The sequence below is a fragment of the Octopus bimaculoides genome, chromosome 10 (assembly GCF_046866305.1).
Source record: "Octopus bimaculoides isolate indiv1 chromosome 10, ASM4686630v1, whole genome shotgun sequence".
NCBI lineage: Eukaryota > Metazoa > Mollusca > Cephalopoda > Octopoda > Octopodidae > Octopus > Octopus bimaculoides.
In genome coordinates, this window is record NC_142937.1 from 95,809,719 (window position 1) to 95,949,652 (window position 139,934).

At 37.0% G+C, this 139,934-nt stretch overlaps 3 protein-coding genes and 1 long non-coding RNA gene across 5 annotated transcripts in view; 2 read left to right on the plus strand and 2 right to left on the minus strand.

Moving 5' to 3' along the window:
- Positions 1–29,009, plus strand: part of LOC106875101 (DNA-directed RNA polymerase I subunit RPA2) — a 39,509-nt gene extending 10,500 nt beyond the window's left edge. Inside the window, exons 9-31 of the mRNA XM_014923082.3 lie at positions 1,280–1,375; positions 3,108–3,184; positions 4,334–4,477; positions 4,612–4,665; positions 6,221–6,338; positions 7,610–7,694; positions 8,871–8,980; positions 9,907–10,042; positions 12,033–12,106; positions 13,672–13,878; positions 14,648–14,845; positions 15,898–16,005; positions 16,761–16,937; positions 17,800–17,883; positions 19,201–19,249; positions 19,560–19,644; positions 20,375–20,516; positions 22,440–22,498; positions 23,102–23,199; positions 24,646–24,771; positions 25,927–26,054; positions 27,632–27,796; positions 28,573–29,009. Coding sequence (XP_014778568.1) covers positions 1,280–1,375; positions 3,108–3,184; positions 4,334–4,477; positions 4,612–4,665; positions 6,221–6,338; positions 7,610–7,694; positions 8,871–8,980; positions 9,907–10,042; positions 12,033–12,106; positions 13,672–13,878; positions 14,648–14,845; positions 15,898–16,005; positions 16,761–16,937; positions 17,800–17,883; positions 19,201–19,249; positions 19,560–19,644; positions 20,375–20,516; positions 22,440–22,498; positions 23,102–23,199; positions 24,646–24,771; positions 25,927–26,054; positions 27,632–27,796; positions 28,573–28,782 — 2,730 coding nt within the window. The 3' untranslated portion in view covers positions 28,783–29,009. The remainder of the gene's footprint in view (positions 1–1,279; positions 1,376–3,107; positions 3,185–4,333; positions 4,478–4,611; positions 4,666–6,220; positions 6,339–7,609; positions 7,695–8,870; positions 8,981–9,906; positions 10,043–12,032; positions 12,107–13,671; positions 13,879–14,647; positions 14,846–15,897; positions 16,006–16,760; positions 16,938–17,799; positions 17,884–19,200; positions 19,250–19,559; positions 19,645–20,374; positions 20,517–22,439; positions 22,499–23,101; positions 23,200–24,645; positions 24,772–25,926; positions 26,055–27,631; positions 27,797–28,572) is intronic.
- Positions 24,553–32,151, minus strand: LOC106875102 (uncharacterized). Its single transcript, XM_014923083.3, has 3 exons — positions 32,017–32,151; positions 30,277–30,536; positions 24,553–29,519 (listed from the first exon to the last, which is right to left on the minus strand). The coding sequence occupies exons 2-3, from the start codon at positions 30,530–30,532 to the stop codon at positions 29,155–29,157; spliced, it is 621 nt and encodes a 206-aa protein (XP_014778569.1). The 5' UTR covers positions 30,533–30,536; positions 32,017–32,151; the 3' UTR covers positions 24,553–29,154.
- A 9,028-nt stretch (positions 32,152–41,179) lies between these two features.
- LOC106875100 (inositol polyphosphate 5-phosphatase OCRL) lies at positions 41,180–121,467 on the minus strand. Its single transcript, XM_089359082.1, has 26 exons — positions 121,327–121,467; positions 105,420–105,499; positions 99,262–99,362; positions 98,462–98,569; positions 94,961–95,107; positions 91,327–91,422; positions 80,019–80,259; positions 78,400–78,519; positions 77,262–77,363; positions 76,459–76,573; positions 74,658–74,774; positions 72,942–73,049; positions 71,385–71,455; positions 70,676–70,787; positions 68,042–68,151; positions 66,501–66,636; positions 60,203–60,313; positions 59,953–60,021; positions 59,035–59,131; positions 58,536–58,660; positions 56,521–56,631; positions 54,986–55,102; positions 52,639–52,723; positions 51,352–51,479; positions 49,658–49,769; positions 41,180–48,119 (listed from the first exon to the last, which is right to left on the minus strand). The coding sequence occupies exons 1-26, from the start codon at positions 121,381–121,383 to the stop codon at positions 48,001–48,003; spliced, it is 2,895 nt and encodes a 964-aa protein (XP_089215208.1). The 5' UTR covers positions 121,384–121,467; the 3' UTR covers positions 41,180–48,000.
- A 1,019-nt stretch (positions 121,468–122,486) lies between these two features.
- LOC149133965 (uncharacterized) lies at positions 122,487–128,692 on the plus strand. 2 transcript variants are annotated; one of them, XR_016243512.1, is made up of 2 exons: positions 122,487–123,568; positions 128,141–128,692. It is a non-coding gene; the product is annotated as an uncharacterized LOC149133965 (long non-coding RNA). The 2 variants fall into 2 exon arrangements; XR_016243511.1 differs by lacking the exon at positions 122,487–123,568 and adding an exon at positions 123,725–124,547.
- Positions 128,693–139,934: the final 11,242 nt, after the last annotated feature.

Sequence of the window (139,934 nt, forward strand, 5' to 3'; positions counted from 1 at the left end):
CATATTGCCGTGCATTTTAGAAGTTGACATAGAAGCATGTGCTTTTGGATTCAGTTTCTCTGCACAACATTATGAGAAAGGGTCTTCTAGAGGGCCAACGTAAGCTTTGTGAGTGAATTTGGTATTATAGCTATTAGGCCCCCACACTGATAATTTATTTTTAGTGATGACAGTTTGTGTAGGACCTGCTGCACTCTTTGGAAATGTTGATAGCAGAAAGTTGGTGCCAATGTTTCTCACAAACTCAATGAACAACATACCATAGGCTTTTCTATTAATTCTCCATCTCTTAGGTTAATTGCTTTTGCTACAGCTTAGAACCCAACCCACCCTGGTAGGCTAAATATCTACCTAGGCACCACACCTAAAATGTCAAGTCCTCATACATATGTATGTATATATATGTTTCAATTGTCACCAGGTAAGCAAAACACTGCTGGTGTTGACATTCTTTGTTGCTCTGAACTTTTGAAGACTTGTGGAAAATCCTTTATCTGAAAAATGAAAGTTCATGAGAGGAAGAACTTCAAGCTATAAAATTCTACTCCAAAATCAATTTCCTGTCCAAGCCACGTTAACAGAAAACCAGGTATTTAACAAACACATGCATAAAATATTGGTCATGTTAAAAGAAGCAATAACTGAAGTCTACTATTGAAATTTTCTGTTTTTAAAATAAGTCTGTTCCTTATTATTGAAATATTCTCCTGTACTCCTTAATGACGAATGGTTTTTAGTCATAATTTATTTTAACAAATTCTATGATCTGTTGTTGAGCAGCATTTGGTTGATAAATAATGTATCGCCAGTCCAGTGTGATGGACTTGTGGAAACATTCATTAGACCAGATGTCTTATAGTATTTGTATCCAACCCTTTGCATTCTGAGTTCAAATCCTGCCATGTTCTACTTGGGTGGGAGACTTAATTCATCACCTGATTTTTAATGCCACCACTTGGCACCTTTGGCCGTCACCACTCTTTTGATAGCATTTGGACCATGTCTCTCATTGAAGGATACCTTAATCCTACCAATACCATGGACACTGCTTTCCCCACTCACTGAAATGTCAAAACAAAAAACTTTACTTGATGATGGATCGAGTTATCATTTGGCTTTATTGGTGCAAATTATTTCTTTTGATATAGCTTGGTGTGGAGTATTATTAAATTGAAAATCTGTGACATAGAACAATATAATGTGACATTATTAAGCCATGTAATTTCTCAAATTGTGAACCTAGAATTTGCTAATCACTGTTTTATCTTTTCCTTTTCAGGAATTGACTTTTCATTATCTCAGCAATGGTTGTGTCCAAGTTTCGTTCCAATTTGCTAAAAGTATTTACATTGTGCCAATCATGTATTTGCTGAAAGTAAGTGTGATCTGCTCAGTGACATGTCATTGTAGCCATTCAATGTTATAAGCTGATCGTTCTCTTACCATATTTCTGTTTGAAATATGCTGCCTTTATTTCAGTTAATTTTGAAAATCATGAAGAATTTCGGTAAAATTACTCTGTCATTCAAAGCTGGTGTTTAGAACATGAATTTTTGTTGGAAGAATTTTAATTTAGTCTTAGTGAGAGTTTTCAAATTTGATCCCTTTAAAACAGAAAAGTTATATCATAAAACCAGGAGCAATCTTAGGTAGATTGATATAAAAAGGGTTGAATTGAAACAGGGACCTATAAAATTAATGTGTGATTAAATGATGGCATATTATGGTCAGAAATATTGCATGATGGGTAGATAGTGGAATCAGTTGAGCATCAGATAAAATACCTAGTGGTATTTGATTACTTTTTGATTTTAAACCGAGATCAGGTTCACTGCACTTATCGTCTATCACCATCATCATCATCATCTGCTTTTCATGTTAGCATGGGTTAGATGGTTTGACTGACACTAGTAAACTGAGGGCTGTATCAGGTTCCAATTTGGCATGGTTTCCTTCAGCTGGATGCCCTTCCTAATGCCAGGGTGCTTTTCACTTTCCAACAGCACGGGGGCCAGTTACCAGCACTGGCCATGACTACAATTCCACTTGGCTTTTGATGTATCTTCTCAAGCACAGCATATCACCAAACGTCTTGGTCACTTGTCATTGCCTCCATGAGGCCCAACATTCAAACGGTACTTTTTATGTATCTGTTACATTACACCGACATTGGCCACAGTTAGCTGCGTTGGTCTTTTCAAGAATGGCACATCACCAAAGGTCTCAGTCTCTTGTCATTGCATCTGTGAGGCTCAGCGTTCGACAATCATACTTCACCACCTCATCCCATGTCTTCTACCTCTTCCACAGGTTCCCTCCACAGATTGATAAATCAGTTTTGGGTCAGTGGGGTGTTGGTTGATGAATTTGATTATTCTCTAGAGATTGCTGCCTCAGGTTGACCATTGTCCTATAACTAAAAATAAAAAAGTAAATGTAAAATAGAAATGGTGTTGTAGTGTCCGTTTCGAAAACTGACCCCACCAAATATATAAACCTGATACTGTTATCTTATTGTGGGATGAGTGGTAGCTGTACTGTAAACTTATTCATAAACAAACCAAACAGTGCATTAACAGGTGAAGATTTGTTGAATTTTGATTATTGTTCAGAAAACCATATTGAAATTATGCCTTTCCTAATGGGGGGAAAGTCAGCAGTTTTGAAGTTAATTAGTGACAAAGTTGTTGGGTCTTCACTTGACAAAATTATTTGGATTGTAACTGCAGTAATATTTTTGCAGCCAGACTACATTTCAAGCCTATTCCAGAAGTGTCTTGCAGCATTTCTTCTTGCTTTACATTCTGGATTCAATTCCTATTCTCATCAACTAATAAAGTACCAATCAATTACTGGAGCTGATGTCATTGTCATCTATGAGCTTTCTCCCTTAACGCCCAAATTACTGACATTGTACCTAAATTAGAAACAACTATTATTACAAACATAAAGCATGCTTTCATACATTAAAATATTTCCAGTATGTTCTGAAAGATTTATGCAATTAGTTAGGAGAGTTTCATGAAAGCCACAATAAACTATGCTTTGAAATGTTTGTCTCTCTTCGGTTGATTATGATTTTAATTAGTTTTTACTTTTTCATTCAGGGTCTGCTGGATGTCAGTGATAAATCTATTTATGAGGAACTTCTCAAAGGCAATGAAGAGAATTCTTTTTACAAAAGGTAAAGAAATCTTTACACCCTGATACATATTCACATTCATATACATAAACATGTGCACATATCATATATATTAAGTGTGTGTGCATTTGTATTCCATGTTCTCCCATGAAATGCATGGAGCAAAAAGTAGTGGCATTTGTTGACATCCCCTCCTAGCAAGTTTTCTGCAGCTCTACATGTTTGGGGAAAGTGGAATAAAAAAGAAAATTCATTACTTGGAAAATAGTTAAACATTAGCAATAGGAAAGGATAATCTCAGGTCAGTTGATGTTAAAGCAATTTCTTAATATGTATTCATCCAGCCCATGTTAGCATAAAAAAGACAGACATCAAATCTATGAATGAGCAAACAAACTAATATCATTAATACTCTGTTAATCATTCAATATTGTTATGTGTATAATCTAGTATTCTTATTTTGATTCTTTCAAGTTGTATGGTAACATAAGTTTCCCATTTCTTAACACAATCCTTTGCATTTTATTGAAAGTTTTTTTTTTTTTTTTGTGCTGAAGGGATTGGGTGGAAGAGGGCAGATAAGGCAGTGCTCCGTAGTCTGCTTCTCTAGGGAAAAGCATTCACATCATGACCGTCGCTAAGCCCCTGCAACCCTTGCAGTTTCAGGGGGCATTCACAGCTGAGGGGCCCCTATGTTAAGATCAAAGTACATAGATAAATCATCTATTTACTTGATTAAGATGTTGAGCAAGAATTATACTATGTTAACTGAAAATTTCAAGAAACTTGTATTTTTAAAGATGTTCTTTAGTATAACGTGAAATATTGAACTTCAGATAGAATAAAGTAAAATATAGCTATGAATAAAAGGTACGTAGATTATGAATTATGATTGAAGGGATTGGGCCCTTGAAGCAAAAAGTTGCAGGGGGCCTCTAAAAGTCATGCTATTGCCCTGATTCACATTGCAATCCCTATCATGTAACACTTGATATTACCTTTCAAATTCTACGAAACACTCTGAAGCGAAGTTGAAAGATAACAATGTCTAGAAGTTGCTCAGTCTGGAACATTAATTGTATAAAAATGTTTCAACACTTTGGTCTCTTGTGGCTTTACCTCTCAGTCACTGAGCCTTTATCGTCATTATTGTCACCTTTTATTATTATTATTATTATTATCTTATTTCAGCTGTATTATATTTATGTTACGTCAACTTTCCAATGAAGATCTTCTTAGTCAATCAAGTGTACTCAAGTACCTGGGCAGTAATTTCCGTGCCAAGTACAATAATCCCTGGCTTAGTGATGAGATAATGGGTGAAAAGTTATTGGGGTAAGTTGATCAGTTTTGTATTAACTGTTCCACATGTGCATATACTGTTGCACGTGTTGTAAACTGCATTTTTTCCTGAACATAGCTTTTCTTGATGTAAACTTAATTTTTAATTTCTTGTCCTTCCTTTGTAGTGATTACATTTGTGTCCATCTCAAGTCAAATGTTGACAAGTTCAACCTTCTTGTGTAAGTATTCATGCATTTTTGTTATTTTAATTCTTATCCTCCTTTTCTTTTAACCGTTTTGTTGCATTGTCACGATACCATTTTGTTAGCCCTGGGTCAGCCTTGATTGAGCACACCTGTCATCAAAGATCTTCCAGGCATGTCTTTTTGTGCATTGAAACTACATTGTTCAATGTGTTTCATTTTAAAGAGACACATTGTGATTTCGTTGCTATTTCGATCTGGTTAGGTGGCCACATAGAGGCTCCTTAGAAGAGAGTGGCACAATTGTGAGTTCAATATCATCATTCATCTCGTATATTCTATTATGGAATCCTAGTTCAAGAATGTTCAACTCATTCCATCATCATCATCATCATCATTTTAATCTCTAATCGATAAGAGATTGAGACTTCTGGCAGTTTGCTGTGCTTGAGAAGACACACCAAGCATAGAGGCCATATTTTCTACATTACTTTCTCAGCAGAGAGATCCTAGTTTTGTAGGTTCATGGATGCTGGTGCCATGTTAAAAGCACCCAGTCCACACTCTGTAAAGTGGTTGGCATTAGGAAGGGCATCCAGCTGTAGAAACCATGCCAAAACAGACAAATGGAGTCTGTCATCATCATCATCATCATCATCGTTTAACGTCCGCTTTCCATGCTAGCATGGGTTGGACGATTTGACTGAGGACTGGTGAAACCGGATGGCAACACCAGGCTCCAGTCTGATTTGGCAGAGTTTCTACAGCTGGATGCCCTTCCTAACGCCAACCACTCAGAGAGTGTAGTGGGTGCTTTTACGTGTCACCCGCACGAAAACGGCCACGCTCGAAATGGTGTCTTTTATGTGCCACCCGCACAAGCCAGTCCAGGGGCACTGGCAACGATCTCGCTCGAAAATCCTACAGGAGCCAGTCAGGCGGTACTGGCAACGGCCACGCTCAAAATGGTGCATCTCATGTGCCAACCGCACAAGAACCAGTCCAGGGGCACTGGCAACGATCTTACTTGGCTTGCCGGGTCTTCTCACGCACAGCCCATTTCCAAAGGTCTCGGTCCGTAGTCATCGCCTCGGTGAGGCCCAATGTACGAAGGTCTTCAACTTTTCAATAGTAATTTTTCACAACTTTGAGAATATCTTTCCAATGATATTTATCATAACAATTAATCCAATATATAAAGCATAATTTTAAGGCAAGTTCTGTATTTAATTATTAATTAAAAAATATACTGTATATTGCTATTTGATATTTACATGTTCCAATGAATCGTTACTTTTGCCATAATTAACTCAATCCAATCAAATGAAGGTAACATCATTACTATTTTTGTTATTGGGTAACCATTAATTGGCTCATATTTTACAAATTTAAATGTGTAAATAGCTAATTATATACTTAATGGTGCCTTTCAAACTTGAAAGTTGAAATAATATTGTCTTGTCTTTAATTACTTAGTCTATTTCTGTTACGATTTATTCATTCATTCCAGCTGGCTAGAAATGACAGCTTTGGTAAAATATAAAACCAGTTAATATACGTAGTTCATAAGATTGCTGTAAATTCTTTGCAGTTACCTGGTTAAGAAACTGTATGCTTTTGTCCGTGGTGAATGTGGTGCTGATAACAGAGATAGTATCATAAATCATGAAGTTTTGGATGCAGGTCGCCTGTACTCATTGGTACTTTTTGTAAGTATTTCTGTAAATGTTTTACCTTTTACATGTTTCAGTCATTGGTCTGTGGCCATACTTCAAAGGATTTACTCTGATACTTTTCCTATTGGCCCCTTTTGCTGAACTGCAAACTTATAGGGATGTAAACAAATCAACACCAGATGTCAACCAGTGGGAGAGGGCACAAACAGAAAGATGGACAAACGATGGACTTTCACACTGTTTCTGTCTACTAGATTCACTCCCAATCGCAAAGCATTCTTTGGTCTGGGCTATAGTAGAAGGCACTTGTTCAAGGTGCTCTGCAGTTGGATTGAACTCAAAACCACATGGCTGCAAAATGAGCTTCTTAACCACACAGCCATGCCTCTGCCTGTATATTGACTTTATTTCAAGTCATTTTGAAATTTAATAAAATATCTTCATCATTAAATAAGCTGGTATTTAGAACATAGATTAACAAGAAATCTCGATGGAAGCTTTTCACTTGGATCACTTCAACCCTTTAGCATTCAGATTAAATATAATGCTTATTTATTCCTCTTGTTTTCAACTAATCATGCATTTTTTCATAGTTTTGAGATTTTGATTATGTAATTTATTTCTAGAATGACATTATAGGATGGGTGTGAGAGGCTGGATCTGACCAGTTTGAATATAAAACAGAATGTTTGTGCTGGTTATGACCAGTATAAATGCTAAAATGTTAAAACAGGAAGTTTTTTTTACCATAGAATGAAAGATGGCTGCAGGATGCATTATGAAGGTTTTAATTCTTCACTGCTCTTTAATGCATATTTCTGAATGACTTTGAAGCTTTGTACTATTTTCTTATCTTATTCCTGTATCTGTACAATATCATTTTTTGCTTATGATTTTATGGAGATATCCTTATTTCATCTTTTAGATGAAATACCAAATAAAATGAAGCCTCTCAAATGCTAATTAAATTATTTTAGTTGGCTTCTGAAATTATCATCTCACCCCAAATGTTGCTTTAGGGATTTTGATTTCATTTCTGACTTCAATCTGTAGGGGTGTTGTCTAATTCCAGGTCAGCCAATATGTCTTTCCTTTCTTAAAATGGTAGAGTGCATCGCTGATATTTTGAGCAGGTTGAGATTACTTGGTGACATCACTATTGTGGGTGTTGCAAAAACATATTTATGATATATATATATATATATATATATATATATCTACACACATAGATGTGTACTTTTACAGAATATGTGTATAAACTTTTCCAGTTTTTAGTCCTAATGTAATTCTTCATTAATTTCCAGGACAATTTGTACAAATGGTTGCGAACTATCCAATTTGAAATCACCAAGTTGCTATCTTCTAAAAGTTATACTACAATAACTACTGGTATTTTATTGATTTCTTTATTTTATACTACTTTGTATGTGTACTATTTTAAATGATATTAGGATAATTTAAGGATGATAGAGTGTCCAATTTGCAGGGTTTTGGACTAAATATCTAATCCTTTAGTTTTGCCCACTACACTCTAAGTTCAGATTGGTTAACTTCTTGAATATGGATGTCTTGAAGCTGACCTTTGACCTTTTGAAAAAAATGAAATGATGTAATGACAGAGAATGGAAACTTGTAGCATATGACACACAATATATTTAATTATAAGCATTGTTTATTATGCTTAATTAATTAGACTTCATTACCATTTTACAGTATCTTTTATAAGTATAAAACACTAAAATCAATTAAACTGATTTAATTATCATTTTATAAATATTGTTTTATTTATAAAACTGATTTAACCTTTTGAACCTGTAAGTCTAGTTTATCGGATGCAATTTCATTTGATTTACTCCTGGAAGATGCAAAAAGAGGCAGACATGATTTTGTGCTTCTGGCTTAAAATAATGATATAGGTACTAATTAGTGAACTGTAAATGCAAGACTATGTGGCTGCCTGCTTTTGCATCTTCTAGGGGTGGAGTCAAATGAAATTGTTGCCATTGATGTGCATGCATAGTTTCAAAGAGTTAATTATTACTATATAGCGTATGCAGGTGTGTTTGCGTCCCCGTAACTTAGCGGTTCGGTAAAAGAAACCAATAGAATAAGTGCTAGGCTTACAAAGAATAAGCTCTGGGGTCAATTTGCTCGACTATAAAAGGCGGTGCTCCAGCATGGCCGCAGTCAAATGACTGAAACAAGTAAAAAAGAAAAAAAAAAAGTAAAAGTATTATTGAATTTTCTGAACTTTGCATCTGAAGTGTGAAACTGTTTGGAAGTCCTTCAACATCTGAAGGATTTCCACATTGTCTCTGTCTGATTTCACTCAAAGTTTATGATTAAGCCAATGTTAGAAGATCCTTTTCCAAAATGCCACTTAGTGAGTTCATTCCAATCAAGATTTCCTGATTGTGAAAACAATGTTTTACACATCTGCCCGTGTCAACACCTTATACGATCTGTGTGCATACACAGATATACATAACTGTGTTTGTATGTGTATATATGTAAATGTTCGCATTTATGAAGTTTTTGTTTTTTTGTTTTTCTTATTTTTTAAAGATATTTTGAATGAAGCCATTAGGAAGAAAAAGACAATAGTAAGCTATGCATTGAATTATTTAATGGCCACTGGTAACGTTTCTACTCAATCCAATGTACCTTTATGGCAGGTATGTGTCTTATATTTTTGTCTATGATATGTAAACTGAATCTTACTTAAAAGCAAATTTCTTCAGTCCTCTTTGCTAATACCATAAGCATCGTTGTGATCACCATTTAATATGCAGTTTTTCACGCTTGTATGGGTTATGCAGAAACTGGCAAGTTTTTTATGACTGGATATCTTACCTGTCACTGACTCCCACCTGTTTCCAAGCAAGGTAATATTTCCTTGTGACTCGATAAGATTGGAAATAAATGACATGGCTAGTATGATGGTGATACTTGTTTACGACTATCACACAATGTAAACACAGGCATAAACACACACATATATATATACGTGCATGCATGGTCGATGGAAACTAAAGGAAGCCTGTTGCGTGCATACATAAATATGTACGTATGTAGGTATGTCTGATGGACTTTCTTTCATTTCTGTCTACCAAATCTATTAAGAAGGACTTGGTCAACTTAGGGCTAGAGTAGTAACACTTGTCCAAGGTGGCACACAGTAAGACTGAAGCTGAAATCACATAGTTTGGTAGTAAACTTCAGCAGATTAATGGTTTAGTGTCAGAAACTCAACTAAATGGTTACAGAGGCTGCCATGTAAAAGCACCCGTGGGGATCCCTGTAAAAGCACCTGTGGGGATCCCTGTAAAAGTACCCGTGGGGATCCCTGTAAAAGTATCCGTGGGGATCCCTGTAAAAGCACCCACTACACTCTCTGAGTGGTTGTTGTTAGGAAGGGCATCCAGCTGTAGAAACCCTGCCAAATTAGATTGGAGCCTGGGGCAGCTCCAGCTGGCCAGCCCCAGTCAAACCATCCAACCCATGCCAGCATGGGCAATGGATGTTAAATGATGATGATGCTGAGGATGGTATTATGTCCAGAACACATTTTTAATAGTTTTTTTCCTTTCTTTCTGTGTAGAAAACTGGTCTTTGTGTCATAGCTGAGCGATTGAATTACCACAGGTTTCTGTCACATTTTAGAGCTATTAACCGTGGTTCTCACTTTAAAAAACGTAGCATTGCTAGTGTTCGTAAACTTTATCCAGAATCTTGGGGTAAGTTCTACCATTTGGCCAATAAAATGTTTTGCCTGATTCCCATCAAGGCATATTTTGCAATTTTCTTTTGAGTTGTCTTTGTGTTATTGAATTTCCAATTTATTAGCTGAATACTAAATGGATGCAAACCTACTGTTGATAATGTTTGTGCATGTATAAATGTGTGTGTGGTCATTTGTTTAATGTATGTTTTTCCATACTAGCACAGGTTGGATAAAGACGTTATTTGAGGCCCTGTTTTTACAACTATATGCTCTTTTTGTTGCTAATTCTTGCCTATTTTTCAGATACAAGACTTTTAATTCTGCTTCAAAAGTGGTAATCCACATGATAATTTGTTGACAGTAACTGTTAAAATAATGTTATTGGTTCGTTGTTTTTGCTGACAGTCTCATGTGAAAATGTTGCGGAATGGAAACATTTACACTCACACATGCACTCTTTCTCTCTCTCTCTCTCACACAACAGTCACACTCATGCATCCCCAAAGCATAATACTTTTGCTGCCATGATTTACAGTAGGTACTGTGCATTTGTTGCTATTATCTTCACCTGGTCGTCGCCATACTCATTTAATACCATCTAATCCAAACAAGTTAATTTTAGTCTCATCAGAAAAAAGAATTTGATTCCAAAACTCCTTCCCCTTACTTGTGCAAATTAAAGATAATTTTCTTCAAATCTTCAGACAATTCTTTTCCTTTTGCTGCCATTTTAATCCCAATGAAGAAGATCTTCCCCACGGTACAAAAATCACAATTCCTGCAGATGCAGTAACAATGACCGGGGCCAAAATGCCAGGAGAAATAATTTATTAGAATTGAAATTATTAGCAAAATCTGAATTTAGTAAAAAAAGTAGATAAAATATTCATCATCGCTTTACGTCCATTTTCCATGATGCTGGCACGGGTTGGACGGTTCAACTGGGGTCTGAGAAGCCAGGAGGCTGCACCAGGCCCCGATCTGATCTGGAAACAGTTGAGAATATTGGTGGTTAAGGGGAGGTAATTATTGCTTTTACAAGTAATATTTAAGCTTATAAGAAAGTTTAACCAGTATTTTGTAATATGTATTGATGGGTGGGCTATATCCATAGCTATGCATGTGTAGCTGCAAAAGTAACACTTATCTATCTTAGTTATATATATATGTACGTATTGTATAATATATATTTTTATGCGAATGGTAATAAATGAAGTGGCTTGTATAGTTTTTCAGATAACATATAAGAGGGGTGGTCAAATGGAACCTAGAAAAATGTTGTGTGTATATGTGCATATGCATGTATATTATGCTGTGCCTATTCTCACACATATGGGTACTTGTAAATCTATGTATTTGTATATACACAAATAGCCATATAGATACCAATGCATACACACACATGTACAGTTATAGAAAGAAAAATAAGGACGTACCTATAGAAGAGTAAAAAGTGAGTAGTTAGTTGTTATACAAGGAGAGTGTTTAAAAATAATAAAATAAATGTACACTACTGTTTCTACTTCACAGATTTTCACCTGTTGCTGAGGGAGTAGGTGTTGGAATGTAACACCTGTGATAGTTGAGGGATTACTTTATATATATATATATATATATATATATATTTATATTTGTATGAATATAAAATTATAAATTGGTAAAATTTATTGGAAATTCTTATTTAACAATTGTTTTGCAGCATAATAAGAATGTATAGATAATTTATCTATACATGTTTATTAAGCTGCAATTAATTGTCAAGAATTTCCAGTGGTTAAATAAATTTTATCAGAGTATATTTCTCTATTTATAATTTTATACACTCCTTGTGTTTTCCTCTTGTATTGTACTCCATATTCTATGTGTTTTGTTGAATAAAACATTAAGGAACTTTTTTTCAGAGTACCACTGGATTGGTTGAATCTGTATATTGTGACTTAAATTCATATATATATATATATATCAAATGTGCCCGCTTTTAAGGTTTGTTATTCATTTTCTAGGATTTATTTGTCCCGTCCACACCCCAGATGGTGCACCCTGTGGTTTACTGAATCATTTGACCATTTCATGCCAGGTACCTTTCTCTTTTAATAATTGTTTACATTCATTTTTTTAAAAAAATCTATATACAAATTAAATCCAGGATTTATTTTGCATACAAAACTACTTTTGTAATTTTTAGATTTGGAGAAATAATTCCAAATGAGACTTCATTACAATGTGCTTATATGATTTTGCAATACATGCCAATGCTGTCTTCATACTTATTTATTTGGTAGTTGGGAACTGTATTAAACTAGTCATACACACATACAATACACCTTCAGCAGCATTTAAATGACCACTTTTCATGCTCGCATGGGTTGGACAGATATCATTGGGGCGTATTTTCTGTGACTGGATGCTCTTCCTGTTGCCAGCCCTTGCAAAGCTAATATTTTCCCAATAGGCTTCTCTCAGTTCCTCTCTGCCACTCCGCTCTCTTGGTTTTGGTCAATCCAAGGCTACTAGAAAACACTTCTCTAAGGTGCAGTGCTGTAGGACTGTACCTGAAACTCTGTGGTTGGAAAGTGAACTTCTTAAGTAAGGCAACCATATCTAGACCTGTATGTGTTTGGAGCGGTGGCGGCGGCGGCGGTGGTGGAATTGGCAGTCATTACAGTGTGAGATTGCTTTGCAGTTTATTCTTCCAGCTCTCTGCACTCTGACTTCAAATCCTACCAGAGTCGACTTTACCCTTCTTCCTTTTAGGGTTGACAAAAAATTCCAACCCAAGGCAGTGGATTGGTAGAACTATAAGTACCTTGGACTAGATACCTTGTGTTATTTGTTCCAGTTGTATGTGTTCTGTGTTCAAAATTCTCCACTGCCACCTGACATCCTATAAAGGAATATGAATGGACAACTCAATTTATGCTACACATATTTCCATAGCATGGCTGTTTATTCATTAATGCTGAATATTACATAATATACTAGTCTGCAAGAAGAAAAATTTGCAGAAAAATATATATTGAATTCAAGAAGTGTTTTAGAAAATAAAGAAGATAGGACAAGCACCTCTGTTGTGGGAGGGGCTAATTTGAATTACAGACAATCTAACAGTTTTATTTGCTGAGAACAGCAGTGGTAGTGGTGGCAGCAGCTGCTGTTGCTATGTTTGTATTATAAGTGTGGGAATGGAATTTGCTCAGTGGGTGCAGACCTAGTTTTTCAGAAGGATTTTCATTGGCCCCAAATATTTTAGGGGGTGTGCTTGTACTTTTTGCACCCCCTGTTCCTAAGCCTATAGTGTGTATACATATGTATGTGAATGTTGATATTTTACTTGTCACTTTGTTGCAATTGTGACCTTTTGCTCCACACTTCTGAAGATCTGTGCGATTTAAAAATCACTTGAAGAAAAAAAGAAAAAAATGCAGGTGAAAATTGGGGACTGGAAGAACATCCAACCATATATTCCTTTCTCAAGATCAAACCCTTTCCAAAGGATTAAAAAAAAAAAGAATTTTAAGTGTAATGGAGAACCAAAATAGCTTTGTCACACTATCTGGTTACTGTTAATAAATTTGATCTTACAATCAGAGTCTTTATAATCAGTGTTTCTCTAAAAATCATTTCTGTTCTTTTTTTTCTTAGATTGTAAATACATTGTATGATTTATCAAGTCTTCCTGAATTGCTTGGTTCTTTGGGTGTGCTGTCCATTGGTGATAAAAGGAACATTTCCTATCAGGAGTACTACACTGTTATGCTGAATGGTCAGATATTAGGTCATATTCATCAAGACGAAGCTTATGTTTTGTGTAATAAACTCCGTGCATTGAAGCTAGATCCTTCAAGCAAGGTAAGACGTTAAAGCCTTTGCTGTTTTAAGAATTAAAACTCAAATTTTTTTATATTTGTTGATCCACTCATAAATGTACCCTCACACACATACAAGCCCCTCCTTGGGGCACTACCTTGAAAAGGAGAGACATACACTCTTCCTCCCAGATGGATACAAAGATGTCATGGAATGCATTGAAAGCTGTGGTACCTAGTGTATTGTACAGTTCTGCTGGAATTTCATCTGTTCCTGGAGCTTTGCCACACTTCATTTCTTTTATGGCAGTCTTCATCTCTTCTACACTAAGGCAGCAGGTCAGAGTTTTTGAGTAGAGGCTTCTGGGATATTTGCAGTCATGCTTCCTGGTTGACAGTAGATGGCTGGTTTAGAAATTGGTTGAAGTGCTCCCCCCATCTTGCTCCGATTCCTTCGTTGTCTTTGATGACCGTTGAGCCATCAGCAGACATCAGCGGGGGTGTTCCACTTCTGGAGGGACCCTAAATGGCCTTGATGGCACTGTACAGCATCTTGGAATTGTTGGTGTCAGTGTAGAGTTACACTTCTTCAGCTTTCTGCTCCCACCATCTGTCTTGCATGCTGTGAAGCTCCGTCTGGACTCTGGTTTGACAGTCCCTCTCTCTGTTGCACCATGGGGGGGAGAGAAAATGCTAAAGATGTCATGCAGTAGGACTGAACCTGAAACCAAATGGTCTCAAGGTTCAATTCTTAATTACACACTCATGTTTTTACCTGTGTTTCTTTGTTTATTTTACTTTTCCTCAACTAGGTTCCAGTGACATTAGAAATTTGTTTTGTTCCAAAGACAGAAAATGTCAGCTTGTATCCGGGCGTTTATTTATTCTCAGACATTTCACGTTTAGTGCGGCCAGTCCTTAATTTAACTTGGAACAAGTTAGAAATGATTGGAACTTTTGAACAGATTTACCTGGATATTGCTGTGAATGCTGACAGCATTCATGATGGGGTAAGTTACAAAGAATTTCCCATGTAATATCTTAGGGAATGGAATCTCTTTTAGTTTCTATTGTAAACTTCCAAATAGTCGCTATTGCTTTTCCTTTAAATGTATGTATATGTGTTTTAGTAAATTGTGTATGTGTGTGCATGTGCACATGTGTATGTAAAGTGGTCAGCATTAGGAAGAGATGTTAAATAATGATGATGATGATGATGAGTTTCTCAGCCTCAAACAGGCAAACTAATAGCATTGCTATAGGAGCCACATGTTTGTACCAAGGTTTCATCTCTCCCTAGCCACTATGGAATATTTCTATTGCATTAACAACACTACATTGTATCTGTGTCAAGGTATTTAACAGTAATGATAATACAATTCATCTATTTGTATATAGTTAATGCAGGGAATGCATATCTCACTGCTATAAACAGCAGTGCTTTGTTAGTCTCTGGTGTCTTGTTTCAATTTGTCTTAGTGTTCACCGATGAATTCAACTCCCCATCCTGTATTTATAATGGTCAGAGTCTAATCTAGTTTGCCCTAGACACATTACATATTGAGGTTTTATACAGTGTCCATAACCTTTCCCGGCCCTCCTCATCTGGTTAGGTCAGTGATGTCGATGTCCAGTTTCAACATCTCTGTGTTAGCATGTACATGAAATGACTGTGCAGGGAGGAACTTAAACAGGGATATTGTTTAGGGTGGGACCTGAGCCATGAAACATAGTAGAGCTTATGAAAAGGGAAACATGTACTGGACGAGGCTGAGTGGAAGGAGACTACAGCTTCTTAATTCAGAAGAACAGGGTACAACCGTGGCTTTGTTAGAGGAGACAAATAGAAGAAACAGCATGTTTTTGAGCTTGTGGTTAAGTATTAGGGAATTAATCTGTGCCAATCAACCAATCAAGGATGTTCTTCACAATGTGGTCTATATTCTTACCATTGTATAATAAGACTGGTTCATAGATCGTGTCCTGTATTATGAATAATAATAATAGAGTGTAAATTAAAAATAATAATAATACTTATAATTTTTCTCTCAATATTTTATAGATCACAACTCACATGGAATTAAAAGAACAAAATATCCTCAGCCTTTTAGCCAATCTGATTCCATTCTCTGATTTTAATCAAAGTCCCAGAAATATTTATCAGTGTCAGGTAAATATCTGTTTTTTTATAACCTTTTTATAATCATATTTCTAAAAGTACACTGTATTGTATTGCAATTAATTTTTGAAAATAGTCAAGAATTTGGGGGAATTTAGTAAATTAACTTTTACTGTTATTAAACTGGCATTTAGAACACCAAAATGGTCTTGCATAAGATTAAGATAAAAGGGTTTCAATTTAAATATGAATAATTTTAATTTCAAGGTTTTGTATCATTGAAGTCAAGTCAGTCTGAAAAGAGTGAAATATTTTTGGTTGTGCTGGTGCTTATAATGTCGTATATTTGTTTTTAATGGTTGAACTTAAATTAGATAAAGCTATAGATAATGATTTCAAATTTTGGTGCAAGGCCAGGAATTTTGGAGGTGGGTTAAGTTGATTACATCAACCCCAGTACGCAACTGGTACTTATTTTATCGACCCCCCCCCCTCCCCAAGGATGAAAGGCAAATTCAACCTCAATGGGATTTGAATTAAGAATGTAAAGACAGATGAAATAACACTAAGCATTTTGCCTGGTGTGCTAACGATTCTGCCAACTTGCCGCCTTGACGATTCTACCAGCTCACTGCCTTAGATTAAGTTATAAATAAAAGTATGTAGATATTGGCTTTAAAAAATACTACATGCTATTATTCATAACTTTATCTTCTTTGAGTTGAACTATTAAAAACAAATTATTTCATGTTCTCTGAAAGTTTCTAAATTCTTATATATCTTTGTATATGTTATTTCCATTTCAGATGGGTAAACAAACAGTTGGGATGACACCATATGCACTCTCTTCTAGAGCAGACCAAAAGATATATCGTTTACAGACACCACAGAGTCCAATAGTCCGATGTGAGATTTACAATGATTATCAGATGGACAATTACCCTTTGGGGACAAATGTTATAGTTGCTGTCCTTTCATACACGGTAAACTTGTTATCAGTTCTATATTTTCTTTTATATTCTTAGTTTCTTTTGTATACAACTATCTCAACTGTATTTGAATTTATTGTCATGCTACAGTCCAATTTATGTTGGAAGTATCCATAATATTAAGTTCATACAACTCTTGGTTATAATCTACAACTTTATGCAGTGCTATATAATGCTTGCTATTCATATTAAACATGCATTTTTGCATAAAATGAATTCGCTGTGCTTCTAAATCACCAACATAAGAAGTCAGTGGTGTATTTCTTAGAAAGTTTATTATTTAATTTGGCCTCACAGCTTCATTACACACATGGTGTCCCCTTTGTCGACCCTTGTTAGCTTAAAGCCCCTGTGAGTGAGTATTGCCACCCAGGTTCAGTATCATGGGTATACATTGTAGTATTCTCTACTCTCTGGTTCTGAATTTGAAATTAACTGAGAACAGTCACATTTGCTGAACTCTTTCATATTTTTATGGTTGAACAATGCTGCCTTTGTTTCACTTAATTTGTAGAATAATGAAGAATTTAGTAAAAGAACTTTGTCATTACTAGTCTGGTGTTTGAAACATAAATTAAGATGAAATTCTGATGGAAGGTTTCAATTGAAATCACTTTAGAACAAGATGTTTGTATCATAGAATCATGGGCAGTCTTTGGTAGATTGGCATCAAAAGGTTTATCTTCTGCCAGCCATGGCTTGTTATTCATAAGTATTTGTAAATTACTGATTTGGTAAATGTTAAGGGTATGGATTGAAGTTGCTTCTCTTATATCAGCATTTCAACTAAATCTTAAATATTGGATACAATATGTTCATTGATAAATGTGTTCTTTTTTTTCTTTATTTCTTACAGGGTTATGATATGGAAGATGCCATGATTTTAAATAAAGGTTCAGTTGAACGAGGATTTTCTCATGGCTGTATTTACAGATCTATAGTAAGTAGAAATATGTAAATGTATATCTTTTATCTTTTTTTATTTGTTTTGGTATTTGGACTGTGGCCATGCTGTAGCACTGCCTTGAAGGGTTTTATTGAAATAAATCAACCCCAGTACATATTTTCAAGCTTAGTACTTATTCTGTTGTTGTTCTTGAGCAAAACTACTGAGTTATGGGGACATAAACAAACCAACACCTGTTATCAAGCAATGATGGGGTTCAAACACTAACACATACATATATAAATGACTTTCAGTTTCTATCTACCAAATCCACTTACAAAGCTTTCGTTAGCCTAGGGCTATATTAGTAGACACTTGTCCAAGGTGAAGCCCATCATATATGTTTATATATGTATGTGTTATTTGTGTGTCACCTTGTCTAGACATCATGTGATGGTTGTAAATGAGCATCACTGTTGTACAAGAGAGGTTGTTCATTTCCAATCTTCTGTAGAAACATACCTGGTCATGGAAAATATTACCTTGTTTGGAAATAGGTGACAGGAAGTGCATCCAGCTGTAAAAAAAAAAAAAATCTGCCTCAACAGTTAAATTCTGATGGCTACTGCTGTTGCTACTACTGCTACTGTAAGATTTCATGCTAAGACCATGAACTGGCAAACTACTTTGCTAATTAATTCAAGGTGTAACCCATTTCCTTTAGGTGATTTGATGGGTTGTTTTACCAACTTTCTGGAAATGAAGTCTGATCTATTTCGGACCAATTCTCTATGTTCTGATTTTGTTGCTGGCAATTTTGAAAGCTGAACTGTTTAATGTTATGATGAGGGTGGTGTTTCCCCTGAAAATCCTGTGTTATGTCTCCTCAATTTTATGTGCCACCAGTACTTGTAGAGAAGGCACTTTATAACTCATAGAGCAACTGGGCATTCAGAGAATGGAGAGAGAGAGAGAGAGAGAGGGGGTGGTGGTGGTTTTTAAGTGAGGTATTGGGTGGAGTTACAATATGATATGAGGAAAGGATTTATTGTTGTGAGGGGTTTGTAGTGGAGAGAGTAACAGAGCATGCAGAGGAGGAGGAGTTTGCAGAACACATTCTCAAAGTAACAATACCCAAGAAGGTGATTAGAAGAGAGCTTAGTGGCAGAAGAATCAGGGATCACTATCATTATCATTGTTTAACATTTGTTTTTTGTGCTGGATGGTTTGACAAGAGCCAATGAGCCAATGAGCCAAGCTCCAATGTCTACTTTGGTATGGTTTCTACAGCTGGATGCACTTTCTTGTGTAATGATCTCACATTTTTTTTTTCATATTTATTTATATTTATCTTTCTTTTTTCTTTTGAAGAATATTGATTTAAACAGCAGGGAAATGGAAAACTCAAATTTCATATTCAGTAAGTGAATGAATCTTACTTTATTTTTGTTGGTAATTTTCATCTTTATATTTATATAGAGAAGGTAAATTTATTAATTAGAAGTGTCCTAACAACAACATCATCATTCTCCATATTTTTCTCTGTTCTATAAGACAAAATATACAAGTGAACAAAGTTTTAAAGTGTTTCGGTAGAAAACACACTAATTAAACACTAAATAAAAAATGGTGTCCGCCAAATAAGAAAGATCCAAATTTATTAAATTCTTATTCTAAATTTTGATGTCTAAGGTTGATTTTTATGACATAATCTGCATTTTCTGTTGTAGGTAATGAGGATGAGATTCCAGGTTTGGATGCTGATGGTCTTCCACCTGTAGGAACACATCTGGAATATAGTTCTCCTTATTACAGGTACACATTTACCTATTCTGCTTTTTCAGCTTGTGTGTATGTATGTCAATGTGCAATAATATCGATATCCCATGGGCTCTTTGTCACTGCTTATGTGAAATGATTGATTTGATGCTTATATTCCTCATTGACCCTATGAGACACTTTAACCCTCATCTCATAGCATCGAACTGCCTCCCTCTCTGCTCTATCCTCATTTAGTCAAAGGGAACCTTAATCTTGCAGGCTGCGTGATGACCCCACTAGTGCTGGTGCCATGGAGAAAGCACCTTGTACATGCTGCAGAGAAGTTGGCTTTAGGAGGGGGATCCAGTCATAGAAATGATGCTATGGCAGACATTGGAGCATGATATAGTCTTGGGACTTATTGGATCCTGTCAAACCATCCAATCCATGGAACAGCATGGACTTTAAATGATGATGATGACAACAACGACAATTCTGCATTATTAAAGACTTTAGGAATAAAACCCCACTTACTTGAAAAACAGATAATGGTTGGTGACAGGATTTGCATCCAGTCACAAAATCTTACCTTAAATAAGATCCTATCCAACCCATGCTAGCATGGTAAACAGACATTGAACTAACAAATGAACTGACTCTATGATTCTTAACTTGAATATCCTGGCAAGTTCAACTTGGATTTTCATCTCTTTACAATAGAATACATAACTATAAAGTATTGTTTCTTGTGTTATAATTATTGTTTTTATTTTTTTACATTTAGTTACTTCAACCTGGAGACATCAGAACAACATACCGTTTATTACCAAGAAAAGGAAGAGGCATATGTTGACCAAGTAAAAATTTTGGGCAATGACACTGGCACAGGGGAATTAACCAATGTTATCATTGTATTAAGAGTACCAGTATGTATATGATCTAAAGTAATATATATATATATGTATATACAGCAATAAAGTTGTTGATAATGTTGCTGGGGTGATTTGAATTAATATGAGTGTAATGCAAAGATAGTGGTAGGTAGATCAAGTGTTATGTTCAGGAAGTTGACTTTTTATTGGGCTGTGTTCCACAGATTTGGAAACATGGGTTGCTGAAGAAGCTTTGAAGGTTCTTATAGAATCTGTCTTTGAGTTGAAGGTTGCAAGGCATAAGGATTCCTTTTGGATCAATAGCTCTCCCACACCCTGCAAGTGATTCAGTAGAGAAACCTCCTGCATAACATCAAAGCTTCCATTAAAACGAAGTTTATACTATGATGACAGCCTCCTTGCTATCAACAATTGGAAATGTCAACTCAGACAAATTCCCTAAGAATTTTCATAACTTCATAAACAAACCACGTTTCTAAATCTCTGTGGAACACAGCCTCTTGAAAGCCAACTTCCTGGATGTAACACTCGATCTATCTAAACTAAATAGATCATTACATCCTTGTTCACTCAAATCACCCATCCTCAACCACCTTAGCCGTAACATCTATTGAAGACGTTCCTACCTTTCAGCAAACATACAAATCTACAGAAGCTGCACCATGCAGCAAAGTTGAAACGGATAAAATTACTTTTATAGAACCCACACTACTAATATATAAAAACAAAAACTGAAAAAAATAAACATTACTTGGTTCAAATTTCCATACAACACACACATACACACAACCATGTTTCATGTTGGCGTAAATATATATATATATATATATATATATATATGCATTTGGAATGTTCCATTGGCTCCTTCCTCTTGAATCTCCTGGTACTGTCCATCCACGTTGTTAAATGTGGATGGACAGTGCCAGATTAGTTCACTTAGGTAAGAGAAGCTATCAACCACTTCTATAAAATCTTCTGAGCATTACAAAGAATTGATTTTATTGGTTCTCTGAGGTCTCACTATTCCTGTACATCTACTGTCAGTCTGTCTTTGACTCTCTTGTGCATCCAGAGGTTACACTCGACAAAACTTCTCTCTCCTCCTCCTCCTCCTTTTCTGCATGTTGATCACATTCGTTTCTTTGATGCCATCAGTATTCTGTCTTCTTTTCGACTTACTAAAACCTTAGTAAGTCTTTTACTCTGAGACCTTTTGATTCTAGGTTTCAGTCCCAAATTTGGAATTTCATCTCTAAATCTTCCACAGTCTCTGCTATAAGAACTGGTCATGAGCATTTAGGTGCTCCCACAGGCAAATGGTCTTAAACTCCACTGTTATGGTCTGGAGGACAATAATAAATAAGAGAGCTGAAACCTGACGGACACCAACTTGCACTCTGAATTCCTCACTGAACTCATTCTCAACCCTCACTTTGCTGACTGCATCTCCGTATATGACTTACACTGCTCTCATCATTCTTCAAATTATAGTTTTCTTAGTGACTGCCAGACTATAGATCATGGAGTTTTGTTGATGTTCAGTGCTGGGAAGTTCAGAGACATGTTTGAAATGGCATGGCACAATCAGAGCAAACCATGATATTATTGGTGGCATCGCTTTGTGATGAAGAAGTTCACTTCTCAACCTCACGGTTTTGGGATCGGTTCCACTAAGTGGCACCTTGGACATGTATTGGTAGGCAGAAACTGAAAGAAGCTCAACTTCTGTATATGTGTGTGTGTGAGAATATGTGTTTGTTTGTGTCTCCTTGACGTTACGTGATAGTTGTAAATGAGTGTTATTGTCATACAGGCTGTCATTTTCATTTCCAATCCTCTGCAAAAATATGTCTGGCCATGGGGAAATATTATGCTGCTTCAAAGAAGAATTAAATGTGTCGACAATAAACCTTTTTCTATGAAAAAAAACTTTTAAAAATTTTTTATTTTTCTTAGAGAAATCCAATTATTGGTGACAAATTTTCAAGTCGTCACGGACAGAAAGGCATCTGTAGGTAAGGAGTTCTTGTCCGTTTTTTGTTAAACCTCACTCATAATGTTTTTGCATTCACTAACCCACAAACCTTCAATTTTTTACAATTTCTTTATGCTCATGTTATTTTTATGACTGTCAACCTGCAATTATTTAAAAGAAACATTAACCACATCAGTTTCGCTGGCATCAGATGACCGGCAAAGGTCACAGGTACAGTCCCTTCCTCTAGACTAATGGAGTAAAAAAATGTATGTGCAATTATTTAAATTGACAAAAATTATTTCCCCTCATGCTAAATGTGAAAAATGAAGTTGTAAAATTTAACTCTTTTGATACCAAACCACCTGAGATTGTCCGTTTTTAATGTGATCTTCCATCGAAATTGTTTGTTAATTTATGTTCAAATGCCAGATTAATCAAGATAAGCTATATTATGAAATTGTCCATTATTTTCAAAATTAAAACAAAGGCAATGTATTTCAACACAAAAGGATTAAAAAGTATTTAACAGAATTTCTATTTTTTTTTTTTTTGCATGTCTCTAGTTTACATTTATCCACAAATGGTAGGATTTTAAGATGATAATTCCAAATCAACTAATAGTGTTTGATCTTGTTTCCAGTATACTTTGGCCTTCTGAGGACATGCCCTTCACTGAAAGTGGAATGACTCCAGATATTCTTTTCAATCCTCATGGTTTCCCATCTCGAATGACAATAGGTAACTCCCACTTTTCATTAAAACCTGTTATTTTTTCAAAATATATATAAAATCAGTTCTTCTTGCTTGGAGTGAGGTGGTGGGGAGTATGGTAACATTTTCTTGAGACGTGTAGTAGTTGTGTCTTTGAGCTGTTGAAAGAAACAAGATTGGTATGAATATATTTTCTGATGCCTTTCATAATTATTTCTAATTCTGGTACAAGGCCTGCAATTCTGAGAGGAGAGCAGTTGTCAATTACAAACACTCAGCACTTGATTGTTTTTTTTTATTTTATCAAACCCCGAAAATTGAAAAGCTAGATTAGCACAACCCTCTTGAGGGTAGGCCATCCACAACTATTTCTAACATAGGTGCAAGGCTTGAAATTTTAGTGAAAGAGGTTAGTTGATTAAATCAACACCAGTACTTAACTGGTACTTATTTTATCGACCCCAAAGTTGACATCAATGACATTTGATAAGCTCAGAACATATGGGGGTACATTCCAGAAGTTTTGAGACTTTTTTAGGAGAGGCAGTTACAACAGTCCTAGATTATTGTAATTTTAGTATATCATTACTATACATTTAATAAACTAAACTGCCAATTTTTGTTATTCTAGATTGAAGGAGATGGCTGTAACAGCACTTTGAACACTTTCTATTAAACACTGCATGTTACAGCTAGCTGACTGGCAGAATGCAGTCGGGATGTGAAGACAATTTGGAAGCTTACGATGCCATATAGTTTTGCGTTATTAAACTGGGCAAAACCCACCACACAAACTTATGAATTGCTCTATACTGCTTTCTGGATTAACATGTTATGAGGCAAGCAGATGTATTCTGTTGGCAGAAGCAGCCAAGCAAAGCATAGCCATCAGGAAGCTCATGCTGATCCCATTTTTGGACAAGTGTATCATTTACATCTTCTGGGTTCTCACTGGCCAGACAGTCAACTAAGAGTGAAGGTTTTGAGGGAGTTCAGGAAGAGATTTCATTGCAAACAGCCAGATCACCGATACCAGAACAGTGCACCAGTCCACAATTATCAACCTGTCTGAAACTGCTCCTAGTTTTATGATACAAACTTGCTGTTTTAACCATTTAGACCATCTGCATCTGGCCTAAATATTCTATTTGGTTTGTAGTCAAAATATCTAGATCCAGCCTCTCACACCTACCCTACAATGACGTTGTGAAAATAAACAATCACTTCATCAAAATCTCAAAGTTATAAGATAGTCCATGATTAATTCAAAACTGTGAATAAATAAGTGTTTCATTTGATGGAGTAATCTGGGTGCTGAAGGGTTAAAGTGATTTAAAACCTTCCAACAAAATTTCATATTAATTTATGTTCCAAAACCAATTTAATATAACAGTTATTTTATTTAATTCTTGATTTTATTTAAAACAGAAATCTGGTAATGAAAGAGTTAAATGTATTTCTTTTTCATTACAGGTATGATCTTAGAATTTATGGCAGGAAAATCTGGTGCTCTGCATGGCATGAGTCATGATTCTACTCCATTCTCATTCAATGATGACTATACGGCATCAGACCATTTTGGAAAACTACTCACTGCAGGTTAGTTTGGTTGGAGAAACACGAGTTGCTTTCATCTGTGTTGTTTTGTCTCTGCCATTAATGTGTCACTTCTCTATAGCCGCCAGTCTTGCAGTACGACCACCTCTTAACCATCCTGATTCCGGAGACTGTCCCTCATTATATGACATAAATTCTCTGTTTTAAAGCAATCTAAATTAAAACTTTTTATTAAAATTCCATATTTATGTTCCAAACACTAGCTTCATAATCACTGACATATTAACTACTTTCTAATATTCTTTATTTCTTTTACAGAATTAATTGAAACAAAGGCATTGATATATTTGAACAGAAATACTGTTATAAAAGGGTCAAATAATAATTCTATACCTTTATCCTTCATTATAAATATCCATTTCTTTCTGGTAATGTTCCAGGATGGCTTTGGCTGTAACAATTAAAACAACTTAAAGATCCTGCCATATCTTTGTATTCGTATGCATCCTAAATCATGGACAAAGCTTTGCTGAATGAGGAAAGAAGCTTGCTTGACACACATGAAATCCTGCTTTCAATCCCATTGCATGGCATTTTAGGCACATGTCATGTTTATGTCCTGGGGTCGACCCATTGCTCTGAATGAAACTGGTTAGATAGAAATTGTATCGAAGCCCATTCAGTGGATACAGCTGTGTTACACACTGTATCATGGTTATTCTGTTTGTGTAGATCTGGTTCAAATATTCTACCTGCTTTATATTCAAACTGGTCAGATCCAGGCTCTCACACCTACCCTACAATGTCATTCTAAAAATAAACAATCACATTATCAAAATCACAAAGCTATGAGATGGTGTATGATTAATTCAAACCAATGTGAATAAATAATTTGGCTGAATCTGAATGCAAAAGGGTTAAGAGTACACGTGTGTGTGTGGAATGCTCAACAACATGGAATGCTAATTCAATGAGCAGATGATTTGGTCAATTGTTGAAACCTGCAGAGATCTGTTTACTACGTTATCTTAAGCCACCTCAGCTGTGTGATTGAGACTATATATTAATATGAGTAATAAAACATAAGCTTCATCTCCAAATTACATAAATGCTTTCTCTCTTGTGTTTAACCAAGTGAATTTCTTTTACTATTTCGATGCTTCATTTGAGAATTTCTTTAATTTTTATTCATTACAGCTGGTTACAACTTCTATGGAACTGAACGACTCTACAGTGGGGTCACTGGTGAGGAGCTAGAGGCTGATATCTTCATAGGTATTGTCTACTACCAGAAATTGAGGCATATGGTTTCAGACAAATTCCAGGTGAGATTCACATATAGGTTCTATTTTGATTTCTTTTGTCTTTGTCTTTTATGATTTATCACTGTTATGGTTGCCTCTAATCTATAAAACTGAGGATGTGTGTGTGTGTAAACCCACAGAACTTCTGAGGTTCACAACTGATTTTCTCTATACTGGGAACATACATTACTTATGTTCCAGAGATAGTTTTAGACTCTTAAAATTTTTTCCATAATGAGTAAAGGGGCCCCTGGGGACAGAAAACTCCCTTTCTTGGGGTACACATGGTCCACACATTGCTTCTGTTCAAACTGGAAAAAGCAGCTACTGAGATGATATAAGTAGGTTGTATTAAATGGACAAACCGATGTAGACTTCAAACTGCATGGCCTAAGTGGCAGCAATAATAGCTTCTTCTTGTAATGCCATAGATAGCAATTTGCTGGAATAAAAACCGTTTGGAATGCACTAAGTTTATTATGAAAAATATGTTAAATCCTGAGCAACTATTCAACTATTTTCTTTTAGCTTCAGTATCAAAGTCTTTCTTCTAAGCTTAGATGAAACCCATACAAATATTCTTCAGCTGTTGATTACAAACTGAAATATCGCATGTCCATTAACCTACTAATTTATGGTGTCTAAGACCCAACCATGTATGTTAGAGACTGTGTCTTTAATATGACCTTACGTACCCTGGTGTTGCATGCAGAATTATTTTCATTTGGGAGCTGAGTTGTCCTCACAATGGTGTCATGCTGTTTACGTGAAGGAGTGCATGGTTGAGCCACAACTATTGATTCCAAACTGAAATATTGCATGACTGTGGGTTTTCAAGTGCTTCCTGGCAACCCCCCACCCCCTCGCTTACCACATCATTTCTTTCATGCAGATTTCTCTCATGTGGTGCTGTTGAGCGCACCCACAGGCTTAATTTTTCACATAGATGTAGTTCCTATGTCTGCTGATTGTTCAATGTGGTAGCAGCAGCTGCAAAGGAGAGTATATCCACTGAGAGCTTTTAGGTGCATTCAAAAATCACATATCCCCCCATCCACTTCTCTATGACATGGTTAGGGCCTGGAATATTCCAAACAGATGCATAACATGTCACTTACTCAAATTAGCCCTTCATTTAACCCACAAATGCTTTGTTGTCAATGCTGCACTTCTCCAGTATCACATGTTTCAACTTAACTGTACCATATATACAAACTGTGACATTTCAATCCCAAGCAACGCTGGGTATGTCTGCTAGTCTGTTAATATAGCAGTAATTAAGTATTTATTACATCTACTTCTTCACATGAGACCCTTTGAGTTCAAATCAGTGATGTGTTTGTATTCCCGAGGAACATCATATCATGCAGTTGTGCACTTTCCAGTATAAGAAAAATGTAAAAATGAATGCACTCATGTGTATATCACTGTTATCAATGATTCAATAATTCTATCAAGTGAGGTGTGTAAATGTGTCTTCTGCTTTTCTGTCTCTCTTGCTAATAATTTGTTTTTAGTAGATTGCTGAAAAATTAAGCCATCATTGTGTGATATATCACCTAGTAGTAATAACGAGCTGTTTCTGGTTATGTTTCTAGGTGAGAACAACTGGTCGTGTGGATGTACAGACACATCAGCCTATAAAAGGTAGAAAACGTGGTGGTGGTGCTCGGTTTGGAGAAATGGAAAGAGATGCCCTCATTGCACATGGTTCTTCGTTTCTTTTGCAAGACCGTTTACTCAACTGTACTGACCGATGCCTGGTCAGTGTTGCTTTTCTTATTATTCAACAATTTTGACAAGTTCTTTTTAATATCTTTCTCAGGCCTCCATCAATCAAAGTTAACCATAGATCTATACATACCTATGTGCAGGCCACCTAAGCAGAGCTTTTTTTTTCTTTTCTTTTTTAAAATTTTGTTGAAGGAAGACTGTCAGGGGCTCATGCATGCTAGTCCCCTCTTACACACCATCGTCATTTAGTGACCATGTTCCTTGATGTCTTTTGTTGGATAGTTTGACAGGATCCAATGGCCCCCAAGGGCTACATCAGTACCTGCTTTGCCATGGTGTTTATGGCTGGGTACCCTTCCAAATGCCCCTCAATTTACAGTGTGTTTGTGTGACACCAGTATTTATGTGTTTGTTGCCATGCAGCACACAAGGTTAAGATCCCCTTCAACTGAGGGGGACTACAGAAGAGAGGGAGGCAGCTTTATACTTGGGGATGAAGGGTTAAATTATAGAAGGGGACCAGCAAAGAATGGGTTTCTTGTTGAGGCTACTCATATTATAGAAAAGAGAATGGAAATAGCCAGGGTAAAGCTGGATTATAGATAAAAATAGGGGTAATGAAATGTCAGGGTGAACTCTCAAGGGACACCAAACCATGTTGATTTCACTGATCTGGAAGGGCCTTTCCCTCCAGGTAGAACCCTTAAAAAGATAATCTCTCTTTTATAATCATTGTAGTAGGGATTGAACACCTGATGTTCAGGTCTTTGGTCTTTTTAATCATGTTTTTTTAATTTTATTTCAGACAAAAGTTTGCACTGAATGTGGAAATATACTTTCTCCTATTCAGTCCCCGGTTGATAGCACAAAAATAGCTTATGATATGCAACATTGGTCATGCATGTTATGTAAGAAGTCAGAGACTATTAAAAATATCACCATTCCATATGTGTTCCGTTACCTTGTCGCAGAATTGGCTGCTGTAAACATCAACCTAAAAGTTGATGTTAAATGATGCGTTTGTTGTATGACACCTGTAAGTATTTTGATGATAGGTTTTTTCTTGGAGTTAATGAGCTGCTGATAAATTCATCAAAGATTTTTTGTTTTCTTTTATTGTATCATGTACACCTGACAGTTATTGGAAAGCAGCTATTTGTCAAGTCAGTGTATAAAAAATCAGTTTTCTAAATTTCCTGTTTTATCAACAACAACTTGTAATAAAGATATTTTTATACATAATTTTGATTAATCTTCTCTCTATATTATTGTTTTCATATGTGTGGAGATGGAAATGAATATAAAACAATATTTTTTATGTTATTTTATTGTTTGTAGACTGAAGACGATCAGTGAAATGAGAAGAGTTTCTATTCATTTTGGAAACTTAATGATATGGCTTGTCAATGCGATGAGTGTACTGTGTTCCTGTGCAAAAAACATTTTCGTACATAGGGTTATTCCGATCAATTTCTTCTGTGAAGCTTGTCTTCCCTGAAACAATGTTTGGAATATGGCCATAATTGGGTACATCGCAGGGCCCTATTTTAAAAATCGAAGATACGTCTTTATGTCGCCTGTAAAGCTTTTCGTCTAAGACATCGTGATAGTTTATGTAATAACGTCTGCATGGCATAGGTGCCATGTGAAATTTGTTTGCTGTTTGAGAATACAAGAGTTCCCGCTTGTAGCCATTTAACATCAAATGGGGATGTATACTTGGAAGTATGCCAATATTTCTATATCGAAAACCTAAAAAAATAAAAAAGTGATAGATTTTTTAAAAAGAAAATAGTCTATTTATCACATAATACATTATTTATTTAAAATATTATTTTAGAAACATTGGGAAACATGAAAATAAGTAAATGAATCTTTGTATAAAGAAATTATTGAGTTAAAAAAGACCATTGGACAGAAAATAAAGAGATGGAAAACCACTTGCATGATTCAAACGACATATTTACGGTAAACTTGATTATTGTGACATTGTTTTACCAAATCAACTTCCTGATCACTCAAATAAGATGCTTTTCATCTTACAAAGTGAGAAACAAAGTTTATTTATGTTTAGAACCAATTAGGTTGAATAATATGAAAATTGGGGGTCTTTTATGATGTATCTTGGGTACAAAGTTATAAAGAATAGTTCATAATTATTTCACATGCCAGCCTCTACTTGCTGTATATACTTGATTATACTGGAAACAATCACAGCATATCTCCAAAGGTAGTGGGCTATCATCATTGCCTCAGCAGAATTTGAACTCAGAACAAAGTGACAGACAAAATACCGCTAAGCATTTCGCCCGGCATACTAACGATTCTGCCAGCTAATAATAAACTATAATTAAATCCCTTTATCATTCACTTACAGATTTTATTTATATGAGTGTCTCTGTTTAATATAGTAAGGATTTTATTCAAGTTGGTTTGTTTGGGCAACAACAATCACTGTAATATTAAACAAAAGTAATTATTTCAGAAATATAAAAAGGAAAAAGCTTACATGATGGAGTGTCTCTTGTTCGAACAAAGTCGACATATTGATCTTCACATTGTATGTCCATACTGTCCCTCTTGATTAAATCTGGTAAAGTCCTGTAGTTATGGTATGCAATCCATCTCCTTTCACTTGGTACATAATATGCTGGACCTCTCCAGTTATGGGACTTCCAGTCTCCAGACAAATAATTATTTGTTGGCATATGGTACTCAGGTACTTTAGCTCCTGATGGAGTCACACCGGCAGGTGAAAAAAGCATTCTTCTGAAAGGGAAAGTCAAGAAGGAATCTTCTGTGCAATGGTGTCACTCTGGGTATTGAAATAAGATTCATGCGATAACAAATGAGCAGACCAGTTAGAACACTTGGATGTACTCAAATGAATAGGGGAGTGACCCTGAAGGGCTTCTCAGGACAGCACACTCTATAAGCTATGCCACTGAATCTATTGCAAATATCTTTTCAAGATAATACAGATTTTATTCTCAACTACTGGGTAAGTTAAAATGTGAAAAATTCATGAAACCCCTGCAGGAAAATCCCACCCAGGCCATTCAAATTGGCAGTTCAATAACATAACTATTTAAGATGTTAAGAAATAGAAGCCTTTTAAAAGGGCTAGAAATCAATATAAGAATGAGGAAAGAAATCCTCATAAAGGGGTTTCGAAATGAGGATCTGCCTCAACTCATTATGTAAACGAGCCACTATCTGTTTCATGGTTGGACCATCAGTGACTAAACTACAGAAAAGTTTTTAAATTGTGATAGAATATGACTGGGATTAAGGAATGGCTACAGTTGCATGGTGTTCACTGATCCACCTCTGAGTCTTGTTTGAGATACTTTACTTCATCTAAACAGTGTGGGATACAGTTTGTCCTAGAGTTAAATTTTTACAAGATTTTCCCCATAAATTACTTTATAATCGTAATGTATGCCGTTTGAAAGGTATTTTATATAAAATTTCATTGAAAAAAAAAAAACTATTTTCCTAAAAGTTATGAAGGAAAAACCCGGATCTTGTGAATTTTCCGAGGTCCCCGCCCCCGTTGCTTTGCGCGCATTTTTTTTTTTTTTTTTTGCATATTCGTTTCCTACACATTTTTTTTTTTTTTTAACACCCATTGCACTATTTTTTTGATTTTCGTTTCCAGGTCAAGTTGTAAACATTACCTGTATTTATTGATAACAAACTAAATCACAGATTAGTGTTTGGGCGATGCTGCTGGCTAACCCCTCGACTTTAAGAGGAAAAATCCAGATACAGGGAATAATTGTGTTTGGTTGTGTAATTCGGACTAGCAAAACAAAATTTGTTTCACGTTTTCAAGAATTTTAATTTACCAATTTACTTTGATAGTAAATCTATCGTTCAGTTGAAAATGTAAGCTTGCGTGTATGTAATCACAATAAAATTTTTGGATAAGGGTATTCGGATTTTATTTTGTTTCTTTTATTTTTCTATCACTAATTACAAAAATGGAAACCACAAAGTTATTCAAAAGTCATCGACTTTAAGCAAATTCTATTTTACTTCCATGTCCGTATGTTCCTGTGGCGAGAGAAGAGAATATAAATTGCTTACGTATCGAAATCGTGACCTCATACTAATAAAAACACGCGTACACATGTAATGTCATTCATTCTCTGAAAACTTCCTTAAATATTTATTAATCTGAGAAAACTATTCAAACAAAAGCGATTCAGAAGAAAATGGAAATTTTATAAAATCAATATCTTACATGGATTTCTGTTTATTGAAATTCACTAGATTGCGCGAAACATCCAAATACTACAACTTCCCTGTTGCTATGGTAAACTTGCGTCACATCCTGTCCTGCTGCCTTAGTAACGATATTTATTCAGCGTACAGTATCGAAGTTGTTAAATAGTCATTACTGCCGGGTCGCGGCTGAGTACACCGCTTGTTCTTGTATGTGTGACCCACCATCGCCCCCGCTGCTCACTTTGTTCTTTTTATTTTTATTGAAGACCTCTGTTGCAAGTATTTGAGCCAGGTTTGAGAATATTTAACGCTGATCTCAGGAGCCCTGTAAAGGGGCATGGACCCTTCTCACTTGATTAAAAAAAGATTTTAAAAAACAGCAAACAAAAATAAACACTACACAGATTGAAAATGTTTAGCAAAGTTGATTGTTTTTTGCAATCAAGTAAATATCTGTTTTGTGGGGAATTTTTCTTCTTCTTTTTCTGAACGTAATCTAGGTTGACCAATAAAAGAGAGTGTCTGAAGGGTTTTAGGAGACAGCTGTTGGTCAAGCCTGAATTATTACAAGGTTGTATCTGTGTAATGATGCAGCAAGAGTAGAGAAGCAGTTTGTTGGTTATTTGAAATGAAGACTTTCTACCAATAAAATTGCACGCATGTGATGTCTGAAAGATTTCAACGTAATCCTTTCGTCACTGAAAATTTTATTAAATATTCGTAGAATATAGAAAACTTGGCGGACAAGGCGGACCTTATCCGCCGAAATCTTACTATTCGGACCCTGCATAATTTGAAGTGTACTCTCTCGCTCAGTCAGTCGGAGGTCAGTTTCCACAAATAAAGCTACCAAATCCTGACTGCATTTATAATACAATATGAATCAAAGTATTTTAGAATGATAAAACAGATTTCATTTAATTTGTCTATAAATTTTGTTGACTGGCTAGAATTATCATGAGTATATATTTTAAAATAAAATAGAAAAGTTACAGATTTTAGCTCGCCTTTAGTCGAACACATTAATAGTCATGTGCTGTCTTGAAAAGTAACGTAATGCATTACTTGTCAACTTATCTGGCGATCCTGATGTAGAAGAAAAGATTTCCAGACTGGTTTATCGAAGTTTTGAAGCAAAGTAGTTCATTATGGATGCATTCATCATTATTCAATTGTAAGAATTGAAGGAAATAAAACATAAAATAGCCAGGTCAGAAAGATCGGGGTGATGATAAGACACGGGATAAGGGACACATCCAAAACATAGAAATAGGCTGGAATTTTTGGTAATGACTAGAGTCCGTTCGAGACACGTTGAGGATGATGGCTGTAGTGACCAGAGAAAGTTTTTGCTGTTTGGTAACAGTGTGCAGCGGTGGTGAGGCGAGTGGGGTTGAGAAGAGAATTCGTCGCGGAGAGAGCGAAGTAATAAAAAATTGGTAACTTTATTTGTAGGATTACTATTTACATATGATTATGGTGCAAAAAGATTTTTATGTGCCACCAGCACGGAAGCCAGTAAAGGAGGCGCAGGCATCAGCCTCGTTCAGATGGTGCTTTTTATGTGCCACCAGCCCGGACGCCACTCAAGGCGGCGCTGGAGTCAGGCACGTTCATATAGTTGTTTTTATGTGCCCCCAGCACGGAAGCCATATTAAAAAAAAACATCTGAACGAGTCTGATGCCAGAGCCGCCTTGAGTTGCGTCCGGGCTGGTGGCACATAAAAAGCACCATCTGAACGAGGCTGATGCCAGCGCCGCCTTGAGTTGCGTCCGTGCTGGTGGCACATAAAAAGCGGCATCTTAACGAGGCTGATGGCAGCGCCGCCTTCAGTTGCGTCCTTGCTGGTGGCACATAAAAAGCACCATCTGAACGAGGCTGATGCCAGTGCATGTTTGAGCGTACATATGTATGAATGAACGATCGAACGAATGAACGTACATACGTACGAATGTACGGACAAACGAATAAACGTACGAATGTACGAACGAACGAATGTACGTACGTAAGAACGAACGTACGTACGTACCTACGAACGAAGGTAGGTACGTACGAACGAACGTATATACGTATGAACGAACGATCGTACGTATGAACAAATGATCGAAGGAAAGAAAGAACGTACGTACGAACGAATTTACAAACGAACGAACGAACGTAGGTACGTATGTGCGTACGTACGAACGAATGAACGAACGTACGAAAAAACGATCAAACGTAGGAACGTACGTACATACGTATAGACGTATGTACGTATGAGTGAACGAACGAACGAACGAACGAACTACGTATGTTCGTACGTACATATGTTGGTACGTACATATATATGAATGAACGAAGAAACGAACGTACGTACGTAAGAATGTACGAACGAACGAACGTACATACGAATGACCGAACGAACGACCTAACGAACGAACAAAGAAACGGACGAACGGAAGAAAGTATGTACAAACGTACGTACGTACGAACGAACGAACGAATAAAGAAATGAACGTATGAATGTAAGAACGAACAAACGAATGAAAGAACGATCGAAAGTAGGAACGAACGAACGATCGAACGAGTGAATGAACGAACGTTCGTATGTATGTACGTACGAACGACCGAACGAACAAACGTACGAACGAACGTACGTAAGTAGGTACATATGTATGTACGTACGTACGTACGTACAAACGAACGAACAATCGAACAAATTAACGAACGTACGCATGTACGTACGAACGAACGTACGGACGTACGAACGAACGAACAAACGAACGAACGAACGAACGAAGGAAGAAACGAACGAACGTACGCATGTGCGAACGAAAGAAAGATCGAACGAACAAACAAACGAACGAACGAACGTACGTACATACATCCGTACGTAGGAACGAGCGAACGAACGTACGTACGTACGTAAGAACGAACGAAATCAAGGAACGAACGAACTAACGAACGAACGAACGTACGTACGTACGTACATACGTAAGAGTAAACGTATGAACGAACGAACGAAAGAACGAAGTAACAAATGAACGTACGTACTTACGTACGTACCAACGAATGAACGAAAGAACGAACGTACGTACGTATGTATGAAAGTACGAACGAACGAAGTTACGTACGTAAGTACGAACGAACGTACGTACGTACCAACGAAGGAACGAACAATATAATGAGCGAACGAACTAACGAATGAACGTACGCACGTAGGAACGAACGAACGAATGTACGCACATATGTACGTACGTAAGTACATACGTTTGAAACAACGAACAAACGAATGAAAGAACGTAAGTACGTACGTATGAACGAAAGAACAGAAGAAATAACGAACGAACGAACAAACGAAACAAGGAACGAACGATGAAACGAACGAACAAAGGAACAAGAGAACGAACGAACAAACGAACAAAAGTACGTACGTACGTACGAACGAAATATCTAACAAACGAACGACCGAAGGTACATACATATAACGAACGAACAAACGTGCGTACGTACCTACGTACGAATGAACGAACGAACGAACGAACGTACGTCCGAACGTAGGTACGTACGAACGAATAAAAGAACGAACGTACGTACGTACGTTCGTAATACGTACATAAGAATGTCAAACGAACGAACGTACGCATGTGCGAACGAAAGAAAGATCGAACGAACACACAAACGAACGTACGTACGAACGAACGTACATACATCCGAACGTAGGAATGATCGAACGAGCGATAGAACGAACGTGCGTACGTACATACATAAGACTGAACGTACGAACGACCGAACGAACGATTGAACGAACGAACGGACGAACAAAAGAAAGAAGGAACGAACGATGGAACGAACAAACAAAGGAACAAAAGAACGAAAGAGCTAACGAACGAAAGAGCTAACGAACGAACGACCGAAGGTACGTACATATAACGAACGAACGAACGAAAGAACGAACGAACGTGAGTACGTACCTACGTACGTACGAACGAACGAACATACGTCCGAACGTAGGTACGTACGAACGAATAAAAGAACGAACGTACGTACGTACGTAGTACGTACATAAGAACGTCAAACGAGCGAACGTACGCATGTGAGAACGAAAGAAAGATCGAACGAACACACAAACGTACGTACGAACGAACGTACGTACATACATCCGTACGTAGGAATGATCGAACAAACTAATGAACGAGCGAACTAACGAACGAACGTACTCACATATGTACGTACGTACGAAATAACGAACAAACAAGTGAAAGAACGTAAGTACTACGAACGAACGAATGAACGACAGAAGGACGAACGATCGAACAAACGAATTAACTAACAAAACGTAGGTACATACGTACGAACGAACGAACGACCGTACGTACGAAGGAACAAACGAACGCAAGAACGTACTTAGGTACGTATTTAGGCACGAATGAAAGAACGTACGTACATACATCCGTACGTAGGGATGATCGAACGAGCGAACGAACGAACGTACGAACGTACATACGTAAGAGTTAACGTACGAGCGAACGTACTTACGTACGAACGAATGAACGTACGTACGTACGAACGATCGATCGAACGAACGAACGAACGAACGAACGAACGAAAGAACGAAGTAACGAATGAATGTTCGTACTTACGAACGAACGAACGAAAGATCGAATGTACGTACGTACGTATGTACGTAAGTACGAACGAACGAAAGTACGTACGTACGTATGTAAGTACGAACGAACGATCGAACGAACGAACGAAAGAACGTACGAACAAACGAACGTAATTACGTACATACGTATATAAGTAAGTACGTACTTACGAATGAACGAACGAACGAACGAACGTGCATACGTACCTAAGTACGAACGAACGAACGAACGAACGTAGGTCCGAACGTAGGTACGTACGAACGAATAAAAGAACGAACGCACGAAGGACGAACGATCGAACAAACGAATTAACTAACAAACGTAGGTACATACGTACGAACGAACGAACGACCGTACTTTCGTTTGTTCGTTCGTTCGTTCGTACGTACCAACGTTCGTTCTTTCGTTCGTTTGTTCCTTCGTATATTCGTTCGTTCGTACGTACATATGTACCTACTTACGTACGTTCATTCGTTCGTTCGATCGTTCTTTCGTTCCTTTGTTCGTTCGTACATACGTACGTTCATTCTTACGTATGTACGTACGTTCGTTCCTAAATTGCGTTCGTTCGTAAGTACGTACGTTAGTTCTTTCGTTCGTTCGCACGTTAGTTCTTTCGTTCGTACGTACGTTCGTTTGTTCGTTCAATCGTACGTTCGTTCGTTCGTATTTATGTGCGTACGTTCGTTAATGTGTTCGTTTGTTCGTTCGTTCGTACGTACATATTTACCTACTTACGTACGTTTGTTCGGTCGTTCGTATGTACAAAATACCTACGTTCGTTCGTATGTATATACGTACGTTCATTGTTACGTTTGTTCGTACGTACGTGCGTACGTTCGTTAGTGTGTTTGTTTGTTCGTTCGTTCGTTCGTACGTACATACCTACGTTCGTTCATTCGTTCGTTCTTTCGTTCATTTTTTTCGTTCGTACATACGTACGTTCATTTTTTCGTACGTACGTTCGTCCGCTCCTTCGTGTGCTCGTTCGTTCGTTCGTTCCTACGTACGCAAGTACGTTCGTTCGTTCGTTTGTTCCGTCGTCCGTACGCTTGTTCGTTCGTTCGTACGTATGTACCTACATTTGTTCGTTAATTCGTTCCTTCTTTCGATCATTTGTTCGTTCGCTCGATCTTACGTATGTACTTACGTTCTATCATTCGTTTCTTTCATGTTTCGTACGTACGTACATACGTTTGTTCGTTCGTTCCTACGTACGTACGTGCGTTCGTTCATTTGTATGTTCGTTCCTTCGTTGGTACGTACGTACGGACGTATTTACGTTCGTTCGTACGTATGTACTTATACACGTACCTACATACGTTTGTTCGTTCGTTTGTACGTACGTAATTACGTTCGTTCGATCGTACGTTCTTACTTACGTACGTACCTTCGTTCGTATGTACCTACGTTTGTCAGTTAATTCGTTTGTTCGATCGTTCGTCCTTCTGTCGTTCATTCGTTAATTCTTTCGTTCGTACGTGGTAATTACGTTCTTTCATTCGTTTGTTCGTTGTTTCGTACGTACGTTCGTTCATTAGTTTGTTCTTTCCTTCGTTGGTACGTACGTACGTACTTATATACGTATCTTCGTTCGTTCGTAATTATTTTCGTTTGTTCGAACGTACGTAAGTAGGTACATATGTACGTACGAACGAACGAAGAAACGAACAACCTAACGAACGCACGATTGAACGAAAGAACGTACGTACGTACGAACTAACAAACGAACGAACGAAAGAAATTTCGAATGAACAGACGAAAGAACGTATGTCCATACGATCAAGCGAACGTGCGTACATACATCCGTACGTACGACCGAAGGTACGTACATACAAAGTACGGACAAACGAGCGAAAGAATGAACTAACGAATGAACGTACGTACATATGTACGTACGACCGAACGAACGAAAGTGCGTACGTACCTACGTACGAATGACCAAACGAACGAAGGTTCGTACGCACCTGCGAACGAAAGAAAAATCGAACGAACAAACGAAAGTACGTACCAACGAAAGAACGAACGAACGTATATATATCCGTATGTAGGAACGATCGAACGAACGTACGTACATACGTAAGAGAGAACGTACGAACGAACGTACGAAGAAACGAACGTAATTACGTACGTACGAACGAACGTACGTACGTACGTACCAACGAAGGAGCGAACAAACTAATGAACGAACGAACGTGAGTTGCGTCCATGCTGGTGGCCCATAAAAAACAGCATCTGAAGGTGGCTGATGCCAGCGCCGCATTCAGTTGCGTCCATGCTGGTGGCACATAAAAAGTACCATCTGATACCAGCGCCGTCTTAAGTGGCGTCCATGCTGGTGGCACATAAAAAGCACCATCTGAATGAGGTTGATACCAGCGCCGCCTTGAGTTGTGTCCATGCTGGTGGCACATAAAAAGAACCATCTGAACGAGGCTGATGCCAGCGCCCCCTTGAGTGTCGTCTGTGCTGGTGGCACATAAAAAGCACTATGTGGTGCTTTTCATGTGTCACCAGCACGGAAGCCAGTCAAGGCGGCACTGGCATCAGATAATTTTGAATAGGCTGGGGCTGGTTATGCGGAACTGGTGTAGGATACAACCGTTAACTCACTTTATTTGCCATAGATGAAATTGTCTTTTCTTTTATCTTCTTCTGAGAAAAATGGTATCAGCTGGTTGAATGTCCTTGCGGAACATTTGCGTTTCCTAGCTTACCTTGTAGATTGCCTTCATTACAACTACTGAGCATCATCAATCCTTGACTTCATTGGATGGCAGGTGACACTGCTGTATTCCTCCACCCATAGTGTGTCCAAAATCACCATCATCACCAAGCAAGCTTGCCTTTTTACTTGTCAGTGACCCAATCATGCAACAGGTTGTACTGGATTACATGTTCTCAGTAGTAGAAGAGCAACCTGATATTGTTTAACTGACCTTAAATTACCATTTTAAATGCTATCATTATGTAAGTGTAATGTACAGCTAATTTAAGTCAATTCTAACTCTTGATGTGGAGATATTTTCTAAATTTTCAACCAATTAAATTTTACTAAAAGAAATAAAAAAGTTGCATTATCTCTGAATACGTCTCTCCTTAGAAAAGTTGATCTTGTAACTCTTGAGGTATACTGCTGCTAACAGAATCCCATAATTAACAACCAAAAATAGAATAATTTTGCAGCTAATATAGATTTATTGGTAAAATGTAGCAGGGCTATGATCTGAAGGTTGAGTGTTCTTTATAATTGAAAGAAAAAAAAAATATATATAGTAAAATCTCAATTTTGGATCTTTATATATTTGTCTTAGTTCAACTTTTATGCATTTTGAAGTGGTTTCCCTTTTGTTACTAGGTTTCTGTTAAAATCTATTTTATTTGTTTCAGTTCATTTTAAAAGAAATGAAGAATTTAATAAAAATGTCTTATTTAGTGTTTGAAACACAAATAAAACTTGAAATTTTGATGGAAGTCTTTAAAACGGGAAGTTTTATATTGTGGAACTTAGGGTGGTTTCAGGCAGGTTGTTATCAAAAGGGTTGAAATAGACTGGACTGATTGGTTTTAAAATAGTCTTCATGGCTGTATTTAGTTAGTCTTAGAGTTGGATCAGTAAAAAATAAAGAATGCAGAAATATTCAAGTTTTTAACTTTGTGTAATTTGGAAAGTAATGCCTGATTTATTATTCTTCAATCTTAATCTTCAAATCAAGACCATAATCTCTAAATTAATGACACTATTTTAGAATATTTTAACTATACATGTCAGTATTCAAGCATAAACGCTCAACTGAAAATTATGCTGTAATGTGGGACATAAAAAATTCTAATTAAACAAGAAGCAAACATATTAAACAAATTTCCTAATGAATGAATCATTTCTTGATTTAACAATTTATTGGAGTATTGATCTTAGTTTCTATAACCAGACATGCTTTATTTCATTGGTACTACTTACATATAAAACTCCATATAAGGAGAGGCAATACTGAGGAAAAAAAAAGATTAAAAAAGTTTTTCTGATCATTGAGTAACAGGAAGCATTGTTTGTGAGAGAAACTTCTGACTGACTGAGTTTCATGTTGCTGAAAGTTGTCAAGTTTAAACTGTTGTTAGTCAACGTTTGCAGGTATGAGGGGACTTGAGAGGGTTGTATAGAAAAGGTTGAGGTGGAAAGAGAAGTAGATGAGTGGGGAGGGGGAACAGTGGTGGATGTACCAGACCCCCCCGTAAGCTTGCAAGAACAGAGGCAATAGAAAAGGTAAAAGTTTTTAAGTAACTGCTCCTGATTCTATGATACAAACTTCCTGTTTTTAAGTGACTCTAAATTAAAACTGTTCGTCAAAATTTCATGTTCAATTTAAGATAAAAAGAACAGTTTAATAATGGCATTATGTTAAAAAAATTCTTCATTTTCAAAATTAGTTGAAACAAAAGCAGTGCATTTCAAAGGAAATCTGGTTGATAAGAAAGGTTAAAGAATCTGTCGGATAGTTTTGGACGAATTGTGCAAGAAGGATAACAAGAAGAAAAAAAAGGTACAAATATTCAGTTGAATAATTTTATTTTGTTACCATAATTTAAAAGAAATAACTTTGGAGAGAGTTAGATTACAATTGAGCATGTTTATTATCCTTTGGGATAATGATAGTAACGTTTTAAGTGAAATGTTTTTAGATGCGAGAAAATCTGATTTAGGACTTGTGACTTTTTTTTCTCTTCCCCCAAATCATTTTGTGAAGTTTAAATGAAGTGAATAGAAATACTACAACTACTACTACTACTGCTGCTGCTGCTGTTGGTGTTTCAAGAGAGCAATAAGATTCTGGCCTTGAGCAAGTCACTTTATTCTGTCATGGTAGTTTCACTTTATAAAAAGAGTGAATTGGTTTGCATTTAAATCTAAATTGATACTAAATTCTCCATTAAGATTTAAAAGCGTGGTTCTTAACCGGGATAGTAGCACCCCTTTGGAGGGTGAATGTGAGCTGACAAGGAGGTGGTGCTGGTTGCTTTAGGGGGGTGGGGGTGATTTTTCTTAGAAATAATTTGTTGCTGAGCTACAAAGGTTAAAACCACAGATTTAAAGTAAATAAAATGCAGGAATGACAACTGTTTAAAGGGCAGAGATATTAAATGTTGATATCTGGTTTTTAAAGGGGAGGCTAAACTAAAAGATACTTCTAGAAAGTTCTGCTTTCTTAATGAAGCTAATAAGTCATTGTAGAAAAGAAAAATGAAAAATGCAATCTAATTGAGTGATTAGAATACTCTCTTGATTAACGAGCTACATGCATGTACATCGTGCATTGTTTTCTTTGGCATATTCTTTGATAGGACTGTCTCATTAGTCCACTTCCACATAACCATAAAAACTTGAAGCATTTTCTGGTGCTACTGGGAGGAGTGGATACCAATAATAGCAGTTAAATGACTAAGAGCAATAGAGTGATCTAGAAATAGAAATATTTATTTTCCAAACAAAATATTTCTCAAGTTCTTTTTTTTTTTTTTGTACTAATATAACTGAAAGAGATGTCCCAAAATCTGTTGGGTAACCTGAGTACAGACAGATAGCTTTGTCACTCTTTCTTATGAGGAAAGAAATCTTCAGGAGAAAGATAAGTCAGTCTGAAGCCTGTCTACTTTCAAATTAATTATCAAGGCTGAATGGTCAAACAGAAAACCTGCACTTTTATAAGGAAACAAAGTTTATGATTATATACTTCTGAGGAACATTTTAAATCAATTGAAATAACTCCAACTTGGGATAGAAACTGGGTCCTTATATATTGCAACACTTTCCACCAGAAAATGGCTGTTAAAATAGGACCCACAAAAAAAACATACAACCATTTAAAAAAAAAAGAAAGAGCTTAGATGTAGGCATTGTTACTCAACAAATATGTTTGAAGCAATCCATCATCATTTAACGTCCGCTTTCCATGCTAGCATGGGTTGGAATCCATCTAGAAATATTTCCTTCTGTTAATCGAGTTACTCAACTTACTTTTGCTTCTAGGATGCAGTGTTAATGTCATTTTATTAAGTTCCAAACAGTAGAGTTTCAGGTTCAGTCCTACTGCAGAGCATCTGGGGGCAGGTGTCTTCTAAGGCTGACCAATCACAAGTTGATGACATGTGATGTCACCATCATCATATGGTGTCTTTCGTTTCCAGTATCCCTTAAACATCTCGTGATGAGGAGTGGATGGGAAGAGCTTGCCTGGAAAGGGTTGGTGACAAAAAATGCATCAGGCTGCAGCAAACCTGTCTCACTGAATTCCATCTGATCCATGCTAAACATGGAAAAAGCGGATACGATGATGATGACGACACATTTGTTTCAAGGAATACTTTTATTGCCATCTGCGAGTAATTTTTTTTTTTTTTTTGTTAATGCAAGAATTATTGATCTTAACAGCATGTATGCTTTAAACATGGCCTCTGTGACTGGGTTAGTGCTTTTGTGGTATACAGGCAGCTACACTGTATATTGCTGCTAGTTTTGTGATACAACCTGAAGTCTAACTTTTTAGACAATGAAAGTGTGTGTGTGTGTGTGTGTGTATGCACATATAATTAATTTATTAATTGGCAGAACTTAGTGACCCAAGGGTTGTCTTTTGTGCATTGATAAGTGCCAATGCATGAAACTCTTGGCACTTGAGTTGCTCTGGCTCCAGTTAATAAATATATACTCATGTTTTGGATTATATTTGATACAAACAGGAAAATGTGTGTGTGTGTGTATATATATATATATATATATATATATATATATATATATATACACACACACACACACATACATACAGTCATTTAACATCTACTTGTCCACATTTGGGTCAGATGAAAATTTGTTGAGGCAACCCTTTCAGTTTCCAAGCAAGAGGAATACATGACCTGACATGTTTTTCACAATGAACACCACTTGTATGACAGTGATGCTTGTTTACAAGCATGAATAGATATGACAGACTTCAATTTCTGTCCACCAAATCCACTTGAGGCTTTGGTTAGCCTGGAGGGTATAGAAGCTACACAACCATGGTGCTGTGCAGTGGAATTGAACCTGAGTCTACATGGTTGGGAAGAAAGTTTCTAGCCAGCTGCACACATATCTATCTATGTATGTGTGTGTGAATATATGTGTGTGTGAATATATATGTGTGTGTGTGAATATATATATGTATGTGTGTGTATATATATATGTATGTGTGTGTATATATATATATATATATATATATATATATATATATATATATATATATAAAGTGAGGCCAAACAGAAGCTTGCTTATACATTTTAAGAAAGCAATTTTCAAGACTGTTAAGAACAAGCTTGTGTGTGTGTGTGTGTGTGTGTGTGTGTGTGTGTGTGTGTATTTTAATTTGTCTTAAAAGCATCAAACTCGTCTTCAGTAACTTTTGGAAGCCCTGTCCTGAATTTTCACAACCTGGAATAAGTTTTGAATAATCACAGCAATACATGCTGTAGGATATAAGCTTACAACTTGAAGAGGGGAGCACCGAGTGTCTATGTTATAAACATAGTCTTTCTGATATATATATCTATAATCACAGAGCAGTTGTGTTAGTTCAGATTTTAATTTAGCTACAGAAAAAATGCTTGGCACATGTAGTTTACCCTGCACTTTCAATTTTAACAGAATCCATTACAAACAATGACTTTTGAATATTAAAATCCATCTCTTGTTATTCAAAGGAATAAATATCAATTGAGAAACTGTTGAAGTGTCTGAAAATAGATGCTTGGACAAGTGTCTCAACACACACAATGACAAACTGCTTCAGTTTCACAAGATATGTTTTTTACTATGTACAAAATCATTCATTGACAGTGAAATGTGTTCAGAGAATAGAGAGGTTGGGAAGTATTTCAAAGCTGTTCACTTTTACTGTTCTTTTAATCAAAATAGTTTTTCTTCCATTTTGTAATCAACATGGGCTCAAAAGAAGAACATTTAAATAAATATGTTAGTGAAGGTTAAATGCATGAGTGACAACAGAAATGACTTCATTGTCCTTTTTAAAGATGGGAAGATTAATCCTTGAAAGGATGGTCATGGTAAACAAGCCTCTCTTGTCCAGTATATATTGCTGTCCAAGTCTCATATCAAGATGAGAGATTCCCCTCCCCACCCGGCAGACATAATAACATTTTGTTAACGACAAACTAATCACTCAGCTGGTCATCGTTTAACATCTACCGATTCACACTTTCCCATTCTAAGATGATTTGAACAAAAAATATCTAAAGTCTTTACCAACAAAGTATCTAACAACACAGTTAGATTCCATCTGTGTAGACATTTCAGGAAACTTTTTGAAATTTCTCCTGAACTTTGATAATTTATATTTTTTTCTCATTTATTTCTCTTGCATTCATTCTTTCCCATAACCTCTTGGCATTGATTTATAAAGAATAATTTTGATCAGAAACTTAATTTTAAGGGAAAGAAGATAGTGAATATAATTTATACCAGAATAAATCACTGGTATCATTATAATCAATCTCTTAAGTATGAAAGACATTTAAGTTTCGTAGGCCATCATCATGGACCTTCAGTTAATTTAGATAAAAGGCCAAGGAATTCACTACAAAGACTCTAACCATTCCATGGCCAGGACTTGCAGGGGACTGAAAGGCAAAATTGATTTTGGCAGGATTTTTAACTCAGAATATAAAGAGAAATATAGTTTTGCCCAACACTAACGGTTCTGTCAATCCACCACCCTAATAATGAATTAGTGATAAAACTTCTTAATAATAAGTAAAGATGACTTTCTTGACAGCATTAGGTCCCTGGTTGAAGTAATTCCTACAAGAGATTATATCAAGTTTGAACTCAATCTCACCACATGGCCACCAGAGATGTTAATTAGCAAAATTTTATATATATTATACATCAAGTCTGAGATTTTAATGATGGTGGGAAGAGGGGGGGGGGGTTCTTGCTCCTTGCCACTTATTTAAATGTAACTGAAGGAATTTCATTTGTATGGAAACCTAAATTATACACCTTCCAACTGTATTACAGCACAACCAAATAAGCTCAGTCATGAATTTGGGGAATAAAACTGAGCGCATGACTGGTATTTATCAAGCAGCAGACAAAAGTCAAGAAGTTGACAACCTGGCAATAATCTGAATGTAAAGGGACGTAACTAGAGTTAATCTGCTTTATTTGTTAATCCACTGCCTGCAACAAGGTGACACAGACAAGGTGGTGTAAGTCTTCTCCCATTAAGTTGGATTTCAGATCCAACTAAACTTTGCAGCAGACAAAGGAATGCAACTAAGTATAGCAAGGTGTGTGTGTTCACATATAATTTGATGCTCGATTTCTGCCTCTTACTCTTAATAATGGCTTCAAATTTTGGCACAAGACCAGCAGTTTTCGTAGGAGGGAGTTAGTTGATTACATCAACCCCCAACACTCAATTTATTTGATTCTGAAAAAAAAGTAAAAGGGTAAGTTGACCCTTTCAGAATTTGAACTCAGGAATGTAAAGAACTGAAAGAAATTCTAAGCATTTCTGTTCACTCCTAATAATAAAGGATTTCTATTGGAGACACAAGACTACAGTTTCAAGGAAGATGTAACCAATGAGTTCAGCACTTGATTGGAATTTGGCTTTTTCACCCTTTCCTTGAGACTTTTGCTTCTCAACGCCATTGTAATAACTCCTTGGTTCAGGGTCTTTGACTAAAACTCTAGGCACACCAAAGCTTTGAGAGTAGATTTGATAGATGGAAACTGAATGAAGCCCATTGTATGTTTGTCCCCCAACACCGTTTGACAACTGGTATTGGTTGTTTCTATAATGTAATTTAGAGGGGTTCAGCAAAAAAGAGATCAGGCTTATAAAAAAAAAAAAGTACAGGGGTTGATTTGTTAGAGTAAATCTTTCAAGACAGTGCCCCAGCATGGCCACAGTCTGACTGGAAACAGCTAAACATTGGGACTTGAACTCCAGACCAGAGAAGGGGGGACCACGCTAAATACTTCACTCAATAGGAACAGGGTCAGCAATTTTGATGGTGTTAGACAATCTCCTTGACCCCTGGGCTGGTCATTTATTAACACTGAAGGGACGAAAGGCAACGTGGACTCCAGCAGGATTTAAACTTTGATCATGAAGTGTTCGAATAAATACCACAAGGCATTTTATCTGAGGTTCTAACGAGTCTGTCAATTAACCACACAATTCACACCACCATTAAATATTTCTTCCTAATTTTGGCAAAAAGTCAAGTTTTGAAAGGAGGAGGCAAGTTGATTGCAGCCCAACCCCCAACCCCCACTCCTGAACTGGTACTTTAAAGTTATTGACCCTGAAAGAATAAAAAGACAAAGTTGACATGGCAGGATTTGAACTCAGAAAATGAAGAGCTGAAAGCATATTGTTTGCACAAAGGATTCTGCCAACTTTGCTGCCTTTTACCCCCTATTAAAAAAAAAACAACTAAATATTAGGAATGTACTCTACCCCCACTTTTAAAACCAATTCTGGGAATATTAGTTCTAGTTGTCTTGTGTGTGTGTGTGTGTGTGTGTGTGTGTGTGAATAGCTGCAACGTCTTGAGCCACAGAAGAACTGGGAATGGCAGACAAAAGCAGAAAGGATCACAGACGTAATATTGAAAACATTCACACCAGTCTCCAGTCTCTCACTCAACAAACAGATTAATAAAAGAGGTACACACACACACACATATTAAAAACAAGTCTTTTACACAGGTTAAATGTTTTGTGATCAGAGCCATCTTCCCATTGGTAAATAACTGACACGGGCGGGGGAGGGGAATCTCACACAACAGTTTATGAAAGCCCTGAAAGGATGATATTCATGATGATGATGATGATGATAATGGTTTGTTTTTTGTTTCTTTCTTTTTTTTTAAATATAAGCATGAAATCTTAAGCCAAAAGCTTTATGTGTTATCCCCCCAAGAACATAACTGCTTGCTGTCAGATAAGATATTGGTGAAGCAGGTGCTAGGAATTCAATGTTTTAAACATTTTGGCATTGCACCTCTTTGAAGAATCAAGATGATAATAACTTCTTACAAAGTTCTGAAATTTTAAAATTATAGTTTAAAGGAAAGTTGTGAAGTTTAAAGTCTTTCCTCAAGAATATTTTGTGATTCCTGTGAATCTGTTCCAAGCGTGAAAGGGTGATTGAGATCAGCATCTTACCATTCCACCTCACCTGCCACACACGACAACAACAATAATAATAATAATAATAATAATAATAATAATAATAATAATAATAATAATACACTATTTAAAAAGAAACCCCTTAAATGTGGTATGATGATGTTGCTGTGATGGTGTTCATTCATCATACTCATTCACAAGAAAGTGGAATACAAACATAGCTTTCTTTTCTGTGTCTGCCTGACAATTCCTCTCCGACTTGAGTGGACGTAAGAACAGGTGGCCAAAAATGGAGGCTGGAAATAGAAAAGTAATGTCTTTATGCTGAATTAATTATATGTTTAACATTATAGAACATCACGTAATCTATTGGAAAGAGTGTTTCATTAAAACCCTAGTTAATGAAAACATATGATCATAATTTTGTGTCCCTTTTACACTCATTAGTCCTCTATACTCTCAGGGTAGCAGGGGTATCAAATTTTATAAACATTCTATAAGGGATATTTTGATAAGCACAGAAGAAATCAATAACAATTTTCAGTATAAGAGAAATGATGTTATATTAGTTCTAGTTTTATGTGTGTGTGTTAGGTTCAACTTTAAAAGCTGTTAAACTAGACTCGAGAATATAAAGGAATTGAGAAAATTTTAAGAGTCTACTCCCATTAGGTTGGATTTCAGATCCAATCAAACTTTACAGTTAAAATAAGTAGGCTTTGTGTATACACAGCAGAGAAAAGGGGTTTATAGATTGGGGCTGGAGGAAGAAGGGGTGAGAAAGCTGAGAAAAAGAAAGTCAGAGGTTGAATTAATGATGTACACTTTCCTAAGAAGTGCATGATCCAGCCATGACAAGTGTATCATCTTCATATTTCTAAAACCAAACTAACATTAACCATTACTTTTGCTAATTGTTTTGGGTTCTTGTGTAGTTGTGAGCAGGCATTAAGCCTTTCACTCATGTCCTAGTAAAACATCAAAAGTGTTAGAGAGAGAGTCAGTTGCTTTGTGTTTTCTGCTGAGAAGATGAGCAATGAAGTATCTTGCTCAAGGACACAAAGAATCATTGTGTCCAAGAATGGAACTGGTGATCTTCTGATTGTGAAGCCAAAGCCCTAACCACTGAACCATCTGTGTTCACAGATCCCACTAATAGTCAAAAAGGTTTGAATTGAAGAAATAATAGTATGAAACAAATTTTGTCATGTTAATAGAGTATGTTAGTTGTATTTTCAGTCATGGGGGAAGGGCATGTGTGGCCTAGATGGGTTGGAACTGTAAGATGGTGGGTTGAGTTCCTGGATGGGGGTAGCACGAGATGATCCTGAGCAAGGAGAATGAATATCAGCCTTACTGCTGGTGCAGCAGCACCGTCTTTCTTTTCCAACTGCCACATCCTTGATGTTCCACAGGGACAAAGGTAGGAGGGTGTCAGTGACAGCTCTGGATAATGCAAACACTAGACAAAAGCATGGTACATGTTACCCAGTCAGACATACTTGCAAGTAGAGGGGAAGGGCAATTTGAAGGGGTTTTTGGGTTTTAAGGAGGAAAGTAAAATTAATGTGTTGTTTTAATACAGAATTATCCACGTGAAGGCCCACCCAGCAATAACGGAGTGAACATGTGAGCAATCGATACTCAAAAAGACTCGTTGATTAAAGCAGAACCCAAAAGTCCACGTGCAGAACAAAGCAGTATGCAAATTAGAAGAACTGTTATTTGTAGAAAATAACAAAATACAAATACATTTACTAAACAAGGCAAAGTCACCAAACTCAGTTGGATACCAAGTCAGAACACAATATAATGAAAAATAAAAAAATCTCACCAAGAGTTTTGTGATCCAAATTATTAGCTTCCGAATGTTCTAAGAGCTCTCGCAGGAATGCACATATGTACTTGAAGACAGTTCGATTATGTTCAGGAATTGAACTAAGAACCTGATGAGAAAATAAAATAAAAATACAAAAAATCAGCTTCGAAAGAGAAAAAAAAAAAACGTCAGGTTTTTCATTTTATACATTTCAACTTTTTTCTTATGATGACCGAAATAAATTTAAATATTAGGAAGCCTAACCGTTAGAGGAAGTTATAAAAATGTAAACATACACCATGTATGCTTTTGATGTGTGGAAAAAGGAGAAAAAAAAGGTGGGGAGACAGCTGCTGACAGACTGTTTTGCAGTTTGTTGACTGCTGCCAAGAGAGAAACAAGGCAGATGTTCTAACCAGGGTGAAAAAGGGTTAGGGGAAGAATCGAAGAAAAGGGTAGCATTGGTGTGTTGGTTAACTGACTCCGAACTAAGGAAACTATCATACCATGCACCAGCCGGGGGTGGGTAGGGCACTGTATTTCGCCAGGAGGATTGACAGAGCATCCAAAAAAGTGGTCAGGAACTGTGACAGGTGTCAATCCATCAACCCTGCTCCAGGTGTGCATGAGCAGGGAAACATCTTGGTAGAGCACAACTGGAGATGACTGGCAGGGGACGTACCTTTCAATGGTTGACTGTGGGGATTGAGGGCAGGCACTGCAGACAAGATGGCACGTATTCTAAACAAGGTATTTTTAGAGCGGAGCGCTGTGGACAAATTGCTGATGGACAACAAGGTGGAAAGTGCACTGCTTTTTCAGAGCGGAATACAGGCCGAGTGGAAATGGGATTGTGGAAAGACATCATCAAACGATCAAGGTCACAGCGGAAAGGGGACACATGTCTCACCGCTGGAAGCAGTATTCTGGTACAACAGGTTGCCCCGATCAGGACAGGCCGAAGAGTCCATGCCACATAGGGTGATATTCAAATATGAATGGCAGCATCCAAGTAAACCATTGGGATGCCTTGTGGAAGAGAGAAAGAGAGAGAGGGCTTGTCTTCATGGAGGTGTGAAATGAAGTCTGGGTCAAGTTGCCAAAGGTAAGCTGCACAACTCAGTGGAACAGAGGAATGGTGACAGCTGCCAATTCCAAAAACATTTCTGTGGATGGATTGCTGTGTCACGTCTTAGATGTTCGTAGGATTGATGGTTCGTTGGATGATGATTGTGGAGAAGAGGAAGAGAATGAGGTTCCCAGCTTAAGAAGATCACAACGTACAAGGTGGGTGGGTGAAGTGAGGAGGTCATCTTTGAGATTGGGGGGGAGGGCGTGTGGGGATGAGCCAAAAGAAGAGGAAGCATGAGAAGGGAAGTGGGAGGAGAGAGGCGAGTACCAGCCACTTTTTGCTTGCCGGAGGCATCGTGAATGGATGTTAGGGAATTCGCTCCCAGGTTGGTCAGATAGCAGCTGCTTATATTGGGTGACAGGGGAAGGGCAGGATCGTCAGAGAGATTACTGCTAGACAAGTGTTGACGAGAGGGAGGCAGGTGAACCTCTTTTCATTTCCCATGAACAACAAAAACATACATAAAAGTGTAATCTCGTAATCTCTCTCTGACACACATGTATATAAAAATTACTTTAACAAGAACTGAGACAAAAACATTGGAAATGTTAAACATTTTCAAAACCAAATTTCTTACTTGTCGAGAAAAATTGTAGTTGTTGCTGACTTGAAGGCATTTGTGGTAAACATTACAAGGAATCACAGGTTCTGGCAGACACCTCAGGAACAATATCAAAGCACTGGTCACAGAATGGATACTACCAGCTACATTGCAGTCAAAGAAATATTATTTTAAAACATGTTTAACTTCTCTACAATTTGGCATGGCTGATGACTTAGTGGCCTACAAAAGAAGAGAGACTTGAAACAGCCTCAAAAACTATCTTTTTTTATCCATTTCTATTTCCCATCCAGAGACTTCCAGCCTGGCTCTTTCAATAATTTAATTATCAAGAGATTTGTTATACACAAGTTATAAATTTCAATATCTCAAGATGTTTAAATATTGTATTTGCAAAGGAAAGGGATTTCTCCAGAATCTATGACTCAGAAAAAAAAAAAAACAGGCATTTGTAAAGAGTGTATGAAACTGATTAAAATTGTTAAATCTAAGAGGAGCAAGTTGACATGGGCAGTAAGTTCCTGGAAAACCACAGTTTGGTTACATGTCCATAAAAATGCTATTTACTTTACTCTTGCCCTTGGCATGAAAGTCCCAATTTCAATCCTTTGATGTCTATTGCACCAGTACAATACAATAAAATATATTTTTCATTTCATTTAAAACCTGTGCGATTCCACAATACAGATGGTGAGAAATGAAGATGCAGGTCCTCGTATCTAATTAAGATAGGTGTGGCTGAGAAGCTGGTTTTCTGACCATCTGGGCAAGTGTCTTTTACTATAGCTTGGACTCACCAAAGCATTGTGAGTGAATTTAGTAGACAGAAACTTTGAGAAGACCATTGTGCATGTAGGTTGAGTGGGGTTAGTACCATATGATACTAATAAACAAGTATCCTTGTCATACAAGCAATATCTTCCATGAAAAACATGGTCCCGGGGAATCATAATACTTTCGCTGGAAACAGGAAGGGCATCCAGTGGTAGAAAAGGATCTACCTCAACTAATTCCATCTGATGTATGCAAGCATTGAAAGGTGAACATTAAAATAATGATGATAAGAATACAAAACAATGCAATATGGTTCTTTGCTTTAACATTTTTGTGATGATTTTAATGTCAACAAAGAAAAACAGAATAGGCTTTGAATTTCCTTCTGAAGACAATTTGAAAAATTTCAGTCAACCACTATACAGCTATTGCATGGAATGGTAATAACATCCCATTTTATTCAATTAACATTTGATAGGAAAATTAACAAAAAGATTAATGGGATTAGGGTATTAATTAAAAGGATATGAATCTTCTCAGGAGCACCAGCATCAAGACAATCTCGAATTTGGTAAATTTCAGTATTGAGGCCATCTTGTTTGAAAAGGTCTTCCTGTAAAAAAGATGAGAATTTTTCAACTGAATATTTTAACCAATTTTTTATTACATCATACATTTGGCATCATAAATTCACAAGTGATTAGACTGCAGCTTCGCTGGAGCATGGCCATGGAGAATTTTATTTGAATGAATTGACACAGTACTTATTCTATCAATCTCTTTTGCTGAACTCTAAGTTACGGGCATGTAAACACACCAACATCGGTTGTCAAGTGGTGGACAAAGATACACACATACACATAATACATATATACACATGTATGATAGGCTTCTTTCAATTTCCGTCTACCAAATCCACTCATGAGGCTTTGGTCAGCCTGACACTGATAGAAGACACTTGGCCAAAGTGCCATGGTGTGGGACTGAATCCAAACCATGTGGGTGAGAAGCAAACTTCTTACCATGTAGGCAGATCTGTAGTTCACTTGACAAATGTATGTATAACCCTTCGTGGGCCGGTGGAGGTCCCTTGGGACCCCAGCAAATTTTAAAAGTTATGCAACTTTTACATTTTTTTTATTTAAATGATTTTATATCTCATGACTTTTATTGTCAATAGTTTATGTAGGCACATACAAATTTGGAGTTAAAAATTCCCAGTCCTATGGATGTTATAGCATCAAATATGGTCATTGGGGTCCAACTGGACCCCATTGGCCTTCTGTGAAATTATTCTTTCCTATTCCTTTTTCAGATATTCCGATGAACGACAAATCAATGTATTTTTTCTTTTATTCTTTTTGTTTTATTTTATATTTAGTGCTTTATGTATAATTTATAAAACTATAAAAAAGTGCTAAATTTCTTGTTCTGTACCATGCACTCACACATATATACATCATCATCATCATCATCATCGTTTAACGTCCGCTTTCCATGCTAGCATGGGTTGGACGATTTGACTGAGGACTGGTGAAACCGGATGGCAACACCAGGCTCCAATCTAAATTTGGCAGAGTTTCTACAGCTGGATGCCCTTCCTAACGCCAACCATTCAGAGAGTGTAGTAGGTGCAAACAAATATTACTTTATGGATAGTGTAGAAATGTGCAAAAATAAAAGGGGACCCTAATGGCCTTTAGTGTAATTCCAACTCTGCCAGCCTACGAAGGGTCAATACAAACTTGGGCTGACCTTGAGAGTGAAATTATTTGATAGACAGAAACTGTATGGAAACCAGTTGTGTGTGTGTGAGACCCCATTGTCTCTGTGGCACAAAAACAGTGACGGTATTTATGTGTCGCAGTTCAGGGGCTTCATTTTGTTTGAAGACTAATGGAACGAAAATAGATTAGGCCTAAACAACTCTCATTCAACCCATGCCAGCATAGAAAAAGAAAATGCAGAAACAATGAAGAAATATACAGGCACAGGTGTGGCTGCTGACCCAAGCAAAGCTGTGGCGTTAAAAGGTTGCTTTGCAACTGTGTGGTTTTGGGTTCAGTCCCACTGCACAGTACCTTGAGCAAATGTCTTCAGGGCTGACCAGTGCCTTCTAAATGAATTTGGGAGACAGGAACTGTGTAAAAGCCAGTCGATACACACACACACACGTGTGAGAGAGATTGTGGTTGTCCCCACCACACCCAACAATGCCTGACATCAATAGTGGTTTATGTCCCCATAACTTAGCAGTTCAGCAAAAGGAACTAACAGAATACCAAATAAGTCCAGGGGATGATTTGCTCAACTAGAACCCTTCAAAGTGGTGCTCCAGCATGGTCATAAGCCAATGACTGAAACAAAGAAAAGCTAAATGATAAGATTATACGAAGTATAAATGTATACAAAGTGTTTGCTTTGTGGAAGTTTACATTTTATACAAAAAAAAAACAACATTTTATAGGAATTAGCTTTGAATCGAAATTCACATCTGTTTACCTCAAGAAAATAGAATGGCAAAATTGAAAGCTTTCTTATTCAGCAGGACATCTCTTCAAAGCTGTATGGTGATGTAATGAATGGATGGATAAAAAAAATGTAGTCAGACTGTAATATATGGATTGTCTGATGTATCTAGGAGTTGTCATTACCTACCTTGGTTTAAGTTTTGACTATGTGAAATCATTGGCTCTATATTTATCGGATAGAAATCTGATATTTGAAAATGGATTATTAGAGCAAATTATTGTATTTTCAGTTAAGAAGAGTAGTAATTGCCATAGCATGGTTTGAACTGACAACTCCTTTGTTGTAAATCTTATAAATTACAGTCAATGAGTCATGAAAAAAGCTGCCAGGATAGCTTTCTTACCTGTGATCGACCATATTTAAACAAATGATCAATTAAACGCCAAATCTCCTTTGGGACTGCATACAACCGACCTCCTGTGGCAGCAATATCCACATCCTTTAAACTACCTGGCTGTTCCTGAATAAAAAGTGCAAACAATATTAAAGTAACTTGTAAAAATTGAATGTATTGAACACTGAGAATGTCACATGTATCACTTTCTCAAACGATGCCCACCTCCCATTTATATTAATTCTCATCTAAATATCATCATCATCATCATCATTTAACATCCATATTCCATGCTGGCACAGGTTGAATGGTTTAACAGGATCTGACAAGCAAGAAAGCGGCATTGAACTCCAAAGTGTATTTTGGCAAGGTTTTTATGGCTGGATATCCTTCCTAATGTGAACCCACTTTAGTGAGTGCACTGGGTACGTTTTTGGTAGCCCCAGCACTAGTGAGGTAGCTTGCAAGACAAAATCCCTTTGCAGAGTGGAGGTGCAATATTGAAGGAAGTGGCTTTGCACCAAATGTTGAAAGGGCAAGAACAGAGGTGTTGCTGTAGATAAGATAGATGGCTACCACAGCAAGGAAGGGAGAAGAAAAGATGGTGGAGAAGAGGTGCCAAGGTGTACCCTAAAGATACAAGAAGGTGGATAAAAAGAGAATGACTGAGAATTGGGAATGGCTAGATGGGTAAATTTAGGAGAATGACAGATGGTTGAGATGAGAATAGAAGTGAACAGTGAATATAGATCTTTCTTTTTCCTCCTTTTCATTCATAAAACGAAGTAATGAAGGTCAAAGTGTTTGTTAATCTTATTTTCACAAATTCCCTCAAGTTATTGGCAGGAGCCCACCCCACTCTCTTCTATCAAATAAATTCAGGTGTTTAGTTCCATATTCCAAAAGCAACAACAAAAAAAAAAAGGTATTTATTATATCATTCATACTAGAAAGGCCACTCAACTGATTAGCACTCAATCACTTAGAGACCCACCCCAGATGTGCTGTTTCCTATTGGTACCTTTTCTATTGAGACTATAATGGGTTCTGTTCTCTGGAGCTGGCTTGTACCTCTTTCACTTAGGCACAACTGGCCCACTTGTCACTCAACATCTCTTCAGTCCCATTATTTCTAATCCTTCCTCCCCACCAATCTCTGAAATCTTCTCTCAGCTCATATCTTTTCTGCAGTTATTGATTTGCAACAGTTCAATCACAACAATCAATTTCACTGGTCATAGCTATTTGCTTCTTCCTCCAGACTCAGCAAGCAAAAACAAAAACAAAAAAAAATGGTTGGTGTTCAGAAATGTGATTAATTGTGAACGTCTTTATCACAGTATTACATGTTGTAAGTTGATTTTTGTAGTGGTAGTCAGCTGTGTCTGACATGAAAAGAAATGTGAACAACGGTGACTGTTTTGAAGGAATTCCAAGACAATTCAAGACAAAATGGAGAAAGATAAGACCCCCCCCCCCCCGGAGAAAGATAAGACCCCCCCCACACACATTGAAAGATTTTTTTTTTTTAAAGTACAACTCACCAAATCTATTAGTTGAGCCACAGGCACTTCTCGGATTGGTTGTTGCATTTGAATAAGAGCTTCTATAGAAGATCCAAAGCTGGTTGGAATGAAATTACCTGATACTGTGATGTATATAAGTTAAAGAAGAAACAATGTCACCAAAACTGTCAAGAGTATACGTCAAGGGTGTCACGAAAGGGTAGACTGTTACCTTTACAAGGGAGGCAGGACAACTAGTTAGGAAAAGATATGCAAAAATCACGATGGTATACAATACATCTTTCTCTTTTTTGCAGATTTAACACATGATGGCATCTCCTGCAGTGGATTTTGGTAAAATGGAAGCACGGGCGGTCATGAAGTTCCTCTTTTTGCAAGATGAAGGAAGATATGTGACTTTGGCTTCGAATTGGTAGACCAACCACCTTACTCTTCTGACTTGGCCCCTTCCGATTATCCCCTCTTTCCACAACTGAAGAAACATTTCAAAGCAAAGAAATTTCACTCCAACTCAGAAGTGATTGCTGCTACAGAGGTCTGGTTGGAGGCCCGACCTCCTGAATTCTTTTTACAGGGCTTAGAAAAACTGAAGGACCACTGCAATAAGTATATGAATCTGAAAGGGGAATATGTTGCATAAAGTCATAATCAATTGATTCTTGTGTTTTCTTTTACCCAAAACCAGAAACTTCCCAGCAACCCCACCCTGTACAAGGGAGACATCATTGATTTCTTGCTCTGTTTCTCGTTTCTGCTTTGTAATGGAATCATTACAGAATTGTGGTTTTTGAAGCTGAAAATTTCCAACAGGTGTTAGGAGTTATTTTCCCCTATTTGTCTCCTTAGTATAATGAGTAGTTATAGGGTTAGGGGTCAAACAAACGGCTCTCTTTTCATATCTTCTTTCCTCTCTTCCTTTGTCTCTCTTTGGAATCTCTTCCAGTATTTGATGAAAGACTATCTTGAAGAATGTTTATTGTTCTATAACGTTTTTTACCTTCATTGAGCGTCAACCTAATAATATTAACTGTGAATGTCCCTTGGACTTCTGTCGTTTTTTGTATTTAAGTTGCTTTATATCTATCAACACACACCTTTGTCTATCTTTCATTCTTATATAACTATTAACATTATAATGTGTCTTTGAAAGACAAATAATAAGTAGTTGTAACATACTTGGTCTTTTTTAAAGATATTGAAAATGTAGAGAAAAGCTGTTTTCCAAGGGGGAACTGATACCATGCAATAAAACTAACACAATGCATCAAGTAATTATACTCTACCAACTAACTAAACCCTTGGGAAATGGAAACTGAAATAAGCCTCTCTGTGTGTGTGTGTTTACATTTGTGCATCTGGAAATTGTTTCATTGTGGGTGGGGACATTGCTGTTTATATGTCAAGATTACTGCCACATGCCTAAAACAATCAATAAACCAACATGTATGATGCACACTGGCACATACACACACACATGTGCAAGCATGTGTAATGTCCACTTTCTCATGCTTGCATGGTTCAGACAGAATATCTACAGTTGCATGCACTTCCTGTTGCCAACCTTCACCTATTTCTAAGCAAAGTAATATTTCACCATGACCAAGGACTGGAAACAAACAACCTTGCTGGTAGAGAGTGATGCTCATTTACAATTAGCATGTGATGTCTAGACAAAGGTACACACAAACAAACACACATATATATGACATGGTTTGATACAGTTTTTGTCAGCCAAATTCACAAGGTAGCTGACCTGGAGCTCTAGTAAAAGACACTTGCTCAAAATACTGTGCAGCAGGGGCTGAACTTAAAACTATGTGGTTGCCAAGTGAACTTCTTAACCACATGATGATGTCTGCGCTGGTATCTAGAAAAAATTTGCTTACAATATCTGTAAGTTTTGGCTAGACCTATAAAATCTGTTTATTAAAATACCATTGATAATTGGCTATAACTTGACTAACATATTATTGTTTTTCTATTTATTACTACCATGTTATGTTGTCCAACAATAAAAGCTATTAAAAGGATATAAAACAATCTTTGCCACCAATAAGGTGAAGCACCAAGATGTCTTCAATTTTATCTTCATGACTGTTTAGTTTAGAAACAGTTTCTTCATCAACATACACCTCTAGCTCCACCTCTTGCATACCGTCTGCAACGTAGAAAGAAAAGGTACCAATTATTAACTCTTTTGTTACCATTTTTCTGCTGAAATACACTGATTTTGTTTCAATTAATTTTAAAAATAAGAAAGAATTTAGGGTTAGGGTCTTGTCATTATAACCCTTGTCATTATTAAGCTAGTATTTGGAATAGAAATTAACATGGAACATATCTTGAAGGTATTAACTGTTTCTCCTTCCTACCACAAACACAACAAGTTGAAAGATCAACTTGGTCATTGTAATAAGGCACAAAGAAAAATCAGGTGGCTCTGACTTCAGAGACCTAACTAAAATGAAGAGGTCAGTGATAAAGATGATTAAAGAACATTAAAGTGAAAAAGATAATGACGAGTTTTCTTACCTTGCTTAATAAATGCTTTATATGGAGTAATCTTCAACCAGGGCTTGCAATAACTGTCTCCATTTAACTTTTTAATGAACTCAAATTCAACTAGCCCCTAATAAAAGAAATAAAAGGGTCATTTTGTTTCAAAGAGTTTAAGGAGTCATCATCATTATTATCATTTAATGTCCATCTTCCATAGAGGCACAGGTTGGATGCTTCGACAGGTTCCAACAAGCCAGAGAACTGCAGTAAGCTCTAACGACAGAAAGGGCATCCAGCCACAGAAACTATGCCAAAGCTAACACCAACTATTTTACTTGGTACTAGCACTAGTGAGGTCACCAAGCATCCTGCAAAATGAGGCCCCTTGAATGAGTGGAGGTGTAGTATCAACAGGGGTGGCTTTGTGCCATGTGTTGAGAGGTTAAAGTGTGATGGGAGAGAGGGACAGGTGCCATACTGTCGAGGAGATACATGGCTACACCAGCTGGAAAGGGAGAAAGAGATGTCAGGGTGTACGGTCAAGGTGGAGGTAAGAGAGAATAGAGAGAAAGGGCCAGGAAGAGTGGATGGGTAAGTTAGCAAGAGTGTGAAAGGTTAGTGGCAGATGGACAGAAACGAAGATAGAGGTGAATGCAGTGAATGAAGGACACAATTAGAGGTATGGTCAATGGAGAATCTCAATTGGAAAGTGGGGAGCAGGGGAAGGAAAATTGGAGTGGGTCAGGGAGGAAGTGGTGAGGAATGGTAACATATACAATAAAATTATAGTAATTATATCAGAGGCTTTCTGGTGTCACTTCATCCATCCCAATTCACTCAAATATAATGCAGAGTAGCCTTAAATCTTCCCCTACTCAAACCGTTGTGCTAATATGGGAAAATCAAACTGAAAATGAGTGAACAAAGAATAATTAAGATAGAAAGCTTCACCTGGCCAGTATTGCTTACAACCACTTTCTGTTTCTTGGATTCATAAAATTTCACTTCACCAAAATTCAGCTGGAAGGAAATGAATTGAAAAGATGTTTAAACTTCTTTCTTTTTAAATTTATTTTAAAAAATTTTTTATTTTTATTTTTATTATTATTATTATTATTATTATTATTAGAAAGAATAGCAACACTTATGCATTATTTCTTTTTATAGAATTCATGGCTGAAGTGGTGAGAAATTGACTCACTTCTGCAATGTCAATCTTAACTTGAGGCAGGTATTCATTTTCAAGTCTGTCTAACCGCTTCATGATATCTTCGTAAACCTTTTTGGATTTTTCTTCATCAACAACTTTCAACTGAAAAATATAAATTACAATTTGTGAATTTAAAGAAGTATTCAGTGTAGAGAGAGAAAGCACCTGTTGGATATCTTATTTTCCAGAAATTACATACTTGTTTTTACATTTGTTGTTTTCAAATAAACAATTATGTGGAACACACATATTTGCCATTCAAAAATACGCAAAAACGTTCACTTCACTTACTGTATTAACAAATGCATGATCATTCTAGAAGCACTTCAATTTCAGCTGGGCATATTCAGGGAAAAAAAGGTTTTAGTGCATTGAAGCCCAGCTTCACATACAGACCTTGGGGTAATTTTCAAGACATTTCATGGCTAAAAGTGCATTATATATACCATTAAATATGGTAATGATTTATTATTTGCTATAAACATTTTTGTTGAGCGTGGCCGTTGCCAGTACCGGCTGACTGGCTCCTGTAGGATTTTCGAGCGAGATCGTTGCCAGTGCTCCTGGACTGGCTTGTGCGGGTGGCACATAAAAGACACCATTTCGAGCGTGGCCGTTTTCGTGCGGGTGACACGTAAAAGCACCCACTACACTCTCTGAGTGGTTGGCGTTAGGAAGGGCATCCAGCTGTAGAAACTCTGCCAAATCAGACTGGAGCCTGGTGTTGCCATCCGGTTTCACCAGTCCTCAGTCAAATCGTCCAACCCATGCTAGCATGGAAAGCGGACGTTAAACGATGATGATGATGATGATGATGTGACCCATACATTGACAGTTCCATAGCAACTGGTCAAAGATAAGGCCAGTATATATATAGGATTCAGGATTTTACTATATTTGTTACCACTACTTACACAACTTTTACTGCTGCTGCTGCTGCTACTACTACTACTACTACTACTACTACCTCTGCTAGTTCTCTTGTTGTTGATACAACCATTCCCATCCACTTATACAGTTTTTGACATCCTTCTCTCAATGGTTTCTCTTCTGTGATCATGGACTGAGAGATTCTGTCCTTCAAAGCTTTAGCATTCATATTATTCACAAATGCAATACTTATTCACATTATTTTGAATTAACCATGTATTATCTAGTAGCTAAGAGATTTTCATGATGTGATTGCTTATTTTTAGAATAACATTGTAGAATAGATGTGAGAGGCCTGGTAGAATATTTCATCTGAATCTGGCTCCTTAATTTGCTGTGTTGCACAATGCCAAAAGTGCTGAATGACTGACAGATGAAAGGAGGACAGAGTTCATGAATTGCAACTAAAAGCCACATTAATTGACCCACCACGAACTTCAGGCGATGGTAATCAGATTTATTGACCTACAGAGATCATCATCTTCATCATTTAACATCTGTTTTCCATACTGGCATGGGCTGGAATAGTTTGACAGGAGTTGGCTTGAGGTCCTTGTGAATTCTTGGCTAAGAAGCAGCCAAGAATTCACAAGGACCTCGAGCCCACAAGAGTTAACGAGTGAAACAGAGACAGACAGAAACAAGAAAAATGCCCCTGTTATTTGAATACTATACAAAAATGTCTTTAAAAAGACTTTTCTTTTAAATTTACCAAAATTTAATTTTTCAAAAATCTATTATTCATATTAACTGTTGAAAAGATCTCAAGGATCGAAACCGGTTCTGTAATGTTCTTTATAAAAGTATTTTACCATTTTCTACTTTGTCTTTTTTCCATATATATATCTACTCGTGTGTTCCTCTTCAACCTTTTACATATATATATATTTAGATTAACATTAAAACATTCAGAAAGAGAAAAAGGAGAAAGGAAGTAAAAGAAAGAGCAAGCTAGAAATGAAACAATGCTGAGAGAACTGAAAACTTAACATTTAACTTTTCAAAACTATAACATCTATAATGAAAATATTTAACAAATTTCTAAATCTATTTAATGAATTAATAAACCAAAGAAACAGATGACAAATATATTCACTGACAAAGTCTCACATATATAAATACCTAGATTTTTGTTCATTTCTTGAAATAACTTTTCTCCTCTTAATGCATGTCCCAAGGGTTCTCTTTGTCTCCCTCAATGATCAACTAGTTTTGATTTCACAGCAATGTCTGTTCACAGCTACCATGTCAGCTACAACTACACCATGTCAACCTCTTCCAGCACACTCTACCTTATTGTTTATCTGACCTGTCATTTTCATAAAAAGCCTGACATAACAAAAACAAAAAACAATGCAACTCACTCACTTTTGCAGTATTTGTTGCACATTGAATGTTTTCGTTATTAACTCTGAGTTGAATAATTTTTTCCAAGTGCAAGCTGTCATCTTAAACCACCTAATGGACAAGAGTTGTTGAGTGGGTTTGGACAAGCAAATTAGACATCACACTAACAAGTGTGTTCACTATTATATTGGTAGCTACTTTCATCACCACCCCCTCACCAAAGCTGCCACTTTGGCCAGCACAGCTAAGCACTAATTAAGAAGATTCACTGCTGTGTTCACAGTTTACAAGTACAAATATACATTTTCAACTGGTTGGCAGTGAACACACACAAGGTTAACATAATGTACACACACACACATTTTTCTTTTGTACTGTTGGCAAGGAACATTCATTAGACAATTACACCAGACTACCTTGAAGAAAGCTCACAAACTGGTGGTTTATAGTAAATTGGTTGATGTTAAAAGAGAATACTTTGCTGTAACAATTTATATAAAACATTATAATCAAGCTGAACCAATAGAAAATGTATTTACAAGTGAGAGGAGGGAGAGAAGGGAATGCTAGCATGGGTAGCTCTATATATAAAGAGAGAGAGAGGTGGAAAGAGAAAGACAACTTGACAAGAAAGAAGTAACTTAGAGAGAAAGAGGGAATCAGTCAAGAAGAAAGAAAGAAAGAAAGAAAGAGAGATAATGTGGAAGATTTAATGAAGAGAGTTGAATTTCTTTAAAGAATTTGTAACAATATTTTTTCCTTCTTTTTGTTGGGTCTGGAAGAAGGGACCAGTGCCTGTGGCCTTTGTAAGCTCTTCCGACTCCTCGACCAGTGAAGCTGATGCTAGGAAAGACATAAGGAGGAAGGGAATTGCAGGAGGGGGGAAGGACTGGGTGAATTATAGGGAGGGGCTGGGAGGTTGGACACAACAAGAGGAAGAGAGAGATAAATAGATGGCGAGAGTGCCTGGAAACATGTGGCATTGAGCCCAGCCAACTCCAAGGAGCAGAGGACTAATAGAGTAGTAATAGGAAAGGCAGAGAGAGAGGGAACCTTGGAGAAGTGGGTCAGAAACTGGAGTGTATCTGTGAGAGGTTTTACGTTAATCACTTGAGTGCCTGTTTTCTAGATGAGGTCCAGGTTGTCTGTGCAGAACAGCATTCACACTGCTCCTCATGTGAGGGCAATACTCTGCTGAGAGCAACTTATGAAGATGGTGAGCTGGAAGAGTGTTGGAAAAATGCTTTGTGGTACTTTACGATCTGAGTTCAAATCCAACTGAGGTCAATTTTGCTTTGTACACATTGTAAGGTAGTTGGTATTAGGAAGGGTGTTTTACCATAGGAAACATGTGAAAGCTGACACTAGAGCTTAGCAAAGCCCTGCAGCTTGTCAGATCCTGTCAAACTATCCAATCTGTGCCAGCATATAGTTTCAATAATTATGGCTACAATAATGAGTTTAAAAAATTTTTTTAAAGTTTATAATTGGGTGGAGGTAGAATATAAAAATAATACAAAGATCTTTGAGTTAACATTTAGAAAACACTTTTGTTTGTTTTTTGCATGGGTGTGTGTTTCCAGAGTGGCATCGAAGTCAATTAAACTTCTGAAGATAGGCATCAGCTTTAACAGAGTTTTGATTAGTTGAAAGTATTTTATTTTATTTATGTGTAGCTGGGAGAAGAATGAACATTTATTTTCCTCTTCCTATTTCAATTGATAATATCAACATTAAAAGATGAAACAAAGGTAAAATGAATAAATTATGCGAACGACTGTGTGTGTGTGTGTGTGTAAAAAGCCAGTGAAAGAGTTGGCTTGGTATCATGTAGCATGCTTTTGTCAATTGTTTTAGGTGCCTGTGTGGTTACAAGCAGACATAGATACATCTTGACTCTGACATGCTTTAACTCAGTGGAATAGCCAAGATAGGAGACTGGAACAATCTGAAGTGGAAGGCCTTCCTGGTCCACGAATAGAATCCACAACATTCATGACTGTGAGTTGAATACCCTAACCACAACTTTGTATGCAGAGGTCGGTATATTCACACACACACACACACACACACACACACACACTTGACACATTAATAATCTGGAGTCAAACAATGAAGATACACTTGTACCACATTCCTGCAATAACAACTTAAATAGTGTTGCCTTTCATTTCAATTATGGTTTCATCTTACAAATTCAAAGTAGGATGAGTTTTTTTTTTTTTTCCTGGAAGAACAGAAGAATGAAACAGTGATTGAAAGACATCAACCACTAAATCCTGGTTAATATTCTCATCATCATTTTAATGTCTATTTTGCCATGTTTACATGGGTCAGACAAGAGTATTTTATGATAAACTTTTCTGCAGCTGGAACTCCTTCCCGATCCCAACCTCACTTATTTGAAAGTGAGATAATAACCTTCTAGGTCTATTGAGCAACAAACTGCCTAGATAATAGGGTTACAAGGAGAACTGGAAACAATGCATAATGTATGAATGAGCTTTTTCACTACAAAGATCACACAACATAACAAGACATGCCAGGGTCTTCACAAGAGACTACAAACAAATGACACTGCTTGTGAAGCCCTTCTTTATAAACTAGTGAATGAATACCTGTGTGCAGTAATATGAACTCACTTGTGCCCCTCCACCACACAAACAGAGGTTTCTTTCAATTTCCCCTCACAAGCCTCAGTCTACCTCGGGCTACAGTAGCAGATATTTGCCCAAAATGTCATGTCATGAGGCTGAACCTGAAACCACACAGTTCTGCCATCAACCGATTTATTTATGGGCTGCTAGCATAAATATTTATGTTATATCTAAGACTGGCTGCCCCTGGGAGCTTCTCTACACTGATGACCTTATTCTTAAAGCTGAATCACTACCAGACCCAGAGAAGAAATTTCAGGTGTGGAAGCAAAGCCTGGAATCTAGAGTTTTAGAGTTAATTAAGCAAAGACCAAAGTCCTAGAAAGTAGGAAAACAGACAAATCACAAGTCTCTTCAGGGAGACGGCCCTGCTTGATATGTAAGAAGGGTGTTGGTAGGAACTCCATACGTTGTACCCAGTGCAGACTTTGGACACATAAGAGGTGTAGCTGCATCACAGGAAGGTTAACAGAGAAAATAGTCTTTGTGTGTGGCAAATGTGTGGCTACAATAAGCACTAAAAATGCACAGACTTCTTCAAATGCTTGGGGGATGCTTAGAAGAAGTAGATAGCTTCTGTTACCTAGGCAACCTAGTTAGCAGTGGAGGAAGGAGTTCTGAAAATGTAGTTCCTAGAATAAGAGCAGGCTGAGCAAAGTTCAGAGAGCTTCTACCTTTGTTGGTAACTAAGGGCCTCTCCCTCAGAGTGAAAGGCAGATTGTATGATGCCTGTGTATGTACAGCTATGCTACATGGCAGTGAGTCATGGGCTGTGACTGAAGAGAATGTGTGAAGGCTTGAAAGAAATGAAGCCAGCATGTTCTGCTGGATGGTGAATGTCAGTGTGCAGGCACATGGCAGAATATAATTGATTTAAGACAAAAACTGGGTGTAAGAGGCATCGGATGTTGTGTGCAGGAGTGAAGACTGCACTGGTTTGGTCATGTGATGCGTATGGATGAGGACAGCTGCATAAAGAAGTGCCAATCTCTAACTGTGGAGAGAACCCATGGAAGGGGTAGACCGAGGAAGACATGGGACAAAGTGGTAAGAAAGGATCTTTAGATGCTGGCCCTCACTGAGGAAATGACAAGGGACCAGAAGTTGTGGTGGTTTGCTGTACTTGATAAGATACATCAAGTTAAGTGAAATTGCTGTTTTTCACACATGCAGGTTTGTCCTTTGCCAGTGCCACATAAAAATGCACTCATGCACATATACACAAAGACCATGTGATATTGAGACATCTGGTACACACACACAAACAAATATATTCTATGTGTGAGAGAGAGAGAGGGGAAGGAAAGAAGAAAGAATGATGAGAAAGGAGGAATAGATTTAGAGCATATACTCACGCCAACATCAAAGATGGAACTGACAGGTTTGTGGTCACTTATTTTCAGTTCATTATGAGATCTGTAACAACTCTGGCAGACAGCGGAACCTTTCCATAAAATACGGTCACACCAGGCAGGCGCACGGCATTTTTCACTAAAATTAAAGAGACAAAAAGTTACATTAATCCAAGGGAAATGCTTATTGGGAATTACGCACACAAGTGTTTCTTTTTTTCCCCCAAGTGGTTCAATGGCATGTGTGCAATGTGATAAAGGTAACAGGAAGTAAAGCTGGCTCTAAATTTAGGTTAACAATATTAATATCCATAGAAAGAGGTGTGGAGTGGAGAAGTAGTGATTGTGGTGAATGTTATGGGAGTGGTGGAAGGCATACAATAGAAGCAATGGTGTTTGTAGTTTAGCACCCAGTCCCCACCCCCACCACTGCAAGTGACCCATGATAAAAGACATCTACAGTTATCCAGCCTTTTGTATATTCAAGACTATATGGTCTAATGTATCTTTCCATTTTGAAGTAAAGTGTTCGTGGGATTTTGCTGCTATCTCTAGCATAGTCAAATGACCATATACAAGCTTTTTCTGTCAGTTCATTTGGCTGAGAAGAGAATTGGTGTGTTAACCCTCTCAGACCTGAGCCCCTGTATCTAACTTTACCCTCCACCTGGGCTCCAGAGCAGAAAATTAAATAGTTGCATATACAGTCCAAGAGTAATGATTCGAAGCAAACTAAAGGACAGAATCGGCTGCAGCTTCTTTTTCTGTGTCTGTTGTTCATTATGGCTTTATCAAGAATCCAGCAGAGATGACGTTTAAATTATTCCTAATATGGTGTGACAGGGTTAAGATAAGTTGGAGGTGGTGATAACAGCAACAGAAGAGAAAATGGATATTATTGAGAGAGAGAGAGAGAGAGAGAGAGAGAGAAAGAGAGAGAGAGAGGTTGTTACATCTTTGACATTGAAAGCAATGTATTATGTATAATGAACCATGAATGATGAAAGTGAGAAGGGGAGAGAGGGATTAGGAGAGTAGTAGTAGTAGTAGTAGTAGTAGTAGTAGTAGTAGTAGTGGTAGTGGTAGTAGTGGTAGTAGTAGTAGTAACTGTTATTATTGTTTGGTCCCAATCAAATTTCAGTTGTGACCATTTTGAGTTTATTGTCAGATATAAAGAATTCCCCTTCTTTTTCTTAAGACTTAGCAAAGGGAGGAAAGGTAGCATTAATGATTTTTCCAAGAGCTCTGTGACTGGAGGGAGAAAGTTATTTTCAGATGGGAAACCTGACCAAGAAGCATGCAACAGAATGACTGCCCCCCCCCCCCCCCCCCCTACTACAAGCACGCAAGGGATCAGGTGGTGGAGTCAAGCAGAGCAATAGATCAAGTCTGTACTCGGGTCTTGGACAACATTATCCTTTCTACTTTTTTTAAGAGAGAAGGGTGTGATTTGAGGGAGATATGGCTGCCACATATGTTTAGTGACTGTGTATGATGTAAGAGAGAAAATCTGGTGATGGAAATGAATTCTAAGTAAATCCTACCTTGAATCCCAGTTGTCTGTGCCTGTGTCATATTTATATGTTGGTCTAAAGGAAATATCACCTTCTGTAAAACCTTTGAACACATCTGACTTTCCTAATTGTTTATAGAGCTGAAAATATCAGAACAGATGAAAGAAATCATATAAAAAAAAGAGAGAAGAATATCAGTGTCAATTGGAGAAGTGTTGCTCTTCTATTTTGACAACAGGAAAAAAACTAATGAAAATATTTACAATTTACTTTTTAATTTTTTAGAATGTTTTACAAACATGATAATCAATATAAAGATATTACATTGGTATATAATTGATAATGACTATAAAGATATTATCATCATCACTATCATTTAACGTCTGCTTTCCATGCTGGCATGGGTTGGATGGTTTGACTGAAGACTGGCAAGCCAGAAGGCTATACCAGGCTCCAATCTGATCTGGCAAGATTTCTACAGCTGGCTGCCCTTCCTAATGCCAACCACTCTGAGATTGTAGAGGGTGCTTTTTATGTGCCACTGGCATGAGGGCCAGTAAGGTGGTACTGGCATTGACCATGACAATGAATTCACTTGGCTCACCAGAGCTTCTCAAGTGCAGTTAATTGCCCAATAATTGAAGAGTACTCTTAAATGGGCCAGTTATGCTACACTGGCATAAGCCACAGTTACAGTCTCACTTGGTTTGCTGGGTCTTCTCATATACAACATATTGCCAAAGGTCTCGGTTGCTTGTCATCGCCTTCGTGAGGCCCAAAGTTTGAAGGTCATGCTTCACCATCTCATCCCATGTCTTCCTGGGCCTACCTCTCCCACAGTTTCGCTCCACTGTTGGGGTGTGACACCTTTTTGTGCAGCTCTCCTCATCCATATGCAACACATTATCATACCAGTGCAGTCGTCTCTCTTGCACACATCTGATGCTTCTTAGGTCCAATTTTTCTCTCAGGGCACTTACACACTATTGTGTGTGCACACTGACATTACACATCCAGCAGAGCATACTAGCTTCATTTCTTGCAAGCTTACGCATGTTCTCAGCCATGTAGCATGGCTGTTCGCACACATGCGTCATACAGTCTACCTTTTACTCTGAGTGAAAGGCCCTTTGTCACCAGCAGAAGTAGGAACTCTCTGAACTTTGCCCAGGCTATTCTTATTCTAGTAGCTACACTTTCAGAGCATTCACCCCAGCTACTGACTTGGTCACCTAGGTAACGGAAGCTATCAACTACTTCTAGTTTTTCTCCCTGGCATATGATGGAAGCTGTTTTCTGCACATTTTCAGTGTTTATTGCCCCTGAGCATTTACCACACACAAAAACTATCTTCTCAGTTAGCCTTCCTTTGATGTTGCTGCACCTCTTATGTGTCCAGAGCTTGCACTGGGTACATCTTATGGAGTTTCTACCTGAAGGGATTTGTGATTTGTCTGCCTTCCTACTTACTAAGACCTTGGTTTTTGCTCGATTCACTGTAAAGTCCTTCGATTCTAATCCTTGCTTCCACACCTGAAACTTTAGTTCTGATAGTGACTCAGCTATTAGAGCAAGGTCAACAGTATAGAGGAGCTCCCATGGGAATCCTGTCTTGAATTCCTCTGTTATTGATCGTTACCAATGTCGCCTTCCTGGCACGTGAAAAGACATTCGAGCGAGATCGTTGCCAGTGCCGGTGGACTGGCTCCTGTGCAGGTGACACATAAAATACACCATTTCGAGCATGGCCGTTGCCAGTACCACCTGACTGGCCCTCGTGCCAGTGGCACGTAAAAGCACCCACTATACTCTCGGAGTGGTTGGCGTTAGGAAGGGCATCCAGCTGTAGAAACTCTGCCAAATCAGATTGGAGCCTGGTGTTGCCTCCTGGTCCACCAGTCCTCAGTCAAATCGTCCAACCCATGCTAGCATGGAAAGTGGACGTTAAATGACGACGATGATGATGATGATTTTCCAGCAGGATTTGGTGCCTGCATCAAGTGCCAAAAGCAAGGAGATCCAGATTTGTTGATCATCACAAGAGTATGGCTCACCTGATCCGGACACCAGAGCAAGAGAATCAATGAAGTAGAATAATAAAAGAAAATGATTAACTTGTGTCCGAGTAATCAGGTGGAGCTAAAGGCAGTTATTGAGATGACCTGTGATTCCATGACATCTGAGCATCCTCAGGATATATTCAAGAGAAACTAAAAGAATTTCAGCCAAGTCTTAACCAAAATTCTGTAATTATCCATTTTTTAAAATCAATTTGTTCTAATATAATGATCTGTCTTGGATGTCAGGTACCACATTCTAATGTTTAGGAAGATTGGATTTTTAATGATTCTTGTACGGCAATGATGCAGTTGTTATCATCATCAACGTTGTCTTAACATCCACTTTTCCCTTCTTGCATCCGTCAGATGCCTTTCCTATCACCAACTCTCACTGGTTTTCAAGTAAGTTAATACTTACCGATGGCCAGACTTTGTTTATGCAGAAGATTGGAAATCAATGATATTGCTTGCATGACAGTGACACTCATTTACAACTTGCGTGTGTGATGTGCATCGTTAATAACCTGATTGTCTTAAATTTGATGGTGATATGCAGATGATTTATGATACAGATACCAACTTGAGTGAAGTGAATGATACCAACCTGATCATAAGGAAAAAGTTTGGAGTAAACTTTGCTATCAATATATTTCTTCACATCATTGATATCGATTTCTGATAAACGGTAGTTTAAATCACCAATCCAAAAGATAACTCTAGAAAAAAAAAAAGGCAAGAAAAGGAGTGAAATTATTTTGTTTGTTGATGTTTCTTTATGCTTAAATTACAGGAGAGAAAAATGAGAAGTTGCTAAACTCAGGTGAAAATGATATATTAGCCTCACAGGTGAAAATTAACAACTTCCTCTTAGTCTATTTCATTGAATGAATGGAGGCATTGTAGAGCATTGGGGTCTCTTTTGTCTTGTGGGGGATAAGGAAATTGCGTTGGTGCCGTGGTAATATACACCTAGTACACTCTGTAATGAGTGTACTGGCGAATGGATTGAGACAATGTAGAGTTGAGAGAAATCTTTTAGTCTTGTCAAGAACATGAGAACCTCTTTGTATGGTGGTTGTATGACAAAATGGAGTGAGTCAAGTGATTGGTATTTTGGCTCTGTTAATGTTTTTATCTTTTGTAAAGAATCAATGTGTCGGTGATGAGATCCCTTTTGGTGGGACAACAGAGGGGAACGAAAAACCCATAAAACAAAAAGATACGAATTAAGAACAAAAAACAAGTGATAGAAAAAGACAGAGATAGGCAAAATAATAGAAAAAGAGAGAATGGGAATAAAACAGCTTATATACTCATGGTCGTGCATAGTAAGGTGAGGAACGAACTGTCGGAACCGGAGGCGGCTGACAATATCTCTGTAGTCCTAGAAAGAAATAATAATAATAATAATAATAATAATAATAATAATAATCATAATAAATACAAAACAGTTTTGTAAAACAGTTCAGGAAGGAATTTGGCCTTGATAAATGTGCAAAAGCTACCTTTATCAGAGGGAAAATGAGAGAAACATCCAATGTTAAACTTGACCCAGGGAATGTTATAAAGGAGTTAGAACCAGAGGAGGGTTACAAATACTTAGAGGTATATGAAGGTGATGGAATTAAACATTCAATGACGAGGGAAAAGACCAGAAAAGAATGTTATCACAGGGTAAGGGCAATACTCAAGATAAAGCTGAATGCAAGAAACAGGATCGAAGCTTTAGCCGTACTAGTTGTGGCTTGGAATCTAGAATCTTGATAGAAAAATTTGAAAATTGTTGACAATGAATAGAATGCACCACCTTAAGGCAGATATAGAATGACATTACTTGCCAAGAAAAGAGGGTAGCTAATGGACTGTGGCAACTAAAATTCACACTGAAGATTGCCACAATTGGCCTAAACACTTACCTGAAAAACTCTGATGACTGGATGTTAAAACTTAAAGCACGGAAACAAGAAAATCGCATACTCAGTAGCAAAACAAGTAAGGAAATATCTAAGCGAATTTCAAATACAGCTAGTCCCAGGATTAGATATACTGGAAAGAAGCACAGAAAAGCTAAGCGTATGAAAACCCTTGCTAAAAGTGCTACCTTAGATATTTTCACTGATAAATGGAAAGAAAAGTCTCTCAATGGCAAATATCCAAAGGGAGCTAATAATGCTGATATTGACAAAACCCTTAGCATTGGTTGGCATTTTCTGGCTTAAAATCAGAGACAGAAGGGTTTATCATAGTAGCCCAGGATCAATGGCTACCTACAAGAAGCCATCAGGCTAACATGTCATGTATGCTACCAACAGGCTAAAACCATCAATCATATTGTCTCCAAAACCATCTCAGTTGTTGTAGGTGCCCTGGGAATGATCAACAAAAGTAAGACAAATGTTTTGACCAGATTCCTGAGAACCCAACAATCTATGAGACTCAAAAAATTGTGTTGACATCAACCACCCACATTCTCAGGAAGTTTCTTGCCATCCAATATATACGTGCCTTAGGTCACTGGTTGAGACCGGATCATAAGATGAAATTAAAGGGCCTCAGAGTTAATTTAGCAAAGAACAAAATACTAGAAAGCAGGAAAGCAGACAAATTACTAATCTTTTTAGGGAAAAGGTCCTGCTCGACATGTAGAAATGCCATCCAATGCAGGCTGGCAGGCTGGCAGGCTGGCAGGGGACTACAAATACGAAGGACACACAGGAAATAGATTCTCCTCTAATGCTCAGGGATTTCCTTAAGAGGCAGTAGATAGTTTCTATAACCTACGTGGCCAAACCTACAGGGTAGGAGGATTCTCTGAAAGTGTAGCCGTTAGAACACTTATTACTACCTTCATATTTGCATATAAATCTTACCTGGTTTCTCCGTTCAAATTCTTCCTGATGGGCAGCCAAGTGAGAATTTATGAAGCACAATGAAGTGTTATGAATTGTCATTCTTACAGCCACTCCTCCTTTGTTGCCCTGGAAAAGGAGAAAAGAAACAGCATTAGACCTAAGTACATTATGAACATTCTCATGATAGATACACTACTACCCTTTAACATTTAAACCGGCCATATCTGGCCCAAATATTCTGTTTTCTGTTCCAACTGACCAGATCTTGTCTCTCACACTTGCACTACAATGTCATTCAAATATTAAACAATCACAACATTGACATCTCAAAGATACAAGAAAATGCATGATTAATTCAAAACAATGTGAATATATAAGTATTACATTTGACAGAGGAATCTGAATGTGAAAGGGTTAAGGGGAAATATATTAAGAGAAATAGAATTTAGGTCCTCAAGTGTTGAATACTTAAGTAGAAAAGCAAAAGCAGTTTTAAAATGTAATATTTTAGCTTCTGGTATAAAACCATCTCCTTTTTTTACTTTCACTTAATTGAAGGGTTTTTTCTCTTTAACCTGCAAGTTACTTGGTGACCTCCCTAGTGCCAGTGTCACAAACAAAGGCACCCAGTCATAGAAACCATACTAAAGTAGACATTGAAGCTCAACATCCAACCATGCCAGAATGTTAAAATGATGATGACTAGAAAGTCAAACCAACTCTATCCTACAAAATAGCAAAATACTTAAAATTTATTTGAAATAAATTACAAATTCAATTAACTGTACAACCTAGAATATTATTATTCTAAGATGATTTGAAAATAAAACATTTAGATGATCATATAAGCCAACACAATAAACTCCCTAACACTTGCTCCTTGAAGGTTTGCTCAGGTGCCCCTATCATCTTCTCAGCTATTGTTATCTACCCTTATGTAATGCAAGTGGTTTCACCAGTCCTCAGTCAAATCGTCCAACCCATGCTAGCATGGAAAGCAGACGTTAAACGACGACGATGATGATGATCATGAAGGTAGCCTTGCATCTCTATTGTGTGTCATACCTCTGCAGGTCCCTAGCATAAATCCGCCACCCCTCCACACTCTCAAATAACACCCTTTTAGTTGAGGAGTCCTTTTCCTTTTTCTTGTAAGATGCTGCTGTCATGTAAAAAAAGCACCCAGTCCACCTTGTAAAGTAGTCGGCATTAGGAAAGACATCTGGCCATAGAAACTATGCCAAAGCTGACTTGGAACATGATGCAGCCCTATGGCACACAAGATCCTGGCAGCATGGGTTGGCTGTTAAAATGTGCAACCCATACAAGCAAAGATGATGACGACTGCATGTCTAGACAATTCATCATCATCATCCTTTAACATCTGCTGTCCATGCTTGCATGGATTGGACAGTTTGACCAGGGATGGCAAGCTGCACCAGACTCCATTCTGATTCAGAGAAGATTGGAAAATATATGAACTGATATGTGAACATAAGAAAAAGATGTAAGAGAGGTTAATAAGTTACTCAGTCTAAATCGTTACAGACTGATTTAATGTCTTGACAATTTTTGTGTCTTGTAACTTGCAAGATTTGAAGAGATCCTTTTACTAACTAGAAATATTGCGTTTGAAATGCTAATATTTATAAACAAACTACATGTATTGGCTTTCTTGTAATTCACAGACAGCAATTGACTGAATTATAAAAATATCAAAAAGTCGTTTCTTACCAAAAGTCCCATGATGCCAGTTGCTACATAATCTGCATCAATATATTTCACAAAGGGGCTTAATTCTTTAGTCACAAATACAATCAACATTACACCAACGAGTCGGATAAGTTTCACCTGGAAATAAAAATATCATTAGTGTTAAGTCAATTAATAGGCACCTTCATATCTATAAATAAACTGTATCGTTTCAAGCAAACGACAAGATGGAATTTCTTAATGTTGAGCAATTCCAGTTGGGAACCAAGCTAATAGCTCTGATGGAGTTGTATGGAAAAAAAAAACACCAGAGTCTGTTGAGGTTTTGATAAACAACAATTTATTCTTTTCCTACACAAAAAATGAATGCTGTCATTACTATGGATGACAAAATGTTGAGAGAGTTTTTGTTCTTGGTGTAGTTGTAGCAGCAGATAAAGCATTGTTAGTTGCTTGATGGCTACTAACTTCTAATGTCGTTTGTCCTCTGTCCATTGCCTCCGTGTTGTCGACTGCCGTCTCAGTTGGCCAACTCCTAGAGTGTCTGTCAATGATCTCTGCTGCACCCCAAAGCTTTCTGTCTAGAATGAAAGGCAGATTGTACAATGCCTCTGTATGTACAGCTATGCTACATGGCAGTGAAACATGGGCTTTGACTACAGAGGACTTGCAAAAGCTTGAAAAAAGCTAGAAAAAAGCTAGCATGCTCCACTGGAGAGATAATGTCAATATGCACACATGGCAGAGTGTAAATGATTCAAGAGAAAAATTGGGTATAACAGGCATCAGATGTTGTGTGCAAAAGACAAGACTGCGCTGGCTTGGTCATGTGATGCATATGGACGAGGACAGCTGCATGAAGAAGTACCAATCTCTAATTGTGGAGGGAACATGTAGAAGGGGTAGACCCAGGAAGACATGGGACAAAGTGGTAAGAAAGGATCTTCAAACACTGGGTCTCACTGAGGAAATGACAAGGGACCAGGAGTTGTGGCAATTTGCTGTACTTGAGAAGACACATCAAGCGAAGGAAAATTGTTGTCATCCATACATACAGGCTTGTCCTTTACAAGTGTCGGTGCCACATGAAATGCACTTGTATCAGTGCTGCGTAAATGCACCCAGCACACTCTGTAAAGTGGTTGATATTAGGAAGGGCATCCAGCCATAGAAACCATGACACAACAGACAACTGGAGTTTGGACAGCTCCTATCAAACTGTCCAGCCTATACGATAAATGATGAAGAAGATGATGTTGAAAGGCTGAGAAGGAAGCGCGTCAAAGGAAAAGATCTTTGCTGGCGCCTATTTGATGCAAAGTTGTGATTGATCAGATTTGGTTTATAATGTGGGCAATATTGTAGTGAATTTTAATATTGAGCAATTGCTAAACATTCCTGCCACAGAATATTCCATGAACATGAGATGACTAAAAATTTCTATTTGGATAATTTTATTTATTTTTAATCATTCTCTTATTTTCCTTCTGGTGAAAGAAATGTTCTTTATGTCCACAGATAAAGATGTCTGGATTTACCGTGGAGTTCTGAGATGGATTTTGGCAGAAAAAGAGATTGTTTTACAAAGGATTTAAACATCCTTTTTTGGGTTGGTGGGTTTTGCAGTTGGCAAAATAGTTTGCTCAACCAGAAAACCTTCAAAAGCTGTGAATGGACAATAGTTAAAATTCTTGCCACAGTAATTAGAATGTATGTAGAAGACTTTATCACCAGCATAAAAAAAAAAAAAAAGAAAATAGGCATTTAATTGTACAGGGAAATCATGTTCCTTATATATATTTTCCTCTTCTTTAAACCATACCTTTTTATATTTAGCTTTAGGATGGAGGCAAGATGTTACTATTTGTAGCCATTCTCCTTCTTTGGGGGATTCACTAAAAATGAAAGCTTCTTTACTGAGATCCAGCTCTTGAAACCTAATAAAGAAAAGTATGTAATTATATATATGTATATATATATATGCATATGTATATATATAGTCAATCTAAACAAGAACAAGCAAGAAAAAACAACAATGCGAGGACGTGGTAAAAGTACTGTGTTATTGGACGCTCAAGAGAGGATAGAAAACAAAGAGGATTCCACGTTTTGAGCAGAGCTCTTCATCAGAAATAAAAAAAAAAGTCCAAAGAAGGGAGGACAGAGAAAGAAAATCGCCAACAATACACACGCAGTCACATATTGAAAATATATATTAAAGTGCAACCCAAAGTATATTATTGCTTTGCACTGAAACAACAGAAAATACTGAATGATATAATGTTCTCCGTAAAAAAAAAAAATGACTCAGGAATTTCAATTTGTTTTATAAAAATGATGAGTTATGTATTAAAGGAAATCCAAGACAAAACTTGTGCTAAAATATCTTCCAAGAGGAAGTGTGCAGGTTATTATAAAAAAACAAAATTAAAAGAGTAAAAGAGTATAGAATATTTTGCAGAAGGAACAAACAATCTGTTGATCATGATTCATGTGTATAATAAAGCTGTGAAGAAAATGAAAAAGTTGGAGTCTAATTTTTTTTTAACTATTAAAGGGTAGGTTTAATATAATTTATATATACAAAAATTGCTGTGGTTTTTAAGTAAAGAGTAATATACACACCCAACAGCATAAATATCTGGGGGTTCAGGATCAGATGCTAACCATGTATGGATTGAAACAGTAGGGGACTGGCCATTCACATTCCAGGTGCCACAGAAAACTCTGAAGACAAAATAAAATACACATAGAAAAGCAATATCACTGATTTAACAACTAAGATTGTAATTAGGTAATATTCCTCCAAATTTCTATAATGGCACCAGAGAGACAAACTGACATTTCATAAGATGGACAAGATCAATGAATTTCAAATTATGAAGAAAATATTTCAGGTTTTCAGACAAATAAAAAAATTGAGTCAAGTACATCAACATCAGCAATATCAAAATCAAATCAAATGGAAATTGTAGTTGTGAGCCCCGTGCCAGTAGCACGTAAAAAGCACCATCTGAACATGGCCAATGCCAGTGCTGCCTTGACTGGCTTCCGTGCTGGTGGTACATAAAAAGCACCATCCAATCGCGGCCGATGCTAGCTCCTCTGGCCCCTTGTGCCGGTGGCATGTAAAAAGGACCATCCAATCACAGCCAATGCCAGCTCCTCTGGCCCCTTGTGCAGGTGGCACGTAAAAAGCACCAGCTACACTCTCGGAATGGTTGGCATTAGGAAGGGCATCCAGCTGTAGAAACACTGCCAGATCAGATTGGAGCCTGGTGCGAATTCCTGGCTTGCCAGACCCCAGTCAAACTGTCTGACCCATGCCAGCATGGAAAATGGACGTTAAACGATGATGATGAAAGAAGTCTGAAGGATTTGTTAATTTATCATTATATTCTGTAGTAAACGAAAGAAAAATTTTCCCCCAAATATGGTTGTAAGATAAGTAAATGTTAAGAAGCTCAAATTAATGACAGCATATATCACATTATCTTAATCCAAAGATTAAGTAGATAAGTCATACATTAAAGGACTCAATACCGACCACTTCACATTGGGTACTGGAACCCTTTATCATAACACCATCACTAGCATCAGTGTCTTGTCCCCTTTCTATAATACGTTGTTTCTGTTATCCCCTGAAGGAAGGGGAGTGTTGAAAGAGGACCAGAACAAAAAGGTCCTCAAAGATGGGAAAATAATGGGGTCAGAGTAACAGGATTTATGGAGGATGTGAAAAATGTGTTGACCAAAAACTTACTTGACTTTTTGTATGTTTGTATATTCATCTTCACAATTCATCATCAAGTGACTAACCATATTTTCTCTAGGGGTCAGCTTTTGTGAGTAACTATCCATGGTGTCATTCTTGAAAGTATCACTGAAGAAAAAAAGACAAAAAAATACTGAAATATCTCAAAAGACAAACTTGTATGTTTGTTAATGTTGCTGTTGTTGTGTAACTCAAGGTTACACAATTTTGTCATCAGTTTCTAGAATACAGAAGGCAGTAATTTTGAGAGGAAGTGGTTTAGTTGATATCATCAACCTGAATACTTGCTTAGTATTTTATTTTATCAACCCCTGAGAAATGAAAGGCAAAGGTGACCTCAGGAGAATTTGAACTCAGTATATTACAAACCAAAAGAAATAACACAAGTTATTTGGTCCGATGTTCTAACAAGTTTGCATCTCTGGCATCCTAATAATAATTCGTTCAACCCCAGTATCTGACTGGTACTTTACCTTATATTTGTTGAACTCAGAATGTAAAAAGCTAGAAGAAATACTACTGAGCATTTTGTTTGATGACACACGAGTTTGCCAACTCACTGCCTTCCCTAATAATAATAAAATAATAATAATATAACAACAACAAATTTTATAAAGAATTTTGTTTTGAATAAGACACAGACATTAGTTTTTTAATTACACTGCACCTCGCCTGTTTGCACCTTTAGATGCAAAAACCTGTAGTGCCTGGACATCTTTGAGACTTGGGTGCAGCTTGTATAAAGTAAAAGAAAGGCAAATGATAATAATAGCAATAATGACCCTTTCTACTAAAGGCCTGAAATTTTGGGAGAGGGGACTAACTGATTACATCGACCCTGGTGTTTCACTGGTACTTAATCTATTGACCTTGAATGGGTGAATGGCAAAGTTGACCCTGGCAGAATTTGAATTCAGAACATAAAGATGGACAAAATACTGCAAAGCATTCTGCCCAGTGTGTTAACGATTCTGCCAGCTCACAAGAGTACCTAATAATTGATGTGGCAGTGCCAGGAGATCAACATATCATCATGAAAGAAAGAGAAAAGATTGATAAATATGGAGAGCTGAGAATTGAGATTGCCAAGATGTGGCAGCTACGAGAGTACTTAAAGATTGTTCCTGTTGTCATTGGAGCATTGGGTTCAATACCACACAATCTGAAGAAACATTTGGAAACTTTAGAAATACCCTACAATCTAGGTGTATAGCAAAAGTCGGCATTACTTGGAACTGCACGGATATTGCGTAAAGTACTGTCTGTCCAAGGGCCTTGTTGTGACTTGATAAACAGTACAAACGCCCGGTAGACACAACATCCTTCAATCAACAACATCATGATAGTGGATAATGTGCAAAGTCTTAAATAATAATAATAATAATAATAATAATAATAATAATAATAATTCTATTTTGCCTCAATACATCTAGTTGAATGAAAATGTCATGCTCTCAATACTGCCATCAAAAATAAAATGTTTAAGATAACCAAACAACCATAAATGAAATTAAATGAAAAGATGAAAGATAACAAAACAACAGTGGAGAACAGATAAGAACAACAACAAAACAAGTAATTCCTCTGTTGAAGAGTTGAAAACTTACAATGTTTCATTTAATGAATCGTTGCTTCGAGCCAAATCTGAGAAATTCTTTAGTTTGCTGTTGGAATTGGCAGGATGCAATAATGCAGGTGAAGCTGATCTAGAGTCTGGCCCACTTCCAGTGCCCTTTCTTGTATAAACAACAGGAGATCGATTGCGGGGCTTGTGTTCAACTTGTAACCGGGATGAAGCATCAACCCTTGAGGCATGTGTACAAAGTTCAGTGTCATCTTTCACTGGTTCTGGAGTGGAAAAAGGGAGGGAAATAATAAATAAATAAAAACAGGAGTTAGACATGTCTTTAGAACAAACAGATTCCACTTTCTTCCTCGTGTAATAACATTCCCTCTTCACATTTAGCTCCAAAATACTCATCAGTTTCCACAAAAGTTGATATATTCTTTGTTCTTACCTGTATTAATTGTAGGCAGGTGAAGCAGGTGATCCGACAACTCTTACCCCTTCCTCCACCTCACTAAAAATATTTCATGCATGCAAACATTATCACTGATAAAGAACTTGGTCTGTAACAATTTTACTTTTCTAAAATTGAAGGTGGTTTTAGGCTAATTTTTAGGTGCTGATTTCAAATAATAGACAACACACCATATTTAAATTGCCTTCTAATGTTGTTTGTGCATTTTGTATGATGCACAGAAGGCATGATGCTGTGGAATTTTCTGAGATAAAATCTTTTCATAGACTTGTGTTAACAAACACTTATATGAGAGCAAGACAAATATTGTTACTATACAATATAGGCCAGAAATGGGGAAAATAGCTTATCATCATTATTTAAAAAAAATTTTTTTTTTTTGCATTTTAGGAAAATTATCAGTGATACGAATTCGTTATTTCAAACTTTTCTGTTCATTTAATACTGAAGTAGTATTTACAAGTCTATTTAAAGATGAAAGTCAATTTCTGACAAAGCCCACATGCCACAACCTCCCACTTACTATATCACAGTGAAAGAATCAGAGAATGAGACTATAAGTTAACAGGCTACTAATAAAGACAATACTATATAGCATATAATACAGGTTTTGCAATGAAGGAATAGTTATAAACTATATTCAAGTACTTCTTATGAAGTCGAAACTGTAAATTTTGTAAGGTAACAAGAGTGGGAGAGCAGTTTGAAATTTATTTTTCTTGAGAGTTTTTCTAAGATGGCTTGCATATAAAACTAGCCTCGATAACTACAGGAATGTATTTCCTTATTTCTGTAATAGTTGGTTGTGTTTTTGAGTACAATGAAGGCCCAAGGAAAACTAACTTCTACATTTTCTAGCTGTTTGTTTAACTTGTAACCTAATATGGCCAGTACCAGTGGGTGTAGGATGTGCAAGTACTGCATAGATGTCTTGCTACATCTGTGGCAATGCAATTTCAGATTTTGTTACAAGAAAATATTTTACAAATTTTGGAATGAAATTGGCCAATCAAACCAAAACCAAGTCCTTCTCACTAATCACCCAAATTTCCATTGTAAATCAGAAGTAATTAACTAAAAGAAACAAGATGGGATTTGGTGTAGCAACAGTCTGGGAAGAACTGACAAATCATATTTGAGATTGCTTTTTTGTTTGATCTATATTTAGGGACATATCTCCAAGACCCTAATGAAGAGACATTACCAACTAGTCATTGTGCTAAAGTGCTTGTTGTATTTTTTAAGTTAGATGCCATCAATAAACTGCATGCTGTACATTGGAAGGAAGCACTGAAGATGAAATCTACTGATACAAGAGGAGCTAAACGCTTCACCCAGTTTAAATCTTTCAAGACTCAACAGAATTCCTGGGAACTGGGTTAAATCAAAATTACCTGCGAGTTCCAGGAACAACATTTAACTTTCATTGGTACAAAGAAAAAAAAAAAAAAGATCTGATGCAGCTCTTTTAGTAAAGGAGATGATTTGTAAAATTTTGGAATGAACCAAACAAATGACAGATTTTTATAAAAAAGGTTAAAATTAAATCTAAAGTGTGTTTTTGCTGAGCAATGGAAATGTATTTGGTTCTGCCAGGCCATTCAATACATGAAACCATGAATGTGGTATTGGAAAAGGCTTAAATACTTCCAACACAACTGAATGATATGTGGAGATCAAAAAGTGATTTTCACGTTGTTTAATCAACAAAACAGTTACACTAGATTTCATGGGGTGGGAGAATTGTGCTCATGGGACAACTGAGTTAAAAGAGACCATTGCGTGAGAAAAGAATGGTCGGAAAGAAGAGTTTTTGAGGTTAGAAAGTAGAATATTATGAACATCCCCCTTAGTAAACAGTGAACATATCTTGTTCCCAGCATTTCATATTAAATTAGATTTGACAAAAACATTAATGTATTAGCTAAGGTAGATGATTCAAATATCTATCGAGAAACTGAAGGTAGTTATCTTTGATGGGTTTAACAATGAAAGATGAGCTATTTATGGGTTTACTTAAACCTGTTAAAAGAAAATACTCAGGTAGCTTTTTTTGGTAACAACAAATCCCGAAATTACAATGTGATAAATAACTTCCAGAAGCTAGGGTATGAATATTAAAGTGTATTAAAGTGTATTAAAGGGTATGAATATTAAAGTGTATTGCCTGCACAACCAATTGGGCTACTTTTTTTTTGCCATTTTGGGGGTAAAGAGCAAGGTGACCATTTCCATTAACTCATGAAAAAAACTATAGACGTAAGCTACCAGGAATGATGAAATACAAATACAATGACAGACTAATTATCAATGTTTTATAATCCAAGAAGAGAAAGATGCTTCCTTAATTCTTAAACAGTTCACTTGCCATTCCAACCTTGTTTTTATATTTAGTCTACATTTTCAGTTGCTAAATTAACATGAAATAGAGAGAATTTGTTGCCTAACTGATGCATCTCTTGCCACAATACTATTTTATTATATGTGAGTTATTTCAGTGACATTTGATGTATTTGACTGTTTTATTGTGGTTGGATAGTGTAAGAATAACTACAGATGTGTAACAATTTAATAAATTAAAACAATAAAATGTATATTTCATAAAAGTGGTACCTAAGTATAACATGGAAAAGATTAGATTTTCCATAAAGCAGTTAAAATCACTCTCTTTATAATTATAGATTATATCCTTTACACTGTATTCCTAAAATTGAAAAAAAAAGAAGGAAAAAACTTGATGTGATACATCATCATCATCATCATCATCATTTAGCATCCGTTGATGATGACAGACAGAAGATTTGAAAGAGGAAGGATGCGGGGGATGATCAGCTCTGATTGATAGAGCTGATCATTGTTCCTTGGTGGCTGTCTTCAGGCCAGCTGCTTTTGAGCCTGTTTGCAGAGGTTGGATAGTCTCAATGTACAATAGTATCTGCTCAGCGGTCAGACTAAATGGCCACCAACTGGAATGTTTCCATTTTGTACAGACAGCAACAGAAGAAACTGTCCAACTTTGGAGTCGTGTATGTTTTGCATTGTGGACTGGATGTGGAACTAGAGAGATTGTGGCATCCAATAAGGCGAAAGAGTCTCGCATACCCTGCATCAGTTCTTGCTCTCCTAGAATGGCAGCCCACAATGTGGCTTTTTTACAATTGTGTGTGTGTGATAGGTACAGTGACAAGAGACATTCAACAACCCTTTCAGCTTTAATCTGGAAACTTAAAGACAAAGGGACCAGTTTCAACATGAACGGAAAATCCACTCCAAATCCAAACCCTATATTAGTGGGTCCAAAAACTGTTCAGTATGTTCTCTTGAAAAACTTGAGAACCTCCAATGAATATATAAATTCGAGGAAAGAGATTTTTTTTTCTGTATGTCTGCATTTCAAGAAATACATCTCGTTGGAAGTTAAAAGACCACAGACACTCGGTAAACCATCAACGTCTGGTTTATGTCTGCTGGACAGCAAATTATTGGTAATCTTGGTTATCTCCCTTGTGTTGTTCTTCTTGTCTGCCAGCATCCATATCTAAACGTTATCTGCTCAAAAGACAACTGACAAATGGTGTGGTTTTCAGTTTGATAAATGGTGGAAACAAATTATTTTGACCAGGAAACCTTGGGTTACTATAACTGCAACAAGATTTGTGGTTTTAGATTATAAGATTTTATATATATATATATAATAATTTTTTTCCCAGAGGATGTAGCAACCGTTACCAATATAGCATAAGAACTTACCTTAGGAGATCATTAATTAGATTCCTTAAGGGTCGTTCTCACAGTTTATATTTATATCATAAGGTTTTTAAACTTTTAAATTTTCATATTCAAAAGAGACAGAGACTTCAAATTCGATATATCGATTTATTCGATATATCGAATTTGAAGTCTCTGTCTCTTTTGAATATGAAAATTTAAAAGTTTAAAAACCTTATGATATAAATATATATATATATATATATATATATATATATATATAAACACTGCCAGATCAGATTGGGGCCTGGTGCAGCCTCCCGGGGAAAATGAACTTACACTCACCCACCCATGCCACACGAACATATATGATGGGCTTCTTTAGTTTCTTATTTCTTTATTACCCACAAGGAGCTAAACATAGAGGGGACAAACAAGGGGATTAAGTCGATTACATCAACCCCAGTGCATGACTGGTACTTAATTTATCAATCGCAAAAGGATGAATGGCAAAGTCGACCTCAGCAGAATTTGAACTCAGGACGTGACGGCAGACGAAATACCGCCAAGCATTTTGCCCGGCGTGCTAACGACTCTGCCAGCTCACCGCCTTCTTCAGTTTCTGTTTAGCAATTTCCCTCATCAGGTATTAGTTGACCTGTGGCTATCGTATAAAATTTTAGCCAATGACATCCGTGCAGTGGAATTGAACTCCTAGTAATTTGACTCCAAAGTAAATTTCTTAACCTATAGCCATGTCTGTACCTATAGTGTGTGTGTGTGTGTGTGTGTGTGTGTGTGTGTGTGTGTGTGTAGACACACATTCACATATGCAAATATATATATACTTTATATATATGTGTGTACATAGTTCAGAAATGTATATTTCAGAAACACACACACACACACATCATCATCATCATCATCGTTTAACGTCCGCTTTCCATGCTAGCATGGGTTGGACGATTTGACTGAGGACTGGTGCAACCGGATGGCAACACCAGGCTCCAATCTAATTTGGCAGAGTTTCTACAGCTGGATGCCCTTCCTAACGCCAACCACTTAGAGAGTGTAGTGGGTGCTTTTACGTGTCACCCGCACGAAAACGGCCACGCTCGAAATGGTGTCTTTTATGTGCCACCCGCACAAGAGCCGGTCCAGGGGCACTGGCAACGATCTCACTTTGGTGAAAGATATAAACACCAATGAGAAAGCCAGTTATAAACTAGTTACACATGTATACCAGACATACACATAAATATCTCTATAGAGATATACACACACATCCATATTTGAAGGAGCTGGATGTAATAAACAAGACATTTATATTAATTTCTGAAATATATGAATCCACTTTTAATGTATGGTAAAACAAAACTGAAACAAGCTTTATGAAAAGAAAAACCATGCACAAAGCAAAAGAAAATAGAAAAAAAAAAGAATAAAAAGCAGTGTTCCAGCATGGCCATGGCTTGCAGGGTTGGAACCAGTAAAAAAGAATAAGCCAAGGAGGCAGTGAAAGGCATTTTTTGAGACCAACATGTGAAAATGAGCAAATGCTGGACTAAAAACAGAGAAATAAATGAAGATAGAAGCAGGGTTCATCTAATTCAATGAGTAAAAGAGAAAAATAGTCTTGGTGGAATTGGTTGTGATGGCATGAAATTGGTTGAATAGAATTAAATGTTAAATGCAAAAACATTTGTATATGATAGGAAGTCTTAAATATGCAGGGAAAAACAGAAAGAAAGGAAAAAAAAAAAGAATGGTAATTGGTGTTTGGGACTTCCTGGTGATGTGTGTTTGAGTGTGTAAACAAATATCATCATCATCATCATTATCTAGCCAAGCTTAATCCACACATAATATCCATCTTTAATCCACACATGGTATCCATCTTTGTCCTCTATTAGTTGAGGCCGTTTCAGATTGATTGATGGGATCTCCACCAGTGTTGGATCCTTGATGATTGGGAGCAATGAGTTTGGTAAGTAAACATATACTTGGGTCTATGTTAGGCAGGTCCTCCTCCTTCCATGCATTCTCTGCATTCAGCAACCTTTCCTAGTGGCACTTCTATGCTTCCTTCTTTGCAGAGTCACCAACTGCAAGTGAGCCCTCATCCATGCGAACACACTTCTCTCTTATAACATCTCAGTTTTCTCTTTGAAACGTTGTCTTGCAATCCGAAACACCTCAAGTCTCTGGCCCTCACGCCACAGAACATTGGCAAACTTCTTCCTTTCTGCTTCCCCCAAGGCTAAGTATGCTTGCCTTCTAGCTTCCCTTCTACCTGACGTATGTGTGTGTGTGTGTGTGTGTATATTACACACACACACACACAATTTACAGACACATACATTTAAATATGTATGTCAACATAGAGAGGGCAAAAGATGCAAATATTATCAAGAAAACTAAGAAACTGATGCTGCCAAACAAAAACCTCTGGTGGTATTTCTTCTGCCCAAGTTGCATAGAACAATTCCTTGTTTCCCTCAACAATGTAAATGTAAGGAAATATATCAATTGACTTATTGAACCAACAGCTTTTCGAGCAGTGAACAGTATGTTATATTTACACAAGTGCACATAAAATACTCTCTCAACCCCCACAGATGTCACATGTGTAGCATGTCGAACATGAAGTATATATATATATATATATATATATATCACACTGCATCTAATGTATTAGCACACCCTGTATGCACATACTGGTGCTATTGTCACTATTATCACCTCAAACACAATACCATACACAATATATAATCATCATCATTTAACGCCTGCTTTCCATGCTGGCATGGGTTGGACAGTTTGACTGAAAACTGGCAAGCAAAGAGGCTGCACCAGGCTCAATCTGTTTTTGGGTATTTTTTATGTGCCACCAGCATTGGAGCCAGTCAAGCAGCACTGGCATCAACCATGCTCGGATGGTGCCTTTTATGTGTCACTGGCACAGGTGCCAATCAGGCGGCACTGGCACCAACCACGCTTGAATGATGCTTTTTACATGTTACTGGCACAGGAGCCAGCCAGGTGGCACTGGTATTGACCACATTTGAATGATGCTTTTATGTGCCACTGGCATGAGTGCCATTCAGGTGGCACTTGTATGGACCACGCTTGAATAGTGCTTTTTACATGCCACTGGCATAGAAACCAGTCAGGCGGCACTAGCATTGGTTACGCTCAAGTGGTGCTTTACACATGCCACTGGCACAGGTGCTAGTCGGGTGGCACTGACTTTGGCCACAACTATGATCTCAATTGGTTCAACAGGTCATCAAAAATTTAGCATATTGCCCGATTGAAGGGGTACTTTTAAAGGGGTCAGTTATGTGATACTGGCATCGGCCACAGCTACAATCTCCCCTGGCTTGCCGGGTCTTCTCAAGCACAGCACAGCTCCAAAGGTCTCGGTCACTTGTCATTGCTTCTGTGATGCTCAACATAAAAAGCACCTTTTGAGTATTGGGCCCCATGGAGGCAATATGGCTGATGCTGGTGTCATAGAACTGGCAACCATGTTGGTGGCACATAAAAAAGCATCTTTCAAGTGCTGGGGCCCATGGAGGCAATGACAAATGCTGTGTTTAAGAAGGAGGATCCATCAAGCTGAGTGAAATTGTAGTCGTGGTAGATACTGGTGTTGTGCAAGTGGCACCCATGCTAGTGGCACGTAACAGCACCCATTACACTCTGCTGAGTGGTTGGTGTTAGGAAGGGCATCCAGTCATAGAAAACCAAGCCAAACCAGACTGGAATCTGGTTCAGCACCTCAGCTGACCGGCCCATGTCAAACCATCCAACCCATGCCAGCAATTTCTGATTAAAAGACACTCACACACTTCATTTGTGGGTTAACGAGGCTACTATGTGAGTTAACCAGGTTTCATGTTAAGAGAAGTACATCTATTAACAATTATCAAGCCTGTTGCATGGGATGTTGGTGTTTGTCTGCATCTTGGATGAAAACACAATAAAATTACCTTGTATCATGTTTTCATCCAAGATGGAGATGAACATCAACATCCCATGCAACAGATGTGCCTCTTTTAACAACCAATGGTAACCTGGTTAACCCACAAATAAACAATATTTATCCACCAATGTGATGCTGAGCACTCATTCCCACTGTTAGATATTAACATATATATATATACATTTACATGTAATGGAAATGTTTGTAGAGAGCATTTAGAAGTACCATAAATAGTTGGAAAAAAAAATGCTGTATTCAAAGCAAGAAAGCAAAACAAACAAATAATAATAAAAGAAAGAATAAAACTATTTATGGTACTTTTAAAATCTCCATGCAATTATTTCTTTTCCAAATTAGTTGCTGGACTGAGAGTAGGGGTCAACTTGATAGGCAGCGATAATGTAAAAAAACTGTTGCCATCACAACATTTGAGAAAGAGAGGTGAAAACATTGTAACAACATGAGAGAGAGAGAGAGAGAGAGAGAGATGCTACAACTATATACCAAGAGTGTTGAAGACCAAGCAAAAGTCGATTTCCCATATCAGTTGCAGACAAGACTTCAGCCAAGGAAGACATGTTTCTACTTTTGAAATGAGACTCGTTTAGTTTAGGTATTCTTACATCATGAAAGTGCTTTAAAAATATGCAATTATTGAACAACATTAGAAGACCTGATTAAGATGGCGAACTGGCAGAATTATTAACACGCTGGGCGAAATGCTAAGCAGTATTTTGCCTGTCGCTATGTTCCGAGTTCAAATTCTGCCAAGGTTGACTTTACCTTTCATCCTTTCGGGGTCAATAAATTAAGTAGCAGTTGAGTACTGGGGTTGATGTAATTCACTTAACCCCCTCCTGCCAAATTTCAAGGCCTTGTGCTTATTCATAGAATGGATCGTAACACCTGATTCTTGTTGTTTTCTTTTATCTACGGTCACAGGACAAACAACAAGCTTGCTTTGCAACCAAAGGGTTTTGGTTTCAGTCCCACTGTGCAACACCTTGGATAAGGTGTCTTCTACAATGGCCCTAGGCTGATGAATGCCTTGCAAATGTATTTGGAAGATGGAAACTGAGTGGAAGCTCTTATGTGTATCCATACAGGTATTGGTTTGTTTATCTCCTGGTAACTTAGCAGGTTGGCAAAAGAGACTAACAGAGATGCTGATAGACAAAGTACTAGACATCAGAGATAATAAGTCCTGAAGTTGATTTGTTCAACTAAAATCTGTGAAGGCAGTGCTCCAGCATGGCTGCAGTCTGAAACAGTAGACAACAGATATGTTGTTGTTTAGCTACAGGTCAATTTTAATAAAACAATCTGTGAACAAAGACCTTGTCGCCATGACAATTCCCTCATTGTTTTACATGCAAGACAGCTGAGGGCCACATTATTCAATATGCTCTTTTCTAAGATGTTGGCATGTAAATTAAGAGATTCGACATTTTTAGAATGTCAAGTGATCATGCAGAAGCCCCTACATTAGCTATTATTAAAACTATGTACAGGTGACACAAGGGGGCTGAAGTAACCCTGTACTGTTGCTAAACTTAAATAACTGACAGTAACTATGTGTAGCTCAATTATAAAGATATAAAAGCTAGAAAACTAAAGGTTTCCCTGTCTGTCCCTCGTCCATCCACTAATGGCCTTCTCTTCAATCACATTTATTTCATGTTTACATCTTCACTTTCTTTATTGCATATTTGTTTATTTGTTTACTTTCTGTCATGTTTGGTCCCTTGTTTGTTTGTTCGCCATTTCCCTAAAAAACGGATGTTAAATGATGACGACAATGATATATATACGTGTGATTATATATATATATATATATTATGCTTTTATGCCTGCTTTCCATACTGGCATGAGTTGGAAGTTTCAACAAGGAGGTCCAGCGGGTTGGCGAACCATGTTGTGTTGCATGAATGTTTCAGTTTTAGTGTAGTTCTTATAGTCTATAAGTGAATACCTTTCTTAACACCCACACATGATTGCTTAGATAACTACAAGGACCATGGAAAACATTCATTTTGACAATTGTATTAGTTTTGGGTAACTGGACAAAAACAGGAAATTAAAAATATCAGCAAATATATGTGTGTGTGTGTGTGTGTAGCAAGCATTTGGCATTCAAGGACAATCAGAGGATCAATCAACATAAAGAAACTTGAAATTCATTCATTAGTCAAAATATAGCTGACAACCTATTGTGGTGGTTGTTTAGATGTTAGTATTAAAGAATAGGAAAATGAGAGAAACAGTTATGAATAATGGGGGAAAAGATTCTCAGAATATCTAATTGATCTCAAGATGGTGTTTCTGTGTGTGTGTGTGCACGAGTGAGTGAAGGAACGAAATCAAGCAGCATTCAACACATTTGGTTGGAGTTACATGTATTTAATAAAAAGTTGATGTCTGCCTCCTAATATCTGATGAGATGGTGGTTTCAGTCATTCGACTGCGACCATGCTGGGGCATAACCTTGTGGAACTTTTAGTCAAATGAATTGACCCCAGTACTTTTTTTGAACCTGGTACTTATTCTATTCTATTGGTGTCTTTTGACAAACCGCTAAGTTATGGGGAAGTAAACACACCAACATGGTTGTCAAGTGGTGGAGTGAGGGACAAACACAGACACAAAGACACACACAGATATATACATATTGGAGTGTTTAGCTGGAGATTTTGTCACAAATAAATGACAGAGAAATTGTCCTTTGAAGCCGAGCAAAAAAAATGAATGAAGGAGAATAGAAACTGTAGAGTTGGTGGTGTAACCTTGAAATAATTTATTTCCCAGTTTTTAAATTGGGAGATAACTGTCTACTCTAAAATAAAACATAAGTTAAAAAGTATTTGAGGAAAAGAAAAAACTTATTACAGGACATGTTTATTTCAATTTTCTGTACATACGACTAAGGTATGTACTGGATTGAAAACGGGGGATTCAGCTCAATAATTGAAATGGGAAAAGTGCATGAAAATGAATTTGAATGATATATTAATATATTAATTGCATAATTACAAGGAAAACAAATGAACAAGAAACAAACATTCAATAACAGTAAAGGATTAGTAGGGAAAAGGGGGGATGAAGGTGCATCAGGCAATAATTTGGAAATAAAAGCTGCATATTTGCATATTTGCTTTAGTGCTAGCACACTGGTCTTACTTAATACAAATGCAGGTTTCAGTGGATCAAATTCTTCCTGAATTGTGAGAGAGAGGTTCCCCTGTTCCTGATGGGATTTTACCAGAGGAGGCTGGGCTGCAACACAAGTAGAACTACATACTAAAGCTGGTTGCACAGGAGCATAATACAGAAAGCAAAATGGGGGGGAAATCTTACAGCAGGCCAAAATGATAGGAAAACAACACTCACAGGTAATAACTAAGTATTATTACATTAACTATTGCAAAAGATTAAAAAGGATTTATTAATGAGCTAAGTTAATAGCTCTATGTCCATTAACACAGAGAAAGCTGGTGAGCAATATGGCTAATTAGATACTACAGGTTGAAATGGGAATGAAACAACAGTTTACCTACTCAAACAGGTTACGGTAGGAGGAAAAAATAATTAAACCCCAACAAAAGAAGGATAAAGGGATACATTGTTTTAAGAGTGTGTTGAGTTGAGATTCTTTTTGTTTTCTTTATAAAACAATATTGCATTTCAATGACGTCTGAAGAGTGACAAACTTCAACTGTATCAAATTGATATCTCTAACTGGAGACATTTGTGAGAATTTGAACTGAGGAAAAGTCTAATGAAGTTCACCAGAATGAGGATTATTTGGTTAAGAACTGATTAAGTTTGTTTAACTATGAATTCTCAGCATGTGAAATAGATTGGCAACTGATAGACAGCGATAGGAGTTCAAAACTAGCTGATACCACTTTGTGACTACTTTGTTCTAATTAAAGTTTTTATAAAGTATTAGTAGATGTATAGTCAATTAAAGAGTCCTACTTAATACATTCAGAAATTTATTATCATCACTGTTCTTTTTTTTAAATGTTGTTTTGGTGGAAAGGCTTGAATAGGACTTTTTGAAGCCTTGTTTTACAGCTGGACACACTTCTGATGGCAAACCTTGACCATCACTTCTTAAAATATACATGAACATGATGTACTCATTCAAAAAACAGAGATACACATAGTAATGAAAGAAATGTAATCTTGGTTAATTAAATCAAGATTGGATAGCAATTATGCCCCTGCATTTTTAGGCAAAGCAAGATATATTAGCAACAAACTATATTCAGCATAATATTTACTAATTTCTTCAGTAGAGAGAAATCATTATATTTAGTCAGCTTTGTCAAGGGGCACAGTGAAATTGAAACTGCAACTTGAAGTCAGTAATCAGATGTATTTGCAAGTTTGTCTTTTGCATTACCCTAAATCCTACTGGGGCCACATTTCTAGCCTTCAGTTAATTTTGAAGATAAAGAATTGTACAATTTTGTAGACTTATCAATTTGGTATTCAGAATGGAACCTAATACAAGGCTGCTATAGAAACACAGTGGAAGGATCTTAATTTAAACACAAACAATTTCAAATGAGACATTTTGCATTATACAAAGAAAGGTACTTTTAAGCGGGTTCGGATCACAAAGTGTTGGATAAATTTTATTTTCCTCTTTTGGAAATGTAACTAATACTGCTGCTACTGCTACTGCTACTGCTACTACTACTACTACTACTACTACTATTGTTGTTAAGGTACTTGTGACTCTCCATGGAGTTTGTGACACACGCTTTGGGAATGAATAATGTATGACATAAAAATATTGCTAATCTTTTTATCTGACCAAAAGATTAATTTAGATTAGATTTGCTGGTGAACTGGCAGAGTATTTATATTCTAACTCTGTGCTCTAAGATCAAATTCTGTCAGAGGCAATTTTGCTTTTCAAATTTTTGTGGTTGACAAAATTAGTATCAACCATGGGTAATAGATTGTTAGAACAGTATGAACACTGGACCAGATACCTAGTGGTATTTGTTCTGGTTGTTCATGTCTTGGATCAAGTGTCATCCAAGTGCCTAAAAAAGTGCTGACAACAACCTACAGGGTAGTCATGAAGGCAAATTCTTGTAATAAATCCCAGTACTAAATAGATGGTGCTGGATAGAGAGTGGGGCTGCTCCAGTTGTACCCTGGTGAATTAATGAATAAATAAATAAAAGTTCTGAGGAGATCAAATGTATCACTAGCCACACCTTTTCAATCACAAAAATCAAGCTAGAGAGAGAGAGAGCTTTGTTGTGTTGGAGGAGTTTCTGTGGAAGATAGACATTTCACAAGCTGTTGAACTTTCAAAAAGATATGGGGGCAAAGGTGAAAGTGGGCTGGTCAGTGTAGAGGGGACAACATATCTAATGTGCACTGCCAGGTATTTAAAAATGATGGTCTGACCAGCTTGTTGCTAATAAAAGATCCTTCACTGAAATGTCACATCAGTATTTGGCATTACCATATTCTTGTTTAATAAACATCGACTGAGGACATCTAATTAATTTTCAAACCTAATAATTTAACATTCAATCATGTAAAAATTAAAATTAAATGTAAGAAGAAACAAAATGATTTCCAACATTCCATTACAATAATATTCAAAAGTATAATAGTCTCAACATACACATATATATATGTATATATATACACACATGCAGAAACAATAGTAGCATGGTTTGGGTATTAACAGAAATAATTAAGCAAATAATTTCAAAATCACAGACTAATGTGTTAATCATAGCAATTATAAAGATGCAAAATTTGATATACATTGCATTAAAAAAAAAATCAAAATGAATCCAAAAATATACTGAAAGAGGTGACAAAAAAATGCAAGTAGAACCCCCACCCACAAAAAAAAAAAAAACTCTTTGGTTATTTATGCAAAAACTGATGTAAATATGGGCTAGTTTTTGGTAATTTAGTTCAAGTGGGTATATTTGCATAATCCAAGAAATTAATAACACTGAATATTTTGAGGGGAAATATTGCATATTTTAAGCACTTAAAGCGTGTGTGTGTGTGTGTGTGCGCGCGTGTACATGTGTACACACACACATATATCCTTTTAATGTTGACTGTCAGAAAAAAAGACTACTCAATATCATAGAGATTAATAATATTCTATTGTAGTTGACCTGTTCTGAGTTTTGCCTGTGGTTGCAGCACAGAGTCTTCAGGCAAGTTGTGGCCATAAATATGTCTGTATAGGAGAAATACTGAGAGAATATAGAATGAAAAATTGCATGCTTTAAGTGCTTGTTTGCTATATATATATGTGTGTGTGTGTGTGTGTGTATGTGTATATATATATATATAATGCATATGTAGAAGCCTGTGTTCCTAATGTACAGAAACTTTCTTGCTGGTAAAATGTAAGTCGCTGATGCAACAAAAGGAAGATGGAAAGCTGCTTTAATGTAACCGATTCCATGTCTGTGAGTGTTTCAAGTCCTGGGGGCAGCTTTCCACCTTCTTTTTTTTGGCAAAGGGGCTTTTAACCTCAATGTATTATAAACTATTACTTATAGCTGAATTATAAACTATTACTTATAGCTGAATTTGCTTCAAGATATATGGTTAACAAAGACTTGATATATAAGAGAGTACACACACACACACACACACATGTGTATGTATGCATCCATGCATGCTTGTATTAATTTTAGATTAGTAAGTGCTTATGAATTGTGTGCATCAAGAGATATGCAAATAGGTATTTTTCTTTACAACATCGTTTGATTGCAAAGGGGGGCAGAAATTAAAAGAAATTCAGTACCTTTCTTCCCATTATCTTCAATATTCATGTATTTCAATGGGTCAAAGACATCTGTTTCAAATAAGTTTTTTTCAGGAGCTTTATTAGTATACTTGTCCAGCCAAGAAAATGATGAAGGCAAACCGAATCCAACAACATGTGTAACAGCTGTAAGGAAGAAAGAAAATCACAAGCAACGGAATAAAAACCCTCCACTGTTAATGAAGAAATGAGATAATTATGGGCAATAGTTTCATTATTGGGTTGGTGTAAAATTTGGCTGGAACGTGTAGGTGAGTGTGTGTGTGTAGGCATTATACAGACGGACATGTATGTACATATGTATTTATGTCTGTATGTATGTACGATTTTAGCAACAAAAGTTTTCATACTCCAACAATAATATACAAAAAGCTAACAATAAGGGAATAAAAATGAATGCCTTGCAGACAAAAGCCACAAATGAATGAGGCAAAAATAAACTTAGTTTTCACATGCCAGATAGAAATATTTTTGGGGCAATGAAAGATTACTTCACAATAATATCTTTGTTCCATTGCAATCCTTAAATTCTTAATTTCCATTATATATATAAAAACACATGGTTTAGGGCAGAGAGTTGCCCCCCCCCCCCTACCACCAAATGGTCAAAATAGTTCCAGTAGAAAATAATCAGGTATGAAAGGACTTGGAAAGAAGAATTCAGTAGAATTTCTTTAAACCTTTTGATACTATCCTTCTTCTTTAAAGTGATTCTAAATGAAACCTTCAAAAATAATTTCATGTGTATGTTCCAAAATGCCAGTTTAATACCAACCAAAATAATTTATTAAATTCTTCATTATTTTAAAACTTAATTGAAACAAAGGCAGCATATTTCAACAGAAATATGGTAACAAAAGGGTTAAATTTTGCTTTGAGTTAGTCTTATCTTTCTATAACATTGTTCTTTGTAGCTGTTTAACTTCAGGTCAGCCTTGACCAAGCAGATTTATGATTAATGGTGCTCTAGTTATGACCATCCCATCTTATTTTCAGACACTGTTTATGTAGGACTACATTCTCCAAAAAGTTTTTCTTTTAAAGTGGCAGGGTATAATTTAAAGGAGATTTGGTTGTTATTTTCAGTAGGTCAAGTGACCACATAGAGCTCCTTCATTAATTTGCTGTTGTATTACAAAATCTCAGCTGAGGCTGACAACTTCGCCCCTCACACCATCCCACTGAGTGTCTGTTAAACACATTCTGATAAGATGGAAGATTCTATTATGGTTCTCTTGGCTCTCCTGAACAGAATCATCAGCTTTCTTACATTTTGTACAATACTGACTACTGTCAATACCATTTTATAGGGAACTAAGTTGAACAATAACTATTCATATTTCCCCATACATCCATTTAGGATAAACACTTGTGTGCTGATGGTGCTGCTGTACTTTATTCCCAAATGCACAAGTTGATGTTTCATCAGAAACAGTCTAGTAGGTGTTTCAGCTTCTTCTACCCTAATACCAGAGCTACCCACGGCTATCCACCAATGTAGGCAACAAAATTCTCACACAACAGTATAAGGTTTGTTGTTCTTTCAGCTATGCTGAACCTGTGTTCCTGCCAGGTTCTACTTAGATTTTCTAATAGCAACTCACAGAGCAGACTAATTTTCTAGCAAATCTATGTATTTCAACTTCTAATTCCACATTGTGTTCTGCTCAACATAGTAGAAGTGGGTGGTCAACATATCAAGGCTGTCCTAATGAAAATGCTCTTTCTCTAAGACTGACTCTTGCTTACCTATTCGAGTGACTGCTATTTTTCAAACAAAATGTTCATCTCACAAAACCCATCCTGACTCCCTCATATTTCCCCAAAACCATAGATGGGAGTGTGTGTGTGTGTGTGGGGGGGGGGGGACAATGAAAACAAATTCTATTTTGATCAACAATAGAAAAATCTTTGTTAGAATAATTCTTTTATATCTTTGCTGCAATATTATGAAGAGAGAAAAGAAAGAACTTGGATAGTTTCAAGCAAACAACTTGCAACTTTTGTCAAGGTTAATTATTTCGTTTTCATCCATTCGATATCAATGATATCAGGACCAGTCATATGTTAAAGTTTAAAAAAACAAAAATAATGGCAATAGTCAGTTGACCATGTTGTAGTAATTTATGTCGTTGGTTGATGGTATTGATGGTATTGTCGTTGGTTGATGGTATTGATGGTATTGTCGTTGGTCGATGGTATTGATGGTATTGTCGTTGGTCGATGGTATTGATGGTATTGTCGTTGGTTGATGGTATTGATGGTATTGTCGTTGGTTGATGGTATTGATGGTATTGTCGTTGGTTGATGGTATTGATGGTATTGTCGTTGGTCGATGGTATTGATGGTATTGTCGTTGGTTGATGGTATTGATGGTATTGTCGTTGGTTGATGGTATTGATGGTATTGTCGTTGGTTGATGGTATTGATGGTATTGTCGTTGGTTGATGGTATTGATGGTATTGTCGTTGGTTGATGGTATTGATGGTATTGTCGTTGGTCGATGGTATTGATGGTATTGTCGTTGGTTGATGGTATTGATGGTATTGTCGTTGGTTGATGGTATTGATGGTATTGTCGTTGGTTGATGGTATTGATGGTATTGTCGTTGGTTGATGGTATTGATGGTATTGTCGTTGGTTGATGGTATTGATGGTATTGTCGTTGGTCGATGGTATTGATGGTATTGTCGTTGGTCGATGGTATTGATGGTATTGTCGTTGGTCGATGGTATTGATGGTATTGTCGTTGGTCGATGGTATTGATGGTATTGTCGTTGGTTGATGGTATTGATGGTATTGTCGTTGGTTGATGGTATTGTCGTTGGTTGATGGTATTGATGGTATTGTCGTTGGTTGATGGTATTGATGGTATTGTCGTTGGTTGATGGTATTGATGGTATTGTCGTTGGTTGATGGTATTGATGGTATTGTCGTTGGTTGATGGTATTGATGGTATTGTCGTTGGTCGATGGTATTGATGGTATTGTCGTTGGTCGATGGTATTGATGGTATTGTCGTTGGTCGATGGTATTGATGGTATTGTCGTTGGTCGATGGTATTGATGGTATTGTCGTTGGTTGATGGTATTGATGGTATTGTCGTTGGTTGATGGTATTGATGGTATTGTCGTTGGTTGATGGTATTGATGGTATTGTCGTTGGTTGATGGTATTGATGGTATTGTCGTTGGTTGATGGTATTGCAGAGGGAAACAACTCGGGCACCTCTGCTGTGCTTGGGCTGCTTCCAGAAGCAAATACCTCGCTTCATGTGACAAGATTTAATTGATTATGGGTGCAATAGGCTGTACTTGTTTTGGGCCATACGTATCATGTTCAAACAGCTATAAAGGTTGATTCTCAACAACATGTCGACATGTTATGTGACAACCACAGAATGAAGTAAGATCGAGACATAGCAAATAATAATAATAATAATAATAATAATAATAATAATAAAAGGGTGGGGGGTTTACTCACTTTCTTTTGCCTGTTTCAATTCTTTACATAGCGCAACAGTTTGACTTGCTGATAGATCAAAACGTAATCGTTTTTGGTTGTTTGATATTTCGACAAGCACCTCTGATTCTACAGAAACAGAAAGTTGTGACATTCAAAAGAGAGCATTTAAAGATAAACCAATATATATTGTGCAGTAAGTTGCATTGAATGGCAGGTCAGATTTATACACACAAGTAAAATTGAAGAGGAACAAACAACAACAATAATTTGACCTTACTGATAAAAAGTATGAACGTGAACCTAGCAAAGTGCTAGAAAGTAAGAAATATAAGATGTTGTGGGATTTTAACACTGAGACTGACAGAGTAATAGAAGCTGGAAGACCTGATTTAGTAGTAGTGGATAAAGACAAAGAGAAAGTGCCAGAGGATTGACATTACAGTTCCAAATGACAAGAAAGTCAATATAAGAGGTACAGAGAAAATAACAAAGTGCCCCAAGACCAAACCACTGAGTTACAGATGGAGAGTGCAGGTGAAATGTATCCCTGTAGTTATTTATAGGTACCTTAGCAACTATGTTTAAAGATGTGAACAGATGGAGAGAGGAAATAGGTATAAAACCTAGTTTAGTGCAGATCCAGAAAACGGTGTTATTAGAGACAGTTAGGATACTTAATAAGGCTCTTGGCATCTAAGGTTACTTGTTGTTATCCAATGTTAGGAATCTTTCTTTTCCGACAGTTTAATCTGTTGTGTGTATTGACAACAACAACAACAACAACAACAACCCATGCTCCAGAGAATTAATTAGCTTACCTTGCTTGTAAGAGAATTCTTTGTTGATTGGTATGGTCTCCATGACACTTAACTGGCTTATCTCACTACATGGTACTTGAGTGGTAGAAAATATTAACACACTGCAAAAGCAAAAGAAAAAAAATATATAAAAGAAATCACCTTTAAAATTATGTAGATTTTCATTCCTAATCCTCTGAAAATATGTTTTCATTGCTAATCCCTCAATTGTTAAGGAGTTTACATAATGCAATCAAACTAATCCTAATACAGTATTAGTATTAGGGAATATTTTATTGTCCCTCAGAGGGAAGGTAATTTCATTAAGGAAGAATTTGGATTTAGAACAGTAAAGCTCTGTACAGAACACAATATTAGCCTGTGTCTAGTGACACGATTTCTATAAACTATGTTGCAGTTAACCCTTTTGTTACTTGATTTTTGTTAAAATACACTGTCTGTATTAATTAATTTTGAAAATAATGAAAAATTTAGCAAAACGACTTTGTAATTATTAAGCTGGTATGGAATAAAAAAAGCACTCAGTACACTTTGTCAAGTGGTTGATGTTAGGAAGGGTATCCAGCTGTAGAAACCACGCCAAAACAGATGGCAGTTCTGTCAAACCAACCAACCCATACCAGCATGGAAAATGGATGTTGCCAGTAAGGCGGTACTGGCAACAGACACGCTCAAATGGCGTTTTTACGTGCCACTTGCACAGGAGCCAGTCCAGCGGCACTGGCAATGACCTCGCTCGAATGTTGTTTTTCACATGCCACCGGTACAAGTGCTAGTATGGTGATGCTGGTAACGATCACGCTCAAATGGAGTTTTACGTGCCACCGGCAAGGGAGCCAGTCAGCGGCCCTGGCATCTATCTTGCTTGGATGGGGCTCTAAGCGCTCCACTGGCATGGATGCTATTCATGCAGTGCTGTCATCGAATTTGATTTCGATTTCACTTGCCGCAACAGGTCTTCGCAAGCAGAGTTTAGTGTCCAATGAAGGAAAGGTACGCATAAGTAGACTGGTTGCACCACTGGCATAGGCCATGGGTTATGGTCTCACTTGGCTTGCCGGGTCTTCTCACGCACATCATATTTCGAAAGGTCTCAGTCACAAGTCATTGCCTCGGTGAAGCCTAATGTTCAAAGGTTGTGCTTCACCACTCATCCCAGGTCTTCCTGGGTCTACCTCTTCCACGGGTTCCCTCAACCCCTAGGGTGTGACACTTTTTTACACACCTATTCTCATCCATTCTCACCACATGACCATACTAGAGCAGTCGTCTCTCTTGTACACCACATCTGATGCTTCTTATGTCCAACTTTTCTATCTACTCCTCATTTCGAGCATTCAACACCAGTATGAGTCTACAAAGATAGTTGCTCCTGTAAATTCTAAAAGGAAATTTAGTATTTATGGAGGGTCATAGTTAAGAACAAAAAAATGACAGGGGCGACATACAGGGAAACCGAATGAAAAGAACCATGGAAGGTTGTTAGACCAGAACGAGAGGAAAATAGTGAACGTTGGGAGAAACCTTTTTTGAAAAGAGAAAAGATGTCTGCTCTTCTAAATGTCCATGCAGGAAAAGAAAGATGGTCATGTGAGGAAAAGAAAGATGGATGATGGTCATGTGTGAGCAACGAGAGAGAGAAAGAAACAGAAAGAGGGGGAGAAAGACAGATAGAAAATAGTGAAGGAGGGAGGGGGTGAAAAAGGGAATTAGAGAAGGATGGAGGAAAAAAACAGTATAGAGTAGAGAGTCGCATCAAAAAGACGAAGATAAACTTAGTTGGAAATGGAATATCTGGGCCAGATATGGCCTGTTTAAATGTCTAAAGAATTAATATACTTTGGTAGTATATTGTGGTTGTATAACAAAGTAGAGTGTCCCAGCAAGTAACTAAGCTGCCAGGAATGCGTTTGATGTGTAAAATTGGTATATCCAATAGTGCTGCACCACTATATTTAGTGGCTCTTTCAGCAAGGAGTTTGTGGATGATTGATGGGTCTAGTACTGAAGAAGGAGTGGGCACTTCTGAAATGTGCTCATTGCCAATTTTTCTGCTTTCGATTGCATTGAGAGCATGTTGGGATGAAGCATTGTGACACATAAGTGTTGGCTGTGGTTTCTATAGAAGGTCTGTAGAGAAAACCTTTTCAGATAAAAGAATGAAATTAATCAAAGAGTCTGAAGAATTTGTTTGGCAACTCATCTTGTCTTATATATATATAAAAGTATGGTACCCATAAAGAATGTCAGGATTTGATTTTGGAATGAATTATGCAAAGAAATTTTTCAAGATGAAATAATGTAATAATTCTTTGATTCCAACATTCTTTGGCAGATGCTTGAGTTCCCTTTTTTTAGATCTGAATAATGTTTGACTGTTCTCTGGGTTTCCCTTTCTTGTAATGCTTTGCTCAGCTTTCTTCTCTCTTGCCAACCATCCTTTTCTTTCATCCAGACTTCCCATGTGTGTTTGTTTTAATTGTTTCATAATAAAAGAATGAATTCCTTTGTATGATACAAATAGATAGCAGAGAAACTGAATGGAACCAAGATAAAAATTCCAACTTGATTCAATGAAAAAAACAAATAAATTATGAGTAGTCATTGGGATGTGGAGAGAGTGTATTGTGTGTGGTGGGGAGAGAGAGGGGTAAAGAGAGTTGGGGGGATGAAAAGCAACATTCCAAATGGATCATAAAAACAAACTATTTATAAAAAAAAATAGTTTCCAGCATTGGCATTTCATCCAACAAAGACATATTGATTGGTCTGGCACTGATTTACTGTTTTATTTTCGTTATGGCTATGTTCAACACTATCTTTTTTTTTTCCTTATTATCAATCTATTTATCTCTTTAATGATTCATGGAGTGCACCCAGAAAGAATCCAAATAATGGTGTTTCTATTCATTCTTAATGTTCTGGTAGATTTATCATAATTTATTGTCCACTTTTCCATGGGTCAGACGACTGGATGCCCTTGCTATTGCCAGCTCCCATCTGTTTCCCCATATCACAACATGTTTTCCAAGGAACATTGGAAACAAACAACCCCTCTTGTATGACGGTGATGTTCTTTTACAAGCATTACATGATGTCTAGACAAGAGGGGGACACACACGTTTTTTATCTTTTTATTTGCTTCAGCCATTGCAGGGTGCTTATGCCAGGGCTCTGCCTTGAAGAATTTTAGTTCAACAAATCAACCCCCATTACTTATTTTTGTCTTTTTAAAGCCTAGTTACTTATTCTTTTCTTCTCTTTTGCTGAACTGCCAAGTCACAGAAATATAAACAGACTAGCACCAGTTGTCAAACACAGACAAAGACATACGCATATATACATGATGGGCTTCTTTCAGTTTCTGTCTACCAGATCCACTTACAAGACTTTGGTAGGCCCAAGACTCTAGTGAAAGACACTTGCCCAAGGTTTCATACAGTGAGGCTGAACCTGGAACCATGTGGTTTGGAAGGAAACTTCTTCCCCCCCCCCCAATCCCCAACAACATATACTCAGGAAATTGATTCTCTCAAATGCCCCGGTGGCTCATTAGATAGAGGTAGTGGATAATTTCTGCTATCTAGGGGACCAAATTAGTTGTGGGGGGTGGGGGGTGCACAGAAAGTATAGTAGCTAGAATAGGAATAGGATCGAGGAAATTCAGAGAGCTTTTACCTTTGTTGGCTACAAACGGTTTCTCACTCTGAGGGTAAGGAAGAGTGTCTGATGCACGCTTGTAGACAGCAATTCTACATGGTAGCAAGACATGGGCCCTGAATGCAGAGGACAGGCGAAGGCTGGAGAAGATTGAGGTTAGTATGCTCTGATGTGTAATGCAAGTGTCCACGTTCAACAGAGTGAATTGAGTGTATTGGGAGAGAAGTTAGGCATGAGAGGAATTAGATGCAGTGTGTAAAAGAGAAGACTGTGCTGGTTTGGTAATGCCAACAGCAGAACAAGTGACAATCTCTCAAAATGGATGAAACATGTGGAATAGGGAGACCCAGGAAGACATGAGATGAAGTCCAGAAAGACGACCTCAAGATGCTGAACCATTCAGATGAGATGAAAAAGGACCAAGATACCTGGCACAAGATTCATCCTCCACAGCAGAAATGTTAACCCCTCCCCCACCAGCAAGAGTTGTGTGCCATGTAAAAAGCACTTGTACTGGTGCCACATAAAAGTACCCACCACACTCCGTAAAGTGGTTGGCATCAGGAAGAGCATCCAGTCAGAGAAACTATGCTGAATCAGACTGGAGCCTGATTTAACTACCTCAGTTTAGGAATTCCCCTTCAGGGTAGAACATCTGTCTATCCACATTTTATACCCGAACTGGTACAGTGCTGCTTCTGGGGGCTGATAATTTAGTTTTAGTTAACAAAAAAAAAAAAAAAATCTGGAATCAAAGGAAAAAAATAACTGGATGCTAATGAAGGCAAAGTCAGGTTTTGCTTGAAAGAATAAAACTGATCAATAACCAACACAAGAATCTTGTCACTGATTACACACACTTAGAACTACTATAGCAACCCGCAAACTACTAAGCAACAACAACATATTAAACTACTTATTTACATGCCACAACTGAAGTGGACTTGGACTATCAGACAGAAAGTTTGCTTGTTACAACAATAACTTCTACTGCTAACATCCTGTCATCTGAATGACCTTCTCAGGTTCTCCAATATCTTAATTTCTAAATAGAAGCAATCGGGGGCAGTGGGTTAGGTTCCAATAAAATTCATAATTTCTCAGATTTTGGTTTTTATAGCAAATATAAATGTATTTATGGGGAAAAAATATTGAAAAACATCAATACATGCAAGAGTGCTAAAGAAAGAAGGAGGGCTGTCTTTGGATGTGCCAAAAACAACAGCTAAATCACCTTTAAATCACTTTTCCCTCTGAAAATATTAACAATTAAAAAAAATTTTTTTACCAAAAATGCTCTTCCCATGGTTTTGAAGTGCAAAAAAAGGAAAATTGGCCAAAATAGGTCTGGAATGGGATGATGAGGGAGGTGGGGTGTTAAAAGAAGGTTTTCAAAACTTTTTCATACAAAGATGCCCCTCCCCCAACACCATCTTTTCAAAAGCTGTGGTTTGAAAAAATTGGGGAAAAGCCCCCCCCCCCAATTTCTTTATAATCGTAATCTATGCCATTTGAAAGAGATTTGTATAAAATTTCATTAAAAGATACCCATCTTTCTGAAAGTTATGAGGGAAAAAAGTCAGATCATGTGAATTTTCCAAAACTCCTCTCTCCACCCCCTCACAAAAATTCTTTCCCATAAATCCCTATTATACTCTGAAGCCACCACATCTAAGCGGTATTTGGAGAAAATTTTGTTAAAAAGTATCCATTTTTCTGGATGTTATAAGGCAACAAAGTCGGGGGCATATACATCTGTAGTAATGCCCTTTTATTTATGCAATTTTTTTTCATTTCATGTTTATTTCATTCATTGTTTGCAATGTTCTCTCTCTCTTTCTTTCTCTCTCTCTCTCACTCACTCTGCAAGGCTTACAGATGGGCTGCTGAATTGAAAAAAAAAAAAAGAGATTATGACTGTGATAAAATAATGAAAGCAATATTTACTAAGCACGTGAGCACAATTATACCAAGAAATAATTAAGCATAAAATATAAAAATTATTAGAAATTGGAATCAAAAGTGAAAATATTGTCAAGGGGTTATAGCAGAAAAACCATCTGGAGAGTGGTCTTTCTGCTACTAAATATAATGAAAATCATTGAGGTAAGTTTTTTTTATGGCTGAATGCTTCTTTTGTTGTTAACTCTGCCTTGTTTCCAAGCAAGAAATTATTTTCCCTAGTTTTTTTTTTTTTTAACATGACCCACTCAATGGCCAGACATGTTTCAAGGAAAATTGCAAACAAATGAAACCATTTTGGTATGAATGATGGCTTTGTTTACTCCAATCAAAACTGACTCAGCTAAAGATGCAGCTTCTACATAATCAAATATGAAGTTTCTATGACACCATCACCAATAACACAATCATCATCGTTTAACATCCGTTTTCCATGCTGGAAAATCTACATCATATTAACAACAACTGGGAATAAAGAAAACCAGGATGGAAAAGTCATGAAAAGCAAAAAAATGCAATAATGAGAAATTACTTACGCCTTGTCACCAGCTCGGTTGACAATCACAAGGTATTTTGAAATCTTTTTACCGTTATCAACAAGACCAGCTCGTACACTCTGCATAAAACTGGGTTAAGGAAATTAGCAGAAGAGAAAAAAAAGAAGAAAAAAAATACCGGATATCAATATTTTCTTTTTAAATCAATTTATGAGAATGGTTAATATAATTAATCATAATCTGAGAATATCACATGGTATTTACTTAATAGTAATTTGGGTAAATTAATTGACCCTGAATCATTGGGATTCAATTCCCTTCCTTTTATCACCCATACAGTCTCCTGCTCACTTTTACAATTGCATCCAATCTTTCATCCTTCTCTAATTCCCATCCCATCCATGGCTATCATGTAGAGGCATCAACTTGTAGTCCTTCAAGAAGAACATCAGCCATATTAACCCTTGTGATATCAATCCACCTGAAATTACCCCCAGTTCTATGATACAAACTTGATGTTTTAAAGTGATCTTTAAAGTTAATTTATGCTCAGACACTCACTTAATAACGACCCTTTATTGCTAAATTCTTTATGGTTTTCAAAATTAATCGAAACAAAGGCAGTGTATTTCAAGAGAAATGTTTTTAACAAAACGGTTGAAGTTATCTAAAAACCTTCCATCAAAATTGCACGTTACTTTATGTTCATTAACACCAGCTGCATAATAAGAGTTGTTATCAATTTCTTGATTTAGTATTTTATCACGTTTTAGTGATATTTAGTATTTTATCACGTTTACTCATGTGGAACTTTTGAAATACATTCCAAGTCTTAGAAAATCCTACATAAAAATTATTCATTTTAATTATTTTCTTTCTCTTTCATAAATTTAAATTTTACAAGAGAATACATAAATCATAAAACTACTTTTGAAAGGACTGAAATTTCCTCTTAACCAAGACTTTATATAAACCGAATCCACTCACAGAATATGCCGTGTATGTAAAATGGATGGTGCAAAGTCCCTTCCAGACCTAGAGTAACGTGGTGGAGGAATAATATGGTAGACAAAGCCTTTAGAGCAAAGAAACAGGCCTGGAGAGCCTGGAAGAGTGGGAGATAGCAGAAAACTGTACCAGATAACCAGAAGGGATGCTAGGTGACAGGTAAACACAGCCAAGAGAGAAGCAGAAAAGAAGTTTGCCAATGTCCAGCGATGTGAGGACCAAAGGACTGAAGAATTTCGGATTGCAAGACAATGTGTGAAAGAAAATTGTGATGTCACAGGAGAGAAATGTGTCTGCATGGATGATGGTGCACTTGCTTTTAATGATTCTGAAAAGAAAGAAGCTTGGATGAGCCATTATGAAAGACTGCTGAACATGGAGAATGAATGAGAGGAGGAGAGCTTGCCAAATGTTGAGCCAGTAGAGGGACCAGCTATCCGAATAGACAGCACCCTGGTAGATAAAGTAATTAAGGGTATGAAGCCAGGAAAAGCCCCCGGACTGTCAAGAATCACTGCTGAAATGCTTAAAATATCTAGTGGTGTGGGTAATGGCCTAGTCACCTGCATTGTAAACCAGGGAGTTCATGATGGAGTCATACCCAATGACTGGCGTAGCAGCACCATAGTCAACTGCTACAAGGGTAAAGGTGATGCTTCAGATAGAAATAACTACAGGGGTATCAAACTGCTGGATCAGGTGATGAAGGTCATGGAGAAGGTTATAGCCCAACTAATTAGGGAGAGAGTCTGTTTAGATGAGATGCAGTTCGGTTTTGTGCCAGGTTGAAGCACCACTGATGCCATATTCCTGGTACAGCAACTGCAGGAGAAATACCTAGCTAAAGATAAACCCCTATACTTGGCTTTTGTGGACTTGGAGAAAACCTTTGACAGGGTCCCCCGATCCCTTATCTGGTGGGTGATGCAGAAAGTGGGGATTGATGAATGGTTAATAAGGGCTATACAGGCCCTATACAGACGAAAGACCAAGACCTCTGGAGATATGCTGTGACTGAGAAGATCTGGCAAATAAAATGAGATCACAGCTGTAGCCTATGTTAGTGTCGCATAACCAGCACACTCAAAAAGTACCTTTGGATCATGCTGTGCTTGACGAGACCTATTGAGCCAAGTACATCATCAAAATCAAATCAAACCACAGTCAAATGGAAATTGTCCTTGTGGCTGATGCCAGCACAGCCTGTCAGGCTCCCCGTGCCAGTAACAACATGAAAAACACCATCCAAACGTGGTTGTTGCCAGCCCCCTCTGGCCCCTGTGCCAGTGACACATAAAAAGCACCCACTATACTCTCGGAGTGGTTGGCGTTAGGAAAGGCATCCAGCTGTAGAAACACTGCCAGATCAGATTGAGGCCTGGTGCAGCCTCCTGGCTTGCCAGTCCTCAGTCATGGAAAATGGACGTTAAACGATGATGATGAATTAAACACACACAACACACACACAAAAAAAACCCCTTACTCAAATAGACCAGTTATATGCAAATACCTCACAATCAAGTAATTTTGGGTTTAGTTCCACAGTTTAGCACCTTGGGCAAGTGTCTTCTACTATAGCCCTGGGTCAACCAAAACCTTGTGAGTGGATTTAATAGACAGCAACTGAAAGATGCCCATCACGTGTGTGTATACATGTGGAAGTACATATTTCCTTCGTCTGTATGCATTTTCTCACTGACCGTAAACAATGGCTTTGCTAACGGTGCCACTTGCTTGCAGTCCGTATGGAAAGCATGTCCAGGTTGTTGTTTAAGAGAAAGGGCACCTGGCCTTTGAAAATTTTGCTCCTGTCACATGCAAGCATGGAAAAGCAGGCATTAAAACAATGATGATAATGACAATAGGTGCAAATATATTTATCTCTATTTTCTCTGTTTCTCCCTTGTGAGTTTGTGAAATCAGAGGATTCCAGTAAAACTAGATTGGGTAACAGTAGTTTAATCTGTAATGATAAACAATTTTAATTATAGAAAATTATAAATTTTTTCATTGATTTTTAGTCAATAAATAAACCAGGATTACAAAGGTTTTAGATTTCACCTTAAAAATAAATAAAAAAAATTATATTTGCAGTAGTTCAGCAGTTCTCAACTATTTTATAATTCAGTGCCCCCCCCCTTCAATGAATGAGGTTTTACATAAATACCTTGTCTCTATGTTTTGGCAATCCCTACCACCAAAGCAGATTATTTTAATTAAACAAAACCTGGTTTTAATCATTGATTTAATATCCTATTTGTTTATACCGTTTTCCATGTTAGCATGGGTTTCATGGGCAGGTACTGAAGGCAGAATTTTTTTATGCTTAGATACTCTTCCTGTTGTTAACCCTGAATCAAAAGACATAATTGAGAAGTGAACTTTTTAGCCACACATCCATACCTGTGCCTTATATAATGACATGTTAATAGACTTTGCCACATCAACAATCATGTCATTGTTCACTGATAACACAATGACCTATTCATCGTTTAGTCTAAAAGATGTTGTTTGAAAATGTGTTGTACCTGATTTAAATATTTTATCTTTCACAAAAATCACGTTTCTTCTAAACACCCAGCAAGCCACCTCCCTATTACACTCCTTTGACATTTACTTGTCCTCTAGTGGGTTCACAATGCCCTCCACTACCACTACCAAAGAGGTACTATCTCCCAGGGTAAGGACCACTGAAGTAATTGAAACAATCGTTACTGGGTTACTGATTGTTGGGAAAATACTTTCTATATTTAATAACAAAAAACTTCAATTGAATTTATTGGTTTAACATCCACTTTTCCAGGCTTGCAAATGTCAAATAGAATTTATTGCGGTAGATTTTCTATGGCGAAATATCCTTTCTCTTACCAACCCTCACCTGTTTCTAAGCAAGGTAAAATTTCCCCATGGCCAGATATATTTTCATGGGGGATTGGAAACAAATGATACTGCTTGTATGGTGGGGATGCTTGTTTACAACTGCAATGCAATGTCAAGTCAAGGACACACACACACATTTCGTATTCAATGATTGGAAGGATGAATAGTTCAACTGGTATTGTGAACCACAAACGGTTGGCATTGATTGTTCAACCACATCAAAGGACAAACAAATGGAAACTGGAAGATCACCCTGCTAAATGTAGGTTCAGAGAAGTGCTATGTGATGCTTATATTGAGGAGGGTGGAGACAGAGGATGAGTGAAAGTTTCAATGAGCCAATGTGACCAATGAGTGAGGAGAAGCTGAGCTGTGGTTGGGGCAAGATACCAGTCAGATGGAAGGTAACACATGGTGGGATCGAGTGGTGCAGAAGACAGAGCCACAAAGCTGAGAGACACAGTACCAGAAAGAATGACAAATAGTAGAAATGTGTCTAAGAAGTATCAGATGTAGTGTGTAAGAGAAGATTGTGCTAATAGAAAGACATGATGGGAATGGAAGAGGACAGTTGAGTGAAGAAGTATCAGATGTAGTGTGTAAGAGAAGACTGTGCTGATAGAAAGACATGATGGGAATGGAAGAGGACAGTTGAGTGAAGAAGTATCAAGCAATTTAGGTAGAAGACATTTGTGGAAAAGGAAGACTTTTGGGAAGGAATGGGGGAAAAGCTGAGTTCAGAAAGCTGAATCTCTAGAAAGAGATGATAAAAATTAGCAACAAGTAGCTCGATACTGTGCTCTGCAACACCTGTCCAATCAACGTAAATATGGAAAAAGGCAAAGGTAAAAAAATACCAACATCAATAATGACAACGATCTCTATTCTGTCGAAGCTGAGTTAATTGGAAGACATGAGAGAGTAGGAGAGCAGCTAATTTGAATATTTGTATAACATGAGAAGGGATGAGAAAATTAATATACCATAATTGGTAATGATAAGATTTTGAATAGGAAATAATAATAAAAAAAGAGAGACGAAACTATTTCACCATATTATTCTCTTTCATATAAACTATGTGAAATATGTAGGAGAATGAAACAAAAGATGATATGAAGAAAAAAAGTTATTGGCTATAAATAATTGCAAATAACAGACAGTCGTTGGTAATTAGAGAATAAAATAAATAGCAGAGACAAATTGGCAAATCTTTAATGGGTTTCAGTCATTGAACTGTGGCCATGGTGGAGCACTGCTTTCACGGTTTTAGTTGATAAAATTGACCATCAGTACTTACTTGAAACCAGTCTCTTTTTATTGAGTCAATAATCAGACCAATAACATTTGCCAAGCATTAAGAAACAAACAAAAACAAACAATTTGATGGGCTTCCACATAGTTTCTGTTTACCAGATTCCACTCACAAGGTATTGATTGGCCTGACACTATCATAAAAAAAAAAGCTTAAACAAGATGCTTCACAGCAGCACTGGGACTTGAAACCATGTGGCACAGTCCATATTAGTGCCTCTAATATATGATAACAGAACTTAATTTCACTTGGAATTCAAAGAAAGGTTAAAATAACTTCTAATTTCCAGATAGTGCTTCATCTCACCTTACACTTTCAGAGTCTCCTGTTACATTTGGATCAGTCCATTCCAATAGGCTTCAAGTATCTTCTTCCAAAATATACACAAGTAGGGTTATGTAATAACAAGTTTGCTTCCAAGCCTCAAATTCAGTGCCACAGTGTGACACGTTGGGCAAGAGTGTCTTCAACAATAGCCCTGAGCCAACCAAAGCCTTGTGAATGGATTTGATTGATATATAGATGTGTGTGTGTGTGTGTGTGGAGAGAGAAAAATGGAAACAATAGAGGGAAAATAGGTTTGTTGTTGACAACAGTGGTGGTGGTCATTATCATTTAGATACCAACACTTAGAATTGAATGGGGGAACATTTTGCTTTTGTTGGGGTGGTGTTTAAGTGTGTCAGAGTGGTGTAAATATGTGAGGGGCACTGGGAGTTGAAATAATAAAGTATTGGTAGTAGAGAGTGGATTGTTTGATAGTTGAAACCTGAATAAGATGGTATTCAGCTATGCAGTAGATAGAGCGGAGCAACAAGGAGTGCTGGTCATGATAATTATCTAATGACAAGAGACATTACATTATGAAACATGAGAGGATGTCTGTTTTGTAGAAATAGTTTTGACTGCACAACAATGATCTGTGTGACATCATCATCATCATCATCATCATCGTTTAACGTCTGCTTTCCATGCTGGCATGGGTTGGACGACTTGACTGAGGACTGGTGAAACCGGATGGCAACACCAGGCTCCAATCTAAATTTGGCAGAGTTTCTACAGCTGGATGCCCTTCCTAACGCCAACCACTCAGAGAGTGTAGTGGGTGCTTTTACGTGTCACCTGTACGAAGGCCAGTCAGGCGATACTGGCAACGGCCACGCTTGAAATGGTGTCTTTTATGTGCCACCCGCACAAGCCAGTCCAGGGGCACTGGCAACGATCTCGCTCGAAAATCCTACGGAGGCCAGTCAGGCGGTACTGGCAACGGCCACGCTCAAAATTGTGCATCTTATGTGCCACCTGCACAAGAGCCAGTCCAGGGGCACTGGCAACGATCTCACTTGGCTTGCTGGGTCTTCTCACGCACAGCACATTTCCAAAGGTCTCGGTCAGTAGTCATCGCCTCAGTGAGGCCCAATGTACGAAGGTCTTGCCTCACCACCTCAGCCCAGGTCTTCCTGGGCCTACCTCTTCCACGGGTTCCCTCAACTGTTAGGGTGTGGCACTTTTTTACGCAGCTATCCTCATCCATTCTCACCACATGTCCATACCAGCGCAATCGTCTCTCTTGCACACCACAACTGATGCTTCTAATGTTCAGCTTTTCTCTCAAGATACTTACGCTCTGACGGGTATTCACACTGACATTACACATCCATTGGAGCACACTGGCTTCATTCCTTGCGAGCTTACGCATGTCCTCAGCAGTTACAGCCCATGTTTCACTGCCATGTAGCATGGCTGTTCGTACACATGCGTCATACAGTCTGCCTTTTACTCTGAGTGAGAGTCCCTTTGTCGCCAGCAGAGGTAAGAGCTCTCTAAACTTTGCCCAGGCTATTCTTATTCTAGCAGCTACACTTTCAGCGCACCCACCCCCACTACTAACTTGGTCGCCCAGATAGCGGAAGCTATCGACTACCTCTAGTTTTTCACATGCAGATGTAATAAAAAAAAAACCTTTTACAATATTACTATTGAAATACATTGCCTTTCTTTCAATTAATTTTAAAAATAAGAATTTATTAAAAGCCCTATTTATTCATTTTTGTCACCCTCACACACCTTTCATAAAATTTCATCTTTATCAACCTCTTCAAAATGGAAAAGCTCTAACTTGAAACCTTTCAACTGTGTCCACGATACAACTTCCTTTAACACAAAAAACATATCAGGCAGACCATCTGTTCTTCCTTGCTAAAGGAGAGCACAGTGTTGGTCTTCATGAGATATTCAGCTGATGGTCAAATCTCTCCATATAGAAGCTGTTCAACATAAACACACCAATGAACAGACACTTTCATCTAATATGGAGTCACCAGCGGCACCAACATGTCCGTGCCACAGAGTTTATTTCAAAATGACCAAAACTCATCCCACAGTACTGCTAGGACTTTTGGATATTGTCCGTAATCCCTGACCTGAAAGTCTTCTAAACAAGAGTACACAGACTGTCCTTGTCAACATCTGGAATTAATTCCAGACCATTGTTATTTATATATCATCCACTAATCTTTTTGTAGAATGCAAGGGTTGACCGGCCACTGACCAGATGGCCCCAAGTAGAGTGCTGGGAGTGCTTGGCAACATTCCAGATGCCAAATGACGTAAGTCGATCCAAGATTGCAGCTTAGTTGAAGAGATAAACTGCATGAATAATGACTACACTTGTTCACTATTGTCATCAAGAAATCTCTGAAAATGTATGAAACTCACCCTATGTTTGTGCATCATCAGCTACAGCATCCCGAAAGTCCCTTGTAGTGGATGCTGGCAGCAGAGAGACCTCCTGACCAGTAGAACTTATCCCTTTTACAAGAAGCAAAGTTGCACATACTCCCCCTCATTCAGTCAGATGATTTCTGGGACATGGCACAATGGAAATAGAGACCACTGAAGTGGTATTGAGGTTAGCTACTTCCACTTGCCAAGGACAACACCCTCAAAGTCCATTTCTGAATAAGGCAGGTCACCATGTTTATGACTGCTTCCTAGTTGTTATCCACCTAGGCTCTAAGCACTTTGACTGGGCCCTTAGTCCAGTGACTAAAGTCACTTGATTGCATGAAGTGGAAGTTTCCAGAGATCAGTCGAGTGAGTGCATCTCTAACCAAACAACTGACAATTGAAGGACTGCAGGAATAATGGTCTTCTAAGGGTTAACAAGTATAAATAAAGCAAAAATTAGTAGGTTTATAACATGGGCATAAATTAGGTTTAAAATGATAAAAGAATGAAACAGCTGTCTAATTTATATTCGTAGCATTAGCATATTGTCCATACAAATATCATTAACATATTGTGTCATTTATTAAAAAGAAGGTCGGTCTTCATGATCAAGCAACAAAGTCAAGTAATGCTTTAGATCAACAGATTAAAAGTAATTTGTCATTTTGGAATTATAGCCGCATGAAGAGAGGAACTTGGCTTAACCAGAAAATTAATAGTTATGGAGTTGCTTTGGAAACACAATACAGGTTGTTACTCTAGAACCCAAAAGAGTTCATAATAATTGGTGCTCAACCTATTTTGTAGACTAAAAGTGAACGAGGAATAAACCTTTCAGCACACCTCCGACCTCAGCCATGTCAGGCGAAGTTCAAATGGACAGGAGCTGACCTATTTCGGCACAATCTCTCCTGTGGTATGTCTGTCCTTCTAGCTGCCACGTCTGGTTATAAATACAGTAATCAGCAAAGGGGACAGACAGAAAGGATCTGGGATGCAGAGACACACAGGAGATAGCCGACCAGTATTTTCTCAGATGAACAACGCACACACAGACACAAAACATATTCATTTCTACCACATCATATCCACAGATGTATCCTGTTGTTTTCCTTCTCCAGCTCGAAGCAGTTGGCAACAAATTAATGTAGTGAAAACATGTGTATACCAACAGCAAATGCAAGTCCCGTAAATAAATGATTTAAACCATAAATCGATGTCATTCCATTATTTACTTGGAAGGCATCCACACGTCGATCACATCTGTTTACCTCAGCACATTCTGATACACACCTTCTCCACCACAGATGTATTACAGGCATTGCTGTCAGAATGCCGACAGCTGATACAGATCTCACAAGTCATCTTGCCCAACTTTCTAACAGTTCGACCAATCCACTTGGTTGGTACTCTTTTTATAATCAACCCCCACAAAGAATGAAAGGAAAAACCGACCTTGGCAGGATTTGAACTTAGAACATGGGGGGGGGGGTCAGAACAAATACCCTGAGACTATTCTATTGACTGCTCTAATCACTGCTACGTCGTCACATTCCAAATAAATAAATTTTATTTTGGTGGATTTCAATACAAATTATAAAAGCAAGAAAAAGTCACTGATCTTAATCATTTTGCTTCTTTACAAAAGAGAGTTGTGCGACAACTGCTTGAAAAGGCGAAAAGCTCAAACCAGAAGAAGACAATGTTCACTGATAACTTGAAGCAACTTAGCTGAAACATTATACAAAGGAAGTGGTTAGGGTTAATATTTGAAGTTTACAAGAGTTAGGTTGGTGTTAGAAAGGACAACGTATGTGAAGTGTGTAAAAATGACTAAATTACAGAACCCCTTTGACCATGCTCAAGAGTTGCTGTGAAGAGCAGATGACTCACAGAACTGGCAGAGTCAAATGTTAGATTTGAATAAATTATACTACATGTATTGAATATGTTTTTTCTCTAGTCTGGAAATCCAAATACATACACATGAGAGACTTCCCCTGGTTGGCCTTGAGCTATGGTAGAAGATAACTGAGGTGCCACAGAGTGAGACTGAACCCCAAACCAGAGAGACTGGTTATTGACAAATGAAAAAAAAAAAGAGCTTTTAAAGAGGCCTGGATATCATCATCATTATAATCACTTAACATTTGATTTCCAAACTGGCATGAGTTGGATGGTTTGACAGGAACTGGCCAGGTTCCATGGCTGGATACCCTTCCTAACACTAACCCTTTTATAGATTGTGCTGGGTGCTTTTACGCAGCACCAGCATCGATGCATTTACATGGGTAGTGGCACAAATGCTTTATATGTGGCACCCACAAGCCTGCAAGGTTAGGAATGCAGCAGACATACCTGCATGCAAGAACAACCATGTTTTTACTAGGCAAACTGCCAAGAGACTCGGCCCCCTGTCATCCCCTCTAATATCTGTAGATCCTTTCTCACCATTTTGTCCATCTTTCTGGGTCTACTCCTTCCCACATTCTCCCACTACAATTAGAGATCAGCACCTCTTGATGTAACCTGTCTTCATTCATACACATCACATGACCGTACCAGCACACTCTTCTCTCATTCATTTTCGTTTTTACAATTCTTACATGCTCTTTGTAATTTGGATAATCTTAAAAATGTAGAGATATTTGTTTAAATAATCTTCACAAGGGTTCCAACATCTCCCCACAATGGTACTCCCCACCACCATCAGCAACACCATTGTAAAGCTGCCATATATCTTCACAAATCAATAGATTTTCTCTGATAATGACCTGTTTGTTTCATTAATCATTGATCTCACTATAATTAGAGAAAGAGAGAGCGAACAGCTGTTGTTTCTATAGGAAACGTTTGCGTACCAGATGTATTAAACAAATATACCACTGCAATCCAATGAGAGAGTATCTTTTGAACTACTAGAAATAGCAGTCAAATTTCCTCCAAATCACATTATACTGTCTTAGAAAAGAAGGACACATTGGGTAATGTGATCTTAGATACACTCTTCTAATATAATAAATGTGAAAACTAGTTTCTGCATGTCTGTGTGTCACACTTAGACTCCGCCCCCTTCACTATTCAATGACACTCTTACTATTCCTCATGATGGGGTGAGAGTAATAGTAGGCATAGAGACGGTGAGGGTGGTGGAGAAGAGAGAGAAAGAGAAAAAGAAATTTAAGGGAGAGTTGATGATATTTTATTAAAAATAGTAGTGTTGATGGTGGCAGTGGGAGTAATAATAAGAGAGAGAGAGAAAGAGGAAGATGATGTACAACTTTGTTTCACCATGTCTCTTTGACAGAAATTCCTGTCGCCAACATACTGAACACTCATTTTTATTTTATTTTTTGCTTTCTTTAATACATATATATACACAAACACACACATATAAAATACACTTTAATTGAAATAAAGTTTCCCCAAAATTAAACATATCTAATGAACTGTGGCACCAACTCGAAAGGGTTTAATTGAACAAATCAACCCCCACTACATTTATTTTTTAAAAATCTGATACTTATTCTATTCATCTCTTTTGCTGAACTACTAAGTTAAAGGAATATAAATAAACCGACACCAGTTGTCAAGCGGTGAGGAGGAGGGGGGCACAAACACATGCATATATGACAGGGTTCTACAGTTTCCATCAAATAAATTAACTCAAGGCAACAGAAGGAGACATTTACTCATGGTGTACTGAACAGTGGGACTGAACTGGAAACCACGTAATTGCAAATTGAGCTTCTTAACCACACAACAATGACTTCACCTATGGTGCAAAAACTCATGGTGATGATGATGATGAAACTGATAACAATAAGATTATTTGATACTGTTTTCTTTACCCAATTCAAATATTTAACTAAGAGCTGCTGCCACCATCACCACCCCTCCTTCACATATCTATATCAAGGTTTTGAAGGACTTGAGTCTCATCTAAGAAGTAGTAGTGGTGGTGGTGGTGCTAAGATGAGTGCCGATTTTTATTTTTTAAAGAATACACTCCAGATGTAGGAGTGAGAAGCTTGTGGCATGATTAAAGACCAGGCTTTTCTCTAAACAGATCTATTTAATCCAATGAATAAAACTCATTGATAAAGAAAAAAGGTCATGTTATTTTCTCTGTTGCTGTGAAGTCACTGTTTTGATTCTTCCAGGGACATAAAGCATTGCTTTCGTTTACTGCTGCACATAATGGACGTCTTGTTCTGGGAACTGCTTCAAGAAGTAAAATATTTTCCTTCTTATCTCTTCACTTTTGCGTGCATGTGTGTGTGTGTTTTATTCTCTTTCCCTCACTACTTTTATTACTCTTCCACAAAAATCACGAATCTTCAGTCGTCACAATTCATAGTTCTTGAATTAACAATATTTTTATGAGATGCTGGTCTGGTGGTTATTACAATGAGTCACGGGAATTGGCAAGACTGGATGGACCCACACACATTTCCTAGCATATGACACTTGTTTAATGTTAGTCAAGTGTCACTGATAACAATGTATCCACCAGATTAAATTGAAATGAAACTATTGATAATAAAATTAAGTAACACTATAGAATGCCATACAATTGAGACCAACAAGCTTCTATGAGGGAAACACACAGATATGTGCATACATATACATCCAAATCCACTCACAAGACTTTGGTTGGCTTGAAGCTATAGCAGAAGACAACTGAACTTGAAGCCACAATTGAGAAGCAAACTCCTCAGTTACATAGCCATCTCTGTGCTCTATATGTATCCATCCCTCTCTTCTAACCTACCCAATCATTTCGTTTCTCTCTCTTGTTACTGCTCTCTTCTTGTAATCCTCTACTTCCCCAATTTCTGGCACCATTAGTAATCCCCACCTCTGTACTATCCTTCAAAGCTTACAGACATTGCCTGCCTCCTCTCCCCCAATTTCCACCATATCCTGCCTCCCTCTCACCCATCCACTCTTAGTTTTTCTGTTCTACTCATGTCTACTCATCTTGTACCATGAAGTGACACTGCGCACCTCATCATGCTATGTATCTCTTTGCAGTTACTACCGATTCAATTCTTACTCTCTCTCCTAAATATCAAAAGCCAAGCAGCTCCGCTACAACAAGAACCTGCTCTGCTCCACCCCCTTCTACCTTAACCCACATCTGCTATCATGGAGCTCCTCCCTTATGGTTTGGAGGCTTACAAATTGCATGGCAACCTCACTAGTGCTGGTGGTATGAGAAAAGTACCCAGTATACACTGTACAGTGGTTGACATTAGGAAGGGCATTCATCCATTGAAATCCTAATAAAGCAGGCACTGGAGCATGACGTACTCCTTGGATCCACTGGAGCCTGTCAAACTATCCAATCCATGTCAGCATGGAACACGGACGGTAAATGATGAAATATATGGCACAATCAATTTTACATCCAGTTTCAATGCTGTCATAAGTTGGACAAAACGGATAATATTCTACAGCCAGATGCTCCTCCTGTTGCCAACATTCATTTTTTAAGGAAGGTACTTGTTTTTTATATTTCAATGGTGTTCCTACAACAAAACTGCTCAAGAGAAGCATAAACATAACTGATGATCATATATACACACAAGATCGTTGTAATGTCGCTGTGCAATCAAAACATTTTTATAAATAGTTTCACCTATGACAATTCGTCCGAGAAGAACAATCAGCAGCTTGATTCATCTCATCATTATTAAAAAAGAAAAATCTTAAACGCCTATAACTGTCAGTTAATTTATTATAATTAACTATTTATTACTTCAACTTTATTTTGCAAAGACATGTGAAGAAAAAAAATATAAGTGAAAGAAATTTATCGATGGTTCGCAGGCAAAGACAAGTAATGTGATTCGGGAGTATCCCAGAGAAAAAAACAACTGCAAAACGTTATTTCTAGAACTTCAGAATCTTATTTAAATGTGTAAAAAAATTCTTTCATTTACTCTTTTCACAAATTTACCCTCCCATAAAAGAACTTAAGTTTAACAAATTTAAAATTGTCCAAGGACTTTATGACTTTATGTGTGTGTGTGTGTGTGTGTGTGTAACAATGGAATTTCATGAGTGGAGTGCGAGACAATTTGTCTGGTTGTCACTTAATGCAGTATTTCCTCAAGGTCTTCCTGGGATTGTTAAATTCGTTGTCACACTTCCCATTCTTAAAACTAAAAATAAATAACCGGTGTAATGTGTGAATGAGATGTCCTCGTTAGTCACTACTCTAAAACTGTTTGTAAACTATGTAGGTCACGAGGTGTGGCCACATTCTAACCGTTTCTATATTGACTTTTTCCTTGTTAAGTTACACGACTCTTGTTGCTGTCAGATTTTTTTTTAAAGAATGGAACGTTTGCAAAGACAAAAAAAAGAAAATCTTATAGTAAGTCTAATGAGGATTATATGCAATAACGAAATAGTTTAACAAATTATTAAAGTGCTTTTAATAGGTGGGAAAAAAAAAGGTGGGGCGAGAAATAGAGTTAAAATGACTTTGTAATATCACTAGAGACACCAATTGGTTACCTGTAAAAAAACGCTACCATATAAAAAAATGTAACATATTGTGTCGGTTAACTAGTAAACGGAAATAAAAATTACTATTAGGTGGAGAAACTAAAGTTCGTATTTTATTTCAGTACCATGAATAATGGTTAATGCTAGGGTAACTGTTTGTTGTTGCTTAGCTGCATATCAGCCCTGATCTAGCAGAATTATGATTAAAGGTATTCCGCTATGATTATCCATTCATTTCTTACGTTGCTCAACGTGTCCATTTCTTAAACTGACGTGATTTGAGGGGGATATTTGTCGCTTTCTAGCAGGTTGAAAAACCACTGACTTCCTTGTTGATTATGTGATTAGGGGAGGCGGACTGACAACTTTTATCTGAGTCCCAGATCCATTCATGTTTTCCTGCGATATCCAGGAAACAATCCACATGTATATCTAAGCATGTGGATACCATAACTTTTGGATAAAACAAAAACCATGTTCATAATATGTTATGTAACGGCTACGCAATAACATTTCTACCTTTTACCTCGACATTTAATAGTTTTTATAGCGAAAAAGTGACAACAGTATTTCAGGTTACTCGTGTTTCCGTTTCAAATCTTAGTCAAAATTAAATATAATTAGTAAACATAAAAACGCTAAGTCTGGGGGGTAAAACCCTGTAGTTATGCCGTTTCTAATTTACGCATAAAGAAAGAAATTTAGAGGGAGGGAGCAATGCGATAGCGCCGACCCCAGGACTTGATTGCTACTTTATCTTATGGAGTCCGGAGGGATGAAAGGCAAAGCTGATCTCAGTGGAATGGGAATTAAGATTATGTAAAGGATCAGAAGAAATACCGCAAGGCATAAACAAACAAAACAAAACAAAAAAAAATTAAGAAATTATCAAAGACGTCGAACACTTTTCCAAGAAAGTTGTCGAAATAGAGATGTCATTGTTGCACATGAGCTTCCCTCATGAGAGATCAAGAGGCTTGGCTGAAAAAAGGGTGAATGACGTCGTCTCTTCGACACTCTGTAGACCAATATCGAAGGAATGACGAAATATGAACCTGTATGAGGATAGGTGGTTAAAGATAGTGGTAGAGAATAGAACTTTAAAGGTCAAAAAACGTAAAACGTGATATAAAAGGCTGGGACAGTAAGTTAGCGCGACTGGAGAAATGAATAAATGGATTTAGCAACCCAGTTGCTGCATTGAATGACGATATATAAATGAACAGATTGAATTAATCTGTTCCAACCTCCATTTTTGTTTTTTTAATGATACGAAAAGCGAAAATTATCTTTTTGAAACGTTTGATTAAAATTAACACGTGTTGGCAATTAGAGGAAATAAACACGATCAACGTTATCTTCGTTACACATGCTAAGAGAAAATATAGACATCTTGCAATATGAAAGGTGGAAAAAGAATGATACAATGAAATAAAAGCTTTTTAAAGGCAAGAATAATGATTCTAATACAATTGAAATACCTCAGAAAAAGGATACAATCAAACATTTCTCATCATCGGCGAGTAATTTTTTCACCAAAGGTAAAGCTTCCATTATACCTGTTGAGTAAATCCAAAATAAACTTTAGCAACTACATAAGAAATAGGGATTTCCTACTGAATTCCAGTTCGGTTCTGTTTATTATATATACATCCAGGGGGAAACAAGTAGAATATTCTTTTGTATTTCTAAATCGGACAATTGTTGCGACGGGTTTACGATTGAATGGCAGCTGTTGAGGACATTCAAAGAGAAAATTGAATAACTTCACACGGCAAAGCGTTCACATGTCTGGAAAATAGTTCATATTTTGGGTTTTCTTGTAGCTAAAAGAAAGTAGAGAAAACTGGAATTGTACATCTGTATTCATTTCTAGTGAGAAGAGAAAAAGAAAGTCCTCTTTTTGTATTTCAGGACATGGAATTCTTCCACTCGCATATTGTGTCCCAAGCAACTAAACAGATTTTTTAAAGATACTATGTAATATCTGGCGAAATTATAGAATTTACTGCACGTAGGAATGACAAGTGTTCACCGTCATTTCTCCGTTCATTCTTCATACATTTGTCATTTTATGCAGACAGCTCAGATGAGAAAGACGATGGTGATGATGCTAACAATTTGGACAAGTGTGACTTGATGCTTTTTTTCTTACGGTTTTGTTACGAGTGCATTCAAATTTCATCTCCGATCTTTATTATATTCGTTTAGTCTTTCCTTATTAGTTGGTCAAACTGCATCTTAATTCCGGGCATCAAAACAACCAACAGGTTCTCGCGGTTGAAACGTTTTCATTTCATCCAAATCTCTTTCGACAGCTTTCTTACGGTGAGTTATTTAGTAATTTGAAGAATCTGGAATAATTGTAGGTGAGTAAGAGATGATGAGACAATTATAAATCATAGAACCAGCTGGATCGATCCATCAATTTGAAAAGAATCCAAGATAATGTTATTGGTTTGTGTGCTGGAAAGACACAGAACCGACATTATATATACAACAGAGCCAATAGATTTAGTTGCGTATTCCAACTTAGAAAGAGAGAGAGAAATATTGAGGCCGGGACGAAAGTTTTATTTGTTTTTAGTTCCAATCTAACACGAAATAAAACTACTTCGTAAAAACAAAAATTAAATTAAAGTTTTAAAAAATTAAATTTTTTTTCACGAAATTATAAGAATTAATTTTATATATTAGAGAAACAAATTTTCACAAGGATACAAGTGACTGAAAATCTATAATGCGTTTGGGAAACAAATAAACGCAATAATTTCTTATTTCCTAAACACGTTATTTCTTTATTTGTAACATATGTGTGTGTGTGTGTGTAGAGGAAGTAACTAGTATATAATTACTGTATAGGTATCAATGGGTTTTACTTCAGCATCAGAATGTTGATTTCTTGAGTACAAAACGACATTTATAGGTAAAAAAATAAAGCTAAAAGAATGTATTACATTAATTTCCTTTGTCAAGCACAAGGTTAGCATTGATTATTCTGTTTAGAATTTCTATATTTTCTAATTTATCGGCCTTGAAATCTTTTTTATTTCAACATCAATCACTGTGTGTCGACAAATTAGAAGAAAAAAAAAATTCTCTTATATTCACTTTTTAAATCTTCCGAAGCTGCAAGTTAAATTTCTTTTAACTTTTCCTTTCACATTTAAAGTTCATCTGCCGATGAACATGTCTAGATTTACCTTTGTTTTTGATTTTTTTCGTTATTCCTTATAACATTTTCATCGAATTTTATATCAAAATTCGATGTGGTTCATTACATGGAACTTAAACTTTCAGTTATGATCCGATTTTTCATTAACTATTATGGGACGTTTCCATTTTCATAAGATTGAATAACTTTTTATTCTTATGCAACCAGTCTTTCTTTAAAAACTGAAATCTTTCAGCATAAGGAATCGATAAATTTATTTTTTTAAAAAAAGAAGCACAAATATAAATTTAAACATTTATTAACGAAGTGTGTTTCTAATAAAATACGAAACTAAAACGTATCTGTTTAAAGAGAATGGCGGAGAGAGGCGTTACCAAGGTAACGAGAGTCTGTGATGACAAACTTTACTTTATACAACATATCGACAGCGAGCAGAAAATTTCTAATGAGACGGGAAATCACCTGAAGAAAATATTTTATGTTTAATGTATAAATTTAATGAGTGACAAACACATGAACAGCAGCTTGTACTGGAGGAGAAGAAACCAACGATACTTAACGCTGGTAAGTGAAATCGATAAAATAGTTAAAATCGATGTGATTTTGGTGAACGATTGCTGGTTTATTTATTTCATGATTAATCTTCTTTTGAATTGATGATTTATTTATTTCATCCAGAACTTTGTTATTTATATGTGACAAGGATAGTAGAATACGAAGTAAGCTGTTGCGAACTGAGTATTGGGGGAGGGGGACCAGGGAAAAATCTTGCATATTTTACATAACCATTGGTGTGGCACTAGTGAAGTTGGGCAGATAGTAATGATGTCTCCATGTGGCTAATGTTTTGCCATTTTTGTTCAGTTACCATCATGGTTTAAACTAGTGCACACCTTGAGTTTGCTATCAAAATGTTTATTGAGAATGGTGGATCTGGAAGGATGTTTCTGCCACACCGATGGTAACTGTGAAATGTTGTTTATGCTCAAAATTTTCATTTTTGAAATATAATTAATCAATTCATTTGTAAAAAAAAAAAAAAATGTTTTTTTTAAGTAAAGCAATATTTAAAATATTTGGTTTAAAATTTTGAATCATATGTAGTCAATGAAAGAGAAAAACTGTCCAGATGCGTAAAAAAAAAAAACTCTCATGGATATACCATTCTTGATAAACACTTCAACAAAAAACCATGGTGATAACTGGGGGGAAACAACAGTAAAACATCAACCACATGAAGACACTATAATTTACCTGCCAAACTTCACTAGCCCCCACACCAAAGACCATGTAAAATTTGTGAGTTTCCTGCCACACCTTGTGTTAAAGCCAAAGAGGGGCATAGGAAGGGTGTGGCAGGAGGGACAGATTTGGCTGACATGGATTGCAACCATTGCTAGTTGGAGATAATCTTGTCACCTGATGCCTCTATGTGGAGTGAGAGAAACTAAATGACTAAGATCCTTTAGTTTCATTAGAAATGAACACAAATTCAATATCTAAGCTACAAGATCTGAAGATCTTTCAGAGCATAAATTATATTGTAAGTAATAAATGCTGTATGTAATAATTATAAACTTTGGATTCAGGGAACAAATTATTTCCCAATTTCTGGCATTTAACAAAAGAACTTTAAAAACTTTTTTTTAATGCTATTTTTGGTAATGTCTTTTCTTTTCTGTTGCTACTACTACTACTACTACTACTACTACAATCATTAAGGAGTTTCATTGACAGAAATATCATTGCAATGATTTATTTTAAACAAATCATTCCCTTTCTTGCCACTGCTGTCGTCATCATCATCATCATCATCATGGGGATGAAATTGGTACAGTTTTGATGGGTCTACAACTATGGCACACCTCGACAGGCTTCAATACTTCATCTTCCCCTTCTTCTCTACTTCCACACCTTCATCTTTTCTCTCTTTATTTTTCTTTGACTCTCCCTCTTCCTCTCTTTCCTTCCCTCTTTTTCTTCTTTTGCTGAAATATTGTTTGGGTTTTCTTTCTGTGAATAAATAACATTTGGCAAGTTCAGACTTAAACTGAGCATGAAAATTATGAGTTGGGACAAGTGTTTGTAGGGGAGAGGTGTACATACAAGTGCATGTACATGGGAAATGGAAAAGTAGCAGAAAAACTGGTATAATTACCAGTTGCTAGCTATCAAGACAATGCATCCTTCAACGATTCCATGTTTCCTGAAACTCACACTACTCCTCACACATCCCTGCACCCTTTCCTTTTCACATCATTTTACAGTTGACTTTTCTCTTTTTGTGTGTGTGTGTTTTATTCTGTGTGCCATGCATATACCTGGAGCTTTTACTGCTCTTTCACATATGGTTGCATTCTGTCCTTCTTTTCCTATGAGCACTGTGTAAAAAAAGCTTATTATTATTAAATATTGCTGTTTTATATTTAATAATTTCTGAAACCACTATCACTGAAAAATAAAATACGGATTTCTTTTGTGATATATACAGGGTTAGTTTTACAGGAGTAGAAGTCATTAGAATTGATTTCAGGATATTACTGGTACTTATTTATTGCTCCACTCACACACACACCTCAGCAGGATGAAAGGCAAAGTGGTACCTGAGATGGGGGTTGCAAAATTGAATAGGGGGTGCAGCACAATGAGGAGATTTTACTACGTTTTTGACTTTGAGACAAAATATATTTTTTACAAATGTTTCCCTACCTTACAAAAACTATATTAGCCAAGCAAATGATCTTTCTGAAATGCATCAGAAACATCATAACATGATCTGATCAGTATTTCAGAAAATTATCTCAGTTATCTTTGAACATACAAATGACAAATTTAGTTGGGGCAAAATAAGGAAGACAAGATAAGGTGAATTTGCCTCTTCAATTATCCAGAATTACATTTGGAAAAAAGACTTGTACACATCAATATCCATTCTTAGACAACAGAAAGATCAGAAATGCAAAAAAAACAAAAACAAAAACATTTTAATATGTAGGTCAAATGAAAGAGAATCGTGGAAAAATGACATACAATATGAAATTAAAGAAACTCTACTATACCAAAAAACTCAACATAAAATATTCTCTGTAGCTTCTTCACATTCTGCTCAAGTGTCTCTCTCTGATATATTTACACACTATGCAGTTAAAGAGGAAAAAAAAAAATCAAAATTAGCCATTACTCATTTTACCCCATTTTATCACATTAGACATTAAGTGTAGGAAAAAATTGATTTGGAATCCAACAGAAAAAAGAATATTGATTGCTAAATACCAAAAATTATCCAGTTATTAGCAACCTCAACAAAGGTAAGGAAGAATTTCTTGAAAGAAATAGTAGCTGACCATGTTTTGGACTCTCTCTCTCAACTTCAGCAACAACAACTATGTTTGACCACTTTTTATTCCTAAATAAAACGTAGCAATAAAAAATAATGATGATATACTTGTAATGATTTCAAACAGGAAGGAGGAAAATTCTGTATGCACTGGCATATAATATGACTGGGTGTACAAGACAACCCCCAGGACTTCCATTTAAAAAAGTGGGTTTTCAGCTACACTTGCTGTATAAGACTATCTCAGAACATAATAAGACAGCAGTAAAGATGTGTCTCATGATAGGAGAGCAGTGGTGTTAGGAAGGATGACCAGCTGTTGAAACCAGCTAAAAAGGAAATTGATGAGCAGCAGGTGACTCATTTAGGAGCACAGAAATGACTCAACCAATTCAGCACGGGGAAATGGACGCAAAATGATGATAGCAGCAGCAGCAGCTGAATTCTTGCTACTTATTGCTAATGTGTTCTCTAAGAACAAATTAATTCCAAGCAAATAATAAAAGATTGTTTCAAATACAAAAGCTTTTTAATTTGCTCAGTACATTGACTGAGCTTTGCTTCACTTGAGTAAATTATGTCAGGAGATAACAAATAGGATTTAGAATTTGAAAGTAAAAATAGGGAAAATACAGGGACATTTCATTATGCTTTAAAGCTCAGGAAGAGAATAAGGGCAACAGCATTTTTGAAGTCATTTTATAAAGAAAATATCATATTTACACTATAAGTCAACAATAGAATCTACTTTATTATTAAAACTAGAGTTTCAGTTAATAAAAAAAAAAAAACCAGCAAAAAACATGGATGTCTTTAACCGGGACTTCACAAATGTCTTTTGCTGATGTACTCCTTCATTATGTTTGGCAGTGTTGGTGTAACCTGTGTGAAGAATATAGTGAAAATAATTGAATACTGTAGACTAGACAGTAGACATATGTTATTGATTTAATTTAAAGAATTCAAATCCTACTCTGGTCAGCTTTGCCTTTTATCCTTTTGGTATTGACAAAATCAAGTACTAAAGTCGATATGACTATTCCTCTCCACCTAAATTTCTTGCTACATGTTTTTGTAAGAAATTTGTTTCATTTAATTTAATGTTAGAATTTTAGAGATGCTGTAAACCTTTTTAGAGGTTTTGAAAATCTTTTTAGAGATGTTGGAAACCTTTGTTCATTGTAATGATTGGCCAGGAACAGAAAAGCTCTCTACATATATTTTCTAAGCAACAAATTGCATTTAATAGTTGTGATTACTTCAAAATTCCAGTGTTTTTACAAGCCTTGCATACCCCAATAGCTTTTTTTTTGTGTACCTCTAGGGATACACACACCTGAGTTTGAGAATCATCCCTGCCTTTAATTGCAGAATGTGATTATGAAACCATAAATATTAAGTTTTAGCTCCAGGAGGAAAAAATAAATAAAATAACTAAAATTTTAAAAATAAGGTTTGTAATAATTTAGTCTTGCAGTAAATTATGATTTCTCTTTATAAATTTAATTTCCAACCAAAAATGTTCTAATCTTATTTTTTTACTTCAATTGTTTATGTAGCAACAATGTTTATTTTTCATACAGATCTTTACTATGTGGTACATCCATAGACGCTAGCTATTGTTGTCAACACATTGTTTTAATCTATAAGTTCAGTGACAGCTAAAATCTGTGGATATACCCCAGGGTAAAGCTTATTTTTTACTTTCTCATTTTTTATCTTTCCATTTTCCTTCAATTATTTTCATTTTTGTTATTTTTACATCATAATTGTTACATCTGTTTTTTTCTTCTTTGTAGATCACTATTCTTAGTTTGAACTCAGTACTATCCTACAGTTTAATTGAAAGATGTCTAACACAACCAGAGACGATGCAAAGCTCTACATGGCCCAGCATGGAATACCCCAGCTCTTTGAATGCTTGCTCAGTTGCCTGTTATTAGAAAGACCACCTGATCCAATCAAATTTATCGAACAGAAGATCGCAGAAGTTAAACTTAAAGGTGTCAAAAGCATTAATTGGGAGACTTTTATGTGCCATCTGCATCCTTATTGTGATCACTATAAAAGCAAAACCATCATCAGAGACAGAAACAGGCTCAATCAGGGTAGTAATAAAATTACAAGTGAAATGGTTTCCACTGGCTACAAACCCAATACTTTTGAGCTGACTGAAACGCATAGAAATTAAAGAAGTTGAGTAAGAAAATAACATTTTCATTTTTCAAAGGGATCTTCTTCTATAATATTAAGTCTGAAGCCTGTTTAGAAATTGAGCAGTATGAGCTATGGGAGTTTGTATTGCTTGGCTGTCCTATCTTCCAGTTGTGATAAAGACATTATTTACAGAACATTCTCAATTCTTTTTTATTTTCTGTTGTTCCCTTTCTCCCTTCTCTCCTTTTCATTAAACTCCCTCATTCACCAAATGCCACATATCAGAGGAGGTTTCAAGCAGTGCAGGTATAGCAAAGCCAACAATAATGTCCCACCATGACTGCATCTCTTGAGCTGAAACTAGCTAGAGAGGTAGAGAGACTAAAAAGACATGAATGTATGTGTGTGTATAATCCAAATTGAGGAAATGGAGCAGGTAAAATCCAGGATACATATGTTTCCTAGCTAGCAGATCCTTAGAAGTAATAATTACTCAATGAGGGGTACTCCACTAGTTACTCATCAGGCTGAAGATACCTTAGCTAAATAAAGGTTATGTTGTCATTAAAGAATCCCAAGTTAACTTGCAGAAGATATAATTCAAAATGAGTGGCGAAGCCAGAAGAACAGAGTGAGAAAACAAAATAGAAAAATATACGAAGAAATAAAATGGTCAGTAATAGAAAAGGAGGAAGTAAAAAATATGGGAGAGAGAGAGCAATTGTTTAAAGTTGTTAAGAATAAAGAAAAGAGATGGAGGAAGAAGAGAGAATTTAGGTTAGATTGATGAGGGGAAGGTCTTTGTGAATATTAAGCTGGGGTCATTTAACTATGTAAATATATTGTGGAAGACAAACCATATACATTTATAGAGAATCAAAAAAAAAAAAAAAGAGAATTTTTAGAAGTGAAATGGTCAAGAATGAAAAGAAAAGGAAAAAGTCAAATATCTAGGAGCGACAGTAAGGTGGATTTGGTTGGAGAGGAGAGAGGGAGATGGGAGGTTAGTAGCCACGAGGGGAATATATACAGACCCAAGGAAAGCCACGAGGGGAATATATAGTAGCCACGAGGGGAATATATACAGACACAAATACTTCATCATTTAACACGTTTCTTTCCTTGCTGCCATAGGTTGGACACACACATTCTTTTATTCTTTTTCATGGTTCAGTCATTTGACTAGTACTTATTCTATCGGTCTGTTTTGCCGAACCGCTAATTTACAGGGACGTAAACACACCAGCATTGGTTGTCAAGTGATGTTGGGGGGACAAACACAGACACACAAAGACACACACACATATATATAACAGGCTTCTTTCAGTTTCCGTCTACCAAATCCACTCACAAGGCTTTGGCCAGCCTGAGGCTATAGTAGAAGACAGTTCACCAAGGTGCCATGCAATAGGACTGAACCCAGAACCATGTGGTTGGTAAGCAAGCTACTTACCACACAGCCACTCCTGCACCTATATATATACATACATATCCATATTTATATACATATATATACTTATATATATACATATATATATACATACATATATATATATGCTTATATATACATACATATATATACACACACATACATATATACATACACATACATACATATATACATACATACACATACATATACATTCATACATATATACATATGTGTATATATATATATATATATATATATATATATATACATACATATATACAGACATACATACATATATACAGACATACAGACATACATACATATATATATATATATATATATATATATATATATATATATATATATATATATATATACATATATACATGCATACATACATACAAACATATATATATATATACGAGGTCTGATCAATAAGTGTCTGGAGTTTGCTGTTAATGTTCACTAGCTCACTTCCGTTGTTTACAGCTGTGCTTGGAAGGCACGTATGGACCATATGGTTGTTGCATTGACCATGACAGAGAAAGATGTCATGGCAACACCAGCTCAGAGGCCTGAGCCGCACACAAATGTACGAGTGGTTCAGACATTTCCAAGATGGTCGAAAAAATGTCAATAGTGATGAATTTTCTGGGAGACCTGCAACCAGCAGAACTGAGAAAACATCACAGATGTACATGCAGCTGTGAGGTGAAATCAGTGAATCTCCATCCGTGAGTTATCAGAGGATGTGCAGATTAGGTACAGTTCAGTTTAGTTCATGATCACTGAAGATTTTAGAATGAGATGTGTGTCTACCAAGTTTGTGCCAAAACTACTTTCAGCTGACCAAAAAAGATGCTTGGGTTTTAAATGCACAAGATCTCCTTGATTGTGTCAAAAATGATGAGAACTTTTTGAAAAGATTATTATATACATGTGTGTGTATATATATATATATATACACACACACACACACATACATACATAGATATTGATATTGCATATGTGTATTTTGGATGATGAAATATATTTTGTATTTATATGATAATATATTTTGGATAATGAAAAGTTTTTATTGCTACAGTAATTCAACAAAACTATTTCATTATTTTGTGATTTACGCAAACACATGCGCACACACACACACACACACACACACAGAGTTTCATTAAAGAGTATGTATGCTTTATTGATAAAGAGAAAAAGTCTATCATGAATGCCTGGTTTTATACTTTTCATAATGGAATGACTGTAAAGTAAGAGTTAATGCATGTACGTACGTGTTTGTGTGTGTGTGTGTGTGTGTTTGTAAGTGCACCCGTGTGAGTTTGTGCTTATCTGTGTTTGCTTGTGTATAGGTATGGATATATAAACAGAACAAACACATAGTTTACACAGAGATAGTTATATGAACATTTATATGCAGGAATTTGTGTATGTAAATCAGTGTGTGTGTGTGTGTGTGTGCCTTTCAAAAGGAAGTCCAAAGCAACATCATTTGACTAGAAGAACACATGACAGTTCCAAAGACAACTAATTAAAAATATTGCACTTTGGTTGTTTTTTTTCTCTTCTTTTATTTGTTGTTGTCTTTCATGTTTTCATATCTAAAAATATAGGAAAATGAGAACCAAAGAACTCAGCTTTCCAGTGCCGTTGAAGAATGTCTCCATTTCATTTATTGAAGAATGTATCCATTTCATTTATTGAAGAATGTATCCATTTCATTTATTGAAGAATGTATCCATTTCATTTATTGCATAAACAAAACTATCTTCTTTGTCTCTTAGAAACCAAACAAAAAATTGGTTGTCATAGAAAAATCATATTTTTTCATTTGTCAATGTCAAAACAAACTAAAAAAAGTTACATAGAACTATTGATATCTAAAGAATTCATTAAGATTTTGGGTGAGAATAAACTTAATTCTAATAAAAATGTTTGAGTTTTCATTTTTCTAAATTATTTTCTTCTCTCTCTTTCTTTCTGGAATATATCGAAATGATGTTACATGATGTTCTTTTTGTTGAGAAGGATTCTGTGGTTCTAAGCAAAAACACTTAAGATAGCAGAAGGTAGATTTACTTATTAGGGGCAAACAAGCTATGTATTTACATGTGTAAGTAGACGTGGATGTGTATGTGTCAGCATAAGAGAGTATGCACAGAGGAGTGTGTATGTATATTTGAGTATTGGAGTATATATAAATATATAGATATATATATTTATGTGTATGTATATATGTGTAGCAGGCTAGATTTGATGTGCCATATCAATTCGATATGATGTAGCCCACTACTGAATGTAGCGTATAGATGTAACGCTTCAAGGTTCTCCCGTTGGAGTAACCAGGAAGACATGGGATGAAGTGGTGAAGTGCAATCTCTGAATGTTGGGCCTCACAGAGGCAATGACAAATGACTGAGACCTTTGGCGATGTACCATGCTTGAGAAGACCCATCAAACCAAGTGAGATCATAGTCGTGGCCAATTCCAGTTTCACATAACTGGCCCATTAAAAGCCCCCTTCAATTGTTGGACAATTTGCTGTGCTTGTGAAGACCTGTCAAGCCGAGTGAAATTGTATTCGTGGCCATTGGCATTGCCATTGCTGTCTGACTAGCACCTGTGCCGGTGCCATATAAAAAGCACTGTTTGAGCATTGGGCCTTGTGGAGGCAGTGACAGGTGACTGAGACCTTTGGCAATATACTGTGCTGTGTAGACTTGTCAAGCCAAGTGAGACTGTAGTTGTTTCCGATGTTGGTGTTAGGTCAATCGTACCCATGCTGGTGGCACGTAAAAAGCACCCACTACACTCTCAGAGTGGTTGGCATTAGGAAGGACATCCACCCGTAGAAACCTTGCCAAATCAGATCGGAACCTGGTGCAGCTCCCTGGCTTACTAGCTTTCAGTCAAACCATCCAACCCATGCCAGCACGGAAAACGGATGTTAAATGATGCTGATGATGATTTAACAGGAACTAAACTGAACCAACTTACTATTTTTTCTCATAAGTGAAGAAAAAGCCCTGATTTAGCTAATGAATCTTGTATACTATTTTATTTCATTTCGTTTCATTATATTTATTTAAGTCCTGATTGATTGTCTCCTTTTATTGTCAATGTATTTGTGTCACTTTCCACCTCACCATTTCTTTTGCCTCTTTATAATTGTAACATTTGAATTGAAATGACAAATGCTATGAGTGATAAATGTCATCTCCTCCATGGATGCCAACCACCTCAGCTAAATGACTGAAGTTGTGAAGATTCCTCAGCTATGTTCAGCCCCTCACAACAACTTGGGAAGAAACCAGGCCCCTGGTCTTGATTTAAAAGCTCGAGAATGATCCTCTTATAATGGATATGGGACTTCCTCCCCCTCATGAAGAGCTCCCTCCTGGCCCAGAGGCACCACGAGAACGGGATGATCATGAATTGCTTTGGTCTGATGGGGCTACAAAACTGGCCCAACTATCTGTGAATAATGAGACATGAAATCTTTCGAGCAAGATCGTTGCCGGTGCCCCTGGGCCGGCTCTTGTGCGGGTGACACATGAGGTTTTTCGAGCGAGATCGTTGCCGGTGCCCCTGGACTGGCTCTTGTGCTGGTGACACATGAAATTTCTTTGAGCGAGATCGTTGCCGGTGCCCCTGAACTGGCTCTTGTGTGGGGTTCTGGGATTTTTCGAGCGGGATCGTTGCTGGTGCCCCTAGGCTGGCTCTTGTGCGGGTGACACATGAGGTTTCTTGAGCGAGATCAGCATGGCCTTTGCCAGTACCGCCTGACTGGCCTTTGTGCGGGTGACACGTAAAAGCACCCACTACACTCTCTGAGTGGTTGGCTTTAGGAAGGGCATCTAGCTGTAGAAACACTGCCAAATCAGATTGGAGCCTGGTGTAGCCATCTGGTTTCACCAGTCCTCAGTCAAATCGTCCAACCCATGCTAGCATAGAAAGCGGACGTTAAACGACGACGACAATACGTACAGACATATATATATATATATATATATATATATATACACCGCCTGACTGGCCTTTGTAGGGTCTTCGAGCGAGATCGTTGCCAGTGCCCCTGGACTGGCTCTTGTGCGGGTGGCACATAAAAGACACCATTTCGAGCGTGGCCGTTTTCGTGTGGGTGACACGTAAAAGCACCCACTACACTCTCTGAGTGGTTGGCATTAGGAAGGGCATCCAGCTGTAGAAACTCTGCCAAATTAGATTGGAGCCTGGTGTTGCCATCCGGTTTCACCAGTCCTCAGTCAAATCGTCCAACCCATGCTAGCATGGAAGGCGGACGTTAAACGATGATGATGATGATGATGATGATGAAACCATACTACAGAGCATTACCCTGTCTGCTCTCTGCTATCTAACCCCCAATAGTACTATAATGGAATGGGTACGCTACAGTACAAAGGACCCTGAATTCAATAAAAATGCAACAAACTATAAAAAATAGGACACAGTCATAAAACTATCTTGTTTTGAAGGATCAACTTAATAATAACAATAATCCTTTCTACTATAGGCACAAGCCCCGAAACTTTGGGGAGGGGAAGGACTAGTCGATTACATCAACCCCAGCACTTTGATTGCTATTTATTTCATTGACCCAGAACTCACAACATAGCAACAGACGAAATACCACTAAGCATTTCTCCCAGCATGGTAACAATTCTGTCAGCTCTCCACCATAATAATAATAATAATAATAATAATAATAATAATAATAATAATAATAATGGTTTCAAATTTTGGCACAAGGCTAGCAAATTTAGGGGAGGAGTAAGTTGATTATGTTGACCCCAGTACTCAACTGGTACTTATTTTATTGACTCTGAAATGATGAAAGGCAAAGAGTTAACCTTGATGGAATTTGAACTCAATGTGAATTACTGTTAAGGATTTCACCCAGTGTGCTAAGGATTCTGCCAGCTCACCACCTGACATGGTTGCCATTAAATTTCTGGATGGCTTAGGTCTCTAGTGGGAGTGACATAGGAAGGAGACAGGCTGTTCAGTAGATCTGCTGTTACAAAAGCCATACAGGAGAAGGGAGGGAGAGAGAAAATGTATGTGTGTGTGAGAGAGAGAGAGAAAGGGAGAAAATGTGTGTGTGAGAGAGAGAGAGAGAGAAAGGGAGAAAATGTGTGTGTGAGAGAGAGAGCAAGAGAAAAAGATTCAAGATTTTGGTGAGGATAGGTGCTTTGGGTCCATGGGGAAACCAATACAAAGGCTGGTGGCCCTTACTGATTTTAAGCAACTGGAGCTACATATTACAATTTAAAATATGTGTCCATATGTAAGTGTACTTTGCGCGCCTGCATGTGTGTCTGTGTGTTTCTGAACGTTTCAATTTATATGCAAGTGTGTAAATATTCTTAAATGGCTTTTCCCCTCCAATGACTTATAAACAGCTCCAAAAAAAAAAAAAATACACAATATAAAACGAAGGGAAACAACTCTGTCAAGCATTACTTAAAATAAGGGAAACTATTCCGATTGTTGTGGATATTTTAGATTTTAGAAATGGGTATGTACGCACACGGACAGACACACACACACACCGCATGTATGTGTATATGTAAGTGGGCACACGCACATATATGTGAGTGTGTGCACCTGCATACACGCAATCACACACACACACACACACGCAGTAAGATAACCGTGAGAAAAGCTTGGTGTACATTTGTAGTCGTTGAGAAGGCTGAAGAGAAAGTTCATTGCTCTGTTATCTGGTCGTCACTAAGAATATAGAATGCAAAAAAGAAAACTGCATTGGTATAAGGTGTATGATATATATATATATATATATATATATATATATATATATATATATATATATATATATATATATATATATGTCGAGTGCTTATAGTAAACGATGTATGAGAAAGAGGAGAACCTAGAAAAGACAGGAGGAAATAGTGAAAGATGTTGATCATCACATAAAGGGGTGGCTGCCTTCGTCTTCTGCTCTTCCTCTCACACTGCATTCATCTACTCTGCCCTCGTCTTCTCACTGTCCTTTCTTCACAGTTTCTCCAATATACACCTGTCAACCCTTTCATCTCATTCTGGCCAACCTCCACGATTAACCCCACCCACCCATCTTTAACCGACCCTCTCCCTGCTCACCCTCGTTTCTAAAGCTCTCTCTCTCTCATGCACCCTTCCACATACCTCATATTCATCCTTACAACAAGGGACACTACTGGTTCTCCTTTACACAACTCAGCCCATCATCCTTACCACCCTGTCCCCCTGTCCTGTTCATTAACCTTTGATATACTACTCTTCCCCATGACCCTTCCATTACTTACCCCCAACATCATCTCCTCTGTTACCTTCCTCCCACTACAACCTTCAAGCATCAATAAATCTCTTCCTCCCACTCCCATTCATAGTCTAACTTCATTTGACACCTCTGACCCCCCCCCCTCTCTCTCTCCGATCCGCCACTTTCAGTCAGAAAGCGTCTTTATTCTGGTGAAGAGCGACAACAACAACAACCACACTTGTGCTGGTGCCATGCAAAAAAGGGAGCAGAAAACGTCTGTAAAGTTCATGTTTAAACAAGAAGGATTAATAAAGGGTTGAAAGGGTTTAATTCACCTTGCTGAGAGAGAGAGAGAGAGAGAGAGAGAGAGAGAGAGAGAGAGAGAGAGAGAACAAGTGCTGTAGTCCTGGCTGACATGAGAAATGCTTTTAGTAGAGTGTAGAAAGTGAGTTAGGAAAGGTATCCAGCCATAGAAACCATGGCAAAGCTGAGACACTGGAACTAGATGGACATGTCCATCTACCCATCCATGCACCTAGCACATCAGATTATGCTGCATTGTCCAACCTGTGCTGGCATGAAAAGTGACATAAGACAATGATGATGATGATGATGATATGGCTGTGAGATTAAAAAGATCATTTTGCAACAACGTGGTTGAAGGTTCAATCACACTAAGCAGCATCTTCTGCTATATATAGCCCTGAGCTGTCCAATGCCTTTTGAGGGAATTTCCAGGTTGGAACCCATAGTGTGTGTGTGTGTGTGTGTGTGTAAGTTTGATAAGTGCTAATGCATGAAATCCTTGGCCTTTGAGTCACTCTGTTGCTTCTGCAGAATATTAATGAAAATATATATACTCATGTTGTGAGTTCTATTTTTCCTGTTTGCATCACTAAACGAATGAATGAATGTATGTATGCATGTATGTAGGTATGCATGTAGGTATGTATGTATGCACATGTAAGAGTGTAGGTATATATATATATATATATATATATATATATATATATACGTACCTATTTGTGTTTGTTTCCCATATTTGACAATTGGTGTTGGTTTCTTTCTGTCCCCAGTAGAATAAGTATTAAGCTTAAAATAAGTACTGGGTTGCTTTGACTGACAAAAACTTTCAAGGGGGTGCCCCCAGTCTAGCTGTACTCCAAGGACTGAAACAAGTAAAAGAATAAAACAAAATATCATTCATCTTCTAGTTTTTACTTGTTACAGTCATTAGACTTCAGCCATGCTCTGCTCTGGCATCGGTTAGACAGGTGGACAGGATGTGATGGGTTCAAGTACTGGATCATTTCCCACGATCTATTTTGGCATGGTATCTACAGCTGGATGTCCTTCTTAACACTGACACTGCTCTCCACCTCTATAGTTTGTAAAAGAAGCAGCCAATATCCCAAGCTGCTATGCACAGATTTGCAGTGACATACTTCCACCAGGTCAAGCTTGTATATTCCACTATTGCCAAAAGCTGCAGAACTTTGTGAGAGTAACCTACTGGGTTTTCCAAGAAATTCTTGTGTGTGATTAATTATAATGAGTGAAGTGTATACAGAGCTTTACTCCCTTTCCAAATAGAACAGCTTTATCTATCATCATCATTGTCATTGTTGCCATCATCATCAACCTCATCATCATCATAGATATATTAAACGAATAGATAAGGATGAAGTATCCAGGTTAGTACTGTACAAGCACTCAATTATAATCCAGGTCATGGCTAACAGCATTGAGTTGTAAGGTGCACCACGGATTACTTAACATAAGCAATCCCAGTGTATTTCATCTGATGGGTAAATCCTGGGTTTGCTGGATTATAAATATTCTACTGAGTGTATATCCCAAATAATTACAATGAGTATGGAGATTAGTACACCTGCATATTTTTTATTATCAATTATACAAGATATTTTATTTAAATGTGCCCGACACATATTTCTGCTGTATAGCTAATGCGAGTGTTGTTATAAATATATGCTTTGACCTAATTAAAGTTTAGTATTCTCAATTTGAAATTGAAACCTAGTGTCAAGACAGGGTCAACCTCATAGCAGTTTTTATAGTGATCTCAGGTTTCCAAATCTTCTTCTCCCATTCTTTGCATTCAAAACTATAATAACCCACCAAATCTATAGAGACTTAGTTCCCTTCAGGCCATGTCAAGTAGATGGACCTTGAATAAAACTGTATAGTCTAATGACCAATCGAAAGTAACTGGATGCAAATGCAATTGTGAAATGACTATGCAGACAAAAAAAAAAACATGCAAACACATTTAAATAAAATATACTGTATAACTGACAATAAAACAAAAAAAAAAACCATGCTGATGTACGAATCTCCATATTGATTGTAACTGTCTTGTATATACACAGATGACTGTGCTGGCTTGTGAAAACTGGTTTGGTCACGTGATGCATATGGATGAGGACAGCTGCTTAAAGAAGTGCTGATCTCTAATTGTGGAGGGAACCTGTAGGAGGGGAAGACCCAGAAAGACGTGGGATGAAGTAGTGAGAAAGGATCTTCAGATGCTGAGCCTCATTGAGGAAATGACAAGGGACCAGGAGTTGTGGTGGTTTGCTGTACTTGAGAAGACGTGCCAAGCTAAGTAAAACTGCTGTCATCCATACATACAAGAGCATGTCCTTTGTAGGTGCAGATGCCATGTGGAAATGCACTCATGTCGGTGCTGTATAAGTGCACCTATGCTGATGGCTAGTAAAAAGCACCCATTGCCATACTGTCAGAGTGGTTGGCATTAGGAAGAGCATCCAGCTGTAGAAAGCCATGCCACAACAGACAACTGGAGCATGGACAGCTCCTGTCAAACCATCCAACCCATGCCAGCATGGAAAACAGATGGTAAATGATGATGATGATGATGTTGATATGTCTGTTGAAAATACTACATAAAATATGAAATATATTCTGTTTATATACAAAAAGTCTATGAAACAATGAGAAATTTATTAATTTATATTAAATTTCATTTTCAAAAGAATAGTTTTTGTGTTAGGTAAAATTTAGGTTGTCTTTCTCAGGAAAGGTTTAAAAACATTTTTAAAAAAAAAATTAAAAGTATCTATTTAAAAAACATTTCATTTCATACCCTGCAATGTCAGCATATACATTGTACGGTGTTTATATTTGCTTTGATAACATCTCCATAAATGACATTCATAGTCAAGGTTCTGTTTTCATCATTACAATGTGTCTTTCTAGTTGATTTGAAGGAGACTTAGCTGCTAGTTCTAGCAGATCAAGTAACCACAAAAAGTTTTCATGTTTGTGTATATGCAAAAATATCAGTAATTGTTGTGGAAGAATTCTGACCACCCCTTCAAGTGACTAAAAAGTGGACTGACTCATTGTTATAAAACAAAGAACTGTCGCTGATTAGCAGTTCGTGTTGGGAGCATTTTTTCGTGTTAATCATTATTTGATCCCCGTTAGACGTAAGTCACATTATTAATTAATTGTTGAAGGTCTCCCGTAAGAGTGAACCCAATTGTTGAATTTTTGAATTGTTAGTTGCTGTTTTTTTTGCTCGTGAATTTATAATTGTTTTATTCCCTGTTTATGGGTGAAGTAGTGAAAAAAGGAAGGATGAAAAGTGAACCAGTTCCAGCCGGCAGCTATGCTTCGGCCACTGGAAGAAGTTTAACTGCAGACATACTACAGGTTCGAG

Excerpts from the sequence above, each read along its gene's own strand:
- LOC106875102 (XM_014923083.3), bottom strand. The coding sequence starts at position 30,532 with ATGCTTTTTTCACCTGCCGGTGTGACTCCATCAGGAGCTAAAGTACCT. Across the intron at positions 29,520-30,276 it reads AACAAGAGACACTCCATCAT|GTTTTCGATATAGAAATATT; the intron begins GTAAGCTTTTTC and ends TTATTTTTTTAG.
- LOC106875100 (XM_089359082.1), bottom strand. The coding sequence starts at position 121,383 with ATGGAAGCTTTACCTTTGGTGAAAAAATTACTCGCCGATGATGAGAAA. Across the intron at positions 59,132-59,952 it reads TTGTAAGCAATACTGGCCAG|GGGCTAGTTGAATTTGAGTT; the intron begins GTGAAGCTTTCT and ends TTCTTTTATTAG. Across the intron at positions 51,480-52,638 it reads TGGTGCTCCTGAGAAGATTC|CTGGTAGTATCCATTCTGTG; the intron begins ATATCCTTTTAA and ends ACTGCAATGTAG.